The sequence below is a fragment of the Podarcis erhardii genome, assembly GCF_964252035.2.
Source record: "Podarcis erhardii genome assembly, chromosome: 1".
Classification (NCBI taxonomy): Eukaryota; Metazoa; Chordata; class Lepidosauria; order Squamata; family Lacertidae; genus Podarcis; species Podarcis erhardii.
This window is the reverse complement of record NC_138497.1, coordinates 47661478-47770395: the sequence shown is the minus strand read 5'-3', so window position 1 is coordinate 47770395 and position 108918 is coordinate 47661478. Positions and strand designations below refer to the sequence as shown.

At 43.6% G+C, this 108918-nt stretch overlaps 2 protein-coding genes across 6 annotated transcripts; both read right to left on the bottom strand.

Annotated features, from left to right (window-relative positions):
- Positions 1 to 819: 819 nt before the first annotated feature.
- COX16 (cytochrome c oxidase assembly factor COX16) lies at positions 820 to 52117 on the bottom strand. Of its 5 annotated transcripts, none has more exons than XM_081882031.1 (4): positions 51669 to 51823; positions 33190 to 33267; positions 18547 to 18609; positions 820 to 1084 (listed from the first exon to the last, which is right to left on the bottom strand). In XM_081882031.1, exons 1-4 carry the CDS (start codon positions 51726 to 51728, stop codon positions 992 to 994), a joined length of 294 nt encoding a protein of 97 aa, XP_081738157.1. In that variant the 5' UTR covers positions 51729 to 51823; the 3' UTR covers positions 820 to 991. The 5 variants fall into 5 exon arrangements, with proteins under 5 accessions (XP_081738157.1, XP_081738155.1, XP_081738154.1 ...); XM_081882029.1 differs by lacking the exon at positions 51669 to 51823 and adding an exon at positions 51425 to 51586; XM_081882028.1 differs by lacking the exons at positions 820 to 1084; positions 51669 to 51823 and adding exons at positions 3459 to 4308; positions 51425 to 51598.
- An 8798-nt stretch (positions 52118 to 60915) lies between these two features.
- LOC309353042 (deubiquitinase DESI2-like) lies at positions 60916 to 107365 on the bottom strand. The gene is made up of 5 exons (XM_081882004.1): positions 107245 to 107365; positions 73037 to 73109; positions 72176 to 72269; positions 70424 to 70565; positions 60916 to 63725 (listed from the first exon to the last, which is right to left on the bottom strand). The coding sequence occupies exons 1-5, from the start codon at positions 107281 to 107283 to the stop codon at positions 63483 to 63485; spliced, it is 591 nt and encodes a 196-aa protein (XP_081738130.1). The 5' UTR covers positions 107284 to 107365; the 3' UTR covers positions 60916 to 63482.
- Positions 107366 to 108918: the final 1553 nt, after the last annotated feature.

Genomic DNA, 108918 nt, shown 5'->3' with positions numbered 1-108918 from the left:
GGGTAATATGGTGCTGGCTGCAAGAAATCACCATTTAGATGGCCCAGGGCTGGATTTAGGGGCTGGCATCCCAGGCTACTGACTGGGTGCTACCCTTGGGAGACATGTGTCATGGGCTATCCTCTCAACTATCCACTCAAGAGCTGAACAAATTGCCCAAACAGTGAAACTTCATTATATAGCTGGTAATCCTGGCCTCTGTGACCAGTGTTATGTTTGTGTTCTTTATCGTTATTCTTGGGGGAAATTACAATAAATTATAAAAACCACGTTAGTCACTGTGATCAGATTCATGTTCAAAATTGTAATACCTTATATGACGGGGATAAATTGTGTATGCAAGTCATGTATTGAAGTTGTGAAGTGTATTGGAAATGTGATAAAAAATAAAATTTGAAGGTTGGTCCTGAAGGGACTCCTTGCTTGCATCACTGTAAGGTCTATTAATAAGGCAAGAACCTGGACTGAGTAGCTAAATAGCAATCCACCTTTTGGTGTGAGGATTCTGTCCTTAAATCCACTGAAGAAGCAAAAATAAACTCTTGATGTTCTTAGTGGGAAATGGTCAGCCCATTCTGGAAATGTGTGTAGTAGAGGAATCAACAATGTGGTGTTTGCAGACAAACATGAGCTTGAAGAGGCATTCCCTGGTACCTATTGGATCCCTCCTATGCTTAAAAGAAGCATTCCTTTGTACCTAATAGAACATGTTGCAGTGTGCATATGGTGTCAACAGTTTCTTTGGTTTGCAAAGATGCCCATGGGTCCAAAAAGGTTGGCAGCCCCTGGGTAGAATATTGCTAATCATTGGGAAACACAGTGCTTCACAATGTTTATTTACAAGGCTTCTGCTAAGACATTCTGTCGGATCAAAACAGTTCTTTTCATGCTAGGGTTAGCTACTGCTTCACCCGTCTGCCGGAAAGAAACAGTTCAAGGTCACACCAAGTCAACGCAGTGAGGCTTGCCTCCAGCCAAGGCTTTGCTGGTGCTACCGCTTCTGCTCTTGTAAAGACTTGGAATCTTCCCATGGACGGGGCCCTCTGATGTTCTTCCAGTCGTCAAAGTTGGCATCTTTCAATTTCTGTAGGCATAAACAACAACAACAAGAAAATAAACTAATAAACTAGAAGGAAAACATTCTAAACATCCTCAGGTTCTCTTTATAAATTAAAGTGTCTCCTTTGGAACACATAACGACTAAGATTTGTAGAGGAAACCATTAAGGAAGCATCCCAAGATCAACACAAATGAAGCCACAATTCAGCATGAGCACCGCTATTTCTCTGTAGCTAAAGAAAAACAGGGACACTCAGACTGGAGAAGCAAGATAAGTACCTGACTCTTTGCAGCACCCCTGGAGCATCTCTTACATTTTGCTGTATCTTGCTTTTGACTTCACCCATTCTCAGCTTCTGAAGCAGGTGGAATTTGTGTGGGAAATAAGAAGCAGTACTGCTCCTCTTGTTCCTGGAAGCTGTTTCCCCTCTGAAGTGGCTCTCAACAGCTAAGCTACCTGGTTCAGTTACCTACAAAACTGGTGTGTTTGGAGGAGCAAGAGCACAGCATGTGAATGCACACAAGGGGAAGTCAATGAGGCCCAGCCGTCAAATGATTTTTATTTTTTTTTACTGTGGCTGTGAAACCACCACCACCACCACCACCATTTCCCAACTCAAACCTAAAGACTCCCATCCCTGCTGGAGAATAAAATAAGGGGGCTGCTGGTTATTTTTTGTCAGCTGTAGTGCTGAGAATGCAAGGCTCACTGTAATTTTAGTCACTGCTTTATCACAAGGATAGCATAGCCACCAACGTTGTTTTCTAAATTTTCTACCCACAACCTAACTATGTGAGGTTGCCCTAACTACATTATTCTTGCCCACTAACAATCACGGAGTTCAGATGTAGTCAAAATGGATTAGAAAACGTATTTTATCCAGCTTCGTTTTGTTATGGAGAAAAGGCAAACTAGTGATACCTACCGAAAATATATTTAGGAATTTTTGCCTGGGAAAAATCCAAGTTGGAGATGGAGTTGTTAGATACTGAAGGTAAAAACTTATCTAAAATGTACAAGCTTTTGCTGGAGTGGCATACGAAAGATGAACAAGTTAAATCGGTGATGATAGATTGGGCAAGAGATTTAGGACATAATATAATGTTTGAGGACTGGGAAAGATTGTGGAAGAAAGGGGTGAAGTTCACTGCATGTACTTTGTTAAAGGAAAATATTATGAAGATGATGTATAGATGGTATTTGACTCCTGTAAAATTAGCAAAGATGTATCATAACTGTGATAATACGTATTGGAAATGCAAAGAAAAGGAAGGAACATTCTTTCATATGTGGTAGACCTGCCCCAAGGTGAAAGACTTCTGGGAAAAGATTTATAATGAATTGGAAAAAAAGTTGAAATATACATTTACAAAGAAACCAGAGGCCTTTCTTCTTGGAATAATAGGTGTCAGGGAACTGCCATCGGAGAGTCAGGTGGTGGAAGGGCTCAAGGAGGCTAGGAGACCTTCGGATGCTGAGGAAGGAACCAGTAGGGGGAGAGGGAGAGTTCCTGCAGAAACTCAGTCGGAGGAATGGCTCCAAGATGCTTCCAGTGAGAACAGCGGGGAGGGCTCAGGACCTCCGCTGGGGACGCCTACTCCGCGCAGGAAACTGTCACGCAGAGAATCCAGAAGGAGAGTTTCCGTCAAGGAACTCTTATGTTGGCGTAAATTCCGGAAGCGCCCACTGACGGATTCTGCCAGCGATTGAGGTAGCCATGCACCCATGGCTCCGCGGACTGGGAGAGTTTAGAAACTGATGGCAAAGCTTTGAGGGCTTAAACGCTTACACACGAGCAGCCCCCTTTCCCCATTACAATAGGTTCGGCATTGCCCAAGAAAGATGTTAATCTATTTTTGTATGCCACAACTGCGGCTCGTATTCTGTTAGCTAAAAAGTGGAAAACTCAAGAATTACCAACAGTAGAAGAATAGCAGATGAAGATGATGGATTTTGTGGAGCTAGCCGATCTAACCGGAAGAGTCCGTGACCAGAAGGAGGAGGAACACCATGAAGAATGGAAGAAATTTAATGATTATTTAGCTAAATTTGTTAAGCTAAAATAACTGGAAATAGCGTCCAGATACTCAATGGGTTTAGGATTGTACTTATGTTAACTGACAAAATAATATGTTTAATACAAGAAGGAAAAGATTTAAAGATGTTAACGTTTAATTTAAAGGGTATTAAAATTGGGATTTGGAAAACTGTTATAAGGATATGCAGTGAAATTCAACTAAGGGGAAACGAGGAAGTCATTTTAAAAGGAAATAACTGTTATTTTCAATAAGGTTAGGATTTATGTTTGTTATGTTTTGTTTGTTTTATGCTTTTGCTTGTCGTTGATATTGTAAAAACTAATAATTTTTTTGCAAAAAAGAAAAAAAAAAGGAAATATATTTAGGAAGATGTTCCAAGCCCTGTTGAGCTCAAGTTAGGGGGCTTCTGATAGGCATCTGTTTGGCTACTATGAGACTAGATTGGCCTTTGACCTGGTCCAGCAGGCTTGTTTATGTTTGTAACCCAGGAGTGGATAAAGAAAGAAGGCAGGCCAAAGCAGAAAAAGAGATGCTTGTATAAAATAGGGTTGCCATACGTCTGTAAATTCCCAGACTTTTTGAAATATGGCAACCCTAGTATAAAATGGCTCCAGCTACTCCAAGTAGGCAGTAATTCCCTGACTGGCTGGCAGGAGCAGTGAAAAGAGTATTCGTTCCTCTGGGGTGGATCAATCAAATAAATTCTTTAATTTACCATATCTTATATGGAAATATTTTTCTAGCCAAGAAATAAGCAAGCTATTGTACAACTTGCACAGTAATTACAGCAATAGTAATAATGGTGTGGAGTGCAGAAAGATGTAGATGGGGGGGGGGAGAGACCTCATTCCTTTAAGGCAACCTACTGGCACCCACAGCACAGTGGTAGGTGGGAACAAATGAATGTAAACATTATCTCTGTACAGTGAGCTAGTTTCTACACACAGAGAGACACCCTCTACCCTTCATCCAGGCCAGCAAGATGAAGGATCAGATTCCAAAGACACAATCTAGCCTGGCCAAAGCACACAAGGAAGGTGCGAAGCAAGCCTGGCGAGGGTGTGTGGCTCAGAAGAGGGGTGTGACCTGTGGAGAGTCCCCAAGGGCCAGGTAGACTGGGAGGGCAGCCTTGATCTGCCAGACCTCAGGTTCCTCATCTGTGATCTCCAAAGTAGTGGGACCCAAACTACTGACGAGCATTCTCAGGTACTGAAGTAAGGTGAAACATTAAAAAAATATGCATACTTTGGAGTGTTTAAAACTATGAGACTAACAGAGCAAGACATGGCTCTTCATTTTGCATTCACCATTGTAAGCTGAAATATACTGGGAGTCGAGAGTGGATTTCATGCTCTTTATTCAGCTCATAGTGGTGAGGAGGAATGGAAGTTCCCCCAGAATGTCTGCTTTATATACATTATTTACACAATGGGCCGCACATGATTGGCTAATTCCGGGATTCACCTGTAGGCCAATCAGGTTGCGGATTCACTTCCACCTGGAGCTGGATTGGGTGGCTCCTGTGGACCAATCAGAATGCTGCATTCTGAATCCTATTGTTCTAGGACCAATCAGACTGCTGCCTTTTGGATCCTATTCAACTCAGTACATAACATAAGCCATCGGATATTTCAAGAGCCACATAAAAAAGAGCCTAGATGAACACAATTGTGGGTTTTAAATGCAGCAAATAAAATCCAAAAGGAAATATGAACAGGGACCAACATACTCCACCTCCCCTTCAATCAATAAGATGTCTTTTATAGCCAATTTATTCTGTTTAAGAAGGGCCCCCATGATTCCTTTTAAATGAGAACCTCAAATCACCTTCTGTCTGGTTAAGGCATTTTATACTCCCTGAGCCAAAAGGTTTCATTGCTCTATTACCAACTCAAATTTTCATCTTGCTGGTTTCGTTTTTTGAGAGAGAAAGAGACGAAAGAGTTGCAATTTCTTGCCTTTTGTTGCTGGGCCAGTGACTGAAAGTTTAATATCTTGTGAATGTGAATTGTTTCTCTCCAACTAACAACCTCCTATGGGGAGGCAGATTCCTTACAGGTCAGGGCTCCTACTAGTGATGCAGACATACAACTGGTGCAATTTCTTCTGTATGTCAACTGTGCATGGATTGTGCAGAAGCTTTACAGGAGCATAGTCTGCTCTGGTCCATTATTTGGCCACTGTGTTAAATACTGTTCTACTGGGAAAGGTAGCATTGAACATCAAATGGCTTCTGGCATTCCACAGAAGATCCTAAACAGAACCTTATTAAGAAACTTCATCAAGAGGTAAGACAGGGCCGCAAAAGTGAACAGCTGACAATTCAAGAGCCCTCTGGTAAAACATTCCATGATAAGAATAAAAAGTTCATCTGTTATATATTTTGGAAAGCGGTTTGTCTCTTTGCCTGTTCTCTATGCATTTGGACACCTCTTAAGATATTGTAACCAAATGGTTCCAAAGATCAAAGAGTAGGATTTCTCTATAGTTGCATATAATTGGACACTATTTTGAATTATTGGTTTAATATTTTGATGTTTGGGCTCTTTTGGGAAGAAAGGCAGGATAAAAAAATAACTAATAAAGAAATAAGATGGCAGACTGAGCTTTTCAATGCAAATTTTAATCAAATCATAATCAAAATTTGCACGATGGTGTTTGAAATGAAGGAGCAGTGGTTTTTGTCAGTTTTGTCTAATTGGATGCCATTTTGTATCAAGATGGTGACCCAAATCTTTCAAAACTCTGCAGATTTTAACCACTGATTCCAAAACTGGTATCTTAGAATTCCTGAGCAATGTTATGCACTCTTTGCCAATTCTAATTTGTAATGGGAGAGGAGATAATTATTTCAACCAAAACACACACACACACACACACACACACACACACACACACACACACACACAGAGATTATGTCAGGCCACTTATGAGGCACCAATTTACTTGGATCAACGGCACCTTGAAGTGTGGTTCATTCCTTCTGGATCTGGCAATGACTCTGTTGTTAGTTTTGGAAACACAAAAAGGGGAACTAGTGCATAAAGAAATGACTGTGTTCATGTTGGTAGTTACTCAGACAGAAAGAGCATGTCACTGGAAGACAGCAAGCTTTTTGGTAAAGGGATGGACTGCCAAAGTCTGGCAGCTTGCCTTGCCTGAGAAGCTTACACAACATTGCAGAGCTAGCAGAGGACCTAAAGTGAAGGACAAATCTGAAGATACTTGGATGCCTTGCCTAATGTATATTGGCAAAGGTACCCCAGCATTGATCCCACCTTCAGCACATAAAGAGAGGTGTGGCTGCACATTCGTAATGCTTTAATGTGTTGCAATCGAAGTGTGAACTCAAAGTGGAAAATAGGTAACGGGACAAGAGCATCAGTACTCCAAAGTTTGTTGGAAGTTGTTAAGAGTTCATTATTGTAACAGAGAATAAAAATACTAATCACAAAGTTTAAAGTACCGTATTTTTCGCCCCATAGAACACACTTTTCCCCCTCCAAAAATGAAGGGGAAATCTGTGTGCGTCCTATGGGGCGAATGCAGGCTTTCGCTGAAGCTTGGAGAGCGAGAGGGGTCGGTGCACACCGACCCCTCTCGCTCCCCAGGCTTCAGGAAGCTATCAGCAAGCCTGGGGAGCCCGCGGGAGTTCCCGCAGGGCTCCCTAGGCTGCGGATAGCAGCCTGTCGCCCGGTGCGTGGGGCGCCCTGAAGCCGAGCGCCCCGCGTGCCGGGCAGACATTGGGCAGCCCCACAAGCTCGGGGGACAGCGGGGAGGCGCAGTGCCACCATCCCGCTGTTCCCCGACCTGGTTTTGGGGGGGAAATAAAGGAAATTTTTTCCCCTTTATTTCCCCCCCAAAAAACTAGGTGCGTCTTATGGGCCGAAAAATACGGTACCTCCATGACAAAGGGAGCCGAGTGCTAATGTTATTGCTCTCCTGTTCTAAGCTACGTGTCACTGTAATTGACAGACCACACAGCTGGGGAGGGGGCGAGGATACAGTGTTTTATATATATATATATATTTCACACTAACGGTGAAAAATATTTACCCTTGCCCTTTTCTTCACCAACAGACTGCTAAAGTTCATTCTCTCATGCTCATACAGGGCTTATTGACCCTTCCCTTTTGCCCTGCTCTTCCCAGGAATAGGTTCCCACTTTAAAGCTCCATGTCTGAGTGTTGGGGTTTTTATGCTCCAGTGCTTTCCCTGCAAAAACCTGCTCTTTAGCACTCACTCAGAGCAAACATCGATTTGCGTCTTCTACTGACTGCTGTTTGCTCCAATTTAGCTTTGCAGTGAGGGTTTTCACAGGGAAAGCTGCAGAGACAAAAAAAGGGGCATTCGGACACAGAATTTTAAAGCGCGGATGGTGCCTGGAAAGAGTGAAGGAAGTGTGGATAAACCCTCTTGCGCACCCAGGAGGCAAAACAGTTGGGTAGTTATGTAAGAGAGATTTTGAACTCTGCCAGAAGAGTGGGTAGCTTCTTATTTGCTTTATCAACAGTGTTGAGTTAGCACTTTCCATGCCTCATGCCACTGCTCCTAGTCAGCCAGGATCACCCTCCTTCAAATCTTCCTTCGCTCCTTAGCTCCTGGAGGGGGAGAAGTGGCTAATGGGCCGAGAAAGGGTGCAGGAGGCTTCTTGGGATCGGGCCTTCCAGCTCACTTGAGAAGGCTGTGGGGTTTGGAGCAGAAACTGGTGTGCTGTAGTTAAAATGCATATGTATTCAAAGTGCTTGGCTTATGAAGACCTCTGCATGGCGTACCTTACACACACAGGTTTACACTAGCATTCTGTTGGAGCTAATGGGGTACCATGTACAGATTTTTTAAAAAGTGATTTTCATTTCATTACACAAATATTGGGAGTTTAAATCCTAGTTATGCTCAGGAACTTGAGTGTGTTTGAACCCTTTTTTAAAGCTACATTGCAGAATCCAAATTAAGAACTGAGGTCAAAGCATTCATGTTTTGGGTTGGTGTTTACTTTTTTTTTTAAGTGCTCTATTAAAGGTGAGATGTAAGTGGATTTAGTCTGTATGTATTGGAGGGTAGTGGTTGCTGTGGAATTTATGCCTTTCAATTTTTGTCTGTAGCCAAATTTTTGTCATATACCCTTTGTATGCTATAATATATTAGCAAACTGTGAATAAACCATTCACAATTTAGTTGGGGGGGGGGAGAGAAAGTGGCTCGTGACCCTGCCTTCTCCCCATGGTTCAGGCTCTCACCCATTCACCATGCTGTGGTTGGAATTCATTATCTCCTGCAGTACCTGCAGTTAAACTATTTCATTAAGAAGAAACGGCACAAGTTTAAAAATAAAGAAGACATTGGGAGAGAAGAAACTGGTTATGGATGTGTTGTGACTTTGCTAGTTTGGGAGCAGCAGTGAGGGATCCGACAGGAAAAAGAGGGCACTTGCCTGGGGACAGAGCTGCTTGCCTCCCTTGGGTGTTCAGAAGGTGGGGGGCCCAGAGAGCTGCAAGGAGAAGCTGCCACTTAATCAGAAGACAGAAAAAGTGACAAAAATAAAATTGCAGCCAAAGACAGGAGACAGGTTCTTCTTTTCTCCCCCGCCTCTTGAACAGCAATCAATCAAGCCAAGCAAGTTGCTGTGAGCAACAGGGCAAATGATAGGGAAAGACGTGTGCAAAGTGGTGATAGATTTGTCTTCCCTAAATGTCAGTGCACACCCAAAACACACACCTCTTTCAGAAGTCAGAAGAGTGGCACTAAGGCTGTCTCCACTTGAGAAGAATGCACTGCTCTTCTTAAAAAGGTCAAAAAAATTATGATATGGGAAAAGTTGACAGAACCGGGGGTGGGGGTGGGGAGAAAGTATGGCCGTGTGTCATATGGATACCTCACGCAAAGCGAATGTACAAACCATTGCTCTTGCACATTAAAACACTAGTGTGGCAATACCCTCAGTCTACTCATTCAGCAGAAAGAGTCTGGACAGAAGGCTGTATGCGGTGGAATATCATTTTTAGAATGCTTCCCCACATAAAAGAAAAGAAAGCCGGAAGAAATGACCTTGGAGAATTTGTGGAGATACAAGGTAGGGGCTAGAATCTGCTGTGCAGATTGTATTTCTCTTTTCTGTCAGGAATATCCACTGCAAGCAACCTGAAATGATGCACATTTCAGAAAGGCTTTATTTCACAAAGGCTTTAACACCTCTTTTATTTGCATGTGTAGATCCAGCCTGAAGTCTAGAGTTTACAAAATGTCTATGTAGACAACTTAGCCTGCTTACACACTATACCTTTAGAGCATATTCAAAGCACATTCCCTCCCTCAAAGAATTATGGGCACTATAGTTTATTAAAGGGTTGCTGGGAACTGTAACTCTGTGAAGGGGTAAACTAGAGTTCTTGGGAGGGGAAAATGAGCTTCAAATGTGCTTTGAAGGTACAGCATGTGCAGCCTATGGCTGTCCCATATATAGCTTGAAATCTTCAGTTCCTTCAGCTCAGTTACTCTAGTATGATGAGGTATGAAGAGCCTCTCTCTCCTTGCCTCAGTTCCCATTCCCTAAGTGTGATGCCATCACTTAATGGCTGAGCAAGATCAGCTCCTCCCTTCTAGCATGAAGCTAACCCATCCAGTGTGTACCAGTTGCTTGACAAAAACACCTAATTGTGTGTGGGCCCTGAACACCTTTTTCACCCCTCAGAAGTGCACGTGTCTTCGGGGGGAACGGGGAGAGAGAATAAAGTCACCTAAACTGAGTTTCCCCCTGATCACATGCTGTGTGATCTTGAGTTACACTACATGTCAACGAGGAACTGGAGTAGAGGGGGACAAGTACATACTTTCAGTACAAGAATTAGGGTGTCTTCAACAAGTTTGATTAAGGTGCATATAGGAAGGAGGTAGTTCAAGGGGGATGACTTAATCCTTAATTGATTGATTGATTGATTGATTGATTGATGTAAGGTGGAGAAGACTGGATGCATCAATACTTTTGAGAAAACATGCATGCCGTAACAGTCAGAGATAAGATGAGAGACTCAGGCAAGGTCGGCTACTTCCCCTGTGATCCACCAATGCTTGTGCTTGGAAGAAAAATGTGGGTGTTCCTTTGCTCCCTCTCCCAATTTTCCATGATATTGCAGGGTCCGTATTTGCTACTTCCCAGCTGGCTTTTCTCCATGCAGATGAGTGTAAGGAAGCAGTCTCTGCACGACGGAAACACAATATAACCTCCTGCAAGCACCATGAATTGGAATAGACAGAGATATGCAACGACTTGACAGTATATGCAACAGAACTGTCACTTTTGGGAAAGGCCTGTGCAAGCTTCCAGGTCAGGTGAGTATCTAGCAGAGGCAAGGCTCAAGCGCCAAGCACACTTGAGATCCAGCTGGTTCCCTCAAGCTCCATCCCAAAGAGGGTTAGCTTAAATGTTCAAGACAAGCAAAGGATTGTTAGGTGGAAGGAGGAGAAAACAACCTCTGCTCAGCTAGACCCTGGGCTATTTTGCACTTTGCAAATGAATAGACATCAGACAAAGTCAGGTACTGTGTTGTCACGGGGATGAAGTTATTTATTTTACATCACATTGGCTCCATTTAAACAGGGACAATTTCCCCTGCTGCCAACCATGCCCAAGCAGGAAGGAGCCTAGTGAAGCCATTAGTTTAGAGTCTTGGTACAGCATTAGTGAAACTTGGGTTTTCTTGCCTCTTGCTCATGTCACATCCATTCAAAAGGAACAGTCTGTTATTGTTTCTTTCTGGAAAACTGTTAATTCGCACATTTACAGGTTCAGAAAGAATGAGTGAGAAGAGGCAGAAGCAAGGCAGACCCCAGACCTGGAGGCTAATAAGCTTGGAGGTAAAATTGTCACCTACCCCACTGAAAAAGTGTGTGCATTTGTGCACCCACCCACCCACACAACACGTGCATGGTGTCTGACTTTATTTTACTATACTATATCTTCCCTAGAATTGCTGAAGCTATCCAATTATTAGTTTTCTTATGGGGAAATCAATATAAAAGCAGAAAAACGGGGTACAATACATGTAAAGATATTCAGATTTTTACTTCCAGGGTGTGATGTTTGGGACCTGCTTGAGCAAGTTCTTCCAACAGACTAATGAGAAAGATGAAAATGACAAGAGGAAGTGTGGACAAAAAGAATTTGAAAAAGAGGGGAAACGGATTATTTCTTTCAATTCCTCTGTGCATTATTCCAGTTATAAGCAAGACATATTTAATAACATACGCAGTGTGGTACAGGAGTCAGAGTGTTGGGCTTGTTGGTGGGAAACAAAACACTGCATTGGCCTGAATATAAGCTGCCCTTTCCCCCCTAAGTTCCGACTGTGAAAAGTTAAAATGCGGCTTATACTCGGAGCCATGTACCGACACCATCTTGGGGAGTGGGCCACCGAGTGCTGGAAACCCGTCCCTGGTTCAGGGCGGTAGTGCTGGGAGGCAGGTCACACCTGCAAATAAGCCTTGTATTTTAAAGGTGCAGCTTATTTTCTGGTGCGGCTTATAGTTGGGCCAATATGGTACCCACCACAACTGGGTTGCCTTGGGCACTTCACTTGCCTGTACCCAGAAGACTTTGACTTTCATGGATGGAAAGGCTTCACAGATCCATTGAAGGCTTTTGACCCAGTGGAGACAGCCCACTGACAGGGATGGGGAAGCTACCTTTGCCGATTTCCCCCTTCCCCTGCAGCCTCTACCACCATTGGCCCCATTGTTTCAGAGGGTACCATGTCGCCTCAGACCAGAATCAGAAAGCAGCAGCCACATGCCTTTTGTGATGAAAGCAGCAGCCCCACATCTACTTTTCCCTCTCTGTCCATGTCCGTTACAGCAAAACATGTGGTGACCTGTCACTCTGCTGTGTATTCTCTTGCTCCAATTCCATGTGAAGGGGCAGGGAAACTCAAAGTGAAATCCTGCAACGTATTTTGTAGGCTAGTTATTATGGGGTAAGATTCTTACTGTAAGAGAGAAAGAGGTGGCAACAGAAGGCTGCTGCTTTGGAGCTCTTGTGATGTCTGCTTCTGTCCCCACCTGACTCATCAAGGGTCTGGAAACCAAACCTTATGAGGAATGGTTGAAGGAGTTGGGTATGTTTAGCCTGGGAAAGAGGAGACTGAGAGGAGATATCTGAAGAGCTGTCACAGGGGAGAGGGAGCAAGCTTATTTCCTGCTGCTCTGCAGAGTAGGACTCGAACCAATGCTTTTAAGTTACAAGAAAGGAGATTCCGACTAAACATATGGAAAAACCTTATGACGGTAAGAGCTGTTCCGACAGTGGAACAGTCTCCCTCGGGATGTTGTACTCTCCTTCCTTTTTAGGCAGAGGTTGGATGGCCATCTGTCATGGATGCTTTAGCTGAGATTCCTGCATTGCAGAGGGTTGGACTAGATGACCCTTGGGTCCTTTCCAACTACGATTCTATGATTGCTGTGAGGCAAAGGCCTATCACTTCAGTCATCAGGTGGAGGTTCAAATGACTGGATGCTCCACTGTAACTCCATGTAGAAAGCAAGAATTGAAAATTTAGGCTACAGCCCTTCTTGCTGACATTCTACTTTTTCTGCAGATGGAATTCAGTGTGGGCAATATTTAAACTGCACGAGACCCCACCTGAAGTCTGAAATGGCATAGTCCAAGCACAAATTTGACACCTTTGTAAGGCCTAAATTAAGGTTACCCGTTTCCTGGGGCCAGTCCCCAGATTTACAGATCAGTCCCATACAAAACCCACTAAAGTTGAAAAGTGTCCCCGGATTCATTGAAAAAAATATGGTAACCTTTGCCTAAATGGCTGCTCTTGAGTTCCTCAGAGAGAAAAAGCAAGATAAAAAATTAATATAAATATGCTACTTTGTAGCTCTGAGGAAGTTATTTCAGGGTGTGTGTTTTTAAGCTTACAGTTCTGCTGACTATTTAAAGCAAATTATCTGTTAGGGATTCATTTGCCACTTGTACCTGTGTTGGTTTATTTTTGGATTTTCACCCGTGCCCCGCCGCTTCAAATAATGTAGACCGCGGTGTCCAAGCATGAAATGCTATGCTTTGCATTTTTACAATCTGCTTTACAAGGTGCATCCCAGAAGCAGAGCTACATTCCCATTAGTTCTGGTGGCACTTATAGAAAGAGCAATGATTTATTAGGCAAATGAGACAGCTAGGCCTAGCTGACTGCATAAGAACATATAAGTGTGTGAGCAGAATGCTTTAAACTCTGTGAGTGGATGTGGGGGTAACTTGGGGAAGGAGCTTACTCCCAGAACACAAGACAGGATAGAATTCATGACAGACCTGAAAGTGCAGTCATTTGCTATACAAATATATGCACCAATTGTAGCTCTCCTTTGAGATCTTGAACACCATATCCAAGCAGAACTTCGCTCATCTTATACAATCGTTTAGTCGTTTAGTAGTGTCCAACTCTTCGTGACCCCATGGACCAGCACATGCCAGGCACTCCTGTCTTCCACTGCCTCCCGCAGTTTGGTCAAACTCATGTTTGTAGCTTTGAGAACACTGTCCAACCATCTCGTCCTCTGTCGTCCCCTTCTCCTTGTGCCCTAAATCTTTCCCAACATCAGGGTCTTTCCCAGAGAGTCTTCTCTTCTCATGAGGTGGCCAGAGTATTGGAGCCTCAGCTTCAGGATCTGTCCTTCCAGTGAGCACTCAGGGCTGATTTCCTTAAGAATGGGTAGGTATGATCTTCTTGCAGTCCATGGGACTCTCAAGAGTCTCCTCCAGCACCATAATTCAAAAGCATCAATTCTTCGGCGATCAGCCTTCTTTATGGTCCAGCTCTCACTTCCATACATCACAACTGGGAAAACTATAGCTTTAACTATATGGACCTTTGTCGGCAAGATGATATCTCTGCTTTTTAAGATGCTGTCTAGGTCTGTCATCGCTTTTCTTCCAAGAAGCAGGTGTCTTTTAATTTCATGACTGCTGTCACCATCTGCAGTGATCATGGAGCCCAAGAGCTTATACAATACAGCTTTGTAATTATTCAGAGGCATAAGCGCCTTCTTGAAATATATGGTACAAGTACTAAGTTGAAACCTTTTGTAATTCAGAAACAGGGGTGGGCCCAAGATGGATCAAGATCTACTGGCAGATCTCAGAGCGACTTCTGGAAAACTGGCAAGGATTTCAGACTCCCAACAGCAAAAGCAAAATGTCTATCCCCACTTCCAACTGCTAAAATGAAAAAGTTACTGGGGCGGCAGTAACCAGGAGTGGAGTTTTGTGTAGAAGGACTGTAAGCTTTGTTCTGTTTTTGTAGCCTAAAAAATTCCTGGGCTCAGAATTCTTTAATTCTAAGTGGATGTCTTTAGCACCATGTTCCAGCTGACAGGTATAAGAGTTGAGAGGAGGATTAGAGTGGGGGATCAGATTATGCAGATCTGAAATCTGCCCACTCCTTATACAGTGGTACCTTGGGTTACATACGCTTCAGGTTACATAAGCTTCAGAGAGAGCCAGTGTGGTGTAGTGGTTAAGAGCGGTGGACTTGTAATCTGGGGAACCGGGTTCGTGTCTCCGCTCCTCCACAAGCAGCTGCCGGGTGACCTTGGGCTAGTCACACTTCTCCGAAGTCTCTCAGCCCCACTCACCTCACAGAGTGTTTGTTGTGGGGGAGGAAGAGAAAGGAGAATGTCAGCCGCTTTGAGACTCCTTCAGGTAGTGATAAAGCGGGATATCAAATCCAAACTCTTCTCTTCTTCAGGTTACAGACTCTGCTAACCTAGAAATAGTGCTTCAGGTTAAGAACTTTGCTTCAGGATAAGAACAGAAATTGTGCTCCAGCGGCGCAGTGGCAGCAGGAGGCCCCATTAGCTAAAGTGGTGCTTGAGGTTAAGAACAGTTTCAGGTTAAGAATGGACCTCCGGAACAAATTAAGTACTTAACCCGAGGTACCACTGTACATATTTTAAAGACGATGTTCCTCTTTGTATTTCAAAAAAGAACTCAATTCAGGGGTGGGAAGCCTCTTGCCTGTGAGTCAGTTTTGACCCAACAGGTCTCCCCATGTGACCCATGAGGCTGCTTTGGGCAAGACATGGCCACCTGCCCTCATATATTATGTCAGGTGTGGGGTAGGTAAGGAGGGTGCTTGGTCAAGAGGGGCCTTGTGCATTGCTTCCCAAATGTCCAACAACCAGCTGAAGCTTCTTCAGCCCCGTGTTCTGTGATTCTCTTTTGGAAAAGCACTATTTGTAGTGTTGGATCAAAAAAAAATTTTTAATAGAAAACCCTCCACTACCAGCTGCTGGCTAGATTGAATTCCCTCTACAGAGCCGCATAATTAAAGAAGCCCAACACCTTGAGAGTTTACAGCTCTGTGTACATGTATTTAGCGAAACCCCATTGATTATAAGGTACTTTCAAAGCCAAGACAATTTAAATTCCCTTCCACTATGAGAGTTGTTTGGATTTGGCCTCAGTGGGTTTTCAGGCAAAGCAGAAGGGTTTTTCAGCCACTTCCTCATCTAGTACAGTTCTTGCAAGCATCATCTGAACAGATTTAATGTTTTAAAATTTCATGTTTCTCTGTGCCACTTTTGTGTCATTACTTCTGAATTTCCCATGAGACTCAATACCATTCTGGCAATCTAAATATTGGTCTTCAGGCAGCTACTAAAACCTGGTTGGGAGAAAGTACTGCATATCCAAATAGGCACACAATTCTGAGATAAGTTGTGTGTCAAGTGTAAAGGAGAGAGCCTCTTCTTTGCATTATATGATGGTTTCTTTACATAAATAAATCAGAGCAGAGTTACAATAACCAGCAAGGGAATATAGAAGACAAAAGGCTCTTGAAAGGCAACAGAATTGTGTGTTAATGGATTTTTAAGTTATGAGTTTGAGGCAAACAATTTCATTCCACTTGCAAAGAATGATGCTTTCTGTCACTCAAATGATGCAGAATGAAATGCATTTTTAAGCATGCCTCCAAGGATTATTGTTGGGCTTTTGTTTTTACACCAAGGTGAATAGTAAAGATTGAAGTGAAAGGGATGCCTAAGAACGTAGGAAGAGCCTTGATGGATCAGCCCAAAGGCCCATCGAGTCCAGCATCCTTTTCCTCACAGTGGCCACCCAGATGCTTAAGGGAAACCCACAACACATAAGCACAGTTTCACTCTCTTACTCATGTTCCCCAGCCACTGGTATTAATATGCACAAGAGACCATACACAAAGACCAGAAGAGGGCTGAATCTACATTGGTCCCAACCCTCTTTGGTGCTCCTTGGGACCTGTAACATACTAGGGATTTGGGGGAGGGGGGTGAGATTGAGGTCAAGTACGGAAAAAATTATGGAAGCCTCTCCTGACGGAGATGAAATTAATGTTTAATTCCACAGTCTCCCCACCACAACTGCCACCAAAGATTTCCCAAGGAAATGAAAAACATTTCTTTGCAAGAGTATATATATATATATATATATATATGCAGGTTTTGGTGTCCTCGGGTGTCTTCCCGTGTAAAAGTTGGGGTGTCTAGGCGACGTTTCGACGAGGTCTCACTCGTCATCTTCAGGCTGGTGCTTTCGGCTTCTTGTTACTGGAACAGAGCAGGATCTCAGTGTTTGAGTTCCTATAAATACTGTAGAGGGGGTGTGGTGTATAGCCTCCAATGTTCTGGGCAGAGAGGAAGTTCCCAGGCTAGTGTGCCTTTTCTTCTTTTGTTCCTTAATTACTTGAGAGATATCTTGAGTGATTTCTTGAGTGATATCCTGAGTACCACTTAGGTGGGTCATTAGGTGTGGATTAGTTGTTAAAGTCTTTGTGTCTTGACCTCTTGAACTTTGTGAAGAGTTTTCCTGAGAAGATGGCTGTACTGTACTTAGTTGTGCTCTGGCTTGGCTTCGTGTATAGGGGCGAGCTGTGGTTTTGTGGCTTGTGTCAGCCAGATCTGTGTAGGGATTGCAGGGGGGTGCAGCATCCGGAGGTGCCACCATGGATTGGCTACTGGATGGTGTCTGTAATTCAAGGGATCTATGAAATACCCTGCAAAGTCTGCCCAGCCACGTACATTGGACAAACAAACAGACGAATAAATGCACGTATCGCAGAACACAAGAATGCCGTCAAAAAAGAAGAAAAAACTTCCTCTCTTTTCCAACACATGAAAGAAACAGGACACGAAATTAATTTTGCAGATTCCAAATTGCTCTTTAACACGGAACATCACCACAAGAGAATAATCATGGAAGCCATCGAGATAGAGAAACACCCTCACAACATGAACAAGCGTGACGACACATCCCGCTTGCCAGACATCTGGAAATTAGCCCTCCCCACAAAAACTGACACCAGATCCAGAGGCACACAGAACGCCAACACCAATCAACCACACCAGACCCAAACCCAGACCCTCTCCACAGATGAATTACAGACACCATCCAGTAGCCAATCCATGGTGGCACCTCCGGATGCTGCACCCCCCTGCAATCCCTACACAGATCTGGCTGACACAAGCCACAAAACCACAGCTCGCCCCTATACACGAAGCCAAGCCAGAGCACAACTAAGTACAGTACAGCCATCTTCTCAGGAAAACTCTTCACAAAGTTCAAGAGGTCAAGACACAAAGACTTTAACAACTAATCCACACCTAATGACCCACCTAAGTGGTACTCAGGATATCACTCAAGAAATCACTCAAGATATCTCTCAAGTAATTAAGGAACAAAAGAAGAAAAGGCACACTAGCCTGGGAACTTCCTCTCTGCCCAGAACATTGGAGGCTATACACCACACCCCCTCTACAGTATTTATAGGAACTCAAACACTGAGATCCTGCTCTGTTCCAGTAACAAGAAGCCGAAAGCACCAGCCTGAAGATGACGAGTGAGACCTCGTCGAAACGTCGCCTAGACACCCCAACTTTTACACGGGAAGACACCCGAGGACACCAAAACCTGCATTCCTGTACCCGTGAAAATCTACGAAAGCAAATATATATATATATATATATACAGTGCTGTAAAAGAGAGCCAGAAAACCTGAAATGTTACAAGTGGTTTGAGAGAACAATTATTTAACAGCCAGTGTCACTAAAGCAATCATATGGTTTTGCAATTAGCCACATGGATCCCATTATAATATTAGCAATATAAATGGAGACTCCTGCACATTCCAGTCAGACCTGCAAATCTTTTATAGACTAACCACAGGAACAGTTAAAATGTATTTGCAGTGTTGTATTTGGCAGGCGGACATCAAAGAAGAGGAGTGCTATAAAAGGCTTTGAACTCTCAAATATTGCTTCTATCCAAAAGCAAAGGCTGCTTTTACTGGATGCCCATGAATCAAAGCCAGGGCTGTTTTAATTTTAGCTAGGGGAAGAAACACCATTATTATCACTAGTGAAGGGTAGCAAAGAAAAGCCTTCAGTGCTAGAACATGCAGTGAACCATACCTCATATTCCGATTCCAGAGTCACTTTATTCTTCTTGATTCTTTCTGCCAGAGCTGGATCAATCTGCCAAGTCAAAAAGACCAGAAAATATCTATCAAACATTGTACATTTAAGTTTCGAAAAAACATTCAAAACAGGAAATATCCCCTCCAGTCTGTTGCAGTGTGCTGTTCCTCTGCATAGGAAAAGAATCACGAACTGCATTTCCAATTGGCTCTTTGTCACAGTAGATTCTGGCAATATCTCTGAAGCAGAGACTTCTGCAAAGAATGCTCCACTTAAAATCCACAGCCTTTCACCTTGATGGTACTACACCTTAAGTCTAAAGAACTGTGGAAGGGAAAAGATGATATGCATATGAAAAACAGATCACTGAAGATGTCTCTCATACATTTTCATTCATAAAGTAGGAAACTGGGACAGGTACACAACTACCTCTCTCTTCTAAAAATGAAAATGAACTCCTTTAGTTCAGTTTTGATCACAAACTAAACAATTTAAGATTGCAAGAGGCTTGCAAGAACCCTCCCTTTGGGAATCCACCTTGGAAACTGCAGACTGGCATTCTAGAGACTTGGAAGAAAAGCCCGGCTCTCACATTCAAACACAGCGCTAATGAAATTCAAACAATGAACCGACCATTCGGATTTATCTCCAACGTCTCCTAGGGCTAAATAGTTCCTTTTAGCAGCCCAGTGCTCATTCAGATTTGGTTTCCCTTGGAAGGACGTCACTAGAGGCTTATGCTATTTTGTAATACAGTGGTGCCCCGCAAGACGAACGCCTCGCAAGACGGAAAACCCGCTAGACGAAAGGGTTTTCCGTTTTGGAGGCGCTTCGCAAAACGAATTTCCCTATGGGGTTGCTTCGCAAGACGAAAATGTCTTGCGAGTTCCTGCGGGGTTTTTCCCCTTTTTTCCCCCTTTTCCTAAGCCCTAAGCCGCTTATCAGCTGATCCGCTAAAAGCCGCTAAACTGCTAATAGCGCTAATCCGCTAAGCTGTCAATGGGCTTGCTTCGCAAGACGAAAAAACCGCTATACGAAGAGCCTCACGGAACGGATTAATTTCGTCTTGCGAGGCACCACTGTATTTTATTTATATACCGGTTGAACACAGGTGGAGTCACAGCTTGACCCTCCAACGGACAGCTAAATTGGAACTTCACAGAGAGGCAGCCCTATCCCCTGATGCACTTAGCTTACAGAATCTTAAAACTTAAGTCTCTCTATTGATCATAGTCTCCGACTCAAATTACAGTTTCCCAAATTACATTGTCCTTAGCAAAGAATGGGGGGCATGCTCTCTTTTCAGGTATTTCCTAGGCATTCTGAAGAATTAAGTAAGATTGCCCAACAGTTAGCTCCAAGGAAAACCCACCACCAACAGAATACCCCCCAGGCTTAGCAAGTTCAAAACTCTCAGACATTGCCTTAAGCTAGGGTTTTCCAAACATTTGGGACATCTAGTAGCATATCGTACAGCACTGATGCTCTTTCTGTGGTTGGTGCTTTATTGCCATTAGTTTTTGAAAAGAACTTTAGGGACCTGTGAGTACTCTTCATCTTCACTGTCTGGAGCCAATCTCCCCCTGAGCCTCTAGCAATAGTCAACAGTATGTTGTGGGGCAGAGATGTGCTATTTTCAAACACATCTGTGATCCTGACAATTCCATCTTTGTCTCAATAAAGGAGAGAGAGGACATCTGTGCTTAATTTCCCTTCCAAATTGTTACCTTAGAGCTAGAATACAACTAAGATAGGTAGTTATATTTAGGAACCACTGCCCTACCCTCATGTGACTCAGTAGGTGAAGGATGACAGACAGAATCACAGCAAGGAACGAGATGAGTGATTGTTAAATGAAAGTAATTTATTTATTCATTATTTAAAAGACCAGATTTTGGAGAGGCCTAGGGGGCCACAAATAATATTTTGTTATTACAGTGGGGTACCTATGGGAGCAATAAAACTTTTTTTTAATAAAAAAAAGGACAAACCTCGTGAGCACAGAACACTTTAAATAAGGAAATTTGCATATACTACTGCTATATATACCTTATGATAGTTAAATCACCACAATGGCTTGTTTTGGTCCAAGAGTAATCTAGTTTCAAAGCAAGATCTGAACTGCATAAATGCAACTCTCTGTTTTCAGAAAGAATAAAGAAGGAAGGTGGGGGAGTAAGCCTAGCATAGAGTGCAGGTCTCCAAAGCAGACTGGCAATGTCAGTTTCATTCAGCAATCAGAAATAAGAGAAAAGATCCTTTGATGTTTGAGGATCCCCCCCCCCCTATGCCTGCTTAGGACACCATCTCTATCAACCACTGCAGTGAATTCATTCTTGTGTTGTAGAAACATTTCATACCCACTATTTATTTATAGATACAATTTCTGGGCCAAAGGACTGAGATTCACAGGAAAACAAAATCTGCTTTTGTCTAAGACCTGGCTGATATTGACCCCATAACATATTACAAAAAAAGAATGTTTTTACAAAAAAACAAGACTTTGGAGGTCAACTGTGTGCCTAAGTTCCTAACCAGATCCCTCAGCCCAAGACGTTTTAGTGGACCTTGGACTGTTGTCAGGTAAAACTGGCCACATTCTACCCAGAGGTTGGCAATAACTGAACAAATGTTTGTACTGCAGGATTTTATGGGCTACAAAACTAATTTACACTGCTAGACAGTTCCAGTACATTTAGAACAGTTGTTTTCACCCCAGAAATAATTATTTATAAACGGTACTGTTTACAAATGGAGATCCCTTTCCTGTCATAACCCACCAAGTATAAAATGAATTCAGCTTTCATCCTGAGAGGGGAAAAGAAGTTAATTTCTTTCATTGTCCCGGCATCAATCATGAAAGGAAGCATACACGGTGAATCCTAGGTTCCAGCAGAGGTTGCTTTTACTGTGTGCTTTTTAACTCAAGGCTTGAATCTGGGGAACCTCTCAGATAATTGCGTCTATGTAGGCGGCATTGACATGGTTGAAGAGAATGGCTTCAGGAGACTATAAATTAGCCGATCAATTTATTGAGTCTAAAGACAAAGATTATCAATTCACATATCCACTCTTGATCAATGCAATATCGGAGACAGAGCATGCCCATTATTTGCAACCACCAGGAAACAATAATCTCATTTTGCAAAGCTTTTAGCTTCCTTTTGGTTATCTTCCCCCAAAGCAATATAAATTGCTCAGTAGGCCAAAGTGGCCCTGCCATCTCCCCTTCCTTTTGCTATGTTGCCATATCCAAATAGGAGAATAGTTGCACACCACTAAAATTGCATACCAGTGAAGACTTTCACTAGTATGACTGTCTTGAGTCTGTCCTGCCGTTGATTCTAGTAGGTGTTTTTCCTTATGTCTTTCATAACCTCCTCAAGGATGAACTAATTTTTTCATTTTGCCTTAGAGCAGGAGTGGGGAATCTTTTCCAGATCGCAGGCTGGATCCTCACCTTCCCAAACTCCTGACAAAGCCACTGCCATCAGATGAAGACTTTACTTTGCCAGGGGGTGGATTTCAAACTGCAAACCCTACTTTTGGAAGGAATTGCATATTTACTTGCTCCATACCTGACAATGTATATGGTGTCAGGTGTAGGGCAAGTGGGTGTGGCTTGGGGGAAATGACCTTGTGGGCCAAATTAAGGCTGCTGTTAGGCCCATGGGCTGGTGGTTCCCCACCACTGTTTTATATAGCACACCCATTTTCACATTCATTCATAAAGCATCAAAACGTGCTCTGAATTTTGTGTGCAGAATACAATACAACCCACTCCCTCGTGGGTTTCTGCATTCTCCCATTTTCAGTGATAAATAGCAATGGCTAAATGTGGTCTTTAAACTGCCTGCACAGTGAGGTCTTAAATACAAGTTTAATCTTCCAAAAGACACTCCATATCATATTCACACTCTCATTCAATAGAATTTTCCTAGCTGTCAGTAGCTACCCCAAATATTCATGATGTGAGGTTCAGAATATCACTTCTTTTATCTGTTCAGCAAGCAAGTGAAGGAGAGTTAAAATTGTTTGTGAAGTACAGGATGAATTGTTTTTCCACTACCCAAGTCCTCCGAGGGAAAAAGAAGGGCAAACCTTGGAATGTGTCCTAAATGTTAACAAATTCCACAGTGCATCACCTTTCTCTGGTCACGCTCAGCTACAGAACTTATCCAACTCCCTCGTGTTAAGCTATGAAGTCTAGCCTGTGTGAACCTACTGCACCTTTCTGTGCATTCGTTTCATGGATTTCTTTCTTACCTCAGCTATATATGGAAAAAGAAAAAGCAAGCAACCCCTAAGGCATCCCACTACACATACTCAAATGACTGTAAAAAAAATAAAATCAATGCTTTACTCTGAAAAGATGTAAGTAGCAGAGGCTCCTCCTCCTGTCCAACTTCTCCTCCTCACTCTCTGCCACCTGTTTGCTTCTTGTCTTTCATGTGCCTGGGACCTCGGCCCTGCCACTCTACAAGGGGAAGAGAGATCTGAATAATGCCACCAATATGTGTGTAATTTTAAATGATTACAGTGATGCGTCGCAAGACGAAATTAATCCGTTCCGTGAGGCTCTTCGTATAGCGGTTTTTTGTCTTGCGAAGCAAGCCCATTGACAGCTTAGCGGATTAGCGGCTTTTAGCGGATCAGCTGATAAGCGGCTTAGGGCTTAGGAAAAGGGGGGGGGAGGGAAAAAACCCCGCAGGAACTCGCAAGACATTTTCGTCTTGCGAAGCAAGCCCATAGGGAAATTCGTTTTGCGAAGCGCCTCCAAAACGGAAAACCCTTTCGTCTAGCGGGTTTTCCATCTTGCGAGGCGTTCGTCTTGCGGGGCACCACTGTAAATTTAAATAGCAATTATTTATTTAAATAACACACATACGTGACAATTTACCCTATAATGTTTCATATTTGTATATGAATTTATGTATAATTATTTGTTATCCTGCCCTTCGGTTCTACAACTCCTACAGCTTGCAGTCCAATTAAGAACAAATAAGCAACCAAATAATATAAATTTAAATGAGTATCAAAATAAAACAAAATAAAATATTTTTTTTAAAAATAATTTTTATTAATTTTCATAAAACCAAAAAACACACAAATAAACAACACATGACTTCCCCACGCCTCCCCTTCACTGCACCCCTGTTTCAGAAATTTTTAGCAATCCTTCATTCCTTTTCAATATTTCGTTTCCCTCAAAATTTTCTTAACTTAACTATTTACAGCTATAGTTCTTTATTTCTTGACCCTTAACATTTTATCAGTCCGAAATTTTGCAACAGTTCTTAAGATATAGTTTAAATTTTTTCCAGTCTTCTTCCACCGTCTCTCTCCTTTGATCACGGATTCTGCCGGTCATCTCTGCCAGTCCCATAAATTCAGTCACCTTCGTCTGCCATTCTTCCAGAGTAGGTAATTCTTGCATCTTCCAATACTTTGCCAGGAGAATTCTTGCTGCTGTGGTTGCGTACATAAAAAAGGTTTTATCTTTCTTTGGTACCAATTGGCCGACCATGCCCAAGAGAAAAGCCTCCGGTTTCTTTGCAAATGTCCACTTAAGGACTTTCTTAATTTCATTATAGATCATTTCCCAGTAGGCTTTAACCTTTGGGCAGGTCCACCAAAGATGATAGAAAGTTCCTTCGCATTCATTACATTTCCAGCATTTATTATTGGGCAAATGATATATCTTTGCAAGCTTGACTGGAGTCATGTACCACCTATAGATCATTTTCATTATGTTTTCTTTCAAGGCACTACATGCCGTAAATTTAAGGCCTGTGGTCCATAACTGCTCCCAGTCAGCAAACATAATATCATGACCAACATCTTGTGCCCACTTAATCATAGCTGATTTAACTGTTTCATCCTGTGTATTCCATTTCAGCAACAAGTTATACATTTTAGACAGATTCTTAATATTGGTCTCTAACAGTTCTGTTTCCAATTTTGACCTCTCTTTCTGAAATCCTAATTTCTTGTCCTGCTTAAAAGTCTCATTTATCTGATAATAATGTAACCAGTCTCGAACTTTGGATTTTAATTTCTCAAAGCTCTGTAATTTGACTTTTTCACCATCATACTCTATAATTTCACTATATTTTGGCCAATTTGAATCCATATTAAGTTTTTTAACTGCTCTAGCTTCCATTGGTGACAACCATCTGGGTGTTTTATTTTCCAGCAAATCCTTATATCGATTCCAAACATTATATAAAGCTTTCCTGACAATATGATTTTTAAAGCCTTTATAGATCTTTGCCTTGTCATACCATAAATATGCATGCCAGCCAAAATTGTTATCATACCCTTCCAAATCTAAAATATCTGTGTCTTCAAGAAGTAGCCATTGCTTCAGCCAGCAGAAAGCTGCTGCTTCATAATAGAGTCTTAAGTCCGGCAGCGCAAAACCCCCCCTTTCTTTTGCATCAGTTAAAATCTTAAATTTTATTCTGGGTTTTTTGCCCTGCCAGACAAATTTTGATATATCTTTCTGCCACTTCTTGAAACAATCCATCTTATCTATAATTTGTAGTGTCTGGAACAAAAACAACAATCTCGGCAATACATTCATCTTAATAACAGCAATTCGGCCTAACAAGGATAATCTCAATCTAGACCATGTGTCAAAATCTTTCTTCACTTCCGACCAACATTTCTCATAGTTGTCTTTAAACAAATTCATATTTTTAGATGTTAGATTCACCCCTAGATATTTCACCTTTTTTGTTATCTCCAAGCCAGTTTCTCTTTGAAAACTATCTTTTTCCCCCATCGTTAGATTTTTTTCCAGTACCTTTGTCTTTTGTTTGTTTAATTTAAAACCAGCCACCTGACCAAATATTTCAATTAACTCTAAAACTCTTTTTGTGCTGGCTCCTGGCTGTTGTAAAGTCAAAACTAGATCATCTGCAAATGCTCTTAACTTATATTGTTTAGCTCCGAGGTGTATTCCTTCAACCAGCTGGTCCCTTCTAATCATATTCAACAACACCTCCAGGACCGATATAAACAATAGAGGGGATATTGGGCAACCCTGTCGTGTCCCTTTTTCTATTGGAATTTCATCCATGACTACACCATTCACAATTAATTTAGCTTTTTGCTCTGAATATATTGCACCTATACCGTTTTCAAAGTTTTGGCCTACCCACATCCCATGGAGATTCCTCTTCATAAAACTCCAAGAGATATTGTCAAAGGCTTTCTCCGCGTCCACAAAAATTAAAACTGCTTTTCTATTTATATCAGTCTCCAGTAGTTCCAAAATATCTATAATATTCCTTACATTATCTGACATATGTCTCCCTGGGAGAAAGCCTGTTTGATCTTTATGAATCTCCTCTAATAAAACAAAATAAAATAAGCTAACTGAATTAACACTGGTTTTGGCCTATGTAGTCATGGAAATTGCAGGAGCCAGGACAATGAAACCCACTAGTGCACTGGGTTCCCCCCTCATTCCCCATGTGCCCTCCGATTGGCTCGGGGTGGTGGGGAGTGCCCCCATAACAGTGCATGGAGGTAGGAAAGGAAAAACTGTTCCGTCCATGTTTGCACTGATGAATTATTGCCTTAGAACAGGGGTAGGCAACCTAAGGCCCGTGGGCTGGATGCGGCCCAATCCCCTTCTCAATCCAGCCAGTGGACAGTCCGGGAATCAGTGTTTTTTTACATGAGTGGAATGTGTCCTTTTATTTAAAATGCATCTCTGGGTTATTTGTGGGGCATAGGAATTCGTTCTCCCCCCCCCCCAATATAGTCTGGTCCACCACATGGTCTGAGGGATGGTGGACCGGCCCGTGGCTGAAAAAGGTTGCTGACCCCTGCTTTAGAACAATGTTGAACTCCATCTGATATCTGAGAAAAGGGGAGGAGAATGTGAAATTCAGAAAATGGAAATCAATAACGGATGTGGGTGCAAACAAATTGGAGTGGTGCAGAATGAGAAAGGAGAAGTGTTATAGAGGAGAAATAAAAAAGAAGGGGTGGTTAACAGAAGGAAGAGTTCAAAGGAAGCGGGGGGGGGGGTGCAAAGAAAGAAGAGTGCATGGACTGTGGGACACAGTTAGTGAAATGACGTGCCCCTCTCAAATTAACAAGTGAATGTAAAGGAAGCCCTTGGTTTAAAGCTGTGGTTCCCAACCTTTTTTTTTGGCCATGCCCCACCAAAGTATCTCTAAAATCGTGACTGCCCACCCCCACCCCCATGACATATAATTCTTTTTATTCAAAAAGTGAACTCCTATTCACGTGGAGGAAGCCTAAAAGGCCATTCACTGTTAATAACTCATTCTCAAATTGCCCCCCTTAAAAATCAATCCCCCCCCCCCCGTGGGGCATGTGCCCTGCGTTGGGAACCACGGGTTTAGAGGAAATAAAATATCCTATTTATCTAGAGCATCAATTTACTACTTTTTCAATTAAAAATTCTGGGGCTGGCAGATACTCTATTGTGTCAAAAAGCAGGACTGCTGTTGAAAAATGCAGAACTCTTTTGGAACTGGAACTCTGCTGCTGAAGAGCCGGCTGACTCATCCTGAACGTAATGGAGGTAGATAGGGCAGGGGAGTAAGAAAAGTAAGACACCTATGTTTAAAATATTAAAAGACAATTCCTCAAGGTGCCTTTGCAAAGCCTCTTTAATATGCTATACCTGTTCTTTTACAAACCACTTAAATAGCCTGAAGTGCAGGATTTAAAATGAAATGCCCTCGAGGCCTGGGCCGAGAAAGAGGAAATGTTACATAGCGCAGTGTTTCAAAACTTCCCTTCTTTTCTTCTGTTCTTCAAAAACGGCGTAATTGTATGAAAAATTCACTGACATTTTCTGCTAGGATTTGAAGTCTTTAAAACGTCAAGCATGCAACTTGAAGTCTCATCTACTGCAGTGTCTTTAAAGAGAAAATCTGCTGGGTCATCACAATTATATCTGTAGCATGTGCTCCTAACTCTTAAAAAAACCACACACCCCAAAAACCCCCACCTCTGTAGTTAAAACCACTTTTTAATATATTTTCCAGTCTTCCCATTATTCATGTAGCCGGCCCTACTCTACCCTGGAACAGTTTGTTGTCTTTTGACGCCACAATGGCACTGGAGTACCTGGTAAAAAATAACTGAGGAGGCTGAAATGACACAGTCCAAAGGCCCAGGCCTCCTTGAGTATGTTCAAATAAACAAACAACAATCCAATTCTATCAGGATACAAGTAATTACTGTACAGTATCTAACCAAACACTACTACTACTATTACTACTACACAGCCACAATAAGTTTCAAAATGGTGCTTATGTGGGAGCAACCTGGAAGTCTAATAGGGTTACATACCCTACATATATGTAAAAAAATTGTGGAATTTAGTCACAGCCTTTTGGCTGATAAGTCTAGTGAAATGTTCTTCAATATTTCATTGAAGGCATCAGGTCTTTAAATCTAACTAATTTGCTTTTCCTTGGGGCTTAAATGGCATAGCAATAAAGAAGGATTCACTTCAAGATTCACTAAATACCAGTCAAAGTAACTTCTATACTGACATCTAGTGAACTTCTATAGCAACAAGAAATAACACAATAATTTAAAGCATTTACATAGTACTTTTCATGTTCAAAGTGCTTTACAAATGCTCACTTCCAAATCCTCTGTAGGTAAAATGAGAATGTATGCATTTCTATTACTCTTTTTTATATTTCCAGGAAGCATTTGATTTTTTAAAATAATAATAATAATAATAATACCATTTTGTTTTTGTGGTTAATATTCCAGTTTCTTAGAAACATCTAGAGAAGTTATGATTCAGAAAATTTGCATTCAAAACATTATTGATAAAATTGCCAACATTGTTATATGTATATTTTTGGACCACTGCATTCAGGCTTTTTCATCTGCATTCTGGCTTTTTCATTTGAGGCAGGCAAAGATTAGGAGTTTTTAGGAATCACAGTTAGCCTGACCCGTCATCAATTGCCATGGGTGAAAAGTTGCTATGATGACCAGACAGAAAAAAGGACATACATAATAACCATAAGAGGTACAGCTTCTCATGCAGGTGAAGAAAAGAAAAAGCTGCACCTGCCAACATTCAGTCTTCATATAACCATTTGAAGTACATGTACCAGCATGGATTTACTACACCCTGATGTGGCTAACTACGTTTTACCCAAAGTAGACCCATTTAAATGAACGGACCTAAGTTAGCCAGGTCCATTAATTCAAATGGATCTACTCAGAGTACAGTATTGGGTACAACTCCAACATTCTAACCCTGATAATGAGAAGTTCGTAACAAACTATTAATCTCATCATTGCTTTGGGGACCTTGGCCAAAAAGAGGTATCAAGGAAATATGAAATATACCCCAAATGCGCAGCTGCTTTCGTGTGAATATAGAAGGGCTCTTGGTGGTAAGCTAACATATTAAAGCAATTCTGAGAATCTGTCACAAACACTTACCTATATCAGCAGGAACTTTGAGGCCACTTTATCTCATCTAAAATTATTTCAGCTTCTCTGTAGAGAACACAATTTTTGAGCCTCCCCCCTTCACAGCCTAGGACCCTCGTACCTACGGGACCGCCCCTCCCGGTATGCCCCACAGAGGGCCTCAAGGTCCATAAATAGCAACACCCTAGTGGTCCCGGGCCCTAAGGAAGTTAGATTGACTTCAACCAGAGCCAGGGCCTTTTCAACTCTGGCTCCGGCCTGGTGGAACTCTCTGCCTCATGAGACCAGGGCCCTGCAGGATCTGATTTCTTTCCGCAGGGCCTGTAAGACAGAGTTGTTCCGCCTGGCCTTTGGCTTGGAGCCAATTTGATTCCCTCCCTCCCTCTCTTTCTTTTTTCTTTTCCTTCTCCCGCTGCGATGAGGCTACATTTTAATATTTTAATGTTCTATTATTTTAATGTTGTATTTTATTTTTGTTTTTAAGTTGTAATCATTCATCTTGTTTTTATTATTGCTTGTAAGCCGCTCTGAGCCCGGCCTTGGCTGGGGAGGGCGGGGTATAAATAAAAAATTATTATTATTATTATTATTATTATTATTATTATTATTATTATTATTATTATTATTAGAGCTCTGCTGGATCAAACTAAAGGCCTATCTAGTTCAGCATTCTGTTCTCACAGTGACTACCTAGATCTTTGATAATGAATGGGCCTATCCGTCAATTTTGAGTTTGCTCATGTTCTTATTTTTCCTATCTTAAATTTATTTTGGTACATTTCCACATCAGTTTGAGATTATTTATTTATTTAAAAAGTATATGATTTTATTTTTTTGTGCATTTTAGTGTGCATTTCTCGTGCGCAATTTTACCAAATATACAAATTTTTGCAAGCACCTTCCCTAATATAATGCATTTTTGTACATTTAATGGCACACATTGCCCTAGTACAGACATTTTTGATTGGAGAACTGGATCACTAAATTCAGAGAAGTGCTAATTTTCAAGGATAGCTGCGTTTTGTTTACATACTGTTTTGCGATGTGTGAACTGGATGTGTTCGCATTAAAATGCAAACCAAATTTCTTCTCTGACCTTACCTATGAGAAGCCCACAAACAGAACACAACCGCAATAGCACACTCCTACTTGTGATCCCAGCAATTGTATTCAGAAGCATGCCACCTCTGATTTTGGAGGTTACCAACATGACTTGGAGATTACATAATGACTAGAAACCTAGAAACCTTATCTTCCATTAATCTGTCTAACCCCTCTTTCAAAGCTGTTCAAGCTGGTGGCTGTCAATACATATTGTGGTAGAGAATTCTACTGCTTAACTATGGACTGTGTTAAGAAGTTTTATCTGTCCTGAATATCCCACAGCCTTAAACAGGCTAGATGATCTGATCACAGAACATTCAAAAACAACACACACAGCCAGCATCGTTGCCACATTTTCTCCAGCTACTGTTATCATGGGAACGGCTGGGGCTCCATCTATGTACAACAGCTTGGGCTCATACTAACACTTCCACATGTGTCCAAAGAGGGACCGCTGTAACTGATTGCATGAAAAGGGAAACTCAGTAAAGCCATGATGTATTTTTTAAAAGGATATCACCCCTTCACTCCTCTCTGCTCTGTTCTCTTAGCTTGGTTCAAAACGTAGGCTCAAATAGAGTCTAAGATTATTCACCAGAAGCAAAGCCATTTCTATCAACAACCAATTCTGCATGAAAGGAAAAACAAAAATTGCAGTATTAATTATGCAACTGCATTAAACCTTCCATCAACTGGGATGTGCAGCAATGAACTAGGCTTGAAAGCAAAATTTATTTAAATTAAGCAAATGACTTTTGTTAGTAGAATTCTGATGAATAACAATAAGCTGCTGTTGTTTGATATGAGCACAAAGAAAGTATCTGTATCACTCACAAACCTTGTACATGCTAAATTGCGCTTCCAAGTTTTCTTAAAAATAAATAAATAAATTAGGGGGTGCAGCCAAGTTGCCATACTAATGAATTTATTCTCTGCAAATCAACTTACACAGAGAAATTAGCAAAGGTTTGTCTTCATTAAACTTGGAACATAGGCCTTATTGGACCTGCTTAACAAGAAGGGAGGGGAAAAATGATCAGTGATCATCATCAATCCCCGGCCGCATGAAGTCACTGCAATTAGTTTACTGAAAAGCCAATTAAATGTAGGAAGCCTGGCTAGACAAGACAATAGTAGAGTCTGCTTCTGCTTTACTGGTTATTTACTCTATGTCTCTCTCACTCACATACACACATATCCAATACAGGGCTGTCCACCGCCAATTACCCTATGGAAATATTTCCAAGAGAGAGAGAACAAAGTAGGGGGAAAGAGGGAATCTTTTACATGCAAAAGCACCCTAGTTCAATCTCCTGCATGTCCAGGTAGGTCTAGGAGAGAATCCTCTCTGAAATCCTGAGGAGCTGCTGCCAGCCAGAACCTGCTGAGTTAGATGGACCAGAGGTCTGAGGTAGGTTCCTAGATTCTATGTATGCAGGTAAAGATCACTTCAGAGCCTGTTTCAACTGAACCATCCCTGCCCCCGCTCCTGTCAGGTCTTTCTACCACCAACTACCTGTGGGGAAGGATCCCAATGACTTTTTATTAGTTAATTATTATTTTTTAATGTAATTTAATGTTTCTGTAAGCTGCCTGGGAAGGATTTATATCCTTAACGGCAGGGTAATAAATAAACAAATAAAGTCTGCCATGAAGTTACAGTTCATACATTGTTTTCCAGTTTTTGATTTGCCTTAATTAAAAAAGCAGGAGATAATATTCCAACATCCTTCTAAGGCCACACTGCCCAATAGACCTAAATTGAAGGCAAGTCCACAATGCAACTTCCACAATGCAAGCCTACAAACAACTTCTAAGGAGTAGCAGTTTAATCCAATCTGCTCAGCGACCAAAATCATGACTAAACGGTATTACAGATGCCATTCTTGTTTATGTCCTTGCTACTCTCCGATACCAAGGAAATATTTTTATGAATTCTTCTCCAACTTTTTGAAGGCAGCCCAGTCCTGTAAGGCTAAACCTCAAAAGAGCTAGTCAAGCCTTTTATTTCTTGTTCACTATCCTTCAGACTTTACCTCCTCAGTGCTGCACAGAGTCCATACATATTTTAACACAGAAAGTGGCCTGTGAGGAAATTAAACGTACTGAACCAAAAGGGCAGCTGCCTGGGGTCTCAATGCTCTGAGGGCGCACACACAGCTCAGCAAAATGCAAATGTCCTAGTCAATACCAGGGCAAATTCAAGGTTTGAGGGGGGCCTCAGCAAAGTGGCTTTAGGTGGGCTCCCCTCCTACACCAGAGGAGTCTGGTGGGCTTACCTGGCAGTGGCACCTGGCAACAGTGCTGCATCAGCATTGGACAGATTAGAACTGCCATTTAAAATTTCCGACAGTGGTTCCAATGCAATGATGCTCCAGGGCGTTATGGAGAATTTTATATAGTGGCTCCAAACTTCTTGGCAGTAGGTCAGGCAAGTGTCAGTTCAGCAGCAGTGTGCTCTGCCAGCGACAACCCAAAGATGCCATGCACTGATACTGGGGCTGAGGCAATGCAAATTCAACTTCACAGTTATTTACACTCAGAAACTGGGAATATATAGAACCCAAGAAAACAAAAATAGGCACACCAAGTTCTATGCTAAGAAAATCAAGATGTTGTGCTCAGTGAATTAATTTCATCTGTAATGAAATTTGCACAAGCCAGAAGCTTCAGTTCATAATCACATTGCCGATATATTTCAAGCCTAACTCCTCAACCAGGATGTTCAGAAATTTCCTTTTAAAATGCAATGTTTGACAAAATTTGCAAGAGATTTCAGATACGTTGCTCTACAATAAAATAAAATAAAATAGGACTTAAAGCCCAACTTTCCAAGCTGTGCCTTTGCTTGCTGTGTGTTGGAGTGTTTGCTGCTATTATGAAATAGACTTTATGGCCTAATCTGGGAGTGCAACTTTCAGTAACCATAGCACCTTGGTTAAGTATGTGTTCATGTGTCAGCTCCCATACATGTATGTGTGCAAGCCTGTGCTGATTGGCAGAACCCAGTGTACACAGTTTGTCTAGTTCTCTTGAAGCTTGTGTTCTCCAAGTACAGGGGAGGATAATTCAGCTTACCTTGCTGTGGAGCTTCTGAGCATCATAGCGAATTTGGGCAAACTCACGGAGCCCAAAAGACCCACCAATTATAAGCACCTGAAATATAAAAAAGAGGTAAAAATAACCAGAATAGAAGCAAAGGAGTACCCAGAACATTGTGAGCTAAAATACACTTTCAAAAAAGCAAGAGAGGAAAAAATAACTAGGATGGAAGGAAGGAAAGAAAAATCTAGAACACTATGTACAAAGCCAAGAAGCTGCTGGCATGAGCTGTTGTAAGGACTCTCAGGATAATGCATGTAAAGGTTTTAAACAGTCTAAAGGTGTTAAAGAAATGCCAAGCATGCTATAATACAATAGTGACTCAGACTCATTAGCACAGATTCCATGATGGCCCCTCGGTTTTCAAAGCACATATATTAAAGTCAAAGCTTAATCTTGGTTCATTGATGCAGGCATGTGCATATAAGAGAGATGCATGGAGAATCTGCTCCAGGGAAGAGATTTGTTCTAGCTTCTGATAATCTTACTTGATTGACTGTCCATTTCATGTCAAATGGATGGGGCTACTACAGTTTTCATTCACAAACATATCAAAAATGTCTCATTCTTGCACAGAGGACTTCAGAAGACTGTTTTTCTGAATCTCTCCTACCTCCCATTATATTTCTGACTCTATGTTTCACCTCCCACGATGCCTTTTCCCTTTAACAGCATTTAACAGCATTTAGGGAGCCTTAACATCATAGCTCTGGGACTTGTTCTCACCATTTTCAAACTTTTAACAATTGAAGCAACAATGCTCAGCTGGCTCATTCTGGTGCCAAGGTGAAAAGGACCCAATTAAGCTTTTGGAAAAAGCCAGCAGATTGGAACCAGAATCCTATGGAATGTTATTATGTAGCTAGATAAATCAGTCCCTTCTGCACCTATACTGTATCTTCATTATAGCTAATAGCTCCAAACCTCTGAGACTTATGAATAGGAGCAATATGTAAGAGAGAGAAAGAAATTGATATCTATAGGAAGGTGACATTTCTCTCTGTCATAAAATGCAAATACAATTTTTGAAATCTTATACCAAGGCAAACAGAGATGACATGCTCATAGTTCTGTATTAATATACTTCTTTTTGGCGATCCCTTGTAGCCAAGTAAGACTGTCTTCCATGAACATGGTCTTAACAGTGAGTCCATAACTGACTTTGGAGGCCAATTCTGGATCCACACGTCCTTCCACAGTGGGGACATAGGTTTCTGAGAGGGAGTTGATGACGGTGAGGGTTTGCCAAGAATGCCTTCCTCTTCTTTTTGCCCTGAGTTCGAGCTTCTTAAAAGTCCATGACATCTTTAGTAAAGGCTGTTCTCCAACTGGAGTGCTCGCGGACCAGTGTTTCCCAGATATCAGTGCCTATGTTACATTTTTTTAGGTTTGCCTTGAGTTGGGAATAGAGTAGTTGCTTTGGAAGACGGTAATCAGGCATCTGAACAACATGACCAGCCCAACAAAGTTGATGTTGAAGAATCATTGCTTCAACACTGGTGATCTTTGCTTTTTCCAATACACTGACATTAGTTAGCCTGTCTTCCCGAGTGACGTGTAAAATTGTTCGGAGATACTGCAGCTTTCTCTTTTAATATACAACAAGCGTGCGGAACTCCAAACACTCAGGCAATTTCCCCCAAAATTCACCAGCAAACCACTACTTGCTTTTCAAATCCAAGCCTGGGTGGTATAGCCTTTACTACAAAAAGAGGATGAATAGAAGTCTCAGTGTATGACAGGAATTCAAATCATCCAAGTTGAAATTGGAAGGATGATACGGCCATGCCCTCCCCACACAAGCCTTGTATTTAGGAGCCAGAGAATACTTCAGTTCAAATCCCCAATCCCTTTTGATTGGCAAAGGCTCTCCTGAGTTCCTATTTGCCTTATAGCAGGGGTAGGCAACCTAAGGCCCATGGGCCAGATGTGGCCCAATCGCCTTCTAGATCCGGCCCGCGGACGGTCCAGGAATCAGCGTATTTTTACATGAGTAGAATGTGTCCTTTTATTTAAAATGCATCTCTGGGTTATTTGTGGGGCCCGACTGGTGTTTTTACATGAGTAGAATGTGTGCTTTTATTTAAAAAGCATCTCTGAGTTATTTGTGGGGCATAGGCATTCGTTCATTTCCCCCCAAAAAATATAGTATGGCCCCCCACATGGTCTGAGGGACAGTGGACTGGCCCACGGCTGAAAAAGGTTGCTGACCCCTGCCTTATAGAGTTCTAGCTCTGCGCTCCAAATATCTGAAGCAATCTTCTCTAACTACTGGTGTTCTACTGCCACCATATAGACACTTATATCTTTGACTGATTTTGTCACAGCCTCAATATGTTGACCTAACAGGAGATGTAAAGTATTTTTCGCCCTATAGGATGCACCGTCCCATAACGCGCACCTAGTTTTTTGGGGGGGAAATAAAGGGGAAAAAAATTATTTTCCCCCCCAGACGCGGGGCTGGGGCGGGGGAAGCCCGAGCTTCCCCCAACCCCAGCCCCCAAACAGGCAGCTCTCTGCAAGCCGTGGGAGCCCAGCGCTGGGTTCCCGCTGCTTGCGGAGAGGTCCGCGAAGCCTGGACGCGCAGAGCTCAGCACGGGCAGCCTTCAGTATGCAGGCAACTCTCCGCAAGCAGTGGGAGCCCAGCGCTGGGTTCCCGCTGCTTGCGGAGAGGTCCGCGAAGCCTGGACGCGCAGAGCTCAGCACGGGCAGCCTTCAGTATGCAGGCAACTCTCCGCAAGCAGCGGGAGCCCAGCGCTGGGCTCCCAGCTGCTTGCGGAGAGGTGCGCGAAGCCTGGAGAGCAAGAGGGGTTGGTGCGCACCGACCCCTCTCGCTCCCCAGGCTTCAGCGAAAGCCTGCATTCGCCCCATAGGACACACACACATTTCCCCTTCATTTTTGGAAGGGAAAATGTGCGTCCCATAGGGCGAAAAATATGGTAGATTGAATTAAAAATATTTATTATTATAGTAACAGCTGAATATAACAAGTTCTTATTGTTTGTTTTCAGTAACAGTGCTTGGATACTTTGTATGACGTAACATGTGCCTAGAATTCTATTCCTAATGCAAGTTCTAATCCTATCTTATACTTTCCCCTACTCCTCAGTGCCACACCAGCCAACCTTCTTCTTCCTCCAAAACCCAACTACCTCTTTTCCTCACACGCAACTGTTCTAAAAGTGACACTCCACTCTTAGCCAGTCAGCGTAAGACATGTGCCAATATCTCATTCACACCTTACTTTATATCTTACAACTATCTCTCTAAATAACATTCTACTGTATATCTCTTAACATACAAATCTGCGCAAGTCAGTGACAATGATAAACACCACAGACACTTTTTGCAAAATAATAATAACGATAATAATTTATTATTTATACCCCACCCATCCAGCTGGGTTTCCCCAGCCACTCTGGGCGGCTCCCAACAGATTAAAAACAGAATAAAACATCAAATATTAAAAACTTCCCTAAACAGGGCTGCCTTCAGATGTCTTCTAAAAGTCAGATAGTTGTTTACAGTCATACCTCGGGAGGAATACGCTTCAAGTTAAGTGTTTTCGCCTTACTTCTGGGTGTCGCCGCTTGTGCATGCGCAGACACTCAAAATGATGTCACATGCATGTGCGGAAGCGGTGAAATGTGACACACACACAGACGCACAGTCGCGTGTTACGTTCACTTCAGGATGCGAACAGGGCTCCGGAACAGATCCCGTTCGCATCCAGAGGTACCACTATATTTCCTTGACATCTGAAGGCAGGGCGTTCCACAGGGTGGGTGCCACCACCAAGAAGGCCCTCTGCCTGGTTTCCTGTAACCTCACATCTCACAGTGAGGGAACCACCAGAAGGCCCTCGGAGCTGGACCTCAGTGTCCGGGCAGAACGATGGGGGTGGAGACACTCCTTCAGGTATAATTTCACCCACTTTGTAAAGCATCCCACCTCTCAGTGTGTGTGTTGCAGGGATGAGGGATCTGAGGACCTCCAGATATTGCTGGACCCTAACTCCCATCAGCTGTGCCAGGCTGGCCAAAGATCAGGGAGGATCAAATTTGTAGACCAGCAACATCTGGAGGACCACAAGTTTCCCACACCTGATTTACTGGGAGGAGCTGCAAACAAGGGCAAAAAGCTATTCAGGGTGAAGAAGCATTGCCTTCAAGCTGACTGGACTTTGTGACATTCGTTACCTACATAGCATTGTAGCATCCTTATTTACAACAGGATTTCCAACTGCCTGGGATTAGACCCAGAAACAATCAGAAACAGTGGTAAGAGGAAATTAAAAGGGGTAACTTACAGACATTCAACAAAAGCCTAGGAACAAGTATGGGGTTTAATGCAGTGTGTTTGTCTTCCTTTAAAAATTTAAAACTGCTTTAAATGAACACACATGCTCATAATTTCTTCTTTAATGGTTATTACCGCAGTAATCATTTGTACAGGGGCTGACATAAAAAAGGTTAACTGAATGCAGTTTTGCTCTCCATTGATTTACTGAGTATATACATTCCAACAAACCCACAAACCCACAGCAACATGCCCATATGAATAATAGCTGTGCAGGACTGAAACAGCTGTACCAGGAGGGCCTGGCTTCTCAATAGTGAAACTAATTATAAAGCAACACTTAGCTGTGCTAGATCCATTAAGATGTTGTTTGCCTCTCTTCAAGCTTGCAAAGTGTATACAATAGTGTCCATGTTTCTGTTACATTTCATTAGCATATAGATATTGAATACAGTGGTGCCCCGCAAGACGAACGCCTCGCAAGACGGAAAACCCGCTAGACGAAAGGGTTTTCCGTTTTGGAGGCACTTCGCAAAACGAATTTCCCTATGAGCTTGCTTCACAAGACGAAATGTCTTGTGAGTTCCTGCGGGTTTTCCCCCCTTCCCCCCCCCTTTTCCTAAGCCGCTAAACCGCTAAACCGCTAAACCGCTTATCAGCTGATCCGCTGATAAGCCGCTTATCAGCTGATCCGCTAAAAGCCGCTAAAAAGCTAATAGCGCTAATCCGCTAAGCTGTCAATGGGCTTGCTTCACAAGACGAAAAAACCGCTATACAAAGAGCCTCACGGAACGGATTAATTTCGTCTTGCGAGGCACCACTGTATATCATAACCTGATTTTCCCCCATAAAGAAATTGACCAATATTTCACATACCAGAAAAAAGCTAAGGGTGAAATCCTATACATGTCTATTGAAAACTAAGTACCGGTACTATTGAGTTCAATGGGGCTGACTTCCAGGCAAGTGGGCTTCGGATTGAAGACTAATTGAAATAGTGTGTACATAGATTTTTAAAACTCAGGTGTGTTTAAAGGTCCAGAGAGGTCACTGGAGCTTGTGTCTGATGGATGTCTGCAACTGTCTACAAAGATGTGTAGAAACTAAGACAGATGCTACTATTGTGTATTTAGCTTTTGTAGTGCCTGCTGTTTTATTGGGGGGGGGGTTATTGCTATAATTTATTTTTTATGATTTTATATAAGCTGCCTTGGGCATCAACTGATGGAAAGGCATAGTGTATCGATTTTTTTTTTAAAGACCCATAATCTTGCCCTTCCAAAAGGCAGAGAATTTATAGATCGTCTTCACACACCATGTATTTTCCTTTCGTCCAGGGGTATACAGTACCATGCTTGTAGCATTATTACTGTAACAGTTAACAGTTAGCATCCTCTACTGTAAGCATTTATGTGTTGGGTCAGAGGTTTTTCACATTTGAGATTAACAACATGAGGGGTCTGCTAATAATATGAGGTCTGTGTGGTGCACAAGAAAACCAGGAGAATTAGGTTTTGAACTTACATGCAGAATTGTCTCACTTTGACTCTGGCTACTGTAAAGCCAGGAAAACATGGCTACGTTAATAGGTTTTTGCATTTTACATCTGAAGGTCACCTTTAACAACACAGAACACCAATACGCCTCACTTAGACCGTGCTTTACAAACTAACCTGGAAACAAGCCAACAGCACAGCTTTCAGAACTATCACTTGATTCAATATTCAAAGAAGGATTTTGTTGGTGTTTCAGTGAGTTCACACCAAGACACACATCAAAAACAACATTTTTAATGAAATTATATATGCACAGAATGAAAGGTAGAATGAAACATGGGAGGCGACACAGAAGCGCCATCTGTCACATATGCTCAGCAACCTCAGTAACTGTTTCATGAAGAAATTGACATTGATTTCTGTTCAATAGCATTGTGAAAAACTAATTTCTGTTATTTTACTGAAAAGCATGTTAAGTAAACAAATACAGACAGAGCACTGTACACAGAGGATATTAACGCTCATCAACACAAGACAGACATAAATAAAGACTGAATAAGTCAGGCCTCCTCAAACCCTGTGTTCTACTACGGATTCCAGACTCACCAAATTATTCAGTAAAATCTAAAGCAGCCAACCCTTAGGTTAGCAAAACAACAAGCAGCAATTTCTCCAGCACTGCCTAGCAAATTGCAGTGTTAGATCACCTCTGTTGCTAGAGAAACTCATTCTGTTGTTGTAGCACTGATTTTGAAAGCCAGATTACAAAATTACATTCCCTTTGTCATAAATCCCTAAATTAATCACATCACAATATTCACTGCTGGCAACACAGATCATGCACTGGTGAAAAGAAAGCCGGGGAAATGTTATGAAATATTTTACTTGAAGAGGGAATGTGATAATTTTCCAGCCTCTTCTTTAAGACTGTTGTTGTTGAAGCCTCCAGCTATGCATTGTGCAGCTGCAGAACTGGAACAGTCAAATGAAATATTCTCTTTTTACTTCACAGTGATGGGAATTAAAGAGATTTGGGAGGGGGGGTTTCCTTTTTTAAAGAAAAACTGCTGTGTGTGCATTTTAGAGCTGCTGAAAGGTCCCAATGTGACAGCTCTGAAAACTACAGTTCTTCATTTATTCAAGTACAGCAGGGGCACAAAAAGCAAAACCCAAAAAACCAAATGCTGGCTACCAATATGGCTCAGCCCTAGACACCCTAAAGAGTCCCCAATCTTTTATCTTTCAGAATAATATGGGTTTTGCTAGAGGCAGCTCTCCCAAACAGCTCAGGTGTACCTAAACATTTGTAACTGTGCTGTCCCATTCTCCAGGAAGCTATGTGTCATCAAAATGTTTTTGTCCAGGAGACCTTGCTCTGCAATTGCAAGCTTTGAACACATAGATGAGACTTTAGAAATATCACCAACCACTTATCCTGTTACTTTTCAACTTAAATTAAGCACAGCCAAGTTTGGGTTTCTCAGCAGCCTCTGGATTCTCAGCAGTCTAGTCGCCTGGATGCCTAGCTTGCTGTATGAATCATACTGTGACAAATGTAGTATCGTTCCTTAGATGTCATATTCATACCTACAACTTTGTCAAGACAATTATCTTCATTGTCTCACACAGGAACATAAGATGGCCTATCTAGGTCATCATCCTGTTCTCACAGTAGTCAACCAGATGCCTGTGGGAAGCCTGCAACACAGACCAGAGCGCGACAACACTCTGCCCCCCTGCGATTCCCAGCATACTGCCTCCAAAAGTGGAAGCAAAACACAGCCATAGTAGTTGGTAGCCACTTCTCATCCCTGAATTCGTCTAATCTTCTTTTAAAACTATCCAAGTTGGTGGCCACCACTGCCTCAGGTGGAAGCAAGTTCCATAGTTTAACTATGCACTGCTTGAAAAAAAATACTTTCTTTTATATGTCCTGGATCTTTCAACATTCAGCTTCATTGTTATTAGAGAGAACTTTTCTTTACTCAGTTTCTCTGGGCCAACCATAATTTTAAAAACAAGGGCCCTCCTTGCTCATCAGCAAGTGGTTCTCAGGCACATTGCCTCTGAACTCTTGAGGTTCCGTATAATCATCACCACACTACTTCTCCATTAATATATCACATCCCCTTTCAAGTCGTGTGAGTGGCCACTGCCTTAGTACCTTGTGGCAGCAATTTACTCCATGAAGAAGCACTTTCCTTTATCTGCCCTGAATCTTCCAACATTCAGCTTCATCGGATGTTATGGAGGAGGAAGAAAAACATTTCTGTCTCCACTTTCTTCATGCCTCATCTCAACTTTTCTCTAAACTAGTAAGTTTAGAGCAACCTTTCTTCACAGGGGAGTTGCTTTACTCACTTGATCATTTTGGTTGCCCTTTTCTGAACCTTTTCACAGCATAGATCTCTACAGACCTGCCCTATCCCTTCATCTTTCATCTCAAGCAACACTGATCCCAGAAAGTCCCCCTACTATCAGTCTCAGTACAGTATGCAAGAGTCACCTGGGAAATGAGTACAGAAGCACACTCACAAACAAACCAATATTGCTATGTATGACTAGACAAGTCCCTCAAAACACATACAAATGTTTTGCAAACATGTGGGTACGCTCACATTTCATACACCCCTAAACCAGAGTTTATTTTAAACAGCCATTCCCAAATTCGGCCCTCCAGCTGCTTTGGGACTACAATTCCCATCACCCCTGACCACTGGTCCTGTTAGCTAGGGATGATGGGAGTTGTAGTCCCAATACAGCTGGAGGGCCGAGTTTGCGAATGCCTGATTTTAAACAATTATTTTAAAATGACATGCAAACCAGGCCTGTGGCCATCAGGTCTTTTGGACTTGCTCTGAATAGCCAGCTTCATGTATTATCATTCTCTCAACTTCCAACTGTAGTCTTTTGTGTTCTTACACAAATGTAGCCAAACGATGGCACCACCAATACATAGAAGGGCAGTACTCCAAGGTCTGTATGAGTACAACTGAGGGGGAGATACCCCCCCCCCCAAAAAAAACCCAGTCCAATGAGAATTCAATGGCCATAGAACATTGGCTGGTTGAAAGCAAAAAAAATCTGATAACCAACTAGAAGAATAGTTGAAAAGGGGCGTGTCCAACTGACTAGAACAGTGAACAGGAACGTGCCAGGCTGCAGTACTTTTTGCACATCCCACTTATATATGCCATCAGCAAACTAACATACATAGAATGGTTGGTGGCGCTAATGATTTTTTGCTGTTTTGTGCCACATCTCAAACCTTGCTACTTGCAGAAGACATTTCTCCCAATAAAATAAAGATGTAATCAGTAGGCTGGAAAACCATCTAGGTTAAATAAAAAAAGATGTAGACTGACATCAGCCTTATTTGGTTCGCCTAATCTAGTTTATGAGTGTTATGAGCAATTCTGAGAGTGACAAGCATGAAGTACCACTTGCCAGGCCTTTGGCTCTTCCATTTGGTTGGAAACAAGCTGGTTTTGTCCTTGATTCCAAGAGAGGATCACTCTGGTCATAAGATGCTTATCCTAAAGCAATTTTTATGGATGAGTGGGAAATGCTAGCTTCATACTACCTTCCATCTTGAATGGAGAGGTAAAAACAAAAGCTGCACATTTAATCACAAAGGACTCCCTGTTGAGCAAATAACCTGCTCCTCTGAGCCACACAAGAGAGTTTCTGGATAGGGAGGGGGAACGTGTGTCCCTCCAAAAGTTCACAGAATCATATAATCGTAGAGTTGGAAAGGACCCAAGGGTCATCTAGTCCAAAACCCCCAAAATGCAGGAATTTCAGCTAAAGCATCTATGACAGATGGCCATCCAACCTCTGCTCAAAAACCTCCAATGAAGGAGAGTCCACAACCTCCTGAGGAGTCCGTTCCACTGTCCAACAGATCTTATCATCATTAAGTTATTCCTGATGTTTAGTCGGGAGTGTCCTTTCTTTTAACTTGAAGTCAGAACAAGAGAAAACAAACTTGTTCCCCCTTCCATGTGATGTGATTGCAACTTCTGTCATCCCTAACTGATGAGCTGATGGGACTTGTAGTCTAACAACATCCAGGGGCCACAGTCCCCCTACCCTGTTCAGTAAAAAAAGAAGCTCCCTTAGGCAAATTAATGTGATGAAGTACAGAAAAGATATTTTGCAAAGAACACAAAAAACCCTCTAAAAAGAAGGCAGCCCATATGTTCCTCAGTGCAAGCATGAGCAAAAATGGCTCCTTCAACCAGACTGTTGTCATTTTGCATTACACACAGTGCTTGGCCAGGTCAGATAACAAGGGAATTAACACAGCTGCTTGAAGAACAGTTTTGGTGGGTCAAGAACAGCTTTCCTGTTAAAAACAGGGCTGTCCCTTTCTTCCTTTAAAACAAGACACGTTGCATTTTAAGAAGTGAAGAATTCTCTCCCATCTTCATTTCAGCTCCATATGCAACCAGCCTGTCATTGCTTTTTTTAAAAAGAAGAATCTGTAGATACCTAAAGACTAGTATTATTTCTTCAGTAGCTTCCACACAACAGGGAAGCGAAACACCACACACCCCAACACAAGGAATTAATATTCCCTTTTATCACCCAGTGTTCCATGATGTAAGAAATACAGGGCAGAAACAAAGGATAAAGATTTGGAGCCCCCAACTCTGCAGTTAAACGCTGCTGCTCTTTCATTAGTTGGGCAGTGACTTTTCCTGGCCAGTTAAATGGACTGCAGCAGAGTTGCTGAACTACAACTCCCATCACCCCTGGCCAATGGGCATGCTTGCTGGAGCTGATGGGAGCTGTAGTTCAGCAACATCTGGAAGGCAAAAGTTCCCCACACCTGGACTACAGGGTAAAATAAGAAGCTGTGGCAAAACAGCCAAATTCTGAAAGGAGAAAAAGGAGTGGGAGGGGCAAAGGTCAAAACTGAGGAACAGACTGAGGAACAGAATGAGATGACAGAAAAAGCAGCTAAGAGTTCCTCTAAATGACAGCATCACCTTCAAAGTACTCATGCTCCCTAAACATGAGGATGGGATGGAGCAATGCTCAATTTCTGAGAATGGTTGAGCAACAGACTTACTGCGAATGGGCCTCCTTTTCTGTGGTCCATTAAAATTAATGGCATACCACTATCTGTGGTGTACCATGTTTGAATGGCAAAGGCATGTAGAGACAGTTTTCCTTAAGCAGCTGGCTCACAGGTATGGGATGCTCTCCCCTAAGGGCTTAGGGTTCACCTTTGCATGAGCATTTTCTGAGGGCAGCTTGGGATAGTATCTGGCTAGTGTTATTTCTTCACGGTTTCCAATACATAGACAAACCACTTGACTTCAGGCTTTCATCTTTCTTCTTCCAACATTAAATAGCAGAATGTGTACTATTACACCTCCCACTGCATATATTGCCCATGGCATCAGCCATCACTAACGATAAAAGACAAACAAAAAACAACAGATGACAGTCATGGCAAATACAGAGATGAAAATTTGTTTTTCTAAACACAATTAATTTAAGCAACGGGCGAAGTGTCAGCCAGTGTGATGGCTGATTTTATTTTGTCCTATAGAAGTCATGACAATCATTTCTAGAGGATAATATAAAATAGCTGCAGTCACCAGCTTGTGATTGTGATTAGGCAAAACTTGCCAGCCGGCCCTATAGATGCGCCTAAGCTCAGCAGCTTTATTTTCTTATAGAAGTGAATGGCTTCCATTCACTTCAATGGGAAAGAATAAAGCACCAGCAGTGCATGAGAACCCTCCAAGAACAGGATGAAAGACATTCTAGTCGTGCTGCCTGTCTAACTAAAAATGAACCACATATGATTGCATAGAGACAATATCAAGATTTTTACACACATCTTCTGTTGGTTTTAAAGGGACACTTTTCAGATAGAGTTAGTGTTCCAAATATGAAATTCTGCATGTTCAGGAAACAGTATAATAGCAGTTTTATTGTACCAGTGACAAAGAACTTTGCTGTCCCAGTACAGTATGCAAGAGTCACATGGGGAATGAATCATTGGCAGCTGCAACTATTATCAGAAAAGTGAAATCAACACCATATTTTAGAAACAGGAGCACCATCTACTGTATTTGAGAGCTAGGTACACTTCAAATAGAATTTCTGAAAAGAAAAAGCTCTCATGGCTCTTAGAAATCACTTTGGAAACAGTACGAAGTAGTAAGAGGCAAGGAGATGTGAAAATCCAAGCATGCGGAACAACCTCTTGTGGGACATATAGTACATATCTACAAGGTCACAAGAATTCATCCCAGCATCTGGACAGATGTTCCCATCCTGGTGCTGTGGGACTTCACACCCTGCAGCGCATAAGCTGTTAAACAGTGTTCCATGCCATCTTACATCACTCTCTTAGGTTCTTGCTGGCTTATGCTAGGCACTGATATGATCACACATATTGTCAAGTTGAAAGGTGAAGAAAGCCAGATTGGAGAATTCCCCAGAATAATCATTGTATTCAGCAGATTTACCTGTGTTAGTTATTTTAATCCCCCATAAATCAACTTCTTCTTTGTTCTAAAAGTTTATTTGGTTATTTAATTCACAGTCCTAGCCTTCCTAATCCTGAAATATATGGAAGAGTTACAATAGATTAAAACAGAAGCAATATTGGTTTTTATTGGGGGTTTTTAAAGTAAAAGGCAACTGACACATGGTAAAGCTTGATTTCCCTAGAACACTACTATCCACTTGGTAAGTGGACTCACTACTCAGAAATGAGTCACACCAGTTGCACAATGGCCGTTTTCTAGGACGTTGTTTTTTTAAGGATGTGAAAAATGACAAAAAGAGCAGAGGTGGGCATATATAAAAGATCCACATTGCTCATGCTATTGTCCTACAAGCTAAGCCAAGATGTCATAAAAAAACCAGGCAGGAAAGCAGCAGAGTTTACAATCAGCACCAAATTGAAACAGCATCAAATGTAAGACACACTTTTAAGGGACAACTGGAAGCATACACCAAAGCTCCTAATTCTTCCTTTGCAGCTGCAACTTTATTTATCCCATGCTTTGTGTCATATAGGTCACATGCCAGAGGTTCCACACCCATGTGCTCTGGTTTTTCTAAGCAAGAACACAAGAAACTGACAAGATTCCTGTCAAAAAAAGTTGTAGCTGATCATAGCCTTGCTAATTTTATTCTCATGATGTTTGTATAGGTTGTTCTATGCACATAAGGCTCAGGAGAGAGACCTTTGCTGGGGTCTCTGAAGGCAGAATACATTAGATTTTACTTAAATTGAAAAGTCTTCAATGTTATTAGCAGATAGCAATAGGGTAACTGTAGGGAAAGCATGCAGTTCCCATGTCTGATATCAAAGTCTGCTAGACTTTCAGCAAAATCAAATTCACTGTCACTTGCCTTTCTTTGGGACCCCAGAAACTAAGAATTCTACATTCTTCCTGTACTATGTCTACCTGCTGGGTAGAGAAATAAGTATGGAACAATCTAACAAAGCTACAACTGGGAGAATTCTACAAAGCCTTCCACAATTCATTCTTTCCTTTAAAAAAAAAGTTACACACAAACACACAATAGCAGGGGTTTTGGGGTGGGGATTCAAACAACTTTTACCCATAGCTGTCAACTTACAGATTTGAAAATAAGGGACCAGCAGCCTTGAAAAGAAGGGACCAGCAGCCAAAATAAGGGATTTTAGTCTACCAGCTGAAATACGAAGTTAAAAGGGACCAGATAATTTTGGAGAGCAGCGCCGGTTTTTAACCCTTCGTTTCCAGAGCCTGCTGCTCAAGACACCAGCCGATGAAACACTGCAATTAAATAACTACAAGCAGCCACCACTTTTCACGCAAAACGAAGTCCAAGCTACGAAGATGCTGCTGCAGTTCTGTATCTTTTCTCTCGTGCTCCATCTGCAGCTCTCAATTCCATCAGGTGGGGTGGGAGGAAGGGGGGGGGGAAATAGCGCCCGAAGTAAACCCGCAGATCAGACCATCTATGCTAGTCTACCACTACAAATCTATGGGAGAAGCGCTTGCGGTCCTTCCCTTGTAGCCCTTGGAACACCTGCCTGTGTCTCCGCCTCCTCTTCTTCCTCCTCTCTCTGAACTGCTTTCTCTATGGTTGCCCTCGCTCTCCTCTCAAGGCACCTCAGCAATTCATAGGCCATGCCAGGCTGCCCATCTCATCCGGGTCCTTCGGCGGCACAGCCGCAGTACGGCCTAGTGGGAGCAGGAGCGGCGGCGACGGGCAGAGGGGAGGCCCCAGGCAGAGATGCTCAGTTTGGCGGCCACGAGGCTGGTGAGAGGGGCCGGAGGGGGGCAGGCCGGGCAGCCAAGCAACACAGTTGGAGCCTCCCTCCTCCCTGGCTGGCAGGGAGGGACAGAAGCTGCTTCCTTTGAAACCCGGGAAATTTAAGGGACATCTATCAATAAGGGACAGCAGCGGGACATGGCGCTGGGATAAGGGACTGTCCCTCCAAATAAGGGACGCTTGACAGCTATGCTTTTACCCAGTGTGCTATGACTTCCCTATACCAAGTTTATTGTATTATTTTGTATTGTATTAGGCTGAATAGTACTATGGTATTTTTACATCAATTATTATGTTTTTGTGTGTGTGTTTGTGCCTTTAACAGCCCGGGTTTTAGTGCTACTTATCTCAATGACCTGTCACATATATTAACACTAACAAACAAATAATCCTATTCAGTTAATGACATAGGCAGGATTTGTGAATAGATATTGAAGAGAAAGAATCTAATAGGAACCAAGACTGGAATTCAATCATAACACTAAATTCTGTACAAAGTCACATTTGCTGTCTGTTCAGTTTCTGCAGAAGCATGTACCATTGGAACAATGAAAACTGACCAGAATTCTGAAGCTAATGGCACAAAAACCATCATGCAAACAAACCAAAACAAACCCCTTAAGCAAAATCTACTTGTCAGCAAAACAACTGAATCTTAAAAGCCAGCAAACTAAATGTTGTGCAGCCCATCATCTATGCATCATGGCTTTTCAGGTACTCATCATGGCTTTTCAGGTACTCAGCAACTTTTCCCACAACTTATGCACATTTAACTTGTGCACATTCAGCTTTACGCGCATGGCAAAAAATAGTAATTTTAAAGGCCGGAAAGGGGGCAGGGTCCTGGAAAAAATGACTTTGGCAATCCCATCTACCATTGAACCCAATGGCTTTTGACTATATGCAATTTTGGCATTAGGCACGATCTCTGGAACGTAACCACTGTGTAAATGCAGGCTTACTGTATTCTAAATGCAGGTGTCATCCAGCCAAACTCCTGAATTTTTGTTGTGCTTTTCCCCTTGTTCTCACCCCTTTGTTTTGTATAATATCTAGGCTGATTAAGACTTCTGGAGAATTCAAAAGCTTGCTGTTTTCTGACAATTTGGTTGGTCCTCATAAAGGTGCTGCCTTTGCTTTTTAAGCATAATAACCTTACCAAGGCCTCACAATACATGGCTGTTAGGATATCCTACTGAGCCTGGTGACTTGGAAGTGAAGTAGGCCTGATTTCAACTATTAAATTACTGAAACGAAGCACTACAAAGATTTTTCCAGAAGGAAACTTCTACAGGAAAATGAGCATTGCTACACAGTTAACCGCAAACAGAATGGTAGCTAAAATTCCTAGAATGTCTGAAAGTCAGCTTATTTATGAATTGAAGTGACATGATTGGCACTTAGAAAGTATGTTTGCTACCATTATAATAGAAAAAATGTTTTTGCTTTGCTAATGCCAAATTTTAAATTTAACTGTCCTCCCTTTGGTAATACTTGTTGCAGCCAACTGGAAATTGCAGGAAAGAGTACTGTTGTGCTCAGTTACAGATAGGTAGCCGTGTTGGTCTGCCATAGTCAAAACAAAATAAAAAAATTCCTTCCAGTAGCACCTTAAAGACCAACTAAGTTAGTTCTTGGTATGAGCTTTTGTGTGCATGCACACTTCTTCAGATACCACTTCTTCAGGTATCTGAAGAAGTGTGCATGCACACGAAAGCTCATACCAAGAACTAACTTAGTTGGTCTTTAAGGTGCTACTGGAAGGAATTTTTTTATGTTGTGCTCAGGTCCTGCATGCAGGCTTCCCCATAGGCATCTGCTTGGCCACTGTGAGAACAGAGTGCCAGATTAGATGGGTGTCACAGCCACCCAGGTGGGTCCCAGCTCACGAGAGACCTTACTCCGTTATAGTTTACTTACAGGAAAAGTTTATTGAAGATAATTGCTTCTTTCACAGTTCAGCATTGTGGCTGTACGTCTGTCACGTTAGACCGCCGAAGTCCCCCTCTGACTCCTCCCCTCCTCCACACCAACTTAATAGCCTGGCTCTAGACCACCTCTTCCTCTCCTTTCTTTTCCGCAGGGTCTTTCTGCCCCCCTGGGTTCTCTCTTTCCGGGATTCGCCTGAGGCTGAATCCTCTGCCGCCTCCTGCCCCCTCCTTCTGGCTTTGGGGCCGGGCTCCTCCTCTGAGCTTTCCCCACTTCCGCGCGCCTCTATGTTTGAACTTGGCGCGCGTACGTTGCTTTTGACCTTTCCTTCGTCCTCTATACTGCCCCCTGTTCCACTCTCTACCCTTTCCGGCTGAACACCTTGCTCCAACCCCCTCTCTCTGTTTTCTCCTGTTCCTCCTCCCTCCGAGAGGCTGACAACTCCACCCCCTTTACTCCGTTCCGGCTGAGACCCCTCTGACAGCGTCTGTGCTTCACTGGGCTTTCTCCCCTCCTTTCCTGACTTTTCACAGCTTCTCTCTTCTCCTGCTTTTCGCCTGATCATGCTAGCTCCCTTTTGGGAATCCTCTGACTCACTGCTTAGGCTCATAGATTCCCTTCGAATTCCGTCATCTTCTTCCTCGTCTCTCTCTCCCTCCTCCCACTCGCTTTCCGTCTCCTCTGCCATCTCCTCACTTCTCCCAGAAACCCTGACAATGGGCTTTTGGCCTGATTCTGTGGGGCTCTTCTTACATTTAGTCTCCCTGCAATGGCACGGGTTTCAACTGGATGAAGTCCCTTTCAACCTAGTAATGATACCCCAAAGGCATGTGGAAGTTCCTTTCTTCTCCGTGTCGTAACAAAAGAATCTGGAAAGGTCCATCATCTAAGCCGGTACGGCATTTTGAATCTAACGGCATTCGGAGTCTAATGGCAGCCAAGAGATGCTCCTGGGAAGCTTCCAAGCAGGGCACAAAGACAACAGCCAAGGCATCTGCCGAAGCGCCAGGCACAAAGACAAGAAGGGGGGGAGAAGTTGAAAGAGTGCCACACATCAGCAGCCTTCCAGGGCACTAAGATGGTCACCAGCTGCCTCACATCCGGCTGTGTCTCTCCAATGTCAGGCAAATTGGGGCAGGGCACCAAAGCAGCGGTGCTCTTTCATGCAGTAGTCAGAGCTATGAGCTGTAGAATCGCAGAATCATAGAATCAGAAGGGACCACGAGGGTCATCTAGTCCAACCCCAGCGATGCGGGAATCATTTTGCCCAAGCCTTGAGATTAAGTCGAGTCTCCTGCTCTACCAACTGAGCTATCCCACATATGCCTGCTCCATGTATTTCGCTCACACCTGCTTTCCAGTACAGTGGTACCTTGGGTTACATATTCTTCAGGTTACAGACTCCGCTAACCTAAAAACAGTACCTCGGGTCAAGAACTTTACTTCAAGATGAGAACAGAAATCGTGCTCCGGCGGTGCAGCGGCAGCAGGAGGCCCCATTAGCTAAAGTGGTGCTTCAGGTTAAGAACGGTTTCAGGTTAAGAACGGACCTCCGGAACGAATTAAGTACTTAACCTGGGGTACCACTGTACTGGCCGGGACGTGGGTGGCGCTGTGGGTTAAACCACAGAGCCTAGGACTTGCCGATCAGAAGGTCGGCAGTTCGAATCCCCGCGACGGGGTGAGCTCCCGTTGCCTGGTCCCTGCTCCTGCCAACCTAGCAGTTCGAAAGCACGTCAAAGTGAAAGTAGATAAACAGGTACCGCTCCGGCGGGAAGGTAAACGGTGTTTCCATGCGCTGCTCTGGTTCGCCAAAAGCGGCTTAGTCATGCTGACCACATGACCCGGAAGCTGTACGCCGGCTCCCTCGGCCAATAAAGCGAGATGAGTGCCGCAACCCTAGAGTCGGTCACGACTGGACCTAATGGTCAGGGGTCCCTTTACCTTTACCACTGTACTGGGTTACAGCTAACTAAAAAAATTATGGGGGGGGGGCGGTTTTCCTTGTTTCTTTACCCGACAAGCACAGCCACCCTCTAAAAACAGGGTCAGTTCTCGAATACTGTACTTTAAAAGTCACGCTGTAATACGTCTCATGCAACGCGGCAAGAAGAATATAAAGAACGACACCCCCCCCCCTCTCCATTTCAGTATATAATCTCATCTGCCTGGGGGGGTTGTCACGTGACCCCAGTTAAGCGGGGGGGGGGGGAGCGCAGAGCGAGCCGTTGCTGAAACGCTCGCGCCGCCCGACGCAAGGCCTCGTCGCGCTTCGACAGCCTTCCCGAGAAGGTCGCCCCCAGGCGGACGGTCCGGGGCGCTGCAGCCTCCGCCATTGGCAAACGAAGCCCCGCCCTCCGCCAGCGCTTCGCGGCCCCTCTGCTGAGCTAGTTCTAGGGGGCCCTCCGCCCCCTCCCCCCGCCCGCCGCTCACCATCATGGGGACTCCATACTGTAGCGTCTTGCTCTTCCGCAGCGCTCGCATTCCGACCATGGCTGGAGCGGCCCAGTATCTCGCCTTCTTGGGCCCGGAGGGGGGGGGGGAGGCCGTTCCTGCAGCGCTTCCGGCGTCCTACCGAAACGCTGGTCCCTCGGATCCCGAAGCCGGGAGCAGCCGAGTTCCGACGTGCAAAAAGGGAAACGAGGGTTTGGGGGGGGGGGGGTTGGAAATAAAAATAAAAATTTCCACTCGTAGGCACTCCTCGAATGGGAACCCGGTTAGCGGTCCAGATGCCTGAAACCGACGGGAGGAGGACTTGGCAGGCAGAAATTCGACGGGTCCAGTTTCCCCGAATTTGGAGGCAGACAGATAAAGGACATAATTAGTAATTAGTGCTGCTTGTGTCCTCGATTTCACCGAATCATTTCGCGGCTAATTGGTTCCATCCTGAAAGCACATTTCAGCACACCACAAACGTATAAACTAATTTAAAGCATATGCTGGCGCCGTGCGGACGACGGGTTATTTCGGATCTTTACCCTAAGCATAAGAAATCAGAACAAATCAAACTTATAAGTTGTACACCATCGTGTAAACAGAAGTCCCATGTACTCATTAGAAATTGGGACTTCCAGATCTGATGGGTGGTGTTTCCAAGCAGATTATCTCAGTGTTTCTTTTTCTATATGTTTTAATATCTGTATATGAAGCTGGCTGGTGGGCTATACAGTATTCTGTCTCAAAAACTCATCATATATGCTTGGCAGCAGTGACACTAGCCTTAAAGAATGAATAAATGACATACTAAATTAGAGGCTGCGAAAGGAAAATAGATCTGAGAAAGCCGTTTTTTAAAGCTATTATGCCCAAACCTAGACACAGCCCCCCCTTTCCCGGTAATGCGACCATCTTAAAATTGGCAAAGCAGATTTGATCACTGTGCTTGCGTTTATCCACTAGATGGCATATTCTTTATACCAAATGTTAAAGCAATGCCTTTTCTCCCTGCTATTTTGCAGAGAATTAACAGCTACAGTGGTACCTTGGGTTAAGAATTTAATTCGTTCTGGAGGTCCGTTCTTAACCTGAAACTATTCTTAACCTGAGGTACCACTTTAGCTACTGGGGCGTCACGCCGCCACCACGCAATTTCTGTTCTCATCCTGAAGCAAAGTTCTTAACCCAAGGTACTATTTCTGGGTTAGCGGAGTCTGTAACCTGAAGCGTCTGTAACCTGAAGCGTATGTAACCCGAGGTACCACTGTATTTTAAAAATGGAATGAAATCCTGTCTTCCCTGCAGGCTTCTGGATTATACAGAGCTCTGCACCAAACAGAATCAGGAGAGTGTTAAATTGTCCTGCTGTTGTTGGCATCCATCTGTCACAAGAGACAATGGAGTGCATCTCTGGGGGCGAAGTCAAACTGCTGTGTTAGCAGCACCAAAGTGATCTCCTTGGGGTGCAAGCCTGGGCAGTGTGTATGGAGGTCCTGGGCTGCCCAGATGATAACACACACACCCCTTGGCCTCGCTGATGTGGTCTAAAGGAAAGCAGAGCAATACGTGTGGCACCAGCTTGGCTGCAGGAATTGCCCAAAGGAGGTGTACAAGGCACCATCCAACAGTCTTAGGGATTCCACTCCATATTTATGTAGGGTTTACTCCTTAGCCTTCTGTTGTCCTGAAGATATCCCGCAAGGCAGCAGAGATATGGATCAGAGCTTTCCTTCTCCTAGATGGGCTACCTTCCCAGGTTGACGAGCCCCATCTGCCCCTCACTTCCCTCTACAGCACGTGCAGAAATCACCTTCTTGACTGTTGGACCCGCTATTAGTCTTGTGTGCTCAATCTGCCAGAGCTTGTCTTCGCATGCAGGGGAGGTTCCTGACTCATGGAGGGTTTGAGACCCATCGGCTACCCTCACCTGGTTTAGCCAGTTTTGTCCATCTTTCATCCCCACCCTGCACTCAGCTCTCACTTGTAGCTCTTAGAAGCTGCCAGCATGTGACACCAGCACCAGCCACATTCCAGGAATGAATATTATAGATTTGTACTGTTTCAAAATAAACCAGTGGTTAAATAATAATAATACTCCAAACACTGTAGGGTTTGTTTGTTTTGTACAGCAAATATAGAACTGTAGAGGATGAAGAGTAGCAACACTGCAACATCATATACAAATGTGATTACTACTCACTAACACAAAATTGTTGATGCCTTAAATACATAAAGGGTCTATCACAGTAATCTGCACAGAAAAAGAACTGTGTTGAAACAACAGCAAGCCACAAGCCTCATCTTTTCTTAAGGTGCTGTACAGACCAGAGAGAGGACAGGAATATCCAGTACCTGGTTTGTTCCCCCAATTCACTGAACTCTAATTCACTGAAGCTGTCTGCCTGAGTATGTACAGACCTTAGCTTAAACTGTAGCTTCTGTTTTCTAATTGGATGGAAGTTGATTTGAAGGAAAGCGCATCAAACAGGAGTAATTCTCAAGAAGCTATAGGATGCCTAAGGATTGTGGCTAACGTAATGTGTACTCAGCTTCAAACACCAATGGTGGGAACACGCTGGAGTCCATAGTAACATGTACATGACTTTAGGCTGCAATCCTATACAGACTATCCTGGGAGTATGTTCCACTGAACTCAGTGCGGCTTATTCCTGAATGGACAGTGCGGCTTATTCCTGAATGGACAAACAGGATTGTGCTGTTAAAGAACTTCTGTGCTTCCCATCAATTAAAAAAAAAAAAATCACGACAGTTTGCATAATTAAAACAATAAAATTAAACAGAACCAAAAAAAAAGCATCAATAAAGACCACACCATATAAAACAGCAAATAAAAGGCATTAAGTGTCTTAAAACCAGAACTGTTAGGGAAAATTGAAAGGGCCTAGGATCTAACCTTCTGGAAAATTTCATTAAGATCAGTCATGTAGTTTAAAGATAACTGTTATGTTTTATCTCCCATTGAATTTCTAAGACAGCCATAAGCAGTCAAGCACTAGTGCTTTGAGGGGACACATTAGTCCAAAGAGTGCGGGTAGAAATAGCTTTTATAGCCAGGATAGAGATAAGCAGCTCAGAATCAACCCTGTTGTTTTGTTAACTCCTCAGAAAACACTCAGCTGCATTGCAGCAAGAACAGGACTGCAGTCTGGTATCAATACCAAAGGCCTTCTTCAAACACATTATTGTACAGCATGCATTGGATTAGGCTGCCCATCATCTTTTCTCTGGATGATCTTCATGTGCCTTGAACCAGAGGGGCAAGTACAACACATAATTTCTGCAGTTTATCTAAAGCTTTTTAAAAAGACAAATCCACCCATGAAACAGCAAAACAGCTATGGTTGCTTCCACACAGTGTTTCGTTTGGAAAAGCCATCACCCAGTCACTTTTTATGGAGAATCCAATCAAACAATGATTACACAAATATGTCTCTACATATTCAAAAATAGAGGGTGGGAATTACCCAAACTCTTCTCCAAAAATAGTATGGTCCGGCTGAGGACCCTTTGAGGTGAGATCAGGTGAAAATGTGACAGCTGTTCGTTTCACCCAGCATCTGCATACTGCTGCTTCTTTAAGGTGTCTTCACCTAAAGATGAAGAGAGGATACTAAAAGCAAGCAGAGAATGTTTCCTTACAACTAACCAGAGCACAGATGTCAAGAAATGGTAAGTTGCTTGAGTGACTAAATCTAATATACCATAAAGGCTTCTTTCCAAGGGAAAGTGACTGACTTATTGAAAGGAGGCATGTCAGAAGTTTTCCATTTCAAAATTTCTTCCAATTTGTTCAGTTGGCTTCTGGATCATTCCACTGAATTGTCACAGAGCATGTATGCAATCTCTTCTTAAGAGCTGTTCGACAGTGGAATTTGCTGCCAAGGAGTGTGGTGGAGTCTCCTTCTTTGGAGGTCTTTAAGCAGAGGCTTGACAACCATATGTCAGGAGTGCTCTGATGGTGTTTCCTGCTTGGCAGGGGGTTGGACTCGATGGCCCTTGTGGTCTCTTCCAACTCTATGATTCTATGATTCTTCTGTCAGACATGGGGGGCTATTACCATCATTCAGAATTGAAACTGATGCAAACCAGCTCATAAAAATTATTTTCTGATAAATGTTTTAGTATGCATTGTTATCTATATTTTTACCAGTGCAAGGGCAGCAGACACCCAGAGGAAGTTAGCTCCATACACTCAACATTGTCCAATTCCCCAGCTAAAACTGGCCAGTGTTTTCACCAGTGTCCACCACAATACGGGCCTGATACACGCTTCAGTGCAGGATAGTGGTTAGAATAGCATTCCGTATACCTCAGTACCAGTTACTGAGGAACACAAGTGCGAGAATGATACCTTGCTTCCCACAGGCATCTGTTAACAGCAAAACCAGACAACTTCATCTGCCCCAGCTGCAACAAAACACGTCTCTCTTGTAGTGTTCTCTACAGCCACAGCAGGCACTGTGGCTCTCCAATGGTTTGACTTTACCCTTGATGGCACACTCTTTCATGGTCTTTCAAGACAGATGGATGCCAACATGCTGTGTCATGCTGAGCACACACACACACGAGAGAGAGAGAGAGAGAGAGAGAGAGAGAGAGATGCAGCATACAGATATAGGGATATTGATGTCTGATGATGTACTCTTGGGCTATGATCAACAAAGCTGCCTGCAGTTTTGGTTTCTCCTTTGTCAGCATGGCTATGGGTGTTGCCACAATGAGCTTCTGCATTTCAAAATTCACCTCTAGTTTATTGCTTCTAGGTCAGAGGGCATAGGATGGCAGCCTGAGATTCTTAGATCAGGTACGCTGACACCAGGTGATTCATCTCTGTTTTAATGCAAGGCGTCTCTGTTAGATTCAGCAGCAACTTCCTCTTCATCTTTTTTGAAAGCCTTGGTAGCTGCCTCTTAAGTGCCTCTCATCATGTTTACCAAAAGCTCCCTGATTTTTGCATGCACAAGTTAACTAAATGAGGCCCACTTGAAAAACGCACTTTGAGTACTGACAAGCATTTCGCATTCTGCGCTGGCAGAATGTATACTTTTGAGGGTCAGTGAGGGCACAGGGGTAGGTACATTACATCCATTTTCTAAATGAACCAAGGCTGGCAATATACAAGGTAGGGAGCTAAAGAATGAAATGTCACTTTGGTCCGGACACCATCACATCACCCCGGAAACTGATCTTGTTCATGCTAATGGCTGATTGGAGTGATTGAAATACAAATACAACAGCAGAAGAGGAAAAATAAATAGCACCACAGGGCACAAAAGGGTAGAAATAAAATTGAGGTGATTGTGTGTGTAACTGAACCAAATAAATCTATGTATACATGCAGCAATAATGGGAATTTAATGTTGCATCGGGTAAAGTGAAGAGATAATAATCACTAGGCTTTTGTTTAGCAAATTGCAAAAAAATATATTTCCCCCCTCTTTCTAATGGCTTTTGGTGGCAGGACAGCTGATGTTATTGGACCCCCCCCCCCACTTTCCAGTCAATAACTGCAAATCAAAAGACCTTGAAACAATGCAAGCACTATGGGCCCCCACAGACCGGTGGTTTTTTTTGCAGTTGTATCCTACAACATAGAATCCTAGAATCCTAGAACTGTAGAGCTAGAAAAGACATATACAGTGGTACCTCGGGTTACATAGGCTTCAGGTTACAGACTCCGCTAACCCAGAAATAGTACCTCGGGTTAAGAACTTTGTTTCAGGATGAGAACAGAAATCGTGCTCCACTGGCGTGGTGGCAGCAGGAGGCCCCATTAGCTAAAGTGGTGCTTCAGGTTAAGAACATTTTCAGGTTAAGAACGGACCTCTGGAACGAATTAAGTACTTAACCCGAGGTACCACTGTATAGGACTGAGCTCTTAAAGAATGACAACACCCATAAAAATACAGAAAACAAGCAAAGAGAAAGTAGATGGAGTTCAGACTTGACAAGAGAAATGGTATCTACCAGGAGCAGAATGTAAAGAATTGTCTTTTTAAACAAAAAGCCTTGCAATCAAATGCAGAACAGAAACTCAGCCAATGAATGCCTGCCATGATACTAGGAACAATTTGCTGCTACATCTCACCCCAGATGCCTCTTTCCAAGTGGATATTTTGCAGCAAGCTTTCCTCAGCCCCACCCAGGCAGGACTAAAGCCATGCGTAACAAGCCATTTCACATAATGCAGGTCACATGGCTGTTTGTTGGCAGAGAGTGAGACCTGGGAATGTCAGAGGATGTTGCATTCAACGACTGCCAACTCTCCAGGGCAATAAAGGGGCAACTCAGCCCCATAATCCCCACCTCCCACCCTGAAGAGCAGCTCTAGGAATTTCAAAATAATGACAATCACCATCATGCTGATTCACATAAATATTGTTCAATGAACTTAGGAGGAAAAGACTGTGCGGTGCCAGTTTGGAGGATAAACAGAGAGCGGCAGACAATGTGGAGTCAGCAACCCTGAACAGCCACAGGAAAAAACAGCATGTGACTGATTCTGGGCATGGCCATCTGCAACGGCAGAGGGTCAACTCATATTCAGTCTAATAATTACTTCCTAATTCAGATAGCGTTGTTTTTTTAAGAGACAATTTATTTAGACCACTTCTATACCACTTAATGTATAAAAAGATAACTCTAAGTGTTGTACAGAAAGGAGGTTATATTGGAGAGCTTATGCAGTGTGTGTGTGTATGTGTGTGTGTGTGTGTGTGTGTGTGTGTGTCCGTATATAGTATAGCCTCCATTTTCCTCAGAGACTGCGGTCACTTCCAGATGGCCTGTTTATTGAGAATTCATGATTTGCTTGGACAGATCCTAAATACAGTTCTCCACATTTCTGCAGCAATCTGCAACTAAAAAAAAAAAGTCCTCATAAAAATTCGTTAGGACTAGTATACACATTTTCAGGACTCAGTTGTGACTAATATACACATTTTGCAAGACATTTTCTCCAGTATGGTCCATTTCTGCATGTTATTTTCATAAGCGTAAACATGTTTATAAAAAAACATTTCCCTACTATATGCATCTTTGCTTGGAGAACTGCATTACAGAATTTGGAGAAGAGTGAATTTCAAAGCACACTTGCGCTTTTGTTTGCGTGTTGATTCAAAGTATGCTACTTAGGTGGTTGCTCATCAAAATGCAAACAAAATCAAATTTCCACCCCACCCCTACTTATGAGTAAAGTATACTGCAACACTGCCAAGATCAGGCTACAGGAGTTGAAGCCCATGAGGACGTGAATTTCCAGCTATCTCCAGAACCGACTTCCTGGAAATTCCTCCTAGGACCAATTTAAGGTGTTTATCTTGACATTTAAGGCCCTAAATGACTTGGTCCTCAAATATCTGAAAGAATGGCTCCATCTAGACCAGACATCCCCAACCTTCGGCCCTCCAGATGTTTTGGACTGCAATTCCCACCATCCCTGCTCACTGGTCCTGTTAGCTAGGGATCATGGGAGTTGTAAGCCAAAGCACCTGGAGGGCTGCAGGTTGGGGATGCCTGTTCTAGACCAACCTGCCCAAAGATCTCCAGGGGAAGCCCTGAGAGTGGTTCCTGCATGTAATGAGGTTTGTGGTGAAGGCCTGCTGGTGAATTTTCTTTGCAGTGACCTTTGGAACGGCCTCCCTCTGAGGAGTGCCTCATCCCCACAATGATTTTCATTTGGCACCCAGTGAAGACGTACCTCTTTGCCCAGGTTCTTTGGGCAGGGTTGAAGTGAATTGGGCACGCTTATGTTTTTGCTGCCACTATTATATTTCATTTGTGCCTTCTTGCTGTTTTACATTTTCAGTTTTTGAAGTTAGTGGCATCAATGAGTCCCATCAGCAGAAGCTCTGTAGAAGGACTTCTGCTTGCACATCAGGGTTTTTCCCCCTCCTCCCCTCACTCCGTGCCCCACAAAATTCATAGAATCCTAGAATTTTAGAGTTGCAAAGGACCCTGAGGGTCATCTAGTTCAACCCCCTGTAATGCAGGAATCTCATCTAAAGCATCAATGACAGATGGCCATCCCACCTCTACTGAAAAACCCTCTGATGGATCAAGGGGATCAGGAAAGCCACTGGAACAGGAATGAAGAGGGAGAAGAAGGGGGTTGTTCTATCAGGGCAGCTGAAATGTTTCCTTCTCACAAGTTGAAAAGCCTAACAGTGTGTGTGTGTGTGTGTGTGTGTGTGTGTGTGTGTGTGTATTTCCACTTCGGAACCTATGGTTGGATTATAAGTATTAAAAATATTTTTTTCAATTAAAAAATCCCAGTCCACCATCAAGATTCATCTGTCATTTTTTGACACACCTCGTACTACAAATAGAAGCTTTAGGATTTATGAATATAGGAAGCTGTGCTATACTAAGTCAGATCACCTAAGCTCAGTTCAGTGGTGCCTCAGGTTACGAACTTAATTTGTTCCGGCGGTCCATTCTTAAACTGAAACTGTTCTTAACCTGAGGCGCGCTTTCGCTAATAAGGCCTCCTGCTGCTCCCGCCGTGTGATTTCCACTCTCATTCTAGGGCAAAATTTGAAACCTGGAGCAACTACTTTGGGGTTAGCAGAGTTTGTAACCCGAAGCGTTTGTAACTCGAGGTACCACTGTATTGTCTACACTGTCAGTGGCTCTCCAGGTTTCAGGCAGGATGTCTTTCTCAGCCCTACCTGGAGATACCAGAGACTGAACCTGGGACCTTGTATGGAACGCAGATGCCCCATGGCTGAGCAATGGCCCTTCTCTAAACATCAGAACCTGAGCAGTAACTGATGTCTGCACCCAGGGGCTAGTATGCACTCAGACTGAAACCCCTTTACGAGGGTTGCCATATTTCAAAAAGTGATAATAATAATAAAAAAAAACCCATCATGAATTTCTTAAGGAAATTTGCCAAAATCTACACTTTTGACGTGGGTTGCCGTACGTCTGGATTTCCCCGGAGATTTCAGCGATTTCCACCAGGACACTGTTTCCAACGGGAAATTCTGGACGTATGGAAACCCTACCTTTACCACCCTGAAAGAAAATGAAGCTTGTACAGGCTTGTATTTAATGCAACGGCACAGAGTAAGAACCCTGTCAGTTCATGAATTTACGCTGGAGCAATTAGACTTCCCTGCTCTCCTGCCCTCCCTGCCCCCGGATTTAGGAGTGTGTGACCATTTCATCCACACTGGGTATCAAGGTAAGAGGGCACTGCAAGGAATGCTGCAACAATGAAAAATCAAAGAAGATGAAAGGCAGCCGGAGGGTAGGATTTGGCGTTGCACAGGGTGCCACTGAAATTTAAAAACCCAAAGTCTGCCACTGCCCCACACATGCTGAGGAAGATGAACTAGAGGCCTGGTGGAAGGCAACTTACTTTGTTCCTATCTAGCCTGGGCTGCCTTGGACCATTTGCAATCTTGCCACTCCTCCACTGCATCTCATCTTATGGGCTCTTGTTAGCATTTGAAGATTTGATTTGCAAAAAAACCTGGCAGTCTTCACATAAGGCGTCTCAGTGGTGTAACTAGCAGTGGAGACCAAGGGGTCTCACCAACAGAGCTGCTACATAGACGGCATTTTGTCTCGCTTAAAGCACTTTGTCAAAGATCGAGATATTGGGGGGTCACAGTACAAAGCTCACAGAAAAGGACATTTTGGAATGCTGGGAATGAACAAAACTATGCTAGGTATGATTAGGGAAAGGATTGGAGGGAAGGAACCAACACGTCATTATATAAATCAGGGGTGGGGAGCCTTCGGCTTTGGGGCCAAATGTGGCCTTCTAGTTCTGTCTGTTCAGCTCTCAGGGCCCTTCCCAGGAGCCATGCTGCACACGCTCTTCAAGGGCTTTTGCCTGGCTGGAATGTGCCCTGGAACTGTGATGCTACCTCTTCCTTCCTGGATGGAGGATGGTGACGCATGCATGAGTGCATATATATATGAAACCTATGGCTTTTGCATGACTGGCAGGTAACCTGCTGTAGAAGAAGAAGAGTTTGGATTTGATATCCCGCTTTATCACTACCCGAAGGAGTCTCAAAGCAGCTAACATTCTCCTTTTCCCTTCCTCCCCCACAACAAACACTCTGTGAGGTGAGTGGGGCTGAGAGACTTAAAAGAAGTGTGACTAGCTCAAGGTCACCCAGCAGCTGCATGTGGAGGAGCGGAGACGCGAACCCGGTTCCCCAGATTACGAGACTACCGCTCTTAACCACTACACCACACTGGCTCTCTGTACACAGGAACTGCCCACCTTTGCCTCTGGAATGTACAGTTCTATTTGCCTTACCTTTTTTTAATAAAAATAAAGCCAAACCTAACATATTTTCAGCTGCTTTCAGCCCATTGGTCTAGCCACCTCAGTACAGTGGTACCTTGGTTGTTGAACAGCTTGGGTGTAAAACAAATTGGCTCCCAAACGCTGCGAAACCGGAAGTGAGTGTTCCGGTTTGCGAACGTTTTTTGGAAGCCGAACGTCTGACGCAGCTTCCACAGCTTCCGCTTGAGTGCAGGAAGCTCCTGCAGCCAATCGGAAGCCGCACCTTGGTTTTCAAACTGTTCCGGGAGTCGAATGGACTCCCGAAACGGAATAAGTTCGACAACTAAGGTACCACTGTATAGTGTAATCTGACTGCCAGTCTTAGACAGAGGTCTTTACTATCTGGATATCCCAGGGATTGAACTTGGGACCTGATTGTGTGGGGAGTGCAGGTGGAGCAACATTTCCCTACAAAGAAAGTCTTAAGAAGTGGTGCTTTTGTTCTGTTGTGAGCACCGGCCCCCGCTTAGGTACGTATTCAGGACAGCTCCATGCTGGGCTCAGGCTGAAGGCTTCATGAGACCCTATCTCAGAAGTTACTATACTTGCAGTCATCCTCAGTCAGAGCCTTAAATAGGAGCTGTGACTCTGTTTTGGTAGCTAGCTCTGCATTGGCAGTTATAATCCAGCCACAGCTAGAGGGACACAGGTTCCCGGATTAAAGACCTGAGATCAAACCCCTGGATTTAAAGGCCTGAGAACCTCTGCTCAGAAAGGAGTTACAAACTTGACTATTGTGTGTCTTCCTCTCACTCGCTCTAATAAAGAAATAAAAAGTCAGACTCACACATTCATAAATTTTTTTTTAGATTAATTTTGCTATTGTAGTTGAAGGGTAACAAGTCCTTCGGTCTCTTATACAATATTCTAACTCACAAAATAATCATAATAATCATAATCATAATCTGCGGCGGTAGAAGGGCAGCACCTTTCATTTATCCTTCAGATGGTTTTTAGAACCTAGTGATGACAAAAAGAAAGAAAACTGAGGAGATAAGAGAATTAACTGGAGCTTGTTGCTGGTCTTGGGGTGAGAAAGGTAAGCTCTGATTTTGGTACTTAAAAGAGGTGCACTATGGGTAAGTTGCCACCTCAGAAAAACAGAAGAGAAGGTGTTTTTGTGTTCACTGCTGGAAGAGGCAGGGGATTAAAAGAGTCCCAGGTAAGGGACTTCTCCGTGTGGCTTCCCTTCAGGCCTGCTGTGCCACATCCCCATGATTCCAGCAGTTTTTGTTTCGTTTTGTGTATTTAAAATCAAAGAGTACCACCTAGCCTCAGGAGCTTAAACCCCACACTCTTTGACGGAGTTCTGGAGTGACGCGGCTGAGAAACAAGCTGTCCTTTAAAAAAGAGGCAAGGGTGTTCATCTTCTCCTTGAGAGGCGAGGCTGTCCAGTGTCCTCGGAGAAGGATGTCAATGGCAAGTGACCAGGCAATGGGGCAGAGGCAGAGGCTGGTCAGGGCGGCTCCTCCAGGCACAGTTCAGACTCTTGTGTGTCTGCAGGTCCGTGAAGGGCCTGAGGCGGAGGCCGCTGCGGAAGTGGACGGGGATTCCTCGTCGGTGGTGTCTCCCTGCTCTTCCTTGTGGAGGCCGAGGCTGATGTGGCTCTGCAGGGCAGCTGGAGTCAGCCATTCCTTGGGCAGGCAGCTTTGCAGGAAGGGAATGCAGGAGCTGAAGTAGGCCAGGCGGTTCACCCAGCGGGGGATTTCCTTCCCACACAGGATCTGGGGGAAATGGACAGAAGAGCAACAACAGCAGGTGACCGTTATATTATAGGTGCCTGATGAAAGGTGATTGCTCCTCACACGGTCACCTCCCCATGCCTGTTCATGTTTCCAGGGGTGGGGAGCATAGTTAGCAACTTTTCCCTTTTCTTGCAAGGAACCCTGTTCAGAATAAGGGAATTTCCCTTAAAAAAAGGGAAACGTTGACAGCTATGGTGGGGAGGTGGGAGAGAAATGATGCCATGTATCACTGCCACGTTCTATTGTGGCAGTGAAGCACACAGACCATGCGGAAGTGTCACATAAACCCCGAAAGCAAAGGGGGAAACACTTGGCAAGTTGGCATTTCAGCTATTTGGGCAACTTGTGATTGGGGGTGCAGTCGGGTAATTTGAGACTTTGGACTTAATGGTTTCATGGGGGGCACTCTTTAGATCAGGAGATCTAACCTTTGATTTGTGAGTCTCCCCCACTCATAATATATTTTTTTTCTGGACACCCCCCACCAACCCCACTGCAAGACCCCGCTGATTTTGGCAACAGCAACTGCAAAAAGATTTTAATGAAAGCAGACGCTGTGCTGGAGTGAGTGGGATGCAGCAACCTGATGAGCATTCCTGGTCATTAGATCAATCATGTCATGAGCAGAGCGAAGGTAATAAGCATTACCCCCTCCTCAGCGTAGCTGCATGGATCAGTTGAGGAATGGGTGGCTGTGTGCCTGAATGTCTGTCTGTCTGTCTGTGTGTGCATGTGAGGGTGCTTGTGCAAGAGTTCTATGTCCACCTTTGCAACTGGCATGTGGACTCCAGAAGGTTGGTCAAAGGTGAATGTGGCCTTCAGGCCAGGAAAGATTCAGTACTCCTGCTTTAGAGGGAGTGTACTACTTCTCTTATTTTAAACAGACACTGCTTGCCCTGTTGTGTTAGGGGGCCCTCCTGCTCAGTTTGCTGAGCAGGGCTCTGGACCTTACAGTTTTGTCCTGGCAAAACCACCACTTGCAACCTAAACTATGTAATCCCCCTATATCAGGGCTCAGCAAACTTTTTCAGCAGGGGGCTGGTCCAGTGTACCTCAGACTTTGTTGGGGGCCAGACTATATTTTGAAAAAAAAAGAATGAACGAATTCCTATGCCTCACAAATAACCCAGAGCTGGATTTTAAATAAAAGGACACATTCTACTCATGTAAAAACACGCTGATTCCTGGACCGTCCGCGGGCTGTATTGAGAAGGCGATTGGGCCAGATCTGGCCCCCAGACCTTAGTTTCCCTACTCATGCCATATATGGAAGATTTCCGGGAAATAAAACATACTCATCACTTCGTTGAAATACGAACATGCCCACATACCACCAGAATACAGGTCTAAAGCTGGATTTGTTCTACATCTACTGCAGGCAGTGCGGTCAAGGAAGGGAATACCATGCACTTCCCTGAAGAGGGAAAAAGAAGGCCTACAAAAAGCAACAAAACAAACTAGGCAAGTGGCAACAGGCCATAAAATCCATTCTACGTGCAAGCTCTAGGGACAGAACGGCCTTCATCTTGCAGCGCTGAGAGAGCATGGCAAATGAGCAGGAGTGGAGAAGGAAGCCCTGCAATGCCTACTGTGAAATAAGATCCCACGGCGAGAAAAGGGGGAACTAGAAAGCTTCTGAGACCAAGCCAACAGTAGCTGGCCTAGAGACCTCTGCAGTCATCTGGCTTTCTGCTTGGAAGTTGATCTAAAGAAGGTAACATCTCTGCCTGTTCTAGGACTGTGATTTTGTGGAACTAACATAGGCCTGCCACATCACCTCCTGGCTGGGGCTTCAGTTTCTATAGAACAGGCCTGAACAACTTCTTAACCAAAGCTAAAGCATCTGACCAGTCATGCCTTGTGGTCTGTGTGACACAGAACATAGGTCAGAAGCAGAAATGCTTCTGAATACTAGTTGTTGGAAACCATGGCAGAGAAGAGAGTCCTCTTGGGCTCAGGTTCTGCATATGGATTACATGTGCTATTGGCCTGATCCAGCAGGCTCTTATGTTCTTATTGTGAGGTGTCACACACCAAATCAGACCATTGAGCTCAGTATTTTCTTCAATGACAAGTAGTGGCTCTCCAAGGTTTCAGACAGAGGCCTAACTTAGCCCTCCCTGGAGATGCCACAGATTTAACTTGGGACCTTTAGCAGGAAAAGCATGTGCAACAACATGTCTCAAACATGCCCCCTGGTAAGCTATGGGGGGCTTTGTAGGGCAAATGTTGTGAAGGCCTAGTCTAGATTGTAATAAGAAGCGCTAAATGGCTTAGAACCAGGTTACCTCAGAAACTGCCTACTCCCCTACAAAACCAGACTTGGAGACCTTGCTGTCTGTCCCATCCACACAGGAGGGTGGATACAAGAGGCAGAGCCTTCTCAGCAGTGGCCCCACTCAGTGGCAATTCACTAGGCTCCCTCCCTGTCTTTCCACACTTTGAAGCCAGCTTTTAATAGGTGATCACTGTTTTCTTTGGATGTTTGATGCTGTTCTTGCTGAAGTTTTAATATTATTGCTTTAATGATTGCTGTTTTTATGTGTATTTTTTCCCCTTTTACCTTGTTTTTTCACTGTAAGTTTCTTTGATTATTAGTTTTCAAAAGTAGAATGGGTATAAATTCAAGTAGGCTGCTGTGGTGAGTCAAAGTTCTTCAAGCTCTGGGCTCCAAAAATTTAAACCTGCCCCTCTGAATAGAGCAGGGAAGCTCATCAATGTGAATAACTGCAGCTTAACCCAGCCTTCCTCAGCCTGGTGTCCTCCAGATGTTTTAGACTGCAACTCCCATCACCTCTGACCATTGGCCATGTTGGCTGGGACTGATGGGAGCTGGAGTTCAAAACACCTTGAAGACACCAGGCTGGGGAAGGCTAGTCTAGCCAATAAGGGCTCAGAGAAGCAAGGCTGACACCCTTGCAATATGCATGAGTCCCCACACTTCTGCGATCCAAAGAGCTCGGTTGAAATGCAGTTCTGCTTTTTTATGCATGAAAGTCCTTGAGATGAAGATTTTTAAGTACAGGGAGCAGCTGCAGGATGACAGGGAAGGTAACAAGTGGCTCTCTGGGGAAGGCTTGCTTATAATTAAGACTAAGATTACTGGTGACACTTGAGAATAATGGCTTTCACTCTGAATGGATGAACAACTGTAAGTCATCTTACAATAAGCTGCAAGTTTACTGCATTGGCACAAAATGGATTTTCTCCCCCTATCCCAGTAGGTGTTGCCACATGGCCACTGTTAGGACAGCCACAATTAATGGCTAAAGGAGTATTATGATTACACTGTGCTAGATATAAGATGTTATGTATTACGGCTTGGTATTGACCTTGAACAAGTGATGTGGGAAAAGCTGATCTGGCACCTATTGGCCTTGTGCTTACCAAACTGTATTAAAAACAAGGCCTGTAACTCTTCTAGATATAGTAATGCAGCCAAAGTTCGGAACTGGAGAGTGCAGAATATGAACTTCCAGATAATCCCAAACTCCCAAATCCAGTTTGGAACTTCCAGATAATCCCAAACTCTTCCAACATTCAGGCTTAGTTCATAATTACATTAGCATCAATCACGCTCATTGCTGCAGCTGCCCCCTTCCCTTCACCACTGAAACTTTGCTGGCAGTGGTGGCAGCAATGAGAAAGACTTACCGGTATGTGTCAGCTGTCATTAGGCCACAGCACCATGTTAGGAACCATATCCACGGTGAAATGCCATTTCCCAGGGCTTCTGATTCCTGCCACCACCAATGGGACCCAGCACATAATTCCAGGATTGTCCCAGGAATATTGGGCTACTTAGAGAGTATGAGAGGGCCCTCATACAGGATTCAGCTGCAAAAGTGAAACCTTCCAGCTTGTCTTTTAAAGAGACATTGCACAACAAGGTAGGTGGAAATTGGGTACCAAAACTTGCATGAGTGAAACTGCTTTTTGCTCATGCAAAACTACTACAGAGTAGTATGGCTAGTGCCCATTGAGACTGGCAGAGCAGAAGGCAAGGAGGCCAACAGTAGGTGGAGCCAGAGCCAATGACAGCAGAGCCAGCTAATTCTAGTTTTTCGTAGAATCACAGAGTTGGAAGGGACCAAAAGCACCATCTAGTCCAACCCCCTGCAATGCAGAATACATTTGCCCAACGTGGGGCTCAAACCAACAATCCTGAGATTAAGAGTCTCATGCTCTATTGACTGAGCTTGTCTCCATCCTCTTCATCGTTGGGTTCTGCAAGGGCAAGTGTGAGACTAAGGAAGAGGGAACTGACTGCTCTGGCCACCCCCTGGCCTGGAAGTAAGTAAAAAGGTAGGCATGTGGGGCCTGGCTGAGGACAAACTCATGGACCAATCTTCACTGCTATCACAATGGATACAACTCCCAAAATGAGAAACATGCCAGTGCTGTAGGAAGAGAAGTGGCTCTAGTTGCTAAGATGCAAATACTTTCCACAAGTCACTTTATCAATCAAACCCAAGAATACAATGTGGGGGAAAGGAACCTTCAAAATAATAATTGCACTTGAATCCTGGCCTGAAATATAATCATTTCCAACTTAAAATGCATCTACTTGGTTTGAGAGAGATGATATGGCAATTTAGAAAATGCCTTGAGATGCTTAACGTTCTGAATCGACATCCCACAGAGTCCGGGAAGAAAAGAACACATCACACGCCTACACAGCCCATTTCCCCTCTCAAAGACTTCAGAGGAAATGCAGCTCAGGTATACCTGAGTAATTTGACTTATTAAACTACACAGCTAAGCTGCACCCACATGGAATGAAACCCTACCAACCCCTTTTCCATTGCAAAGTGCCTTTGGGGAGGGGACTGTGCATCTGGCAGGGAAGCAGGTGATTAACCCTTTCCCCTCTCAGTTGCCTTCATTCTGCAGCCCTCTCCAGTTGCAGTAACTCTCCAACAGTTTGACTTCACCCCTGAAGGCACATTGTTCCATTGCCTCCTAAGACAGATGGATGCCAGCCAACCCACCAGTGTCCCAAACCTTGTTTACCTTGCAAGTATGAGTTTAAAACCTCATAGGGCTAAAAGTGGTGGGGGGAGGGGCGGGACAGGGAGATACCAGTGGAAAAGTGATGGCAGGGGAAGGGTTAAGCAGAAGGGACCACCAGACTTCATTATTCACAGCTACAGTGTGACAAGCAATATACCCAACTGTCAAAAGTTTTGCAATTCTTTCACCTGTGGCCTTAGAGGCTGCCGAACAGGTCGGAATGACTGATTCGGCCTTTTCCTCTCTGCCTCTTTCATTATGTTAAAAAAAAATGTAGAACAGTTTTATAGCAGTCAGGAGACACATAAATAGCTCAGGGAATGGGGAGTTGCTGTGTGATAACAGCAGTTTATGACCTTTTCTATGACACTTCATATGGATTGCACATACAAATCTGAAAGATATCACAGTTGAGAGCAGAGCCATGTTGGATTCCCCCCCCCCCCCTTTTGAAAGTGGAAAGTATGGACCAGCTCTTTTAGTGAGAGCAGCTCTACTCTGTGATTTCAAGAAGGATGCCTTTCAAACAAAGCAGGTTTGTGGCTCCTAATCAGTTTCCTAATTATGGACACTTCATCTCAAGGATGCATTGCAGCTGGGAGCAGCAATCAGGAGGAACTGATGAGTAATCAGCGTTAATTTGTGCAACTACAAAAGGGAGCAGGGGAAACATCGGCTAATCGCCAAGTGCCTTTCTGGTCAAAGGTCTTGTGCCGAGGGGTTTCGGGTTTCATTCCTAGTGCAAAGGAGGAATACCGAAGGATTTGTATGGTGAAGACTGGGGCCCCAAATGGCATATCCATTCTGGGGCAGAGCAGCCATGAAAAAAGCTTAGCCTGTGCTGCTGTTTCAAACTTTTCTGGGCCATGGATGACCTGATACTAATGGGAGTCCCCTCCTCTCAAGGCTAATTGCCTCCCCCCCCCCCATCCCTAATGGCAGGCCTGTTTCAAGAAGTTTTTAATGTCTGATGCTGTATTTTGTTGTAAGCCACCCAGAGTGACAGGGGCAACCCAGTCAGATGGGCGGGGTATAAGAATTACTACTACTACTACTACTACTACTACTACTCCAAAGGCCCTATAATGTAATGTAAGGGTACAGCTCACTGTACTCTTGCAAGTCAAGTGAGATCAAGGCACCATTGTGCTGGTTGATAGGGTAACCAATGAGAAGTATGGCTATCGTATTTGCAATGCAAACAGGCAAAGAATAGGAAGCAGCGGTACAGAGCAGTACAGAAGTAACTCAACTCAAGGCCTGTCCATACTTTGGCACAATGCGGATTGTGAACCCCTTATAACTCCTTTAATTGCCCTTTATCCACGCAGTGCTCTCCTCCAGCTACTGCTGTCCCATATCTTTTCCTCCCTAAATCTGGAGATTCCCTATGCATTGAACGTCCGAATAGGAGAGCTACATTGATTTGTCTTTCTACTTGTACATAGATACATTATGGCCACCCTCATAGCTGCCTAATTACCCATTTTAGACCAACTACCACTCAGTGCTATGCTTGTAAAAGCTCTCAAAGGGTAAATGCCCATCAGGCTAGTGCGAAGGGTGATTGAAGAACAATGTTCTGATCAGAGACCTGTTCACGGCTGGAGGCCAAAGTGCCATACAAGTACACTACACAGAAACAGAATGGAAGATGAACCAACCTCTGCCAGAGCAGCTGAAAAGTGATTGCAATTCTTGTGCATGAGATGGTAGGCATTGCCCTTGTACTCCTTGCCCAGTTCCTCCATGATTTTATCCACATCTTCTTCTGTAAAGTCTGTAGTGCCCAAGGCAATGGATTCTCTGGGTTAAGCAAAGGTAAGCATCAAAAGCAGGGAACATTCAGCAAGATAATCATGAAAGATGTTAAGGCAGCCCAGGAGAGAGACACTGTAGTACAGATATATTTTACCTGGCAGATAGAGCCAAGGATGGAGTCCTTATGGATGTTGGAACAGAGTAATGCTACAGACTTAAACAGCTTAGAAAGTAATTCAGATAGTGCTCAGCTTAAAAACAACACAATAACCTCACACAATTAATTAAAAACCATTCTTGCCATGCACACAGGATATAGTACTAGCATAATCTATTTTTATATTCTCTTTTAAAAGAAAAAGAGAGAGGAAAATATAAAAGAAAAAGAGAGAGTGTAGGTTTGAGCTCTACTGATATAGTTTGGGGTTTAAACTTCACATACTTTAAAAATGTTTAATGGTACATGCAACAGGGCTGAGTTTGTAATATTTTTTGTAAGCTCTCCATCCTTGAGCCTCTGCATCAGCAACTTATGCACCAGAAAACCAATGGGGTTGGGGATTAAGGAGATGATTTGGGTAGTCAAGACCCCCTCCTCTGGAAATGCAAAAGCCTGGCTCATTTTCATAAGCCTGCTTCAATGTGCGCTTTTCTAAATTTACATTCTAGCTTTAAAATTTGAGGTGAGAGATAATTTTTTTAATGGAACTGAGGTCTATACCATATAGGGTTTTGTACATGAATGAAGCATTGGACTGGATGCAATAACATATCTGTTTAAGAGGACACTATAGTGGAAGTTTGGGGGACTATACAAAAACACTCTGGGTCTTGTATTCCCTGCTGGTGCTGCCTTTAGCAGATGGATTCATCATGCTGCATGGCACAACTTGCTTGGGCAACATTTATGTACAGTATATAAATTGTGATTGCACACAAAAATGTGTGATTACCGCAGATTGCCCCAAGTATTTTCTGTCTCTTGGGCCAAAGTCCTTGGCACATTCATTGCTGTTCATTCTACTTGGCAATAAATGTCCTGGCCCATGGACGGTAATGTGAGAAGTCGCAGACCATTTGGAGGAGAATCCCATGCTATAGTTGCACCCCAAGCCAGTGCCATCCCAAAGTCATAGATGAAGGATGTTGGCATGGGGCAAAGCTGCAGCATGGGCTCCTCACATGTGGTCCAGGGGAAAAACAGTGCAGCAAGTGGTGTCAGAATGAGTAGGAACAACATACTCCAATTCCTGGCTTAGTACTACATCTGAAAACCAGAAGCTGAGTTTTCATTCATTCCAAACAAACTATATTGAGAAGCCAAGGTTTGATCTTGGTTTACCAAGCATGGTTTGTTTGAGGAAAACAAACCAGAAACTATGGTATACTGTGATGTGCAGGTTGACCCAGTGTGTACATAAACCTGCAAGGAGGTGATATGCTGGGAAGATTTTTGTTGCTGTCCATCTTGTGTATTTAATGACATAATTTAAACAGGAACGTGGGAGTCATTCACACATTCATTAACTATGGTTTACTGGGATGTGGGAATGCTGCCACCAGTTGTCAAGTGCTTCCCTAAAAATGCATTGCCCTTTTGGCAATTCATGGGCTGCAGGACAGCAGATGTTGAGAGGAGAAGGAAAGGCCCTTACTTGAATTTAAAGGTCTCGCCAAGCTCCACAGCACTGCCTGGTGTGATTTCGAAAATCCCGCTGAAAGGGTAGGGATGCCCTCCATAGGCGAACTCTGGCAAGGAAAGAAAAAGACGGTAAGAAAGGATAAGACCAAAGTTGCATCTGAAAAAGGCTACAACTGCCTACATGGCTCAGTGTTAGTATTTAAGTCAAATATCTTCCCATAACTGGTTTCAGATGGGCCTCAACTCTGCCCTTCCTGTATAAAGAACATCGTGACAACCATAAGAATGTAATAACAGCCCTGATCGATCAGGCCAGGGACCATCTACTTCAGCATCCTGTTCTCACAGTGGCAGAGGCGTCAAGTTGTGCCCCAGATTGGGCAGCATGACTCGTGTGTGTGACATCACACATGTGTCATGCATGTGTGACATCACCCATGCAATGCTGGGATGTGCACTCGGCCCAATGATGTGTGCACAATGCAACATCCTGACATCACATGTACGACGCTGGCATGTTGTGCGTGCGAAGTCACATGATGCACACTGCCCCCTTCTTAGTCAGAAGCTGCCACACGTGATAGTGTCGCCAGAGAAGTTCCTCTGCTTAAAATCCTGCCTTGATGCAAAGAGTTTGACCACATGGCTACCTCCGATCTTAGACTTATTTGAAACTCTGTGTGTGTTTAAGGCTGGCAGTTGCAAACTGTGCACTGGAGCACAGCAACTGCGCATGCATGGATGCCACACTCCTCAGAAGGCAAGTTTCCCATCCGTGATGAGCAGCAAAACAGAGAAGCTCGCAGCCTTCAATTCTGGGACCTAGCAGAAGGTTCTACTCATTTCCAGGCACAACTAGCAGAAAGCTTCCTACCTCTGCCATAGATCTCAATCCCAGAGTGAAAGACTCCAATGCCCAAGGTGGAAGTGTATTCATTTATCCAGTACTAGAGGAAGGGGGGGGGAGAGAGAGAGATTTTGAAAGTATTAATGAAACAGACATTGCTTGGACAGTTTTATATTTATGCATCATTTTACGTAGCTATTGCATCTCACTTCATCCTGAAGGCTCTGGATAGGTAGCAAAACATTTAACATAGAAAAGCAAGCCTGTAAAATATATCTCATAGGGGTGGGGGAATCAGATATAAAATTGCACGAAACCCAACAAATATAATAATAATAATAGTTCAAGCACAGCTTAACCTCAGCCCACGTATATTTACCAGTAGGAGAATATGTTCAAGAGCTGCTAGAACGATCACACGCCCCCCTGGCTTTGAATGCTTTGAAACATTTTCGGATCATGGCTGACTCTGACCCGCAGAACTGAGTCAGAACACGAGGAGCTGTGGAATGTGTCAAAGCAACCCCAGAAGTGGTCTTCCCACTTGGTAGATGCATCACAGGGGAAACTCATGCTAGCAAAAGGAGGTGAGTCCACAGAAAATCTTCAGCTGTCAACCCAAGATAGAACAGGCTTGAATGGGGATTTCCCCAAAATTTTGGAAGTCAGTGTTATCAAGCAGTTTTCATAACTACAACGAGAGTGGGGAGAGACAGAAAATACCCCCATTGGCTGAAATAGCCAATAATGCTCAAAGACAGCTGAACACTGGAAGTTTCAGGACAGACAAGGAAGTATTTTTTCACACTGCTCACTGTTACACTGTGGAAATTGCTTTCACAAGAGGAAAGGATGGCCAGCTACTTGGATGTCTTCAAAACAGGATTAGATAAATTCTGGGAAGATAAGGCTATTCACCCTGATGACTACATTCTATCTCCACTGTCAGAGGTAATATGCTTCTGAATACCAGTTACTGGAAAAGGCAGTATTCTCCAGAGGCCACTACAAAAGCACAATGCTGAACTAGAAAGGCCACTGGCTTGATGTAGCAAGGCTCTTACGCTGTTGGCATTATAGATTTTGGAGAGACCCCAAAAGGGAAGATTGGAGGCCAGTGGAAAGTACTGGCTAAGCTTTCTTTCCAAGGCAGGGTCTCACATGGGAGAGAAGCATCAACATGACAAAAGGTGTCATGTGGCGCATCTGAGAGAAGTTGCCATGGTGATTGGGTGGGGTTCAAAGTGACAGGAAAAGAGCAAGGTGTGCTGGGAAGAACGGAGATTAAAAAAAAAAGACTGGGATCCATCTTGCGCAGGCTGGCTGGGAGAGATGCCTTTGACTCCAGTGCTGCACTCCTGTGAGGAACAAGTCCTGCGTGAGATGACCATGCTGTGTGAGCTGGACTCCCTACACGTGGAATGAAGGTGCAAATAGGTGAATAAACCACATTTCTTAAAGCTACGACACTCTCTGCCACATCTTCAATCCGCCAAAGGAGCACAGACGTTGGGTTAGCAACTGGAACTCCCTGGAGTTTTCTACTGCTTGGCAGGGAGTAGCACCCACTATTGTAACATTATGTTATGTTATGACATCACAGTTTAACTTCCCTGTTACTGCTTAAGAAAAAATCTGCATCTTTGGGGCAGGGTTTTTCCCCTTAAAGTCCAGAAACTTGAGGGTTGTTTTTTTAAAAAAAAAAAATTCTTAGGATACAGAGTTCAAATTCTGCCTTTCTGTACTTGAGCCACAGAACCCACAATGCCATAGTGATGATGAACTAACTGGTTAGCAACTCTCTCTTTCTCTTCTCTCAGCTAAGTTGCTTTCCACAAGGCCCTCTGCTTCATTCTCTTCAGTGGTATTTTTCTGCCATCTGGCCTTTATAGACCCACCTGTCTCTGGGTGGCCCTGATATGTAGTAGTATCAACTAGTGTGCTCCTAGTGGATATACTTAATCCACTTTCCTTGCCTCCTCCCTTGCATTATTGATGATTCTGCCAGCCCTATTAGCTCCCTAAGTATCTGGAGATGCATTTTGAATGAACACTCAAGTTCCATATAAAATCAGAGTTGCCTTATTATTCAAGAGAGGAATCCCAACGGTGACTGGAAGGAGGGAGGCTCAACCCAAATAGCATCAGCTCCTAATTCCAAAGTGCCTTGCCAGCAATTTTCCTCCGCTTTACAAGCCTGCTCCCCTGCCAGAAAGCCCCTTCATGTTCCTTGGACTCCAGCTAGAAACTAATGCTCCCATTGTAGGGAAAAGCCTCGCATCAGATCCGAGCCTCTGTGGCCCCCGACCCATCTGCCATATCTTCCACTATGCTTCTAATCCCAGTATGTCCCTTATTAAGCAGGCATTTTTCCAATCTGAGCAGTGCAGAGCCCTGTGCATATGAAAGCAAAGGAAGGGAGCTAAGATGTCAGAGAATCATAGAATTGAAGAACTAGGGTCATCTAGTTCAACTCCATGCAATGCATGAAACCGTGTGTGCACACAGACACACACACGCTCTTTTCTGGCGCAGTCATTATGGTTTATGTCTGTTAGAGTCAAGAAAGCAGAAACACACACACACACACACACACAGAGAGAGAGAGAGAGAGAGAGAGAGAGAGAGCTTCATTTCAGTGGGCTCTGGCTAGGTGAAAGGGACAGAATCATTATAGTGCAATTTCCAGCTAAAGTAGAAATCAGCTGGGTCAGCATGGATTCAGCTTGAGGACTGCATTCCCCTCACAGGCATACATGAAGGGGCTGCATGCCAGTGGTGGCCAAAGCCAGAGGCAAAAGTACACAGAGCAACAGATACGACTTTTCCTTTTTGGGCAGCAGCCTGCACACACTCCCGACACACTCTTTTCCATCTAGGCAAGCAAGAGGTGTCATCGCAGTTCAAGATCACATCCCAGCCAGGCAAAAGCACTCAAGGACAAGGCCTGTACAGGGTGTGGCCTAGAGAGAGGAGGTGTGGCCATTTAGAGAGGGCTGGAGGGCCCACCCCCACTTTAAAATGTGTGCAGCACTGGCCAACCAAGGTGATCTTATCCAGGGCTTTTTTTCAGCCAGGGCTCGCCAGAATGCAGCTCCAGCACCTCTCAGGTAGGCGCCATTGCCATTGTAAGAGAATGAGGGAGGTGTTCATGGTGAGTTCCGGCACCTGTTTTTCTAGAAAAATAGCACTGATCCCATCCCTCTTCCCTCCAAGCACCAAAGATCTATAGTGACCTGTTTTGGCCAGAGTTGGATCATAAGAGGTATAGTATGGCAATATCCACTTGGAAAATACTGTAGTCTGAGTAGGGCATATGGCTCTATACATTGACCCCAAGGCTATGTACATGTTAGTGGCTTTAAAAGTAGCAAGGTCACACACACACCAATGTTTCATGCCACATTTGCATGTTGCTGCACACAAACCAGTGAGAGGGCAGGGATGTCTTCACCTCATGTACACCTGATGTTTGGTTTCTTTGCCCCTGCAACCCCTATTCATGAAGCTGTCATCTGCACACGCACTGTCATCTGCACATGTGCAATGAGTGTCTCAAATGTACACTTCAGGCTTCAACTGCAAAGTGAATGTGGCTTCAGTTTTGCTTTTGGAGTGAAGCCAGATTGAAGGGGAATGTGTCAAATAGCAGCATTTCTCAAGAAACTACACAATAGCTCTGCATTGTGGGTAATATCATGTGTTAAGGTAAAGAGACCCCTGACTGTTAGGTCCAGTTGCGGATGACTCTGGGGTTGCAGCGCTCATCTCGCTTTACTGGCCAAAGGAGCTGGCGTACGGCTTCCAGGTCATGTGGCCAGCATGACTAAGCCACCAAACCAGAGCAGTGCACGGAAACGCCCGCTGGAGTGGTACCTGTTTATCAACTTGCACTGCATGCTTTCGAACTGCTAGGTGGGCAGGAGCAGGGACCGAGCAACGGGAGCTCACCCCGTCATGGGGATTCGAACCGCTGACCTTCCGATTGGCAAGCCCTAGGCTCTGTGGTTTAACCCACAGCGCCACCCGCGTCCCCAATATCATGTGTACACAGATTCAAAGCCAGCAGTGGACGTGCACTGGAGCCAGAATAACGGGTAATGTGTAAACAAACTAAGTTTTCTGGTAAACGGCCTATAATTTACTCAGCTTTCTATACTGTATATCATCAGTGAAACTTGCAGCAGAGAACGTCCTAAGAAAAGGAAAAGGAAAATAACACACATATACCATTGAAATGTACATCCCAGAACTAATTTGGGAGTAATTCTCGTTGATTTCAGCAGAACTTGTGTCAGGAAGTAGCTATGCTTACTACGTCAGCCTTATTCTTCCTTTGTGGCTTTATCTCACTTTCGGATTACAGATCTACAAATTCTGTGAGATAATAATCAAACATCAATTTCTCACAAAGGACTAGAGCTTGCCTGAGGGTAAGCTTGCTCACAAGACAAGTGGGAATTTACCCCAGCTTAACAATACAGACTTTGAATCAGTGTCTCCACATATTTCATGGACATGTGGCAGTATAATGCCTAACTATACCATTTATTTGCTTGTTGGCTAATTCTTTCCCATCAGTTTGGCTCCACTGAGCCCTCTGGGAACCTAATTAAATAATATAGAAGCACATCATGGACCATGATGATGAAAGAATTTGTCCTCTGCCCCTCTGCATCACCAGGAGTCCTCATGGCAGCTAACAATGATACAAACTTAACACAATAAAACACAAGCATAGGGAAGCATCAGTGCAAAACTCCAATCCCTTTTTTAGAATTGAAAATTTATTTGTGTGCATGTGGACGTACCACAGTCTCTAAGTGGTGAGAAACCTCACAGCATTATCACTACAACAGATATTATTCCAACCCTTTTAGGTTTCTAGGTTACCCACCTTCCAAATTCATAGCTTTGGTTCCAACACAGAGAGCTATTCAGGTGTAAGTGTATTCCATGCTAGCCCTGATCTACTGTTCTCCTGGCCTTAAGAATGTGGGGCCTCCGGCCAGACGAAGGAAGGAAAGCTGGCCTCATCCTTCTGGTAGCATTGCTGGCTTAGCTGTTGCCAAGGCAACAGACTTGCTCTTGACCAACTCCTTAGACATGCTGAAGGGGGCCATTAACAAAGAAACTGGTTCGATCACTTCAGCAGTTCCCTCTACTACAGAACCCCATCATACAGCTATAAAACCACATGCTAGGAGAGAATCCAAAGATGACATCCAAACAGGGGCGCCGACTTATAAAAAATATTGGGGGGGCGGGGGCCCATACTGACTTATAAAAAATATTGGGGGGGGGCCCAAGACCTCCAAACCGCTGCTGCTGGGGGAACGAAAGGGGCGAGCCCCGGGCTGCCCCGACCTTAAGTGAACCTGTGAGGGCTCGCCCTTTGCGGAAGCCGATTGGCTGCCGCCGTGGGTGGTGAATATTAATGAGCTAGGGGGAATCCCCGCTTCTCGCGGGGCTGACGCCAGCCCCGCGAGATTGTTGATGGGTCGAGAGCCCGCAACCCCACCCCCTCTCTAGATCGGGAGTGGCTTTGTTTTAACTCATTACTGAATGTATTTTAAAAGGTAACTATCGTCAAACAAGGAAAATAAAAAAATACCAACATAAATTTGTGATTTTACAAAGCATAATATAACTAATAATTTTCTTAAATTATTGGGGGGGGCAGAGTCCCCCCAAACGATTTTTTGAGGGGGCTCGGGCCCCCTCAGGCCCCATGGAGTCGGCGCCTATGCATCCAAAGCAACCAACCCCCCAATCCAATAGCACTGTTCTTCCCCTTGAAGAGGTCTGCCCCAGACCTACAAAGAAACAACAGAATCACAAATTTCCTTGTAAAGTAATAGCAGCGCCTGGCACAAAAAGCATATGTGATCAAAAGCACATAGTCATAGCATGGTTATGTCATTAACCATGCCAGCTGGCTGAAGAAAGCTGGAATCCAATAATGTCTGGGTGGTCCACACGTTCTCCACCTTTGCAGCATGAGAACCATAAAGGCATTTAAAGGAATTTTATTTTTATTTTGGCCTAAAAATGATTGTATCACAGCATCTTCTGATGTCTGGCACAAACCAGCACTCATTTAATATTTAATTTATTATTAAATTTGTATTTAATCATTTGCAGATCTCAGACAATGACAAATTGGAAATAAATGTGCCTCAGCTACTCTGAGCGTGCAGGTCTCTGCCACCTTCCTAATGTATTTTATTTTATTTCGACTGTTGAAAACAATCATTTTGCATTTTGCGTGACCTACCTTTTCATTTTTAAAAAGTGAGCTCTCAAAAGTGAGATGCACACACACACACACACACACACACACACACACACACAAACCTAACCACAAAATAATGCTCTCATCATTAAGCGAGAGGGAATGGTGTTGCTTGTTTGTAGGATGAACCAAGGACATTTGGGGGGGGATCAGGACCCCCAGCCTGAGCAGTGATGAGCAGCGACAGCACAGGTCCCAGGGTCACAGATTAAGGAAGGGCGGTGCCCTTAGGGGGAAGCAAATGAGGCTTGTTGTGTCTCCCTCAAAAGCATGAAATTCCCTTTGAAGTTCGGCAAGGAAGCTAAAAGCAAAGCAGATGAATCAAAGCATCCACTTTGTCCTCCCTTCACCTTCATCTCCAGAGAGCTGCAGGAGGAGTTCAGGGGTGTGCATGACTAAACTGTGCAAACAACTCATGGCTCTTAGGAACAACCCCCGGTATATCTGTAAGGGCAGCTGCTCTGTCACTGTTTATACAACCACACAGTTGCTTAGTGAGCTGGAAAAAGCATGGACTCCTTTTTAGAAACCCACAGACACATGGCTGCTTCGACAGCCCAAAGAAGTGTAAGAGCAAAGTGGCAGCACAGTTAAATAGAGGGACCTCAGTGCTTTGCTGCTCTCTTCGTAACACTTTCTCAGGTCAGGTGACTGTCAGAAGGCGGTAATGGCAGAGCCTGGAATCCTGCACAGAATTTGGACTCCTCCTGTGGGCCTCTCAACTTCCATGTTTCGATTGGTGTATGTGGCTAGCCCTCGTGGTTTCAAAGCAGAGGCAACAAGTTCCACCCAACATTGGGGGGGGGGGCTCATCACATGTGTGTGATGTTACAAGCGGTAGGTGCATGTGATGTCACAAGTGAGACACACATGTGACGTCACGTGCATTGGGAAACCCAACAATGCCCACCGCCAGGAGGCCAGCAAGGCCCTCAAGATTGGAGAGGGGCTCAGCCCCATCCCCACATACTTGGGGTGGGGGGGCTGCCCATACATTTGGTCCCTATGTTTCAAAGACAAACCTGGAAACCTGCCCAACTTGATTTTATGATTCTTTCTCCTGAAGGCTCAGCATTTCATAATGCAAAGCAGCCTTAGAAGTTGTGATCAAGAGCTTGCAACAGCAGGGTGGGATATGGGTGAAGAATGAAGAAACAGGGGCTGCTTAACCCTTCTCCCTCCAATTATTTCCCATACTCGAAATTATTCTCCAAGCTGCTTTCTCACCTGTGGGATGAAAAATTCATGTACCTAGGGAGTGTGATTTAACATAAGAGAGTTTAGGCTGTTGCACAAGTGATTGTACAAACAATAGTGCAAGTGGTGGCATGCAAAGCTTAACTGTCATCAGCACAATGATGGCAGTTACACCAGAGGTTTCACGCCATCTTTTGCAAGTGCAGTGCACCTATTGGATTCAGCTGTTACTAAGAAGAGGGCTTACTAAGAAGAGGCCTGCTCCTTGGGAGAAAGGCGACGGTAAACCTAGATAGCATCTTAAAAAGCAGAGACATCACCTTGCCAACAAAGGTCCGTATAGTTAAAGCCATGGTTTTCCCAGTAGTGATGTGTGGAAGTGAGAGCTGGACCATAAAGAAGGCTGATTGCTGAAGAATTGATGCTTTTGAATTATGGTGCTGGAGGAGACTCTTGAGAGTCCCATGGACTGCAAGAAGATCAAACGCATCCATTCTTAAGGAAATTAGCCCTGAATGCTCACTGGAAGGACAGATCGTGAAGCTGAGGCTCCAATACTTTGGCCACCTCATGAGAAGAGAAGACTCCCTGGAAAAGACCCTGATGTTGGGAAAGATGGAGGGCACAAGGAGAAGGGGATGACAGAGGACGAGATGGTTGGACAGTGTTCTCGAAGCTACCAGCATGAGTCTGACCAAACTGCGGGAGGCAGTGGAAGACAGGAGTGCCTGGCGTGCTCTGGTCCATGGGGTCACGAAGAGTTGGACACTACTAAACGACTAAACAACAACAACAAGAAGAAGAGGGCTCCCCTTTGCAAAATGCCACTTGTATGGGTGAGCTGCCACAATTGCATATCGCCTAGTATATCCCCCCCCCCCCCCGCAGGTAGAAAAGTTCTGCTGAGAGTGATGTTTAAGAGGAAAGATTGCCAGGGGTGAAAGAGTTAAGCAACCCCTCCCCCTGTCACTCTTTTCACTCTCAAGCACACTCCCCAAGGTTGCTTTTCATTTGGAAATAAAATATATGGGGGGGGGGGGTTGAGAGAGAATCACACAGCTGAGGATCATGTGTAGTTTCAGCCTCGGCCCTGGCTGCAATTTAGCAATGCTGAACAGCTTGGAAATGAGCAACACCAAACATGTGGGAAACATTCCATCGGATCTTTCAAAACCACAGATGTATCACACACGGAACATTTGAAAGCAAGGGTACAGCTGGAGCCCAATAAAATGGTTTGGGGACATTGTGTTTCTGGTTTTTGATTCAGCCGAGCCAAGGAAGGAAGTAAATGCTGCAAATAGGATATGGGTTTAGATTTGGATTCCAAATACATCTATGAGTTCCCGTTTCAGTATGTTGGCTCCACACTAGCAGCTAAGGCTCAGAGTCCAGGAGCATCGCAATTATTTTGTTAAGGACCAGTACATTTTCCATCTGCGTTATACTTCAACAGGCTAGGAGCCAAGGCTCCTTGAGTGTTACTGGCAGCTGGCACTCGGTTTGCTTTCCAAAGATGCATTGTTGGACTGAATTAGTCAGCCTCTGAACAGTCACATCGTGCCTGGATGTACTCTCTGTGCTGATCATGAGAGCCGTGTTCATGGCAGTGCATTCTTCTTGGGGTCTTGTACAGAGGGAGAAATCCCGAGTCTCCATAGGGAGGTGCATAAGCCATCTCTGCAAGAGGGGCACATGCATCTTCCCAGGGCAGACATGCATGATTTGCCCCACCCTAAAAGATGTCTAGGAAAAAGTTCCCACGAAGCTAGAACAGCTAGAGGGAGCACTGCGCAGTGCTCCCTCTAGCTATTCTGGCTTTTGGATAGCCCCCACGAAGCCTCCGTAGGGCAGCGGGATGAAGGCTCCCCGCTGCCCTGAGGAGGCTTCGTGCGGCTCTTGTGGGAAGTGGGGGGAAGTGACAGAGCGTGCGGCTCTGTCCCTTCCCCCACCTCCCAGAAAAGCCCCCAAGAACTGCGCTCCCTGTAAAGAGTGCACGGTTCTTGCGGGAGATGGGGGAAGGGACAGAGGGCAGCCTCTTCCAGGCAGGGGGAGCCTTCAGCCCGCTGCCCAGGAGAGGCGTCAGCGGCTATCCCAGAAGCCAGAACAGCAAGAGGCTATCCCAGAAGCCAGATCCCTCTTGCTGTTCTGGCTTCTGGGATTCAGAATTTTTTTTTTCTTCATGTTTCCTCTCCCCCAACCTAGGTGTGTCTTATCGTCTGGTGCGTCCTATAGAGCGAAAAATACGGTAGATAGATGATAAATTGATGATGATAGATAGATAGATGATAGATAATATATGATAGATGATGATAGATAGATAGATAGATAGATAGATAGATAGATAGATGATAGATAGATAGATAGATAGATAGATAGATAGATAGATAGATAGATAGATAGAGATAGATATTCACATGTTTATACTGTATTTTATTGATGTAAAAGGTAAAGGTACCCCTTCCCGTACGGGCCAGTCATGTCCGACTCTAGGGTTGTGCGCCCATCTCACTTAAGAGGCCGGGGGCCAGCGCTGTCCAGAGACACTTCTGGGTCACGTGGCCAGCGTGACGAAGCTGCTCTGGCGAGCCAGCACCAGAGCAGTGCACGGAAATGCCGTTTACCTTCCCACTATAAAGTGGTACCTATTTATCTACTTGCACTTTGATGTGCTTTCGAACTGCTAGGTGGGCAGGAGCTGGGACCGAAAGATGGGAGCTCACCCCGCCGCGGGGATTTGAACCGCTGACCATGCGATCGGCAAGTCCTAGGCACTGAGGTTTTACCCACAGCGCCACCCACGTCCCTAATGTTTTATTTTATTGATGTATTATCTTGTAATTCAAAAACTGTCCTGGAAGCACTGCTGAAGAATTTCATTGCTTTCCATCTATAATCTGAAAGGGCTGACCTGAAATTCCTCCCTAAAATTATTGGTTGGCTACCTGGTGATACTATGTGATGACAAAGCATTACCACGATGCCAGTTAGAGTGACAGTAGTGCTTTCTGCCCTCACTCTCAGAAGTGTTGAAAGGAAAAAATAGTGGAAGGTAGCTGCAGAGATTTTGGGAAGCACTATCATTCCCATAACCTTGAAACAGGTGTTGGCAGTGGGAAATGGTAACCTGGTTGTGTATGGAGGGATATTTGCTCCCTTCCCACCTGAGCCCCCAAATTGGGGGCATATTTTTGTAAAAGAGCTTTCAGCTCAGCCCACGTTTGGCGTGGTACAGTTCAGGATCATGTTTATTCTTTGATTATTTGCTGCTTATGCAGAATACTTGTCACTTCTTTTCATTTTGTGTTGAGAAAAGTGTTGAAGGAAGGTCTTGACCCAATCCTGTATTATGGACAAAAATGTTGGTTGAAAACATTTGTACACCAACTTTCATAAAAAATTGATTCCAGTGTTTATGCATGAGAACATGTTTGAAGAAGGCAGATGTAGCTGCAAACACATAGCTACATAATTCATGCGAAACATGGGAAAATCCATTCATGATATCAAGGTTGAAAAGGAGCCAAAATCATTATTAGAGCCAGAGCCATATTGATTGAAGGAGTCGGCTTCAGGCATGGAAACAGGAGGTCGGGGTGGGAAGGAGGTGAAGTACAGTCTCGACATTAACTTCTTGGGTTGTATTGATCCTGATGTGAAAAATGAGATCATGGCAAAGGGGAAAGGAGCTACAATATTTTCAAAAAGACAACAACAGTGAAATTGTCTAGCAGTTGTCTCTCGCCACCCCTCACCCAACACTAATACTTACTTGAGCCAAAGGCAAATTGTAAACAAGTGAAACCTGCTACAAAATCCTGCAGCGTGGAGTTCTCAAGTTTAAAGTTACAGCCAGCCATGTCCTCTTTTGGAATATTCCATTCCATTGTGCTCCCTGTTTTTTCTCATGCCTCCCCCCAATAGGTCCTCAATATTATATGGCCACTAAGCATCCTCATTCCCCACTAGGCTGTTTTGGGGGTCACCCCCACCTGTTCCGATTCCATCAGTCACCCCCCCCCAAGTTGATGGAATTTGCATTTTAAAAATTGCATTTTAAAAATCCTGCACATCTGATTCAAAGAATCTTGGTGTAATTTGGCCCTCACCTACAGTATAAGGCAAACGGTTAGAGAGATGTCGCTATTGTTGCCTCTCTTCCACCACTTCTGTGACTGATAACATTCACCAGCACTACTTCACTTTAGAAATGTGATAGACAACATTTCACAGTTGCAAATCAATCTAATGACACATGTTGGGCTTGGTGGTGTTGTTTTTTTAAAAAAATCGAGTGGGAGTCAAGTCACTATTGCAACAGGAAAAAAGTGAGACCAAACCAAATTATTAAAGATTATCTATTTTTTCATTGTTGGGAGATTCTGCAGTTATCCAGGGAATGCAAAACAGGCTGAAAATGAACATGAAACCATATTCTGTGGCCCAGGTTTTTTTTATCTCCCCAACTACTCCAAGTAAACCTTGTGCCATATTCTCTGGTGGCAGCAATAATGGGAAGCTATTGACAAAAAGCAGCTGTTTCTTTCTTGCAATGAGAACTATTTGCTGAAGGAGGCAATTGGCACTTAAAAATTGCCATGTTACTGTGGGGAAATTTCATGGCTAAGTGCTGCACATGGAGGGATTATCACAGCAGTGAGATGGCCAGTGAAATGAGAGATCAGCCAGAAAACACTTTGTTGAATAGAGCATATTGTGGCATAAATCATAGTTTGCAGAGGGAGACGATGCAAGAACATAAATGCTGTCCAAAAGTATTGTAACACCTTGCGCCATTGGTTTTCTGAATTGCTGAGCTATTCATGATGTGGTAGAATACGGGCTGGCATTAAGCCTGTTAGTGGATGCATATCCTAAGTCCTCTATGTTTGAGTAACATGTGAAGAGGGAAAATTTGCTGGAAAATGCCTCTGGGCTGCCCATTTAGCCAACCCCAAAGTTATAATAATACAAATACTAATAATATTTATATTCCATCCATCTGACTGGGTGGCTCAGCCACTCTGGGCAGCTTTCAACAAATTAAAACAGGTAGGCAACCTAAGGCCCAGGGGGCAGGATGCGTCCCAATTGCCTTCTCAATCCAGCTTGCAGACGGTCCAGGAATCAGCGTGTTTTTACATGAGTAGAATGTGTCTTTTTGTTTAAAATGCATCTCTGGGTTATTTGTGGGGCATAGGAATTCGTTCATTCCCCCCCCCCAAAAAAAATATAGTCCGGCCCCCCACAAGGTCTGAGGGACAGTGGACTGGCCCCCTGCTAAAAAGTTTGCTGACCCCTGAATTAAAACATCAAACACAGTAAAACCCAGCTCCTCCTGCCCCCATCATTGTCACTCTCATGTTGAGTGCAATTATTGGTAGCAGAGAACCATCTTTCTCCTTGTGAGGAGGCTCCCCAAATGATTTAGAATCCTGGTTTACCAGGGTTCATCTTTTCAGCCAGTGTTCATCTTTTCAGCCAGCCCATGGTAACTGAGCCCACTTTTAGAACTTCCCACATCACAGACCCAGGGGACAATCTCAACATGTGGCAAATACTCAGAACTAGTTTGCCAGGTGGGGAGAGCTCCTGAGGTCGCTAAGGCCACACAGAGAAAATTTCACGATAGAGCTAATTCCATGCAGGTCTTCCTTCCAAGGCTTCCATTTATGTGCTAGAATAGGAACATAAGAAGGTGCTATGGAGGGACAGGGATGTCAAAGCTCTGTGGAAGAGCACATCCTTTGCACACAAAAGGACCCAGTTACAGATAGGTAGCCGTGTTGGTCTGCCATAGTCAAAACAAAACAAATTCCTTCCAGTAGCACCTTAAAGACCAACTAAGTCAGTTCTTGGTATGAGCTTTCGTGTGCATGCACACTGAAGAAGTGTGCATGCACACGAAAGCTCATACCAAGAACTGACTTAGTTGGTCTTTAAGGTGCTACTGGAAGGAATTTGTTTTGCTTTAAAAGGACCCAGGTTCAGTCACCAGTCTTTTCAGGCAAAGACACCTTGCTGAAAAACTTGGAGAACCATGGCCATTCAACCTCAACAATCCTGGCTACATGGATCAGTGGTCTGACTTCAATTCCCTTGGACATTTTTATTTAAATAAATTTTTAACATTTATATTTAAATACTTTATCACAGAGCATGTTTTTATTTTTAATTTTTTTAAAAAATAATGTTTATTACTTTTAAACACTACAAAAAAGAAAGAAAAAAGAAAAAAGACAAACAAAAAAACAATACAATACAATACAAAAACATTACACAGCACTAACACCATAAACTAAACAAAACAAAACAAAAACACTTTAACACACATCATACAATTTCAATGTCATATCTTTCATTTACTTGTTTCAACGACCTCCTCACACCTCCCTTTTTGTATTCCACTTCTATTGATTGTTTCAGCAATTCCTTTCCATCTTCCTCTGTTTTCTATCCTATAATTATCTTGACATATTCTAACCTTATTTTTCCCTAATACTCTAATAATCTATTTATACTTAATTCCTTATAACATTTCTACTAAAGCCGTATAACTTCATTCCAACATTTTTCTAACATTCATTAATTTTACAATATTTCTATAAATAATCTTTAAACTTTTTCCAGTCTTCTTCCACCGACTCTTCTCCCTGGTCTCAGATTCTGCCAGTCACTTCCGCCAATTTCATATAGTCCATGTTTTTAAATACATATGCAGATACTAATGTACCTCCAGACTGGATGACTGCAACGCGCTCTACGAAGGGCTGCCCTCCAGGCTGCCCTAGAAGCTGCAGGTAGTGCAAAATTCGGCAGCTCAACTGCTCTCTGCAGGGGAATCTTACCATCATATTAGGCCAGTTGAAGGAATTTCACTGGCTGCCAATAGAACCAGGATACCTAAAATCTCATCTCTTTCCCTGCATGCCCAACCAATCCCAGCATTCTGCAGGAGAGGGCATCTTGCAGATACAGTGGTACCTCGGGTTACAGATGCTTCAGGTTATAGACACTTCAGGTTACAGACTCCACTAACCCAGAAATAGTTAAGAAATTTGCTTCAGGATGAGAACAGAAATTGTGCTCTGCGGCGCGGCGGCAGCGGGAGGCCCATTAGCTAAAGTGGTGCTTCAGGTTAAGAACAGTTTCAGGTTAAGAACGGACCTCCAGAACAAATTAAGTTCTTAACCCGAGGTAGCACTGTACCATCCTACCAGGAGGTCTGCTCCACACAATGTCAAAATTAAACACAGAGTATAGCAGCACCTACCCTTTGGAACTCCCTGCCACTGCATATTAGACACATGCCTTTTCAGTGCCTGCTAAAGTAGCTTTTCAAGAAGCCTTCTAAAACCTTTACCCCAGTTGGTATCCGTCTTTGAATTGAATTGAATTGAATTGAATTGAACTGAGTGTGAGTGTGTGAGTGTGTGTGTGTTGTACTTGCTTTAAACTGTCTTTATATTTAACATTTTTCAAAAATTGTTTTTATATATGCAATTCATTTTAAGTGTTTTTTTGAGATGCAACTGTTTTATATCTGTTAATCTAAAACTGCTTTAGGATGCCTCATGGAAAGTGATTCAGAAGAATGTTTTATCTCAATGTGCACACTTGTAAATTTATTTTATTATGAAATATGCATTAGTAGTGCATTTTGGTATTTTTGAGCTGAGAAGTGGATCACAAAATTCAGAGAAGAGAACTGCAAAAACTGGGAGCTGCAGATCAAGATGGTTTGCATCGGAATTAACAGATACTGAATTCCTCAAGCATCACTATTAGACTTGGCACAGATGATGCACAAAGAGTCCATTGATGGACTTTTTTACAATGGGGAGGGGGCACCAATTGGCACACTGAGACCCTGCTCACTTGGATTTGCATCCAAGTTGCATGGGCCATTAAAGGCCATGTTGTATAGCTAGGGAGAACCAACACTTAGCTGTCACTGTAGGTCTCTGGTCCTAATCCAGTAAGTGCTACGCATTAGGAAACCTGTTTCCATACACAGCCATGCTTTGCTGGATCAGATGAGAAAATGGGGTAGGGGTGGAATTAGGGGGAAAGCCTTCTCTTTGATCATCTCCCTTCTTCTTCTTTTTCTTCTGGAGTGTCATATAATAGAGCGAAAGGCAGGAAAAAATTATGCAAAACACATTCTTCCCTGCCCCTCACCAGCCCAGGTCTACACTCATACGGTATAAATATATAACTCTCTTCAAAGTCTCCCACTGTGACATGCAATTACTTTGCAGCATATTCTTCTACACGTACTGCTTAAGTATACATTTCCAGGATCTTTAAAGCCATTACCAGCGAGGGGAGAATGCATATGGAAATGTAAAAAAATAAAAATACAATTGCATACACTCAATACTTTTTTGTTCCCCTCTGTCTCCACCCATTTTTGCCTGCAGGAATTTATAAAGGAATTGATTTAACGTCTCAATTATTCCTAGTGAAGTCTCACTCACAGTCTTGTCTCATTTAAGTAGAAAGCAAAGTGTAGAATCATATCTGCTCTGTTCCCAGTGGCATGGTTTACAATTTAAAGGAACGGTCTTTAACAGGTAACGTGGAGTGTAACCCTAAGCAAATTTCTTTGTACTTACTGATCAAATGTGTCCAGCAAGAATTAACTAATAAATGCAATATTTAGAGAAGACATCAAGCATGACCCCATAATGATGACCTATGTAAATCCCTAAGGGAACATAAGTATGGATCTCACATGCTTGCTCATCACTTGATGACTGCAGCATCAAGGAATCAAGACTGTGTTAACTAATAATCATGTGTAAAAAAATATATCACCTCATCTCTGACACAATGCTTTGTAATAGATTCATTTCACACATTAAGAACATAAGAAGAGCTCTGCTAGATCTGGCCAATGGCCCATAATAGTCAAGCATCGTGGTCTCACAGTGGCCAACCAGAAGCCTATGGGAAGCCCACAATCAGCAGTGGCGAACTCTGGTCTTTAAAATTTCATTGGCACCATGTGCAATGCCAAAATTGGTCAGGCATAGCCAGTGGTCAAGCACTGTGGCAGCTGAAGTCTGGGTCACAGTCTGAAGTCCCCTTCACTGTTTTAAAGCCATCTAAAGGCCATCACTGCATCTTGTGGCAGCAAAGACCATAACTTAATGATGCATTAGGTATGTAAAACAGGGGCAGTGCTCTTTTCCTCTTTCCAGAGGCACCCAAGGGTTGAAAGAATGCTGTTGCATAATGTGCTGAAGGACAGAAGTATTTTCTGCATGTAAAAATAGCTCCACAATTTACCGTATTTTTCGCCCCATAGGGAAGCCCGAGCTTCCCCCGATCCCAGCCCCCAGAACAGGCTGCTCTCCGCAAGCCGTGGGAGCCCTCCCGCGGCTTGCGCAGAGCTACCCGAAGCCCCCGTACGACTGCTGAGCGCACCGGGACTTCGGGATAAGAGGCAGCGCTGCGCAAGCCGGGGGAGCCCGGGGGGAACTCCCGCGGGCTCCCCCGGCTTGCAGATAGCTTCCTGAAGCCTGGAGAGGGAGAGGGGTGTGCACCGACCCCTCTCGCTCTCCAGGCTTCAGCGAAAGCCTGCATTTGCCCCATAGGACGCACACACATTTCTCCTTCATTTTTGGAGGGGAAAAAGTGTGTCCTATAGGGCGAAAAATACGGTACATTAATTTTCCTAAGGGAGCAAATCCACTGACCACTCACATGTGCACACTTCTGTCCTCGTCAGAGAATGAGTGAACCATGCTAATTTTGCAAGCACACCATTTATTGATACATTTTTATCATTTCATTTATATATTAATCTTAATTTCTTTCTTTCTTTTTGAGTAACAGACTGGTTTACAGGCAGTAACATAGAATACACAACCACAACAACTAATAAGAACAATATTATTAAATCTTAAAAAATAATTTGAAAAAACTCCAGATTTCATCTATTTGCCTCTGGATCAACAGTGGATACCTTTTTGGTTGTGGTCTGGTGCTCGCATTTCCCTGATTGTTTTCCTCCCTTTTTTTGCACCCTTGAGGCTACAGCATCTTAATTTTCACAACCAAGTTAAAAAGTGAGGAAAAAATGGAAGTATGAGACTTGGGGTGGCAATTCTCACTGTCTAGGAAGAGTATTTCCACACTTCCACTGAAGTGTGCACAGACGTCAGTGGCATCAGCTGGGCAGGACTTTGGGGTAGACGTTTAAGGCCCCTCTCAGCAGACTGGGGGTGAGGGCAAATACAGCAGACCTGGCTTGCCACCATTTGGACCATAGAAAAGCTGCCTTACATGGAGTCAAACCACTCATCCATCTAGCTCAAGGCTGTCTACACTGCATGGCAGCGTTTCAGACAGGCATCTCTCCTGCTTCTACCTGGGCATGCCTGAGATTGAACCTGAGACCTTCTGCATGCAAAGCAGTTGCCCTACCACTCTGGCCCTTCCCCATGGAAGAAGAAGAAGAAGAAGAAGAAGAAGAAGAAGAAGAAGAAGAAGAGGAGGAGTTTGAATTTGATACCCCGCTTTATCACTACCTGAAGGAGTCTCAAAGCGGCTAACATTCTCCTTTCCCTTCCCCCCCCCCACAACAAACACTCTGTGAGGTGAGTGGGGGTGAGAGACTTCAGAGAAGTGTGACTAGTCCAAGGTCACCCAGCAGCTGCATATGGAGGAGCGGAGACGCGAACCCAGTTCACCAGATTACGAGTCCACTACACCACACTGGCTCTCAAGCAATGACCCTATCAAGAGCACCCATCTCACCCTTAGACCACTAACCCCAGACTCTCTAAAAGGATCTAGCTGCACCCATGGAGAGAGAAGTGAAGAGCTCTATTTAATATTATTGTTTACTGGGCCCCATCAGGTGGCCCTCATTTCAGCCAGGGCTCCCTCCAGCCCCTGCTCCTTATGGAGCAGTGCTGTTAGAAGTTTTCTTGGGTCACAAAAGTATGTCCTGTTTTCAAATCATAGAGTCCTTTGTACAGGTCAGTGGCCTTCGGTGTGAGACCTTACTGTTGCAGGCAATATGGGGTTGAAGGGAAAGAGCAGTGGGGAGGAAAAGGAGGGAGGGAACGCCGTAAACTTTCATCCTTTTACATAGTGTGTGAGCAGAGCTTTTGTGTCAAGGTCGGGTAAATAGGTATCTTATGGGCCACTGTGGATCCTCTCTGGCCAGCCTTCGTCCCTCACCTCCCCCTGCCAGATTTCCAAGCCCCCCACCCCACTGAGCTTTGTAGAGAAAGGATCTGTCTGTTAAAATCCCCTTCCGAAGGCAATTAGGAGCTGCCACTCAGCCTGTCCCCTCCGAAGCCCTCCAACCACCCTCTGGGGCGAGGAAGGGGACAGCAGGAGAGGCAGCTGTGCCCCTGGCCTCCAGGCTTTATGCTTGATTCCCCTTTGTTCCAGCTCCCTCGAAAAGAGGTTCCCTTTTATTCGCAGGGGACCGGCTTTGCTAGGAACTGGCCCACGCACCTGTTCTTGGCCTTTGTCTCCGTCAAGTATTTAGCCGCCGCGGAGAGCGATTCCCCGAGGCACAGAGCTGCTGCCGCCGCCGCCTTTGTGACAAGGGAAATGTGATTGCAGAGAACTCTCTGCGTCTAACCTGCAGTTTTCTAAATGGGGTGTTTTTTTGAGGGGGGGGGCAAACTCACTTTTTCTGTTCTATAGCCCAGCAGCTCCCAACAGAAAGCGAAGGGCGAGGCACAATGTCTGCCGGTCTTCGGCAAGAGTTTCATGCAGGACAGAGCTTTCAAGAGATGTCATTAAACATGGCCTTTCTCTGTGGTTGGGCCTTTCCCTGCCTGAAAGTGGCAGGCAGATTTCTGGCTTGTCAGGGTGATTTTGGTTTGCCTACACCACCACAACCTCAACAGCTCCCAGACAGAGCTAGGTGCTAAAGTCAACAAGTCAGAACGAAAGCACATTCTGAATTTGTTTCCCTAAGACAACTGAACACTCCAAAGTCTTTCCCACACCATACATTTAAAGCACATGGCTACCCTCAAAGAATCCTGGGAACTGTAGCTTACCCCTCGCCAATCTACAATTCCTCGGCAAATGTCAGTTCCCAGGATCCTTTTGGGGGGAGCTGCATGCTTTGCACATGCTTTAAATGTGCTTTGAAATGGTTGTGTGGTGTGGATGCTACTAAGCATTCTTGATTTCAACTGCCTAATTTAGGTGTTTTGTTTTTGCAGGTAGTGAAATGGTATGTGATGCCTAAATGCTGTGTAAATAAATCATCTCCCCTTAGTTTGTGGCTGGGCAGCCTGTTGCTGAGAGAAACTTCATTGTTCTTTTTATTGTCCTCTTCACTCTTTTCTCCTCCTTCCTCCCTCTGTTCCACCTGCTTCCGCCTGTCTCATGCCTCCATTCCAGACACCTGCAATCTGCCTTTGGCTGAGGCCAATTTGTTGTTTTGTGAAGACTGGGCTGCTCATAGAGCAGCCAAGATTTTGGTTCTGCCTGCCAGGCCTACCTTACAAGGCTGTCGTAAAGTCTACAAAGATAATGTATGTCGAGTGTGTGAACCAACCAACGTGATATATAAATGCCCTGTGAAGAAATAATTTATAGTTTGTATAATGAAACTTTGACTGCACTGATTGGCGTCTGCTTACCTGCCTTCCAAGATTCTGTAATTAGATGGATTAAAAGGACTGTCATTCAAAGAGCTCCTTGCTGGTGAGCAAAGATAATATCAGTTTGTTGTTAATTTAAAATTTACCCATTCCACGGGTTCAAATAGGCTTACACCTTCAAAATATTATGCACCTAGGTACACACATGCTGGATATCATATCCCACTTCTGATACTCTCTGGAAACACACTGACATATTGTGTTGTGCATAGAAGATGGGATAAACTTGGAAAGGAACTGAGCCATCAAGAGTACATTGGTTTTTAGCTACTGAAAAACACCAAAGATATTATAACCTTGACAGGTGGTAGCAGGGTGGAAGGAAGGACTGGGCCTGATGACTGTGTGGGTGGTCAAAATAATAATCCTCCTCCTCCAAGTGAATTGAAAAAGCAAATCCAGGAGAGGATTTGGATTTTTCTCTAACGGACAAGAAACAAATGCAAGCAAATGCCTTTCTGCACACTATGTCTAATTGGGCAATAGTGCAAAACCTTGCAATGGAATGTATGGTGGTTGGAATTAATATACTGTACAACCTTCTTGTATATTATTGTTATTAATAGAATAACCTCCTTGATAGGTCAGACATGTGGTCTGTCTATCTTAGCAGGAGCATAGCAAAAAAGGAAATGGCTACATTCGTGGGTGCATTAACAGATTGCTCCATTCCTTGCTATTTACTGATCCAGACCTCACCCATCATTTCCTCCACAAGTCTCATTTCTGAAGCAAGATTTATAAATTAAGCACCTGCATGTTTATGTTTAAGCACCTGGAAAGTAGCTTACAACCAACAGCAGTGGTTTCCTACTGGGAAATCCAAACTACTACAGAAGACTTCTTTGGATATTTTTAAGCAGAGGCTGGATGGACACCTGTTACTGGTGCTTTAGTTGAGATTCCTGCATCGCAGGGGGTTGGATTAGATGACCCTCAGGGTTCCTTTCAACTCTACTATTCTACGAGTCTATGAGCTACCTGCAAAGGACAGAATATGGGCTTTATTTACTTGCAGACTTAGAAGAAACAATATCAAAGGCCATTTGTCTTCCACAGACTAACAAGCCTTCTACTTTCACCAGAGACACAGGGGGTTCAAAAGATGCAGGAACGTGCAGGGGCCATGACACCTCTGCATTCTGCACATCATCTAGCACAGTGCTACCCTGACTAATTGGCTCCATAGGTAGCCAGATGCAAAGAAAGAAAAAATGCAGGGCTGCTCTGTTTTGAATAGTTGTGCAGAGGAGGGCATTTCAGCTAGTATAGATTGCCGAAATGCCTTCTTCTGTACAACTATGGAAGGTGGGGGGTGGGGTGCCATCCCCTTCTGCACCTACTCATCTGAGGTATAAAGAAGCAGATTTTGCAATGATGCAGGCTACCTTGACTTCTATAGGATTTCAGCAGCCTAAATTTGTACAATATTGTAGCCCTTCTGGAAAGTCCCTTTTAATTGGTTAATTAAGCTCCTTATTGCTCCCAGTTCCCTTTCTCCCCATTGCCTGTAGAGCATAAACCTCTAGGCAGGACTCTTTATTTTTCCCACCCAGTTATTCTCCCTTCCCAATTTTTTGCAAAGTTTCAAAAATAAAATAGTTTTACACACACACACACCAATCAATCCATACCTTTACGGGGTTCCCTGAACCTCAGGACTCCCCCCCCTCCCCCGGTTTTCAAAGTTTTTCCTCTTTTAACTGCCTCTAATTAATTGACCAGTTATAAGTACTTTGTTGCTGTTGTTGCTTTATTGTTAGGGCCTATTATTAATAACAATATTTATAGCCTACCTTTTCTGCCAAAGGGAATTCAAGGTGCTTACACCTGTTTTTGTATATTTCAGATATAAGTGATACATCGACCTTTTCTTAGTGAGTATATAAAGCATTCCCTCTTTTGAGGTGCTTGTCTTTGGGGAAGCAAAGTGTTTAGAACATAAGAAGTGCCCTGCTAAATTGGACCAAACACCCATGTAGTCCAGCATCTTGTTCTCACAGTGGCCAACCACTGCTATGAGGATGAGGAGGATGAGGATGATGACAGCCAGATGCCTATAGAAAGCTGGCAATGAGCATGGAAAGATGACCTGAGCATGAGAGCACTCTCTCCATTTGTGATTTTCAGCAACAGGTACACAAAAGCAAACTGCCTCCGATGGTGGAGATGGAACATTGCCCTTATGGCTAGTTTGAAACCAGTAGTTTCATCCTCTATGAATTTGTCTAATCCTCTTTTAAAGCCCTCCAGGTTGGTTGCTATCACTACATTTGCAGGAGAAGCATCCACAGAAATTGTTGAGGCCCAGAATTGCTGCACTTTTTCAAAAGTCCCCAAGAAGAAGAAATATAGTAATTTGTGGGTACTGATCCTATTTGTGAGATCTTACTTTATCTCAGATTCTGCACATCACATAGTGATTTTGCTCAGATAACAGCAGAAAAATAGTCTGGGAAATGAGTGTAATCACTGTCTAGAGCTAGACGCCATCCACTTGCTTTCTTTTTTTAACATTTCTTTACATTTGGAAAATCTGAAATAAGTATAGTACGCATTCAGGAAAGCATTTTGTTAAATTGCTAATATTGCTGTTGTGATTCTCCATGCCCCAGTTATTTGTAATTTTGTATGTAATTTTAATTATTGGTCATTAGTCCACTGAGGGCTTTTTTGGCTGACTAGCTTAGAATAAAAACAAATAATAAAATACTAAGGGAACAGATAGTAAATCAGTGTACATTTTGAATTTCATTCCAAAGCTGGTAAAAGTCATTCCTAGCTTTTGAGGTCACTTTTGGATTTTTAACGACAGAGATGGCTCCCAAAGCACCCCTATACTATGAACCTATACTATGAACCTGCTCCTTCAGGCAATTGCCAACTATATGGACTCAGCAACCACCTGCTCAGAGAGCCTCTATCTTGCCAAGATTCAGAGACACTTTCTTGGCCCTCATCCAGCCACCACTGAGTCCAGGCACCAGTCCAGGGCTTGCACAGCCTCTTCTGAATTGGATGTCACAGAGAAATAGATTTAGGTGCCATCAGCACACTGATGACGCCTCACCTCAAATCTCCTAATGATGTTAAACAGCACTGGAAGCAAGATGGTACGCTGTGCTCCTCACAGCACAACTCTCAGGAAGCCAAAATAAAACCATCCAATACTCTTCTCTGCAACTGACCCTGGAGATAGGATGGGAACAAAAGTGAATTATTTTTTTTTAAGTGCTTCCAATACCAATCTCACCAGGAGGAGATCGTGGTCAATGGTATCAAAAGTCACCAAGAGATCAAGAAAAACTAACAGGGTTGCACACACCCTCTCCTTCTCCTGATATAGGTCATCTGTCAGGGCGACCAAGGCTGATTTAGTCCCATAGCCAGGCCTGAACCTAGAGGGGGATGGGTCAAGATAATTACAGTAGTTCCATCCAATAAAACTTGCAGTTGTGCATTTCAGCCCCATTCAAATCATTACATCCAAACATACAACCGGGATACAAACATATGTCTACCTGTCTACAGGGCTAACCTAAAACATTTTGTTGCCAAGGCGAAGATGAGATGTTCATTTGAATCTGACTTTAACGCTGGCTTGGATGGTATCTTTCTCCATACCAGAGGGCAACAGACTAATTCTGGCGGGTGAAGAGCAAGGTACATGATCCACAATGGTCTGACCTCTAGCAGGGGGGAACAGCTGGGCTGCCCCTCACATCGATTGCCTGAGGCAATCCCCCCCACTCTGCCTAACAGTAGGGCCAGTCCTGCATATGTGTAAGCAACAGAGGTTAGCTTTTATATATAAATGTTTGACCCTATATAACTATATATACCTATATACTACAGTAGGTAGAAAATGCTTCTTTACTTACAAAAGAAAAAGCAAATCAAGGAGCACTGTGCAGCTTCTTGAAGGATGACCATGTACATTGCTACATGTCTACGCATTTGTCTGGTCACCACCCAAGCAGGCAAAGCAATTCCTGCTTGCGTAGACTGAGATAGCAAGCCTGGGGGTCCTATACTCTAAAGTGGCCCACAGTACACTATGCTGCAAATGACCGTAATATCTAATTCTCTTTTAGCAGAAGTGATATTCCTGCAACGCATGACGCTATGATTGGTTGCCAGGCGATGTTGCTAAGCACAATCTCTCCATCAGTGACAGAAGAGGCTCTGGATGGTATTATGCAGCCACCCACGCAATGTAGCTCATTAAATCCAGCAAGGGTTGCATTTATATCTCGCTATCTCCCCACCTTTGAAACACACTAACGACACGCCAGCGTCATCTTCAGTGAGAATCTTCCAGTTCCTTTCCGTATTTATTAATCAGTTTTTTTTTTATTTTGGGGGAGGGAGGGGGATAGTGTCATAGTTTGTTCTCAGCAGTGATTTATCTAGTAATTAGAGATGGGTGGTGACTGAGACTTCCAAAATGCTTGTGATTTAGCATTACCCCCATTTGTCTTAAAGTGGATTAGGGTGCCCTTTGGCTGCTTTGCCCTTAGCAGCCGAAACAAGTTTGGCTTAATGTTATTCCCCAAGCAATGACCAGAGGGAAACCTGCCAGCTCTAGGCTAATGGGTGACCATAGCAATCACATGCCATGACCGGTGGGCTGATGGCACTGCAGTCAAGAGCACGGGCTGTGCAAAGCCAAAAGCTGAACATACCCCCAAGGGAAATGTTATTTGGAGGAAGATATTGTAGATTTGTTTTCAGTCTCATGGGGCTGTCAATTCCCAGAAAAGGTAGGATTGATCCATTTGAGGGCAACACAAATATCAGTTGAAGCTTTAGCCATTCCACCTCCCTAGTGTTGCAGCTCAGTGCCCATCACCAAGTCATGTGATGACTTCAAGATAGGAACATAGGAAGATGCCTACACAGAGTCAGGCCACTGGTCCATCTAGCTCAATATGGTGTAGGTTGACCAGGCATGGATCTCCAGAGTTTGCAGCAGGGGTCTTTCCAGCCCCACCTGGAGATGCCAGGGACTGAATCTCACATGGCTTAAATGGGGTCTTTTGAGGAAGGGCATGATTGGGCCAGCATACAATCCATTGGAATGAATAGCGCTTTTCAGAATCAGATTTAAAACTTAACGTTCCTGGTTCTGGCAGCATAACAACCACACTGTCATATTAGGAACCAAAATTACAACCCTAAATTAGTTAAACAGTCATAGGTCCCACATTCATTTTGTGGAGGACTAACTTTACACCTGGATAGCTCAGTTGGTTAAAGCATGGTGCTGATAATGCCAAGGTTGCAGGTTCAATCCCTGTATGGGAGAGTTGTGTATCCCTGCATTGCAGGGGGTTGGACTAGATGATCCTGAGGATCCCTTCAAACTCTATGATTCTATGACTCTTTATTTGACACCCCTGAGTCTCTCATACAATTAGAATTCTCTCTTGCCTTCCTCCCTCCTCCAGCATAGACTTACCCAAAATGTCCTGGAGACTACAGACTAAATTCCCCGCACAGTGGATGATTTGGTAAACCTTCCACTTTGGGCCATAGGATGGGGCTCACATGACTTAATGTGTGTGTGTGTGTGTGCGCGCGCGCATGCGCGCTTAGAAACATAGCAAGGTGGACTAGACTCTGTCTCCTTGACAGTTATGTTTCCTTTGTGCAGGGCTTTTCTCTCCTTTCAGTCATGTGAACACTATCCTGCCATTCAAAGTGGTACACTCCAGAACTCAGGTTTACCCCCAACTGAGCATCATCAGTGCAATTCAATGGCCATTGTTGTTTGCTCATGCTAATTATATTGTAGGTGGTTCAGTGAGTCCTGATCAATGAGCAAATCACTCATGTGTTGTGCCAGGAAAAGAAATTAAAGTAGGTCATAAAATCACTGTGTGTTACTTTTCCATTGATCCTTCATATTGAAGGATACCAGAAAGCTAAGCCAGCTAGAGTGAAGTTGCTAATGTTTTTAAAAGTGCACAACCACTCAAACACCTCTTAATTGTTTTAAGGTAAGAAAGAATAAGAGGCAAGCCCCTCAAAAGACACCCACCTCTCAAAAATACAAAACTAATATGAATTTTGGAGTTTCAGTACAATTCTGGCAGAAAATATAATGAGCCACAGATCTTTCCTTTGTTTTTTTCAAAATTAAAAATTAAAGGTGTCATACACCCACACCAGAGATAGTTGCCTGTAATTTGGCAGGCTACGTCAATCCACTCTAGAATGGCTCCTGTGTCTGCAAATTTTATCTACTTTTGCCAAAAGTGAACAATTTAAAGCTTCTCATAAAAGTGAATGGGGAACACAGAGCACAGAGTGACTCAGAAACATATCAGATTTTTTTAAAAACCACAACTACAGATGCAATATGACTTCTACAATATACCAGTATGAAACATATTCACTATAAACAGTTGCTTATAGGAATAACTGCCTGATGCCATATGAATTTGCCTTGTTTGAATATCATCTTTGGAGGCCCTGACCTAGGTTCCCCTGCCATTGGAGATTGAAAGGGTAGAGACTGGGGATAAGAATTTTCTGCAGTGATGCCCCTACTGTGGAACAGTATATCCCCAAGGATATTCACTTGGCAGTCCTGATGAGCTATAGGTGCCAGGTTAAAACTATTCAATATGCCCATAAATTATCATTGATGGTTTTTACTGCCACTTCTGTATTTTATTGCTATGCGGTTTTATGATGATGTTACCATTGCTTTCTGCTGGTTTATTGATCTGCTGTAGTATTGGATTTGATTGTGTTTTTATGAAGTTTTTTGTCTATTTTAATTGGAAGTCACCTCAAGAGATTTGTTTTGTTTTAATTGAAAGGTAGCATATTAAATAAAACACCATCCCAAGCTGGTTATACCACTTACTATAAGGATATATGGTTTGTCCGAACTTTGTTTGAAGTCCAAAGAAACACACAATTCCTGGCTAGCAGAGATTGACATTGTCATGAAGAGGTACAGCTCTTCAGAATAATTCCTGCTATTAGATCTGGGTTTATTGAAAGCTAAGGACATTTTTAAAATCTAGACTGAGATTATTTGAGTCACAAGAAGGCATGGCAAACAGTCAAGTCTTCAAAATCTGAAATATTTTAAAATACAAATATGTAGTTGACCAATCAGATAATAATAATATATTGTCTTTTCTTCCAAAGGAGCCCAGGGCAGCAAATACACAAATATTAAAACATCTTAAAACACATAAAAACCATTCAAGTACAGATGCAGACCAGGAAAGATCTCTACTTAAAAGGCTTGTTGGAAAAGGACAGTTTTTTATAACCTCTATAACTACAAATCCCATTCTCCCTGATTGGACACAAGACTCAGGAGTGTCCTTTCCAATGAAGAAGGAAAAAATCTTCTCCACTGCTAAGTCCTCTTCACTACTGGTTACCTCCTGCCCCTTATTGAAGATAATTTGCTTTGCTTGGAGAGCATCTAGGATGAATGGCTGGTGGGGGAACACATTCTGAGGTGAACCCAAATTCAAAGGGGGCTGGGCTGGCTAAAAAATGGGCAGAGGCTTTTTGAACTTGGGGAGTTTGTATTCTGAATCTTCTCCCCCTGAACCACTCAGTGCAAATTTGCCCCATCACTATTTGCTATTATAGCTGTTATCCATATTACACTAGATAGGCCCTTAGGTCTGTGAATTAGGCTTTATTTTAGGCAGGCTTGAATCCTGACAGCTCCCTGACTTACAACTGATTGCTATTCCATACACTACCTACTGCTGATAATTATTTCTTTCTTTTAAACCAAAACTTCCCTAGCTGGATATGAATTACTTTCTTGGGCTGGCAGGAGCAACTGAAGCTACCAGACCTTCAGAGTCCAGGGATTTTCTTTTCATTTGCCTTCTGTCTCGGCAGCCACAGGTTAACCATTAAAAGAAATCTTCAGAGAATTTTGGATTCAGGTTGATCCAGCTGGAGACAAAAATGCCATTATTAAGCCCACAATTTCAATTAGCCATCCAATGGATCACCTGTTTCCCACCCTTCACAGGTTTCTTGTCTGCACAGGAAACTTAATATGTTCTTCTCCTACATTGCCTTATTTAAGTAAAGGAAAGGTGAGTGGTTGTGAGTTCTTACTTGATGTGACAGGGAAAAAAATATTATAGGTGTCATTTGTTAACATTTCATTAATGATGTGGCATTTCATTCTTGTGTATGTCCAGCACAATGAAGATAAACAGTTAGAATCCTTGAATAGACAAGACATCAGGGCTTCATGAAGCGGCTATTTCATATGTGCACAGAGGCCATTAATTGAACTTTTGTCCTTAGGCTATGCTTTCCTGTGGCTCAAGTGCTCCCCTGTTACACAGTCAAGTGATATTCTTTCTCAGGCAAGACAGAGCTTTAAATTCATGTTAATTGCTATCCCTAGATGTCACCCCGCTTCCAATAGTCACCGTTCCACTACTGAACAGTTACTGTTTTGTAACTGTTGTTTAACAGCTTTTCCCAGTCCAAAGATATATGTCTGCCATGATACAAGATCACTGTGTATCAAATAGGAGTATGTGCTGAATATAAGATTCAGTTCAGATCCTGCCTGGAAAGAGGGTTGAATCAACTTGGACCAACTTGGATCTGAATCAGAAACTTGGCATTTCCAAGCTACGTACCTAGGCCATTAGAGGAAGCATCCATACTGGCAACTGGTATATATTCTCAGTGTGGGGGCCACCTACTCATAGAACCTCCATTTCCCCAGATTCTAACTCAGTTTATTGCATTCAGTCCACCACTCTGTTAAGGCACTGAGCCAGAGCTTGTCCAGTTTCTCCTGAATCAGATTTTAGCTGCATGTCATCAGAGTATGGACAACAGCATGCTTCTATACCCCTACTGGCCATTCCCAACGGTTTCATATACTGTAGATGTTAAATAACATTCATGACAAAATGGTGCCCTGAGGAATTCTGTAGTTGAAGGGGCAGTGTTACCTTGCTATTTGAGATGTAACAATCTGGAGGCAAAACACATAACTAGGCTTCAGCATTTACTATTACTGCTACCAGTCTCACACCTGAGGGAACCATTACCTTTGTAAAAAAACAAAAAACAAAGAAGCAATTAATATAGTAGTAAAATGAATCCATCTGGAAAGCATACTATTAATTCCAGAACAATTAACTGTTGATTTATTTTTTAAAAAAGTAAGGGGGTGGAAATCTAAGGAAGGAATAGCAACCAAAATTCAGAGCAAGCCACATTCTGCTCTTACTATATTAAACATTAAGGCTGCAATCCTATACCCCCATACATGGGAGTAAGCCCCACTGAACTTAATGGGACTCACATAAATAGGATTTATTTACTTATTTTACAGATTTATAAACTGTGCCACACAAAAGCTACTAAAGTGGTGTACAATAAGACAAAAAGAGATAAAATATAAACGATACAGATTATTAAAAAGGAAAAAAACCACAAATTATTACAATTGTGCAATTCATATGCCATAAAATGACTCATACTTCAGGAAAAGCCTTCTAAAACAAAAATATCTTCAGTGGCCACTAAAACGTCAAGATACTAGGCCCCAGTCTAATTTCAGCTGGTAACTGATTGTAGAGGGGTGGATTTGCAACACTAAAAGTTCAGTTTATAGTACAAACTAAGTGACCTCTCAGCAGTGTCCCACATGAGGATTGCAGTTGCAAGGAAGGGATATGTGGAGTGAGGCAGTCCCTTAGGTAACTTGGTCCCAAGTTGTTTAGGGACTGCATTTGGGCAGATCAATCCTGAAATGGTAATGGCGGGTGATTCTGTGGCAGAGAAACAACCACTCATTAAGCTTTCAGTGCATGCCCATGAGGTGCAAGGTAAGGAAAGTAGCTTCTTCTTCTTCTTTTGCTGTGGTCAAGTTTAAAAAACCCAAAACCCTCCCATTGATCACTTTGGACTGTATCTAACTAACCACTGAAATGAGCAGATGTAAGCCAGCCATGCCTATTAGTTTCAAGGGGTCTACTTTGAGCAGGACTAACATTGGATACAATGCAATAAATCTAAGCCAGCTCCAGGACTGGTGTAGTTTTGCGACCAGTTTGGGGGAGTGTGATGGAAACAAGGAGACTTAGGAACCTGCAGATCCATGGCCTCCTCTGATACTCCCTGTTTTGGCCGCCCCCATTGCCCATGGAACAGTGATGGCAGTGAAGTTGTCCACCAGGAGACTCCCAGCAACAGACCTCTCTTCTCTGTACATAAACCTCTCTCTCCTGCTGTGGAGGAGATCAATGGGATCCAACAGTTCCTCAGCTGATCTTCCCAGGAGCTTCCTAAAGCTACAGTTTTAAACACAATTAATAGGAAGCAAACTTAATTGAGTCCACAAGTGTTTATTTCTCACTAAACACTAAACGTAAGATTTGTATTTCATTTCTCCAAGAATTATAAATCAATCTCTTTATTAATGACCAATATTGCAAATAAGTATATTTTAAGAGCATTCGTTGCAGTAATTTTTCAAGTACCTCCTAAAAAATCGAGACGAGAAGCTCCTAATGTGTTCCTTTGGCTTAAAATGGGAGATGGGGCTTGAGTTAATCCTTGAAAATAAATCACACTTTCTGGGTGCAGTTTCCAACTGGAAGGGCACAAACAATGCAAGAGAAAGGGGAAACAACATGATTTGAGAAGCTATCATTTAAAACAATGGGAGCATTCAGACAGACAGATATTGACATGACACATACTGCTCTTCAGGCCAAGTTAGTCTGGGGGGAGCCCCTAAGTACGTCCTGAAAATAACAATGCATTAAAATGGCACAGAATTTTTATCTGATTCTGGTTATGGCCAACAAAAAGAAGAGATGAGTAAGCAAGACTGCTTTCTTTAGAAATATTTACTTATATTTGCAATAATTTTTTTAAAGAGAGTTCAGTGCCCTGCTAGGTGGGCACTTTGAAGTGTGTCAGCCCAAATATCACCAGATAGATGATAGATAGATAGATAGATAGATATAGATAATAAACACACACACACACACACACACACACACACACGCTCCTGCCATTTATAAACCCAACACATGGTGAGCCTTTAAATGTCTGGAACAATTTCAAAACAAAACACTGCCTTACAGATGGCTTTGTGGACACAGTTATAGCAACATAACAGATCTGGCAGAAGAGAGCTTCCAGGGAGAGGCTGCTCTTTATAAAGGTTAAGGCATCCAGAACTGCCACAGACATAGGCTGTAACTTTAAGAACCTGTTCTTGAGCTTGCTTGTCACTCCTTCCTTTCTTTTCCCTTGTGTATCCTGTGTTTTCATTTTGTGACCCTGAGGGAAAGGACCACCACAGAGGTGATTTTTTTGTAAGCTGTTCTAAGACATTTATTGACTAAAGGAGGGCGGGGTATAAGTAAATTATAAATAAATACCAGAACCTGTAAAATGCAAATTATCAAAATGTTGAAACAGTAACCAAACTAAAGTGGCCACCGAGACCACAGAACACCGGCCCTGAAAGACCTACATTGGCTCTCAGTACACTTCCGAGCACAATTCAAAGTGTTGGTGCTGACCTTTAAAGCCCTAAACAGCCTTGGCCCAGTATACCTGAAAGAGCGTCTCCACCCCCCCATCGTTCAGCCCGGACGTTGAGGTCCAGTGCTGCCAGTTCCTTCACTGTACGAAGTGAGGTTACAGGGAACCAGGCAGAGGGACTTCTCGGTAGTGGCACCCACCCTGTGGAATGCCCTCCCATCAGATGTCAAGGAAATAAACAACTATCTGACTTTTAGAAGACACCTGAAAGCAGCCCTGTTTAGGGAAGTTTTTAATGTTTGATGTTTTATCATGTTTTTAATATTCTATTGGGAGCCACCCAGAATGGCTGGTGGAAACCCAGCCAGATGGGTGGGGTATAAATAACAAATTATTATTATTATTAAAGTCCAGAATACAAAACTATTTAATATCAAATACTAACCAATTGCCCACATTGTAATCACTCTAATTCAGTGGTGTCCAAACTTTTTCAAAGAGGGCCAGATTTGATGAAGTGAAGGGCCGATCAAAGGGCCAACCAAAGGGCCAACCCAAGTTGTTATCCTTTTTTTAGGATTGAAGTTGTTGAGCTTTTTGTATGATTTTACCCCAGGAAATAAACTGCCACAGGGTCCAAATTAAACAGACCAGCGGGCCGGATTAAGCCTCCAAAATGGACTTTGGACATGCCTCCTCTGATTGGAATTCCTGAAAAACCTTTTATCATCATTCTTTAATGAGGGCTTTGTGACTTGTTGCTACAATTTAGCTTTCATTGGTGTAACAGATCCTTCATAAATTTTTCAGAGGTGAAAATGAGCATTTACAAAAAAAACCAGCTGCTGGGCCTAATTTAACAATAAAATTGAATGATGTTTTGTGGTGTCTGACAAACATTTGAGTATTGGATTAGAAAATGCAGGGGAAAACATCACTCAAAGAGGTACTGGCTATATACCACAGCCAAGCCTATTCTTATAAGAGAGAAGTATGTTAAGTTATCCTTGAGAGTCCATGAGAAACTGTACATTAAATACCCCCTATGCCTTGACATCTCATTTTAAAAATAGGGGTTAATCAAAATGATTTCCATCATCACCAGGAGAGGACTGCACAGAAAAACAACAAAAGATCAAAGTTAACAGCAAAGGGAGTTCCAAAATCCCCAATTGGGTAAAATCTGAAGAGAGTGTTTCTCATAGACACCACTGCCTGAGAAAGTGCTTTATTATAAACCTACAAAGAGCCTGCTGAATCAATGGCAAATCTAGTCCAGCATCCTGTTCTCACAGTGGCCAACTAGATGCCTGTGGGAAACCTGCAAGTAGGACCTGAGCACAAGAGCATTCTCCTCTCCTGCAATTTCTGGCAAGTGGTATTCAGAAGCATTACTGGCTCTGACCATGGAGGCAGAGCATAGCCATCATGGCTAGTAGCCACTGATATACCCTTCTCTTCCATGAATTTGTCTACTCCTCTCTTAGTCATCTAAAGGCTATCAGTGCCTCCTGGGGGAGTGAGTTCCATAGTTTAACCACATACTGTGTGAAGAGGAATTTTCTTTTCTCTGTTCTGAATGATCCAGCATTTGGCTTCATTGGATGTATATGAGTTCTAGTGTTACAATGGTACCTTGGGTTAAGTACTTAATTTGTTCCAGCGGTCTGTACTTAACCTGAAACTGTTCTTAACCTGAAGCACCACTTTAGCTAATGGGGCCTCCTGCTGCTGCTGCCGCGCCGCCAGAGCACAATTTCTGTTCTCATCCTGAAACAAAGTTCTTAACCTGCAATATTTCTGGGTTAGCTGAGTCTGTAACCTGAAGCATATGTAACCTGAAGCATATGTAACTCAAGGTACCACTGTATGAGACAAGGAGATGAACCCTGAGGACCCAGTGATAGAAGCTTTACTACTTAAAATTGGGTATTCCTCTGGTGACAATGTTCATCTTCAATTATATCGCATTTGATCAAGGTGTCCGCACCGACTTCACTCATGCTCCTGAGGTCCTAATGTAGAATGTGAACATGAAGGCTGCAATCCTCTGCACAATTACATGGGAGTAAACTTCATTGACCTCTGTTGTATTTTTTTCCACACATGATCAGGTTTCAAGAGGGTATGACATATTAAATCTCTCTCCCCATTCCTCTCTAGTCTAGAGTGTTTAATCGCCTTGAATGTCAAGGGCATCTAGCTATGAAAACAGGCTATTCTGTCATAACTCTCCCGCTGCCTCCCCCCCGTCCCCAGCTGGGCTTTTGAAAATTAAAGAGGAGGGATGAAAAGCCTTTCCAAGGTACTATCCCCCAAAATTTCCTGTCATCTTTTTACCTTGAGCTTGCTCTGACAGGCTGTGAAAAAGCAAAGAAGCAAGTGTCGGCGCCAGCATCCCTGTCACACCAATGGCTGTGAAAATCTAGCCCGGCCAGTGCTGTGAGTTGTGCTGCTTGGCTCATCATAATAGAATCTCTTGTCCAATCAACATCCTGGAATCGTCTTCCTCACCGCCCCCCCCCAACCACCACCACCCCAACAGAGGCATCAGATTGTTTCTTACTCACCATGTCATAAACATTCAAAATCACTGGTTCATTTGCCATTGTGGATTGCAGCGAAGGCTGGATTTTAAGTCTTTTAATCCCTGCCAGATGTGGCAATGCCCAAAGGGATGGGGGTCTTTCTATCTTTCACTCCTAGCTGCACAGGGAAGAAATGCTTGTGTGAAGAATAGTCTGTTGTGATGGGGATGTCCAAGAAGGGCTTCCCCCGCCCTTTGATGCCAATTTTTTTTGGAAAAGATGCTCCCCTTTCACCTCCGAACAGAACATTCAGTCTTTTGCTTGCTTTCCTCTTTTAATACTGCAGCTGACTGATGTGGCAGCGTTTGTATAGCATGCTCAAGCCAGACCCCGTCCTGCCTCTCTCCTAACTGCAAATCCCAAACAGCACCAAAGGTCTGGATTGTTTGCGTTGTGGATGAACCCTTGTCCTAAATCTCTCAGAATGGGGGGGGACCACAGAAGGGAGACGAGAGGATTAAAGGCTGGGTGGGGGGAAGAATCCGGAGCAGACTTTCAGCCAAAGTATAAATATTTATAATGAAGTTCAAAGTGTGGAGTGACATTGGGAGCGGGGAGATGCTCTAGTAAAGAGTAAAATAATAATAATAAAACACCTTAAAGTGAAGCTTAGCACCAGGTTTCTAGACTAGAACAGCTCTCTGACAGGCATTGCACACAAAATAAGAGCTCATCTATGCAACACAGAGAGCCTTTAAATTCAGCTAAGGAGAAAGCAACAACGCCACACTGCTTCCTGGGGGTCTCTTCTCTGTTCCCAAAGTTTCGGCACCTGCGGGAGCTCTCCAGGGTCCTGAGGTTTACGTCTTAACACCTTGGCTCTTCAAGGGATGTGTAGCAAGCAAGCCATCTCATAAGATTTCTTTGAAAAAAGCAAGAAAAGGCTTGGATAACTCTTTGAGGCTCTGGTGGTGGGGGGGACCCATACTCAGTAGGGGGATGAGTTTTCTTAAAGGGAAGCTGGACGTGAACAAAAGCATTTAGTTCAGCCTCTGGAGCGCTTCGGCGGAGGAGCTGTCCAGAGTGCTGAAGTCCCTCGCGCCGTCCATTCCTCGGAGCCGCACTCTGGAGACCCGTTGACGACAATCGCGTGCAAAGAGCTCTCCAGATGCTGACGAGAGGACAGCAGTGACCCGGAAAATCCTGAGCGCAAAGACTTTGCTCTTCTCAGCACTTTGCACTGGAGGCTCAGACCCCTGATTTCTGCGCCAGCTCGCCTCAACAGAAGCATCTCTTGGTGGCTGGAAAGAGCAGAAGAGTTCCACTCCATCTTCTCCGAAGATGATGCATCTCCGAAGGGAGACGATTCGACAACCAGGAGCTGGGGAAGGAGGTCAGTCACAGCAGCTGAGACTTCTCGCAGAAGGAGGGGGAGGGAGAGTGTTGTGGACTTTCTCCTATCCCGTCGCTAGTTAGGGCTGTGGGGGTGTAGCGGGACTGTGCATCCTTGCCGGAGACTCGCAAATCCCGTTCAAATCGGACCTGGAGGCCAGAGTAAAGTATGAATCCATTGCGGTATATTTCTTCCTGTGATCGCTCCTCCCTCCCCTTCCCAAAACAACATAGTGGGATGTGCAATCAAGAGATAGGGAAGGGAAAGGGGGGGATAAGGAAAGAGGGTGGTCTTTCTGTGTCCGGTGAATTTCAGGGAGGGGA

Bases quoted from the DNA above. Each gene is read 5' to 3' on its own strand.
- LOC309353042 (XM_081882004.1), bottom strand. From the start codon at position 107,283: ATGGCAAATGAACCAGTGATTTTGAATGTTTATGACATG. The intron at 73,110-107,244 runs GTGAGTAAGAAA...CCCTTCCTCTAG, and splicing joins TTTTGAATGTTTATGACATG to TACTGGATAAATGAATACAC. The intron at 63,726-70,423 runs GTTGGTTCATCT...CATTTCCCCCAG, and splicing joins TTTCAGCTGCTCTGGCAGAG to ATCCTGTGTGGGAAGGAAAT.
- COX16 (XM_081882028.1), bottom strand. From the start codon at position 51,571: ATGGCGGAGGCTGCAGCGCCCCGGACCGTCCGCCTGGGGGCGACCTTC. The intron at 33,268-51,424 runs GTCACGTGACAA...TTTATATTTCAG, and splicing joins CCCCCCCCCGCTTAACTGGG to GTGCTTATAATTGGTGGGTC. The intron at 18,610-33,189 runs GTAAGCTGAATT...TTGACTTGGCAG, and splicing joins CTCAGAAGCTCCACAGCAAG to ATTGATCCAGCTCTGGCAGA.